The sequence below is a fragment of the Pteropus medius genome, unplaced genomic scaffold (genome assembly GCF_902729225.1).
Source record: "Pteropus medius unplaced genomic scaffold, Ma_sr-lr_union100, whole genome shotgun sequence".
Lineage (NCBI taxonomy): Eukaryota > Metazoa > Chordata > Mammalia > Chiroptera > Pteropodidae > Pteropus > Pteropus medius.
The window spans coordinates 54,576-198,754 of NW_024341344.1; the positions used below are offsets into that span (position 1 = coordinate 54,576).

General features: G+C 35.6%; 1 protein-coding gene, 1 long non-coding RNA gene and 5 pseudogenes across 3 annotated transcripts; 3 read left to right on the forward strand and 4 right to left on the reverse strand.

Moving 5' to 3' along the window:
* LOC120592652 (olfactory receptor 6K3-like) overlaps positions 1–10,316 on the forward strand; it is a 19,230-nt pseudogene extending 8,914 nt beyond the window's left edge.
* A 7,878-nt stretch (positions 10,317–18,194) lies between these two features.
* Positions 18,195–19,121, forward strand: LOC120592668 (olfactory receptor 6K3-like; annotated as a pseudogene).
* Positions 19,122–34,871: 15,750 nt separating this feature from the next.
* Positions 34,872–36,840, reverse strand: LOC120592684 (putative elongation factor 1-alpha-like 3; annotated as a pseudogene).
* Positions 36,841–38,812: 1,972 nt separating this feature from the next.
* On the forward strand, positions 38,813–119,746 carry SPTA1 (spectrin alpha, erythrocytic 1). Its single transcript, XM_039850443.1, has 51 exons — positions 38,813–39,052; positions 40,232–40,357; positions 41,990–42,130; positions 42,931–43,077; positions 45,205–45,338; positions 45,887–46,031; positions 48,463–48,617; positions 49,543–49,678; positions 49,779–49,880; positions 51,631–51,768; positions 52,363–52,473; positions 54,571–54,648; positions 54,796–54,951; positions 56,086–56,290; positions 57,672–57,853; positions 58,306–58,549; positions 62,386–62,508; positions 64,824–65,041; positions 65,848–65,940; positions 70,103–70,240; positions 71,463–71,614; positions 72,260–72,446; positions 73,994–74,095; positions 75,071–75,162; positions 76,024–76,168; positions 76,990–77,171; positions 90,021–90,120; positions 90,235–90,432; positions 95,201–95,344; positions 95,878–95,981; positions 96,392–96,554; positions 96,816–96,947; positions 99,911–100,048; positions 100,229–100,333; positions 101,366–101,574; positions 102,843–102,963; positions 103,583–103,704; positions 104,548–104,680; positions 105,194–105,292; positions 106,006–106,168; positions 106,739–106,815; positions 108,677–108,886; positions 110,816–111,112; positions 111,931–112,043; positions 113,189–113,206; positions 113,646–113,697; positions 115,058–115,245; positions 116,116–116,169; positions 116,534–116,680; positions 117,435–117,579; positions 118,257–119,746. Exons 1-51 carry the CDS (start codon positions 38,816–38,818, stop codon positions 118,380–118,382), a joined length of 7,227 nt encoding a protein of 2,408 aa, XP_039706377.1. The 5' UTR covers positions 38,813–38,815; the 3' UTR covers positions 118,383–119,746.
* On the reverse strand, positions 54,600–72,124 carry LOC120592722 (uncharacterized). 2 transcript variants are annotated; one of them, XR_005650200.1, is made up of 4 exons: positions 72,085–72,124; positions 70,077–70,398; positions 69,261–69,329; positions 54,600–54,905 (listed from the first exon to the last, which is right to left on the reverse strand). It is a non-coding gene; the product is annotated as an uncharacterized LOC120592722 (long non-coding RNA). The 2 variants fall into 2 exon arrangements; XR_005650199.1 differs by lacking the exon at positions 54,600–54,905 and having other exon boundaries at positions 67,358–69,329.
* Positions 60,091–60,209, reverse strand: LOC120592760 (uncharacterized; annotated as a pseudogene).
* A 3,568-nt stretch (positions 119,747–123,314) lies between the features above and the next one.
* Positions 123,315–124,234, reverse strand: LOC120592700 (olfactory receptor 10Z1-like; annotated as a pseudogene).
* Between the last annotated feature and the right edge of the window lie 19,945 nt (positions 124,235–144,179).

Below are 144,179 nucleotides of genomic sequence, written 5' to 3' on the forward strand. Positions count from 1 at the left end.
TGCAATTGTAAATGGGATTGTTTTCTTAATTTCTTTTTCTGATATTATATCACTGGTGTATGAAAATGCAACTGATTTCTGAATATTAATTTTATTTCCTCCTACTTTACTGAATTCATTGGCCAGTTCTAACAGTTTTGGGTAGGATCTTTAGGGTTCTTTATATATTGTATTATATATTTACTCTTAACCTCATTGAAATATTCAGTCTATAGACCTCTATTTTCACACAATTATCAATGCTCTGTTTTCTTTACATTTTTATTCTTTCATCTTGAACTTCAAGATCCATAACTTGTAACACTTTCTGCATAATCTCTGAATTTTTTTGCCCTTGACAAAAGTATTCCTACCCTACCAAATGCCTTGGATCAATGCCACCATTAGCATTTTAGACACTATAACTAAATTCCTGAACATTTCTGAAGAAAAAAAAAAAAAGCATGCTACCAACCTCAAGTAGGCAATAAATATTTGAATATATTAATTTCCTCATTTTTCCACTTGGGGAATTTCAGCCATTTCCTTCAAATCTTCTGTCATTAAAATTCTTATCTATTCTCAGAAAATTAACTCATCTGCAATTCAATTGAGAAACTTGATATGATAAAGCAAAAAATCATTTTATTTTTCTTCTACATAAATTCTTAATTCAGTTTTTACTCATATTCATACGTTATGTATGCTTCTCTCTGCTTCATCTTCTCTTGCTTTCCAAGGAACTTTGTTGCATGTACCAACCTCATTTTTCTAACATGGTTTTTGATTTTGTGGTTGTTTGTTTTTGGACTTTCTACTTTGTATTGACTGTTCCTTTTGAGTATATAGATATTCATTTGGTAAAACATAAAGTAGGCACATAACCTTAAACTATTATTTCTTTCATATTCCTAGTGTTAATTCCCTCTCTCTCTCTCTCTCTCCTCTCTGCTTTTCACTAACAAATTTATTGAAAACATATTTGGTTTATACTCATTTTGTCTAATAAGTCATATTTACTCAGCTATCAAAGGCAAAATTTGTTGTTATACATGATTTCTTTCTCTCTTGCAACTTCCATATATAACTAAGTCTTTCTAATTTTCTCTCCTAAAGAACTATCTAATACGTCCATTTCCATTCCAATACTTTAAAATTTTTTAAATTTTTGTGTTTTTTAAATTTTTTTTCTATTGCAGTTGCCATACAATATTATATTATTTTCAGGTGTACAGCACAATGATTAGATATTTATATAACTTTTGAAGCGATCACCCCTATAAGTCCAGTACCTATCTGACGTCATACATAATTATTATAATACTGACTCTATTCCCTATGCTTTACTCTACATCCCCATGATTATTTTGTAACTAACCATTTATATTTCTTAACCCCATCCATTTTCACCTACCCTCCCTCAAATCTGACAATCATCGAAATGCTCTCTGTATCTCTGAGCTTGTTTCTGTTGTTTGTTTATCCTGTTCTCTAGATTCCACATATGATATTTGTCTTTCTCTGTCTGACTTCACTCAGCACAATATCCTCTAGGTCTATCCATATTGTTGCAGACGGCAAGATTTTATTCTTATTTATGGCTGAGAAATTACTGTATATATGTATATATGTAATATATATTCCATTATATATAATGGAATATTACAGTATATATGTTATATATATGTATATATTACATATATATATTATATATATGTGTGTGTGTGTGTGTGTGTGTGTATGTGTGTGTATACATATAGTCACTCGTCCTTTATCTATTCATTCATTGATGATCACCTAGGTTGCCTCTATATTTGGCTATTATAAATAATGCTGCAGTGAATATATGGACTCACATGTACCTATTAAGTGTGTTTTGGCTTTCTTCAGATAAATAACCAGAAGTGGGATAACTCGGTCATGCTTTGTCCCTTGTTATAGCCTTTGTTTTAAAGTCTATTTTGTCTGGTATAAGTATTGCTACCCAAGCTTTTTACTTTTGTTTCCATTTTAAAGAAATATCTTTTTTTTTATCCCTTTAGTTTCAGTCTGTGTGTCTTTCAATCTGAAGTGAGTCTCTTATAGGCAGCAAAGGTAAGGGTCTTGTTTTCTTATCCATTCAGCCACCCTAGTTTTTAATTAGAGCATTTAATTCATTTACATTTAAAGTAGCTGTTGTTAGATATGTAGTTATTGCCATTTTATTATTCATCTTTTTTCTCTTTCTTTTTTTTCCTTCTTCTTTAAGAAGTCCATCTAACATTTTCTATAATACTTGCTTGGTGATCATGAACTCTAGCTTTTTCTTATCTGGGAATCTCTTTATCTGTCCTTCAATTCTAAATAATAGCTTTGCTGGGTAATCTTGGTTGTAGGTCCTTGCCTTTCATCACTTTAAATATTTCCTGCCAATCCCTTCTGACCGCCAAAGTTTCTGTTGAGAAATCAACTGACAGTCTTATGGGAGCTTTCTTGTAGGTAACTAACTGCTTTTCTTTTGCTGCTTTTAAGATTCTCTTCTTATCTTTAACCATTGGCATTTTAATTATGATGTGTCTTGGTGTGGACCTCTTTGGATTCATCTTATTTGATACTCTCTGCTCTTCCTGAGCTTGTATGTCTATTTCCTTCACTGGATTAGGGAAGTTTTCAGTCATTTTTAAAAATAAGTTTTCAATTCCTTGCTCTCTCTCTTCTCCTCTGGTATCCCTATGATGCAAATATTTGTACACTTAATGTAGCCCCATTCTCATTTTTCTATTATTCTCATTTTTTTTAAATGCTTATTTCTTGTTACTGTTCTGACTGGATTTTTTTCTGCTTACTTATATTCTAAATCGCTGATTTTGATCCTTCACTTCATCTAGTGTACTGTTAATTCTTCTTAAGGTATTCTTCATTTCAGTTACCATATTCTTCATTTCTGACTGTTCGTTTCTATGTTTTCAATCTTCACTTTTATGTTTCCTATCTCTTTGTTAAACTTATCACCTAGTTTATCTAATTTTTCTCTAAGTTCATTGAATATCTTTATAACCACTGTTTCAAACTCTGCATCTGGTAGATCGCTTGTCTCCATTTTGCTTAGTTCTTCTTCTGGAATTTTGTTTTGTTGGGACATGTTTTTACGTCTTCCTATTTTGGCTGCCTTCTTGTGTTTGTTTCTATGTATTAGGTAGGGTTGCTATGTCTCCTGGTCTTAGTAGAGTGGCTTTATGTAGTAGGCATGCTATGGGTCACAGTGGCAAAGTCTTCCGAAGTCACCTGAGCTGGGCGCTCTGCCTATGTCCCTTGTATGGTTTGTGTGTACCCTTCTGCTGTAGTTGAGCCTTGGTTGTTGTTTGCTCGTCATTGGAAAGGATTGATCCTTGGACTGATTGTGATGACTGACCATGACTAGTGGAAAATCTGTTGCCCAGGGGCTGATCCTACAGAGCAGGATTCATTTTAGCAGGGCTCTGGTGCCTGTCCTGTCTGCCTTTTGGGTATGTCATCCTTAGATGTGACCTCGAGTGGTTTTCTGGCTCAGATAAAAGCCAGCCACTGGGTTTGTAGGCTAAGGTGTCCTGGGAGGGGCCTTGCCATAGGCCAAGTTTAGCTACAGCCTATGCTCTGCCCAAGAACACTTGGCATTAGCCACCAATCTGCAAATAGCCATTACCCCAAAGGGGCTGGATATGCCTCAAGAAGCCAAGCTGTGAAGCAAGACCACCTACTCCTAGTGCTGGTTTTGGGGCTGCTCAGCAAGAGGTACAGGGCATGCCAAGGCCAGATGCTTGTTTATGTTTTGTGAATCGTTGAGAGCTTTTAATAAAGTCAGAGCATTACCCAAGACAGGTCATTTGTCTGGTAAAGCCACTGGAAGCAGCTTGGGTGGGTCTGCACCTTGTGAGGGGTGAGGTATCAGGGAATCAGCAGTGTGGAGTGACCAGGGTTAGCTATGTTCATGGAAATTCAGATATGGCAACTGTCTAGGGTTTCAAGCTAGGCAGAGGAGGGTTCAACAAAAGAACAATGCCCTCTGTCAGAACTTTTGTCTGGGAGATAGTTGCCTCTCCAGCCCTCACCCTGAAGCCAGACAACTCAGTTCATTCCCATATATCCCTGATGTCTTTTGAGCTGCTGCCCCAGCCCTTGAGCTCAGAGTGAATGAGTCCATCAGCGAGTAAGTTCATGTGTGCGTTCATAAAGAGGAAATTCTATGACTCAGCCCTTCATCTCACTCAGCCACAATCTCCGCTGGTTTTTACAGCAAGAAGTTGTGGGGACTTCATTTCCCAGCACTGGAACCCTGGGCTGGGGAGCCCGATTTGGGGATGGCACCCCTTATTCTGGGGGGACCGCTGCAGCCAAGATACTTCTTCCATTTTTCAACCCCCATATGTAGGTGTGGGACCAGCCTGTTTTGCATCTCCACCCCTCCTACCAGTCTTGAGGTGACCTCTTCTGTGTGTTCCCAATTGTAAAAGTCCTATTCAGCTAGACTTCAGGTGACTCTCAATGATGGCCATTGTATAGTTTAGTTGTAATTTTGATGTAATTGTGAGAGTAGGCTAGCCCAACATTTACCTCCTCTACCATCTTGACCGAAGACTTTTCATTCCAATAATTTTGCTATACATTTCTAATTTTGTGGACTTTTAATGTTAATCATTTTTAGCTTATGCATAGTAAAATTTACAAATTTTTCCAAACAGTTCTATGATTTTTTACATAGAATCGTGTATGGATTCATTAGATGCAATGTATAGAACCATGTAACCACTACCAAAATCAAGTTTTAAAACAAGTCCACCCCTTTCCCCCTCTCTCAACAGCAAGTTCTTTCACAGTGCCCTTTATAATAGACATCTTCTATCATCTCATCCCCCAGCAACCATTATCTGTTTTCTATTCTAATACTTTTGCCTCTCTAGAAGGTCTTTGTCTTAGCCTGTTAAGGCCACTGTAACAAAAATGCCATGTTCTTGGTAGACAACTCACATTTATTTCTCACAGTTTTGAAGGTTGCGAAGTCCCAAATCAAGATACCAGCAGATCTGATGATGTCTGCAAATGTCTGTCTTCTCATTTAACCCTCCCGTGGTGGTGAGCAGAGGAAAACAAGCTCTCTCAAGACTCTTAAAAGGGCAATAATATAAACCTCATCTAATTTTTATTATCTGCCAAAGGACCTATTTCCTAATATCATCACATTAGAGTGTAGGGTTTCAACATACACACTGGATGAGGAGCACATTCAGTCCTTAATAGTCGTATAGATGGAATTAGACAGTACATAGCCTTTGGCTTCTTTCACTTAACATAATGCATTTGAAATTTACTCATGTTTTATGTATATTAGTGAGGTATTCATTTTTATTGCTGAATAGTATTCCATTATATAGAGGTACCACAGTTTGTTTACCCACTTACCTGTTGGAGGTCATTTGGATTGTTTATAGTTCTATAAATAAAGCCATTATAAGTATTTCTTTAATGGTTTTTGGGTGATCACAAGCTTTCATTTCTTTTGGGTAAGGAGTGGGATTGCTGGATCAAATAGTAAGTGTGCATTTAATTTTACAAGAAACTGCTAAACTTTTTTCCACAGTGGCTATATTTTGTATTCCCAGTAGCAATATATGAAAAATCCAGTTGTTCCACATTCACCCTAGCACTTAGTATTGGCAAATGTTTTGTTTTTGTTTTATAAAAATGTAATCATTCTTATAGCTGTGTAATGGTAATGTATATCATTGTTTTTTTGTGTGTATGTGTGTGTAAGTGTGTGTGTGGCTTAAGACAACAAATGGTAATTATCTCAGATTTTCTGTAGCATTTATCTCAGAAATTTGGAAGTAGCTCAGTTAGGTGATTCTGGCTCAGAGTCTTTCATGAGACTGCAGCCAAGATGTTGGCTGGGTCTGCTGTCATTTGAAGGCTCGAAGGACTCAAATCTAACACAGCACACTCACATGGCTTTTGGTCAGTCTTCACTGGCTGATAGGAGAACTCAGTTCTTTATGACATTGACCTCTCCACAGAGCTCATGCAGTGTTTTCATGATCAACTCAACAGAGAGCATGAGAGAAACAACTATGTCTTTTAGAACAATTCTGGAGGCTGGAAGTCCAAGATTAGGGTGGCGGCATGGTCAGGTGAGGGCTCTCTTCCAGGTAGCACACTTCTTGCTATATCCTCTAAAGCTTCTCTTATTGTGGTTTTAACTCAAACTTTCTAATGAGCAAAGACATTTACATTGAGCATTTATTATGGACTAATTTGCTATATAAATGTCTTCTTTGGTAAAATGTCTTTTCAAACACTTTGCTCATTTAAAAAAAGTTTGTTTTCAAATTATTAGGTTTTGAGTTTTTATGTATTTTTTATATATCTTTTGTCTGATATATATTTTGCAAATATTTTCTACCATAATGGCATCTCATATCCTCCCCCACCTACACACACACACACACACACACACACACACACACACACACACACATACACACACACACACACAGTGCTCACCCAAAGGTAACAATTGTAATTTCTGGAGTACATCAGTCTCTCTTTTGGTTTTTGAATCTTTTTATATGTTATTCTTCTTGCCTGGAATATATCTCTCCATAAGCACAAGATTTTTCCCTGTCTCAGTTCTATGCATCTTTCCAATACTAGGAAATAAATTATTTATCCCAAACAATATTTTCCACACATAGAATTAGTGTAGTATATTTAATTCTCATAACACTTATTACACTGTACTTAATTATCTGTCTTTCCACAGACATCATTACATACATAGGAGTAGTAATGTAGCAATGTTCTCCACAAAGCAGTGGTTGAGTGTTCCAGTAACTGTTTCTAAGTATTCTACCTGTATTAAAGATGAGAAAAGAAAATTAGAGAATTTACATGATTTGCTAAAAGTTACAGAATTAGGGGTTAGAGCTATGATTCAGACTTGTGCAGCTTGTTTCCAAATCTCATGTCTTGAATACTATCTTATGTTTTTGACTATGCCGCACTGCCTCTAAATTACATGCTCAATAAAATTTTCATGTCTAAATTAATTAGCCTACTTCAATCTGCCCCCTACATTTCACTGAAAAAATTTCTGTTAAAGGTCATTGATGGTTACCTTAATCTGATAGATTCTTATATTTCTACTTCTATATTACTTGAATTATTGTCATTATTTGAAACTGTGACCTCATACCTGTTTCCCAAAAGTTTTGGTGCTCTTTCCTCAATTTGCTTGTTATAATCCTCTTCTCCCATATCTTCTGACATGCAGTTGTTTTCCTAGGCCTCAATTCTCTGTCTGATGCACTTTAAAAATTCTATTTATATACTCTCAATGGATACTTTTATCCATGCTAAATTATCATATATCACCTATATGTGGATGACTCCTATATATAGAACATGAATGCAGACATCCTTCTGAACTTTAAACCAGTCTATGTGTCAGCTTATTGGATACCTTCATTTTTAGGTTCCACTGCTACCCCAAAGTCAATCTTTTTAAACAAGTCCTTAACTTTACTCTAAATCTACCCCTTCTCCATAATTTCCTTTCACTTTGATATTTTATTTGGTCACTTATCCTTAAAGCCTAATAAACCATAGATCGACACACAATAATAAATAAATAAATAAATAAATAAATAAATAAATATTTCTTAAATAAACTAGCAACTTAGAACTGAAAAACTTGTTTTCATTAGTAAACCATTCAATATTCTCTATGTTGTTTTGTCATTAAAGCTCATTATCTGTAATCTATACCCATCCTCACACTTATAATAGAAACAAACAAACAAACCATTCTTTTACTCATCTTTCTAACTGAAAACTAAAATCAGACCATGTACATGTATTTAACATTCTTTCCTCCTATAAAACAATCAAAGAGAGTAATTACATATCTAAGATAATACATAAATATCTACACTAGTGTGTCTGTGAAAATTCTTCATTTCAAAATTTGTTTTATAGATTGGAGATGGATTTTCACTTTTAAAAACATTTTTTATGGATTTACTCTAATATAATTATAAAAGTAAATTATTTACTCTTTAAACGGTGTTTAAATTAAACTGGGCTGCAAATTATATTGTTTTTTTTAATTGTTTTTGTTTGTTTTTATTTTTATTTGTTTTGTATTGTACATTTTTCTGCTCTAAAGTCCATCTCTGTTATCTAGCTAGTATTTTTCTCAGAAAAAAAGCCAAAATAATTTTTCTTATTAGTATTAATTCATCAATAAATATGTTCTAAATATTTCTCCTTGACTGATTTTCTATCTGTTATGGCAACTTTCTGAACTGCCTGAGGAATAGTCCCTGAGTACACCTAATAAATTTTCTTAAACTGCTTTTAGAGACATCTTCACAGTTCATGCTACTTTTAAGGGACATTGTAGCAAGAACCCTTAATTGTGCTGAAATCTCACATTTTGGCTCTCACCTTCTCATTCCTTGATGGTCATTGTCAGAATATAAATAATCAGAATAGGAAAGATTAGGTATTTATTAAGAATTTCTGTTCCTTTTCAAAATCTCTCATGGACTGACCCTTTAGGAACCTGACCGAAAAGATTTCAAGAGCCCAATTCTGAAGCAAGAACTTGCAGATTACCTACTGGGCCCTCTTTTTACTTCCAAAATCTTCTACTGCTTATTTTCTCATGTCTTTTCTTTCTATTCTGGCCAGTATCAGCTAGCTTTATTGTTTGGGTGGTTCACTTTTCATTTATTCTGGGTTCTCTACTGGAAATAGAGTTTCCTACCAAGGCTTCACCTTGTTACCTGTGCCTTAATACTTAGCCTCTTCTCTAACCACACTCACAATGACACTGTGGTCTGATAAAGAAGCAGAATACCAGAAACTGGGAATGCAGAATACAATTTTACAATAATTATATAGAGAGGAAAAGAAGTAAAAGTGTTGATCTAATCTATAGCCAAAAGCCATGAAAGAATTTATATAGTATGTGATTCTAAATGATTTGAGGCATTCTTATAAAAGGTGATTATTATTAGTGTCCCTAATATACTACTTTATTTTAGTTAATATAGCTTATAAAGATAAAATTATTAATATCTTATTTGATTATTGTTTGTCTCCTTCAATAGAATATAAGTTTTATGAAAATAGAAACTGTTTTCTTCCCTACTGAACTCAACAACCTACAGTTGCACTTGGCATGTAGTAGGCACTAGACAAATATCTGTTTAATAAATCTGAGAATAATAGAGGTAACTCATTTACCTAAGGCATTTCTTCATTTGACTCTTGGATGAGCCAATAGATCTGACTTCTTACATTCTATCTAGGAAGTGAGCTGTGTCTTTTTACTCATCATAATTAAGTCCACTGAGACCACAGTAAGAAGTAACCAAACTACTATGGTGACTAAGTTTCTCTTTGGATTCTCCCAATTTGAAAATGGTAACTTCCTCTTGTTCATCCCTTTGTTTGTCATCTACATATTCATTGTTTTTTGAATATCATTGTATTTTTTGCAGTCAGGATGGATACTCATCTCCACAATCCCATGTATGATTTTATAAGCATTTTCTTATTTCTAGATATCTAGTTCACCACAGCTATCATTCACAAAGATGCTTTCCAAGCTCATCAGTAAAAAGGAAACCATCTCTATGATTGGTTGCCTCTTGCAGATGTGTTTTTTTTCATTCACTGGGAAATTCAGAGGAGATTTTGCTGATGACTGGCCATTGATAAATATGTTACCATCTGTAATTCTCTCTGCTACCCAATCTTTATGACCCCTGGCTGTGAGCTCAGCTCTCCACAGGTCTTATATCTTTGACATTCTTGTGTTACTCCCAAATATTGCATGGATTTCCACAATGACCTTCTGTGGACCCAACCAAATCCATCAGATTTTCTGTGACTTTGAACCTGTGCTGTGTCTAGCCTATACAGACATGTCCATGATCCTGATTGACGATGTGATCTAAGCTATTGCCATCATTTCCTCTGTCCTGATTATTGCCTTTTCTTACATCAGAATCATCACTGTAGTCCTGAGGATTCCTTCTTTGGGGAGGCTTCCAGAAGGCCTTTTCTATTCATGCATCTCTTCTTGTTGTCTTTCCAATATTCTCTGGTGGTGTATCCCTCATATAGCTTATAAAGATAAAATTATTAATATCTTTGTCAATTTTCCACCTATTTTGGGTATAGCCATTGCATTGATGTTTGCAGTTCCTGCTCCCCTTTTCGACCCTATTATCTAAAGTATAAGAAATAAGGATATGAAGATTGAAATTAAGAAACTTCTCTGCCTTCAGAAGAAGTTTAATGCATCTGCAAGTTAATCTTAGCTCACATACACCTCTTGCTTTGGAAGTTACTTTAACATACTAAATCATAAAATTAACATATAACTTATTCATTGTCACGCTGATATTTTCTATTTATTTCAGTTCTTCTTCCCATGTATGTGTTATTTTATTTATATGAGTTCAATAAAGATACCATAGACTACCTATTTAGACTTACACAGATGGATAAATAATAAATGAAAATGTGATGTTTAAGCCATTCAAATATATTTTGTGACTAATAATTTTATTGTTACATAAGTATTATTACTATTACTATATAAGCATTAGTAACAACTATAGATTATAAAATATAGTGCTTAAAAGCATGAGATCTGTAGAAAAGGTTAAGATTCATATTTCACCAGTACCACAGACTAGCTTTCTGATCTTGAACAAGTTGTAAACTAATCTCTCTGCATGTTAGTTTTATAATCTATGAAATGGGTGTAAAGATTATATATTTTTAAATTAGAAGTATAATTTTATATAGTTACAAAAATTAAATGACTTACTCTACAAAACTACTTAGGATACTGCATAACAGAGTACAAAATATGTGTTAATTACAAATATTGTTTGCCACTAATTACTAGAATTTGTTATGGCTAGTTTAAATAATGCTATAATAAAGAGTGATATATAAAGAACAAAAGGTCATGCTTAGGAATACTTAGCTATGATTATTTTTATAATGTTTTGGTTACTACTGTTTCTCATGAGTCAAATAGAATTCGACCTTCATTTTGCATGGGTTTTTTGGTTGAATTCATTCATTTTTATTGAATTAAATTATTTAGTTGGAAGTCATCTCAAACACATTCTGAAGAGATAGATGGATGGATAGATAGGTGGATCGATTGATCGTTCAATAGATAAATATAGATATACATCATTTTGAGCTAACCTTTGCTTTCATTATTGTTCCCTTTGAAATGTATTCTGTGCATTTCTACCAGAAATTAATTTTCTAAAATGCAAGTTTAGATTTCTGCTTTAAGATAGCAATTTAAACACATATTTAAATTTGCTTTTATCAAAAATTCTATAGAAGTAAACAAATTCAGGACTAAATAAACTGTTAAATGCCATAAGCACTGAAAAGTGTTAAGAATAAGATAATAAAAATTAAAATATCCATAAGGTTACCCGAAGACATTTATAAAGGTTATTTTAATACCCTGAAATACAATATATTACCTTCCTTTCAACAACAACAACCACAAAAAATACATTCATTTGGCTAAAGAACCTAAAGCACCAGTAGAGTTTATCTATTGGGTAGTCCAGCAATGATCAAAGATGCATATTTAAAAACTAAGAGCGATGTCAGAACAAACAAACACCCCAAATATTATAAGTACTGGGAAATAAAGAACCCTCAATTGATCCTCTATCTTGAATCATCTCTTCAAGTATGAATATCTATGAGATCTAACTGAAGACAATAGTTATCTGCCAGATATTGGACAAGGAAATAAAAACTTAGGAATTAAATGGGTGGAATTCTATATATAAGATATGGAAAAAATAACCAAACCTAAGAAAAGCAAATTATAAGGGCCATGGTTCATGTGGAAACTCTGGATAGAGGAATAGACCGGGTAGAAAAAGGATGAAGCTATCCCTTGAGCTGTGCTAGAAAAGTGCATGAAAAGTAAATCTGAAATACACAAGATAGAGAAGTGATTAAATATCCATGTAAGCTCAGGCAGTTAAAACAAAACCAGAAAAGTACAATTTCTTGAAACAACAACAATTATCTATAGCTTATATGAGACTTCATGGTGGATACTTCCATATTTGCCATGAGCAATTAGATATTTGACACATTCTTTACTAACCAGTTTTTATATGCATATATGTAGTAACACACAGACACACACTCACACAAACACTAGATTGCTTTTTTTCTAAATCATTTTATAGTCCTTCCCTACACTGGATGACTTAAGACCATTAACTTTGTTAAATGCATGGTCCAATAACTACTTGAAGAATTACTATAATTAAAAACTAAAAAAAAGAGATTTGGGAATTGAAATTAAATGCTCTTTCATGAAACAGATTAACTCTAATTTTAAAAAAATAAAGTATCTTTTATTTAAACTTTCAATGAGATTTGTGAAGATAGTGTCTATTTGCAAAAAAAAAAATAAAATAAAATAAAAAATAAAAAATTGGCAAATAAAAATACCAAATTAAATATGATAAAATTTTTGAAGAATAAATTGAATATATCAGAAAATAAAAAAAAAATGACTTTGAAAGGAAATTTAACCTAGGGTGGTAGGCACACAATGCAATATATGTATGATGTATTATTGACTTTTATATATAATTTTATTAACCAATGTCATAAATTTAAACCTATATAATTTTATGTTGCCCAATAAATTTAATTTAAAAAATAATGACTGAATAATTCCTGGAGAAAATATCTCAATCTATAAAGAAATGACATGAAGACCAAAGGTTAAATGCAAAGAGAAAAGGAAATATATAAAGAAGATATTCATACATTATACAGAGCATACATGTGATAATAGGAATTCTAGAAAGAAGCAAAGCAGATAGAGAAAAAATAATAATTGAAATTAAAAGAAAATATTCCTGGGTTAAAAATACTTGAACCATCAGATCAAAAAAGACCTGACACTGAAAATCTCAGAGGAGAAAACATATGGGAAAAGATTCTTGACATTGGTCTTGGCAATAACTTCTTGAATATGACACCAAAGCACAGGCAACAAAAGCGAATATAGACTAGTGGGACTATATCAAATACAAACATTTCTGCACAGCAAAGGAAACAACAGAATGAAAAGGCAACCTACTCAATGAGAAAATATTTGAAAACCGTATATCTAAGAGGTTAATTTCCAAAATATTGTTGTACACACAGACCCAGGAAAAAAATCTCAAGACTGAATAAGTGGAGGACAGGAAATGGCCAAAGAAAGAGAGTGGCCACTCGTTTGATAATTAATAGAGTTTATTAAGGGAAACTTATAAACAAAGCATGTCTTGGGCAGCTGCAAAATGAAGTGGATCCCCATGCTGCTTGGCAGGCACCAGAGAATTATACAGGCTGATAGTCATGGGTACTGGTATGTGAATGCTACCAGAAATTACATTCTTGACCAGATTAGGACAACAACCTGTTCCAGGAATCAGCACATGATAGGAAGCAAGGGAGTGATGCTGATTTATGACAGAAGGCACATCAATTACAATCAGACAGCCTCCAAAGGGGATTTGCGGAAAACCACCTCTGTTCTTGCCTGGGTCCAGCTCAAGGGACAGATAGAGGTAACATCATGGAACAGTCTCTCCTCCCCAAATATACAAGAAACTCCTACACTCAATTTAGCAACAATAACAATAATAATAATAATCTATTTTCTAAAAAAATAGGCAAAGGATTTGAATAGACTTTTTTCTTCAAAAAAGACATACAATGTCTTTTTTTAGAAGACATTCAATTTAACGTTAGTTTAAAATTCTCAAAATTACTAATCACCAAGGACATGCAAATCATAACTACAATGAGACATCACTTCACACCTGTTAGGATGGCTATTACCCAAAAAACAAAGATAATGGCTGTTAGTGAGGTTGTGGAGAAATTGGAAGGCTTATACGATTTTGGTGGGGATGTAAAATGTTGTAGCAGTTATGAAAAACAGTATGGAGCTTCCTCAAAAATTAAAAATATAACTACCATATAATCTAGCAATCCCACTTCTGGGTAAATGTCCAAAACTGTAGAGATCAGGATTTCAAAGAGATATCTGCACTCTCATGTTTATTGCAGTAATATTCACAATATCCAAGATATGTAAACAGTGTAGGTGTCCATCATAAGATGAAGGAATAAAAAAATGTGGTATATGGAGACAATAGAATATTATTTAGATTTTAAAAAGAAGTCTACTATTTACAACATGAATGAACCTGGAGGGTATAATGCTAAGTGAAACATGCTAGTCACAGAAGGACAAATACTACATGATTCCACTTAGATGAGATATTTAAAATAGTCAAACTCATAGAAGCAGAAAATACAATTATAGTTACTAGGGGCTGAGGGGTGGGGAATATGGAGAATTGTTCAATGGATATAAATTTTCAGTTATCGTATATGAAATAGTTCTAGAGATCTGCTGTATAACATAGTATCTATAGTTAAGAACATGGCATTGTGTACTTCAAAATTTGTTAAAATTATAGATTACATGTTAAGTATTCTTAACACTTAATACACATGAAAGAACCACCACCACCACTGCCACCACCAACAACAATAACAACAAAAAGGACACCAGGAAACTCTGGGAGGTGTTGGATATATATCTATTGCCTTGTGGTAATGGTATCAAGAGTGTTTGCATGTATTCAAACTCATCAAATTGTACAAATGAAGTAAGTGCAATCCTTTGTATACAAATTATATCTCAATAAATTTTTTCAAAAATAGATTACACTATGCAATATACAGATGATGTAGTATAGAACTGTACACTCAAAATTTATAACATTTTATTAACCAATGTCACCCCAATAAATTTAGTTTAAAAAAGAGACTGTTTCATGATATGCTAAATCATTAGAAATAAAATTTTGTTAGTTGAAATTTTTGAATTTCAAAAAAATGCATATTATAGACTTTAGACAAGGAAAACAGCCTTCCAACTCATAGGAAGAAATATTACACAAAACTCAGAGAGAAAAGAAGCCTCTTCTCATTACAATATCCAATCCATACTTCTAAGAAGTTTACACAATAAAAGCAACTAGATTAGAAAAACAACTTTGAGCTTTCAATAGAGCAGTGAATTGAACACATGGAGTACAGAATGATCCTGTGAAAAAGGTTGAGATATTGACCGTCAATAGAGATATAAGTAAAATCATCCTGAATTCTTTAAGGTAGGATAAATTCACATGCATTTATGCATGAGAAAAAAATGACACTGTTCCCTCACTTCAATATTGGCACAACATCCCAATGACATGTTTATTATGAAATAACCTTATTTGTTATTAATTATTTTTTCAAGATGTTTACTGGTGTCAGCAGTATATTTCTTTCAAGACTTCCCACGTCTGTGTGTTCATTTAAGAAGAGCAGTACCACAACAAAACTCTTCTTTGCAGAAAGACCTGGTAGACTCATGCAGCTGAAGCAATAACCATAGTGCTGGTGAAAGTAGCTTCAGTGTTCAGGCAGATGAGTGCAATCAGGAAAAAATTATTATTGATAACTTTGATTTGAAAATCTAATGAGTGGAAGCACAATGGGGACATTACTTCTAATTAACTTAATGAGGAAATGTGTTGCTCGCTTTGGTGGCACAGGGAAGCAATCCCTTGTGGAGCCCATGTCCCCTCCTGCTATTCCCTGGGATGTCCATGAAAACGACCATAAGTTCCCCTTTGAAGAGGCTAAAGGGATATGAAGGATGTAGAGACTCAATCGGATAGAGAAGTTTCTGTGGTCTTTGGTAGAGGTGAATGCAGAAGAACAAAGCTTGGAAAAAAAAAGAATTCACTCACCATGCTTAAGAATAATTTTGTACCCTGAAAACTGCATTGTAAAAGAATTTAGAAGCTTTGAGAGAGGCAATGGCAAGTTTAGGAGAAACTACCTTCTGGGCTATTGGGCACAGCTATATATGAAACAAGATAGCCCACTTATGATGCCATCTGTTGACAAATCATTTCATCCAGACTTGATTAGGACTCTTATTAAAACTGAATTGTCATACTTTCATTTCCAAATAGTTTCCAATTTTCTTTGCCCACTTTTCTATGGCTGTCTTGTGAGTTTAATCATGATTATACCAGAGACTTGATTCTAAGTTAATTTATTCAACATCAACAATTATTTACATACCAATTCTGTTCTATACACTGTGCAAGATAAAAGATTTTTACTTCCTGAAGGATAAACTCAGTCTAGAGAAGGTAAAACGAGTAAATTGATAATTATTTTGCAACATGATAAATACAATACAGAAACTCTAGCATGATAATGCCCAATATTTCAGAGTGTTTACGCATTCTTCACAATACTCTAAGCATTTAATATATATTTGCATATATTAGTAGAGGCAGTTAAGTGCAGGTTAAAACACATCACTAGAGATGTAGTGTATGGATTTAAATTCTGACTTTGTTGTTTATCAACTGAAAATCCCTGGGCAAAGTATTTAATCTGTCTGTGCCTGTTTTCTCATCTGTAAAATGGGGATAATAATCTTACCTCATTAAAAGATCATGAACATTAGATGAAAAAAATATATGCTTGTGCTTAAGACAGTGCTTGCCACAGTAAATACCATAGCTACTATGTTATTATTGTTATAATATATTCAGCCATTCTCAAAACCTTATACTCTAGTATTAATATTTTCTTCATCTTACAAATAGGGAATTAAAGGCATAGAAAGGCTAAGTAACTTGATTTAAGTCACAGAGTTTGTAAGCAGTGAAGAGCATTTAAATCCTGGAAATTTGTTTTTTGGCATACAGACTATTAACAAGTATTTTATACTGCTTTTGTGTCAGGAGAGGGTGCATAGGAAGTAATGACATGCTACATTCCAGTCAGAGGAAGTAACACACATGGGAGAGCACCATAATTTTATGAAACAGTGTGAACATTGGGATTACAGGGAATAGAGTTGGGGAGTGCCAGGAGGTGAAGCTAGAGAGAGTTCAGAGTCAGATATATTGGTTTGGAGCTTATGAAAGAGCTTGGCTGAAGAAAAATATTTGGAAGTAGTAATATTTGAAATCTCTTATAGGTGGATAAGATCTCCATGGGAACATATAGAATTATAGAGGTTAGAATTGATGATGGGAGTCTGGGGGAAACTAACACTTGGGAAAAAGTTTTTAAAAAGCAGCCAAGTTAATACAAGAGAGAAGAGGAAAAAATAAGAGTAAGAATGGGAATATAAATAAAAATAAGTGAAACAAAAGTAAAAGTCAAAATCAGTAACACTTCTGAGAACCACTAGGAGTTACTTCTATTGAGAATGGAATTACAGAGTAGAGGAAGAAAGCCTCAAGTAGGAGTATTGAACTGTTTCTAGTGCCAGAGAGAGCTGAATAGTTTTCATTAGTAATTGGCAGGCAGGGCATTGCTTAACTTGGTCAGAGAAGCTTTAGAGGAATAGTAGTATCAAAAGTATATAGCAAGTGTTATAAAAGAAGGAGAGGTGTAGTGAGTGGATTTTATTACTCCATCAGGTAATGTGTAAGTCTTTTGCAGATATTTACTTGATCTTACCACATCTTATTAGATAGATACTATTTTAACCTCATTCCACAAATGAGTACTTGAGACTGAAAGATTAAATAATATGCAAAAACACATATAAGTGTTAGTAGGCTTAATTGAGATTTCAGTATAAACCCCAAGTTTACATTCTAATCCCCTAGAACAGAGATCTCCAAAAATGTGCAAGATGGTCCAACTGGGTGGGAAAATAAAATAACATAACTTCTATTATGTCTATTTTTTATCCATGCTCCTTACTTTTTAAATTTATTATTATGTAATCTACACATATATTTGAATTATTATACCATAATACAGTACATGTATATAACTTATTCTTACAAATACTTAAATTAGAGGTTAAGTTAAAAATTATACTAATTTTTATACTACTAAAAATATTTGGAGGCATCTATTTCTGTAACTGTGCTTCTGCAGGAGTGAGAAAAAATGTCTAATATTGGTTAATATGTACATTCGTGTGAGATAAGAGACAGAAATAAAACCTTAAAGTTATTCCTTGTTACTCATTCCAGTTGTTTAGCTGTACATCCACTTTTCCTCTCCACCTCCTTGTGAGATGGTATATTCCTTCTCCTTCATTTACAGGTAGTTCTGCTGGGGATATGGTGAGTGGAAATTTATCAACAGTGACTGAATTTATCTTTACTGGCTTTCTCCGGATCCAGGATGGTAGTCTCTTATACTTCTTTCCTTTACTTTTTATCTACACCTTTATCATCATTGGGAATCTATTGATCTTCTTTACTGTAAAGCTGGGCACCCATCTCCACAATCCCATCTATAATTTCATCAGTATCTTTTCCTTTCTGGAGATCTGGTACACCACAGCCACCATTCCCAAGATTCTCTCTAATCTCATCAGTGAAAAGAAGACCATTTCTACTACAGGCTGCCTCTTGCAGATATACTTCTTCCATTCACTAGGAAATTCAGAAGGTATCTTGCTGATCACCATGGCCATTGACAGATATGTTGCCATCTGCAACCCTCTTCGCTATCAAATGATCATGACCTCTCAGCTTTGTGCTCAATTCTCTGCAGGCTCCTGCATCTTTGGCTTCCTCATCCTGCTTCCTGAGATTTTAATGATTTCAACAACTGCCTTTCTGTGGGCCCAACCAAATCCACTAGATCTTCTGTATCTTGGTCCCTGTGCTGAGCTTGGCCTGTACAGATACATCTATGATTCTGATTGAGGATGTGATCCATGCTGTGGCCATCATCATTACTATCCTAATTATCGCCCTGTCCTATATAAGGATCGTCACTGTGATCCTGAGGAATCCCTCAGCTGAGGGTTGGCAAAAGGCTTTTTCTACCTGTGCAGACCATCTTACCATCTTCCTGATATTTTTCAGCAGTGTATTGTTCATGTACTTGCATTTCAATACACTTACCCACCAGTTTTAGACATAGCCATTGCACTGATGTTTACTATACTTGCCTCATTCTTCATACTGCTGTCATTGGTGCTCATCTGCTAACCAAACATTTATTAAGTTATACTGTGGCAACTCATAAATCTAGTTTTCTAGATTAAAGGAGGGGAGGCAATATTGTTATTCAACCTCATATATTTCTAGATTTTTTGACAATTGGATAAGGACAAATACAGACTAATTAATTAAGCACTTCTATTTTAAAAAAAATTAAGTCATTCTCCTTTCTTATTTAATGTATAACATTTTCTTATAGAAATATTTTTATTTTTAGAAACAGCAAACAGATGAACCACAGATTAAATCTGAAAAAAATTGCCAAATGTTGCTGATACTATAAACAGATTAGTTATTAATAAGAGAAAAATATGTAATCTAGATTAAATTATATGCTCAAAGAAGCATATAAAATGTTTCTTAGTATTAAATTTCTATTAGAGTACCACACTCAAGAAAACATTAAGGAAAAAGTATTTCTTGATTATTTTCAGTGGTTAAAAATTAACATGTCTTACACAATGGTAGTTAATATTAATTTATTTTCATAAAGTATTGTAGTTACCAAATTTTATAACTATATGAAGGTAAAGAGAGAGTCTCTCTTGTTCATACCCATGATTTTTTCTCATCAACAACATCTTTCCTCTTCATACTAGGAAATGTGAGTGTGTTGAACTCTACAGGGTCCTGCATTTACACTGCATTGACTTCCTGTCTTAAAACTTCTAAATTCTTCACTATAAGAGTATGTAAAAGGTCTTCTGCATATGACACAGCAATGTTATACCACAGAGATGAATTAACAAATCATTTTGTGACTGATTGGTTTCAATTTCTACAATTTTTCCTTTCTGCTAATTTTTTTTCACACAGCTGAATACATTTCCACAAACTGAAACTACTTTCCATATTCCTGTGTTATGTGACCACTTTGTATGGATGTATAACAAAAAATCCATTCATTTAAAGCCATTCATCTGCCCACCAGACGTCTTCCATTTAGCAGCCTTCTCTCCCAGAAAGATGTTTTTAAATGAATCAAGTCCTGCAGCATAAGTTGGTGCTGTAAATAGAAAAATACACTCACATATAATTTTATAGGAAAATCTTGATATAGTGTTTTGCATTGACTGTGTATCAGAATTACTTTGACTTTCAGGAACTGTGTCAGTTATTACATCAGTGTGATTTTTGTAATCACACACAAACTTTATTTCTTTCTTTTTAAAAAACTTTTATATTTTTTTTATTTTTTTCGGTTATAGTTGACATACAATAATATATTAGTTTCAGGTGTACAACACAGTGATTCAACATTATATAACTTATGAAGTGATCGCCCTTATAAATCCAGTACCTATCTGACGTCCTACATACTTATTATAGTACTACTAACTCTATTCTCCATGCATCTCCATGGTTATTTTGTAACTACCAATTTGTACCTCTTAATTCTCTCCCCTTTCATCTATCCCCCACACTCTAATCTGACAACCATCAAAATGCTTTCTGTATCTATGAGCTTGTTTCTGTTGTTTGTTTATCCTGTTTTCTAGATTCCACATATGACATTTGTCTTTCTCTGTCTGACTTACCCCACCAGCACAATACCCTCTAGATTCATCTATGCTGTTGCAGATGACAAGATTTCATTCTTTTTAGGACTGAGTAATATTATGTTGTATATACGTACCACCTCTTTTTCATCCAATCTACTGATAAACACCCAGGTTGCTTCTATTGCCTTGACTGTTGTAGATAATGTTGCAATGAATATATGAAGTGATATGTCCCTTCACGGTAGCGTTTTGGGTTTCTTCGGATAAATTCCAGAAGTGAGAAGTGAGAATACTGAGTCCTTCTTTGTCTCTTGCTATAGCCTTTGATTTAAAGTACTTTATCTCTTTTTTCTTTTGTTTCCATTTTCAAGAAACATCTTTTTTTTCATCCCTTTAGTTTCAGTCTGTGTGTGTCTTTCAATATGAAGCGAGTCTCTTATTGGCAGCATATGTAAGGGATTTGTTTTCTTAACCATTCAACCAGTGTATCTTTTGATTGGAGCATTTAATCCATTGACATTTAAAGAAAATGTTGCTAGATATATAGTTATTGCCATTTTATTACTTACATTTTTTTTTCTTTTTCTTTTTAAAGAAGTCTCTCCAACATTTTCTGTAATACTGGCTTGGTGATGATGAACACCTTTAGCTTTTTCCTGTCTGGGAAGCTCTTTATCTGTCCTTCAGTTCTAAATAATAGCTTTGCTGGGTAGAGTAATGTTGGTTGTAAGTCCTTGCTTTTCATCACTTTGAATATTTCCTACCAATTTCAGGCCTGCAAAGTTTTTGTTGAGGAATCAGTTGACAGTCTTATGGAAGCTCCTTTGTAGGTAACTAACGGCTTTTCTCTTGCTGCTTTTAAGATTCTCTCTTTGTCATTAAACTTTGGCATTTTAATTATGATGTGTCTTGGAGTGGGCCTATTTGGATTTATCTTGTTTCATATCCTCTGCACTTTTTGGGCTTGTATGTCTATTTCCTTCACCAGGTTAAGGAAGTTTTTAGTCATTATTTTTTAAATAGGTTTTAATTTCCTTGTTCTCTCTCTTCCCCTACTGGTACCCCATTGTGCAAATCTTAGTACAACTAATGTTGTCCCAAATACCCCTTAAACTATCTTCATTGGGGGGGGGGATTTTTTTCTTGTTGCTGTTTTGATTGGATGTTTTCTGCTACCTTATCTTTTAAATTTCTGTTTTGATCCTCCACTTTATCTAATCTATTGTTTATTCCTATTAAGATTTTCTTCATTTCAGTTATTGTATTCTTCATTTATGTCTGGTTCTTTTTAATGTTTCTAGCTCCATTTTAAAGTTTTCTGTCTCTTTGTTGAAATTCTCACCAAGATTATGGAGCATCCTTATAACCAGTGTCTTTAAATCTGCATCTGGTAGATTGTTTGTCTCTATTTTGATGAGTTATTTTTCTGACACTTTGTATTTATATTTTATTTGGGACATGTTTTTTGTTTGTTTGTTTCTTTGTTTGTTTGGTTGGTTTTGTGTACCCATTTGGCTGTCTTCCTGTGTTTGTTTCCATGTATAAGTTAGGGCTGCTATGTATCCCAGTCTTAGTAGAATGGCCTTATGTAGTAGATATTCTATGGGACCCAAGGTGTAGGTTCCCTGGTCACCTGAGCTAGGTGCTCCTGGTAGTTTTTTATATGAGTCTCTGTGCCCTCCGTTCATAGTTGAGCTTTGGTTGCTATCTCCACATTAATGTGAGCCATTGACACTTGGGATGATTGGTTAGTAACTACAGTGTAAGAGCTTTTGTGTAGAAGGTTACCCTACAGAGCAGAATGTGCTTTAGTAGGGCTCTAGTGCCTGTCCAGCTTGCCTTTAGGTGAGTAGTCCTCATATGCAGGCCCAAGTGATGCCTTGGCTCATTCTGAAATTGGCCACCAGCCATGCCAGCCTTGAGGCCTCGCAGAAGGGGTCCCACTACAGACCAAGTGTAACTACACCCTGTGCCCTGCTTGGAACCACCTAACATTAGCCATCAAGCAATTTGCAGATGGCCGCCACCTGCATTGGGCTTGATGGTGCCTGAGGAGGCCAAGCCATGAATCAAGATTGGTTACCTCTAGTGCCAGGCCTGGGAGTTCTCAGCAAGATGGATGAGGCATGCTGAGGCCAGATGCTGCTTCTTTGGATTCTGTGAACCTTTAAGAGATTTTATGAAAGCCTGCACATGAGCCAATAAAAGCTGTTTGTATGGAAAAGCCACTATAAATGGCTCCGAAGCACCCACAATTTGGGTGGGGTGAGATCTCTCACTTATTTCTTCAAGAAACTTTTAAATATATCTACTGTGCAGAGAAAATGTGGTAAATATTGCAGTAGCATGGGTGCAAAGTATTTTAATATCTAGAATCACATAATCCAGAATTGAAGCAAAGGAAAATGGATTAGGCATTTGGATAGTTTGCAAAGAAAATGAAAAGACCGAGGCAAGAAATTGTTTTTGCTTTGGTCTTCTTTGTTTACTTAATCGCCTGTATTTTCTCTCTACTTTTCTTTCATCTTTATCTTTTACTCTTTCCCACCTTTTCAAAATCTAGACTTTGATGTGACCTAGGGACTGAATGAGGGAAGTGGAGGCTAGTTTAGAATAGCATCTCTAAATGCAAGTCAAATCTTTTGCCTTAACTAATCTTAAAAGGAATAGGTTCTTTCATTTAGTTTTTATAATCAAAATCTCCAGATAGCTTGGAAGAAAACTTCAGTAAGGAGAATCAATTTATTCATAACCACTAAGCAATCTTTGGTGGGGTGCGTATTCTAACCCATGTGTCAGAAAACAAAAAGTGTTCTGGACAGTTGAGAATATGGGGCTTGATGTCAGAGATCTCAAAGTAGTATTATAGACTGAAGAAAAAAAATCTCCAACTGTAGCTTCATCTGCTGTGAGAAAAGGTGCAGAACACTTTGAGTAGGTAAAAAAAAAAATGGCTTTAGCCAAACATCATGAGGAAGAAAAAGATTTGTTTATGTGTATTTTTTATGTGTGTAGAATAAATATAGAAAAAAAATCTTACCCTTTCACTTTGTAGGTTTTACAGTACACACACATACACATACACTCATACAAAACACTCTTATTCATATGGGCTTGAATGATTGGGCCTGGTTTTAACAAAAACTATGGCTTAGAAAGCAAGTTTTCATAGGGTTACCTTACTTAATCTTTATAACAAACTTGCATGGTTGATATTATATTCATTATGAAGATCAAAAAAAGTGGAGGCAAAATGACTTTTTTAAGATCACAGAGTTGACTAATAATAGAACAAGTAACCAAAATGAGTGCAGACTTCAAATTACATACTTGTCTCACCACAACAACACTTATGGACTGACCACTCAGAGAAGAATTTACTTTAGTGAGGCTCTGGTTCCTGCTGAGTCTGTTCTTTGGGTGTGTAGTTTCTGGAGGTGGTCAGGTGGTGCTCTGATGTGGTCTGAAACTAACTATTAGGTGTCTTGGCCCTGGTGCCTTTTGGAAGGTGCTTTGGTGAAGGCCAAGCCTGGGCCAGCCACAGCCTGTGCCAGGCTTGGAGCTGATTAGCAAGAGGTATAGAGCATACGGAGACAAAATGCTGCTTGTCTGGGGATTGTGAACCTTTGAGAGATTTTAGGAAATTCTGTAGCATGAATCAAGACAGGCTATTTGTATGGAAAAGCACTGGAAGTGGCTTGGGTGGGCCTGCAAGGTGAGTGAGTCAGGATTTCAGTGAATCACCAGGACTGGTAAGTAATACGAGCTATAATGTTGGAGACTCAGATATAGCACACACCTACAAGTAGAGGCTGGGTGGGGGCAGGGCTCAACAAAGGAATGACAGCTTCTGCCAGCATTTCTGTCTAGGAGAAAGCTGACCTTTCAACCCTTGTCCTTAATCCAATATGAGCTCCTTCCCATATTACCCAGTGCCTTTTGAACTGCTGCCCCAATACTGAAGCTCAGAGTGAATGAATCTGTGAGTCCATGCATGGCTCTTTCATAGGGATGTCTGCCATTCCAGCCACTCTCCATCTCACTTAGCAACAACCTCCAGTGGTTTTCACAACAAGAAGTTACTGGTACTTCTCTTCCCACCACTGAAATCCTGGCTGATGTGCCTGGTGTGGATCTGAGACCCCTCATTCCTCAGGAGGGAACCTCTGCAGAAGGAATATCCCTCCCAATTTTTAACTGCCTCATATGGGTGGAGGGCCAGCCTCTTTCATGTCTCTGCCCCTCCTACTAGTCTTGATGTGGCTTCTTATGCATATCCTTAGTTATAAGACTTCTGTTCAGGTAGACTTCAGGCAATTTTCAATGATGGTTGTTCTGTAGTTTAGTTGTCATTTTGATGTACTTGTGGGCGGAGGCTAACATGATGTTCACCTACTGTGACATCTTGACAAACCCATTTTGAATTCTAAGTTTCTTCAAAATGTTGATCATTGTAATGCTTAGAATTTATAAAATTCTTAGATATTACACTCCTAAACTCAGAATTTCTCCTCTTATTTACTAATCTGACCTATTCATTTGCATATCTTCATAGCCTGATACCACTAACAACACTTTTATCACATTTCCTTTATAATATGAGAGTATGTTTACCCAATTATAACTTTCCCATCAGACAAAGGGACTTTGAACTATCTTTGTCTTGGACTTTTGAAAGAACTTGCTCTATATGCAAGAGCAACCTGAATGAAGTAGGAAAGGTATATATTTTGTAATTCTGAATAAAGTCTTACTTACCAACTCTGTTCCAATTGCTGTTCTATGCATTACATATAAAACTATACTCCTAAAAAAGACAGAATTTATTTTACTTATAGATGTGTCGGAGCCAGCCGACGAAGTAATTGAGGGTACCTGAAAGGGGGAGCATGGACTGAGGAAAAGAAAGAAGACAGATAGAACTGCAGGAGGGAGCACAGATTCAAGCTGTCTGTGTCCCCGAGTTTATTTAAAACACACTACTTATAGCATCACAATGAGAAAACAGCAGTCAAGACCCAAGGTCAGCCAAATTACTCATCCTGCAAAACAATGAAGTTCTCACAACTCCCTTCTTGGAAAACACTGAGTGTTTAAAATAGTTTAGTGCCACTTATCTCAAAGCTTGCCAAGTTAGCTCAACTCCCAACATAGATGTTAGATAATACCTGAATAAAATGTAATTACATATTTAAGAGAATAAGAGGAGATAGGAAGAGAAAAACAGTAAGGTATGGTTAGAGAATAGGGAGTTTGGGGACTGGGTGTGATTAATTTTAAATAGGGTAATTAGGTGTGGCATCCCTCACCAGGTAATATTTGAGTAATGGCCAGAACAAGTCCAAGAAAGAAATTTCTGGGCACATTTCAAGGAAGAATATGCTAGGCAGAGGGAATGGAAGTACAACAGCTATGAGGTAAGGCCATTCCAGGTGGTGTGTGTCTAGAGTAATGGTGGTGGATATGAAGAACTAGATAATGAAGTAAAAAAAAAAAAGATCATTGTGGCACCAGATTACATGAGAACTAAAAGACCGTTGGAGTGAAGTAGGATTTATCTCATTTTGATGTTGAGAATATATTATTGAAAGGGGGCATTGGATGTTATTGCAAAAATCCAGGCAAAGGTTGATGGCTTAGACCAGGGTAGCAGTGCAAATGTTTTAATAAATAGTTCAATTCTGCATATATTATGAAGGTATCACTGACAAATTTGCTTACTGATTGAATGTGGGGTGTGAGAGAGAGGAGACAGGATTGATTTTAAGGAATTTAGCCTAAAGAACTGGAAAAAGGATTCTTCCATTAACTGGTATAAGGCATTTGTTTTATATATCTATTTATTTATTCCCTACTTTGTTCTAAAATATATCAGAGATCAAGTAGTTAAGCATTTTTTCTAACTTCAATTTATCTTTCTTTTTCTCTATGTCATTTGCTTGCTCAATGTAGGATATACCTACCTGGAAAAAAAAAAAAGAAAGAAAGAAAGAAAAAAAAGAAAAGAAACTAAATGTATTGTGCTTATTCCAAGAAAAAGGGAGAAGACAAATTTTCCTCAGTTTTCATAATTAAAGTCAAAGTTGCCATAGTTATGAATCTAAACTGCTCCACCAGAAGCTACTTATCTCTCCACTTTCAATAAAATTCATTTCCATCCATATTTACTGAGCACTTATTAGTGCAAAACATACGGTTAAAACAGAGTATACAAAGTAATTGGAGAAGCAGACATGATATTGTAATATTAGCTATGGTATAGAAAGTGCAAAATTAATTGCTGTGGGAGTATCCCAGAGAGAGTAACTTAATCTAATTAAAATCATTCATGGAAGGCATTATTTGAGCTGAATTCTGATTCTTTTTTTTTGAGCCTGAGAGAGGTTGTTTTAGAGGGGAAAAAAGTAAAGAATATATATATATATATATATATATATATATATATATATATTAAACAAAAAGAAAATGTAAAGGGAAATTTTTCTGCTAATTATAAAAGTGTATTCCTGGGTAACAGAGGCAATTGATTATATAAGTTGAATATCATAATGTAGCTAACTAGAGAAAAATAAAGCAACTTACATATTGGGAACATTGGTTCTTTCTTACTTATCCCTCTCATGCAAGCATATTGCAGAGCACATGGAACATAGAAAGCTCTCACCAAATATTTGAATGAACAAATGAAATATAATAAATGAATTAATTGATTATCCAATTAATTCTCTAAACTAGTTGTCCAGTTTCTCTTTCTCTTTCTCTCATCTATCTCTCATCCATCTCTTATTTATTTATTTGTTTGTTTGTTTGTTTGTTTGTTTGTTTTGCTTAATAGCTGAGAAGATGACAAATAAGAGGTAGACAGCAGCAATTGAACTTATATTTACTGGCTTTTCTCATTTGCACCAAGATGGACACTTATTTTTATACTCTTGCTTCTAATTTACCTATTCATCATCGCTTGGGCCCGTAATGTCTTCTTCTCAATCAAACTGGATTTTTACCTCCACACCTCATGCATTTTTTTTTATCAGTGGCTTCTCCTTCCTGGAGATCTAGTATATCACAATCATCATCCCCAAGATATTCTCCAATCTAGTCAGTGAGCAGAAGACCATTTCTCTGGCTGGTTGTCTTTTGCCTATGTATTTCTTTTATTGTCTTATCATTTCTGTGGTTTTCCTCCTCATTACCTTGACTATGGACAGACATCTAGCCATCTGTAGCCCCTTCCCTTACCCAACAAAAATGACACCTCAGCTTTAAATTCAGTTGACCGTATGTTGTTACTTCTGTGGATTCTTCACACCTCTCCCTGAGATTGCTTGGATTTTGTGGTCCAAATCAAAATAAGAGTATCATCTGCAGCTTTGATCTCATCTTGAACCTGACAAGTATGAACACAAACATAATTGTTTTAATCAAGGTTGTGGGCATCGTACATGCTCTGGAGATCATTGCAAATATAATGCTGTGGTTTTGAGTTACGTTGCAATAATCCTATGTATCTGCTTTGTTGACTTAAACCAAAAAGCCTTTTCTACCTGTGCTTCCCAACTTGCTACTTTCTTAATAGTTTTCAGAAGTGTGGCCTCAACCTATCTGCATTTCTCTGCCAAGTACTCTTTCTTTCTGATCATTAGCCTAGTGTTTATAGTATTATCACTGTTCTCTAACCCAATTACCTATAGTCTAACAAGGAAAGAGATCAAGGAAGCCATAAAAGTACACATGTGCCAATCTACTTCATTCAGACATGATATAAAATAAAATGCATACTCATTAAGTAATTATATTTATATCAATATCTATATTTATAGTTCCAGTGTGTTTGTTGCTGCTGTGTTTATTTTTTCTGTGCATTGATGCTAAGTGGAATGTTTAGCCATTCTATCTCTGTGAACTTAGGAAATGTCCTCAGAGGTCGATTAACCATAGAATCCAAAGAAAATAAGGTGAAGACTCACACAGTTTTCTTCATTTATTCTTTGAATCCAAAGGGAGTCACATAAAATTCTATCTCTGCCATGACAGCCCATGCCCTAACTACTGGAACAGAAATAAACATACTTTTCTCTGTTTCTATGAAACATTTCTTGAGATTCTACTTAGTATGATTTGTATTCTATCTTGCATCATAGTTTACAAGTTTTATATGAGCCTTCTAGTTTGTGAACTCCTTGAAACTAGATATCTTATTTTGTTCATCTTTATATTCCCAGTGCCTATTAAAATTCTTTGCCCATAGAAATGCTCAATATGATTTGCTGAAAGAGTAAATGAGTTAGAGGTAATCTTTGTGTCTTGACAAAATAATAATTTAAACAACAAAAATTATATTATAAAAAACTCAAAACATTTCCTCATTCTTCAAAGAATGGCAGAGGAGGGGTAGATAATGGATAAAAGCAAGATTTTTGGTATATTTGGATATAAAACAATTTTTAGTAATGAAATGAAACCTTGTCACAGATAATTCACTCAAGTTTCTATGACTGGAATACATATAGATGTTAAATGGGATTTTCATTGATATCTTTTGAATCTAGTTCCTTAAATATAAGAATTAAATTTTATAGTTTAGTAATATATATATGTATATAAACTATAAAATTTATATATATAAAAAAATATAAATATATATATTACTAAACTATAAAATTTATATATATATAAAATATATCTATAAAAATATATATATATAAACATATATATATATTACTAAACTATAAAATTTAATTCTTATATTTAAGGAACTAGATTCAAAAGATATCAATGAAAATCCCATTACTATAAAGGAAATAATATATTTAGTCTTAGCACTTGGCTCCTAATCTCCTTTAGTCTAATGAGAAAGAATATTTTTTAGTTAAGCTCTTTTTACCGAGTGGGACCATGTCACTAAACATGCTGTTTTTATAATATTAAGATTAAGCTTATATAGTTTCCTTCAGTATTGCAGTGCTCAGAGATCATTATTTGTGGATGGGAAAATCAAGTAATTTTTTTGAAAGAGAAACAATTATCAAGTTTATTAAATCTTGAACCATAGGTATATCTTTTTAATATCTATTGTATACTGATATATGATGATCGATTTGATAAAAGCACTTATACAATTGCATTTAAATTTAACAAAAAGAATTATTAACTGATGTGAATAATGCTAACCTCATGTATTCCAATTACTTCAAGACATAATTTTATTCTGAATCATTAATTTTTAAAATAAGAATGTAAAGGGCAGAGATCTAATATGAGAAAATCTCTCATAAAATAAGTTCTTACCTTTTAAAGAATATTTGTCAATATATCATTAGAAAATCTAGTTCTCTCATAAAATTTTTTGAGTGCTGAGAGGTTATACAATTGTTTGAGTTGCACACTAGCCATTTTTTACATGAAATACCTTTTTTATTTCAAAGAAAGTTAAAAAAACTATAGATTTTTGGGTCTTAAAAATGTCTTATTTAATAGATATGTTCTCAAACATGATTAAAGTAACTCATTTGAAGAAAATCTGTTGCCAATGATTACATTTGAACTTGCAAATGAAAATAAAAATTTTGGAAAACCAGTCTCCACTATAAAATTAACAACTTCTAAAATTTAAGTAAGATTTTCTAATGATATATTGACAAATATTCTTTAAAAGATAAGAACTTATTTTATGAGAGATTTTCTCATATTAGATCTCTGCCCTTTACATTCTTATTTTAAAAATTAATGATTCAGAATAAAATTATGTCTTGAAGTAATTGGAATACATGAGGTTAGCATTATTCACATCAGTTAATAATTCTTTTTGTTAAATTTAAATGCAAAGTGCTTTTTAAACAACCATCTAAACTGAGTCATATAACAATTCTCTGGAATAGATAGATTCGTCATTACTATCTCCATTATATACTCAATAAAACATAAGAAATTTCCAATGATCTCCTGATTAATAAATGCTGGAATAAAGCCTTCAAATTAGATGCTTCAGGTTAAAAAACAGTGTACCTTCCATTATCTCGAGCTTTCTTTTTATTTCAATTACATAGTCCACTGTATAAAGAAAATATCATGGGTTTTGGGGTTTTTTTATTCAATCTATTATACCAAATAAATAAAACAGAAAAATAATAAAATAAAAATGATAGAGTGAGAGAAGGTAATAGCATGGAAAAATAGAGTTTAATTTTTTATTATAGGTTTAAAAAATTGAATAATACATAATTTTTCAAACAGAGTTAAGATACAACTTTAGAGGATCTGAATTAATGAGTTTTTGTAGATATAATTAACTGCAAAAGTCTTTCTTTTTACTTTTTGAATATTATCTAATATTATTTCCCATTTAGGAGGCAAAAATTAGAGACATTTTAAAATAACTCATTCTGTAGAGACAATGTAATTTTTAAAATAATAAAATAATGAAGATTTCTATTCCATGAAAAAAATTACTTTTACATTAAAACTAAGATATTTTTCTTTGTTGGTAAATAAGTTGAGAAGTTTGGACTCTAAAAATCTATAGTAAACATGTATTTTAGTGATGCAAGTTGAAGAGACTTCAGAATTTTTGGCTATAAAATATCTCTTGGAGTTTCTGAACCTGGGAAAGGAAGATCTGATAACTGAGCAGAGGCTCAGGCAAGCTGGGCAGTGCTGATTAAACTAGTGTGTGAAGACATATCTGCCCAGAGCTGATATCCATGACCAAATACAACAGCCTTCCAATTGCTCCCACACTCGTAAAAGTGAATTAAATTTTCTCTTTAATGAAACTGTCTATAATTAATTAAGACTTCCTCTATAACCTCTCAGCACTCACTTATGTATAGTGAAACATGTTATTTTAAAGATTGAACATGATTCTAAACTCCCGTTGTATCTGTCATACATTCTTTACCTGAGACTCCTCTAATCATGATCTCTTTCATCAGAGCCAATAAACATACCTGCACAACTATAAAAGCGGCAAGAGGTCAGAGACCAAATGTTAAGCCACCAGAGTTTAATATTTTCTCATCATGCCCTTCCATCAATCCAAAGGAGGTACCTTGATACTTGTGCTAATAATGGTAAACAGTGCTCAGATACTGGAAAAACTTTGTCAGTCTAAAAAGACTGAGAAAATAAGACAAGACTAAATTTAAAGAGTAACAGCCAGAGTGCTGTCAGAGAAACTCTTACCATGAGTCTCTCCTAGCAATAATGACTGAAAATTCAAAGAACACTTCTGTTTTAATGTATAAAACCTCTTTCCTGACTGCCTCCTATCACTTCCACACTGCTACTTGCTCTGAAGACTATTGTTCAACTTATCCACTTTATAAAATTAAATTAATTGGGGTGCCATTGGTTAATAAAATTATATAGGTTTCAAGTATGCAATTCGGTAATATGTTATATGTATATTGCATTTTGTGCTCACTGCCCAAACTTTAATTTCTTTTTGTCACTATATATTTGACCCCTTTTACCTCCAACTTTCTCCCTTTCCTCATGGACCACTAGACTATTCCCCATTGCAATGGTTCTCTGTTTGTCTTGTTCATTTTTTGCTTTTAGTTTTATATTCCACATATGAGTGAAATTATATAGCTCTCAACTTTTTCTGTCTGACTTATGTCACTTAGCATGATAATCTCAAGCTCCATCATGTTGTTACAAATGGCAGTATTTCATTTTTTCTTAAGGCTGAGTAAAATTCCATTGTATATATGTACCACATCTTCTTTACCCACTCATCTATCCAAGGACACTTATTGTTTCCATGGTTGGCCACTCTGAATAATACTGTAAGGAAAATGAGGAGCATATATCTTTACATATAAATGTTTTCAAGTTTTATGGGTAGATATTCAGAAGAGAGATTGCTGGGTCATAGGGTAATTCTATACTTAATTTTTTGAGGAACCTCCCTACTATTTTCTATAGTGGCTGTACTAATTCACATTCCCACCAGCAGTGTATGAGAGTTTCTTTTCCCCTACAACCTCTCCAACATTTGTTTTTATTTGCCCTGTTGATGTTATCCATTCTAACAGGTATGTGGCGGTATCTCATTGTAGTTTTGATTTGCATATTCCTAACAGCTAGCAATGTCGAGCATCTTTTCATATGTTTGTTGGCCATTTGTATGTCTTGGGAGAAGTGTCTGTTCAGGTCCTTTGCCTATTTTTAATTGGATTGTTTGTTTTGTTGTTGTTGTTGTTGAGATGTATGAGTTCTTTGTATATTTTGGATATTAGCCTCTTATAAGAGGCATTGTTTGCAAATACCTTCTCGAATTCAGCTGGTTGTTTCTTTGTCTTGTTGATGGTTTCTTTTGCTGTGCAGAAGCTTTTTAGTTTGATATAGTCTCATTCATTTATTTTTGCTTTTAATTCTCTTGACTTTGAGGTCAAATTCATATAATCCTCTCTAAAACCAAGGTCCATAAATTTAGTAATTATATCTTTTTTTATGCAGTTCATTTTGGTATTTGGTGACAGATACCAGTCTAGTTTCATTCTTTTGCACATGGCTCTCCAATTTTCTTAGCACCATTTATTGAAGAGGTTTTCCCTTCTACATTGTATGTTTTTGGCTCCTTTGTCAAAAATTATTTACTCATATATTTGTGGGTTTATTTCTTGGCTCTCAATTTGGTTCCATTTTTTTTGTGTGTCTGTTTTTATTTATTTTATTTTATTTTATTTTATTTTTATTATTATTATTATTTTTACCAGTTCCATGCATGTTCATGCATTGAAAGAATCAACATAGTTAAAATGGCCATATTACCCAAAGCAATATACAGGTTTAATGCACTTGCCATCAAAACCCCAATGGCATTTTTAAAAAAAGAAATAAAACAAAAAGCATCAGACTGGTATGGAATCACAAAAGATCCTGAATAGCCAAAGCCATCCTGTGAAAAAAGAACAAATTCAGAGGTATCACACTGCATGACTTCAAATTATACTACAAAGCAACAATAATCTTATCCACTTTTATTTCATTTAATGATGACCAATCCCGCTGAATGAGCTCTTTTATATTTTTGGCCACAAGGTCATCACATAGTTGGCACTCTTGGTGAGAAGATCTTGAAATATGACAACCAGAAATGTTGAGACACTAAGAAAAGATTGACTAAAATGAGGAGCACAGTGGCATGACGGTCATACTCACATAAATTTGACTCTGTTTAAATACTTACAAACCAAATAGCCTTATAAGAACTTGCGTCTCAGAGACTACCTCTGTTTTCTCATATAAAAATAGAAATGATAATACTTGCTTTGCAAAATCTTCTAAAAAATTAGAAATGAATGTAAACTAATCATGTTGATATATAAATTAAGATATGGTAAATTCTAATTGATGATGGCTCTTAGCTCTCTTATTCTCAACTTCCAGTATTATTTATTTTTTCACTAGAATCTGGATATAATTAACTGTAGCAAGACAGTGCTCAATACTATTTAAGCCTCATTTTATATTCTTTACAAACTACCTCAGCATTTGTAAATGTGAGAATTCATAGTCCAGTAACTAAAAATCTAAAATGTGACATACCAACAAATTTACTGAATATTGATGTAGCTACACAAAATTTTATATACAACACATGAACTTTACTATTATAGAATTTGGCCTTTGTAAACTAGCTTACACAAAGTTAGTCTTTGCTTATCTGTCCTGACCAATAAAATATTGCACCAACAGATCCTCCCACAGCTTTTTACTATGTGAACAGATGATTTCTCCCCTTAAGACAGGTGAAAAAAACCCTAAGTTCCTACTCAGAAAAAAATGTTAACCCAGAATTTTCAAATTCTAGTTTCAGCAGATGTAACACCAGAAATATGTTATGGGCATTTCTTTATTCTTTTACCCGAGTAGTACTATAGTAAGTTACAGTGCTGACCAAAAGAACACACAGTTTCTCATTAAACTTTGTTTTAATGTATCTCAAAATTTTGTGACACATTTTTGGTCAAAGTGTTTCCATTAAAAAGTGCTTATTTTAAAAGCTAATAACTTAAAAACTGCCACACACACACACACACACACACACACACACACAAAACCAAATGGTCCACAAAACATTTTCTTTTCCTTCTGAAGGTTTTATAATGCATTGCAATCATTAACCAGTCTTTTACTCTTAACTTAAATGGCATATTTCAAGACAAACAATTCTGAGACTGTTCTTCAACGAATGATTAACACTGGAGGCAGGTATTGGAGATGATATTCATTTAGCCTTCTGAGCTTTCTGGGCAGACTTGGTGACTTTGCCAACTCCAGCTGCTTCCTTGTCCACTGCTTTGATGACACCCACAGCAATTGTCTCTTTCATGTCACAAGTAGCAAAATGGCCCAGAGCAGAATAGTCAGAGAAGCTCTCAACACACATGAGCTTGCCAGGAACCATATCAACAATGGCAGCATCACCAGATTTTAAAAACTTTGAGCCATCTTCCAGTTTTTTTCCCAAAACAATGATCAACCTTCTCCTTCAGCTCAGCAAATTTGCAAGCAATGTGAGCCATGTGACAATCCTGCAGAGGTGCATATATGACGTTGATTTGGCCTGGGTTGTTCAGGATAATCACCTGAGACATGGAGCCAGCTGCTTCCATTGGTGGGTAATTTTTGTTGTCACCAGCCACATTGCCATAATAAATATCTTTGACACATTCTCGACATTGAAGCCCACACATTGTTACCAAAAAGAGTTTCACTCAAAGCTTCATGGTGTATTTGATTTCGATAGAATTTAGTTTAATTGTAACATTGACTGGAACAAAGATAACCACCATTCTAGGTTTGAGAACACGTGTCTCTACTCAGTCCACAGGGACAGTACCAATACTACCAATTTGTAAACATCCCGGAGTGGAAGAAGTAAAGGCTTGTCAGTTGGATGAGTTGGTGGCAGGATGCAGTCCAGAGCTTCAAGCAGTGTGATTCCACTGACATCATCAACTTTACAAGTGATTTTCCATCTCTTGAACGACGGTATGTTAGCACTTGGCTCCAGGATGTTGTCAACATTTTAAACAGAAATTAGCACAAATGGTGACTTTGTTATTGATTTTCTTGTATCACTTCTGGCTGTAGGGTGACTCAGTGTAATTATTTTCTTAACATCAACAGTTAGTTGTTTCACACCAGTGTGTAAGCCAGAAGGGCATGCTCACAGTTCTGCCCATTCTTGGAGATACATGCTTCAAATTCACCAGCACCTGCAGCAACAATCAGGACGGCACGGTCAGCCTGAGATGTACTTGTAATCATGGTTTTGATAAAGTCTCTGTGTCTCAGGGCATACATGACAGTCACATAATACTTGCTGGTCTCGAATTTTTGCAGAGAGATATCAGTGGTGATACCATGCTGACATTCAGCTTTCAGTTTATCCAAGACTCAATCATACTTGAAAGAACCCTTCTCCATGTTAGCAGCACCCTTCTCAACTTTTTATATGGCTATTTTGTCAATCCCACCACATTTGTGGATCAGATGACCAGTTGAGGTAGACTTGCCAGAATTCACATGTCTAATGATGATGATATTAATATGAGTCTTCCTTTCCCATTTTTGGCTTAGATTTAGTGGTGGTTTTCATGACACCTGTGTTCTGGCAGTAAATTCATTGTGAAAAAGGTTCTTCTTATATTTTAAATAAAGATTAAAAATATCACCTCCCCACCCCAACTCCAACCAGAGGTTCCTTGGTGCATGTGATAGAACGTATTCTTTAAAATTTTTCTTCTTGCCTTTCATACCCAGATTTGATTTGAATATAATGAAACTATATGGAAACTATATGGAAAAGTAAAGTAGTACCAGACTTTCTAGAAGAGAATTTTAAAGTTCTCTGTTTTTTTTTTTTCAGCGGGGGGGCGGGGGGAGTGAGGAGATGAAATGACTCAAGAACGAAGAAACCAGAAATATAGAATCTTGATTACTCTAGTAGACCATGAAAGCTAGATCATTCTAATTGGATTTCCACTGGAATGATGTTTTGCATGGATAGTCCCACTGCTTTATAGGAGGTTTTGAAACCATCCCACTACTTTTTTGTTTGTTTGTTTCATTTTTGTAAAGTTGCCCAAAATAATTATGTCTTTGGAAAATTTTTGTAAAGTTCCCCAAAAGAATTATGCCTTTTCTCTACATTAAAAATAGTACATAAAATAGGATGACTTTTACCTCATATTTTATAACCCAGTCTCATTTTCAAATACTTTGCGACCATTAGTCTGTCAAATGAGGTATTCTAATTTTTGCTTTATCAAATACAAATAAACATACAAATCTTACTTCTTTTTTTCCCTTCCATTTAAATTATTAAGGATACAGCTAAATCAGATTTTTAAAAATTCAATATTTGAGGCTAGGAATAAAATTTTCTTCCAATTTAGGCAAAGGTTGTATAGCAAGAATTAAGATATCTTATTGAGTTAAAGGCTATTAAAAATCTACAGTTGGGTTTTGCTGAAGTTGTTGAGTTGTATTCCTAGAGACAGAATGGAACAGAACCTATATATGCCCTGAGTTCTTATAATTCTGCACAGAGTCTGAAGAATGGACAACACAAAATTTCTTCTTGATTTATGATTCTCAGTCATACAATCTAAAACTAATCAAAGAAACAAAACACAGTCTTAACACAGCCTCTTTATTTTACATTTATAATTGCTTTTTCTTTCTAATTTTTCATTTCAATATCTTGGTTCCATTTTTTTTTTTAATGCAGTCCTACTGAGAAACTTTGAGAGCCACAGTCCTCCAAAAACGGCTGAGTCATTAGGCATCTGTGAAAGTTAGCAGCTGCCTCAGCTAAATCTGTCTCCTGGAGATAATGTAGGTTGTAGCTGGCGGGATTCTGTGTCCAAGCCAGAGGATTTTTTTTTTTTCTCTGCCACATATGTAATGTTTCTCTATTACTATCTGAATTAGACTAGATAATTCCATGTGAATTGTCTTTCTTTCTCTCTCTTCTTCTTTGCCTCTCTCTCTCTTGGATACATTTTATCTTGCCAGGTTTTAGACCTTTGGGAAAAGTAGAACAAGAAAATTGTGAGTATAAAATTCTTTACAGTACAATTTCTCCCTAAGATACTTAAGAAAACTATCTCCTTTGAATTTTCTGTACTATCTGTGACAGGTGGATTAAGAATTGTTCTTCACTCTTAAGAACCAGAGAAATTAAATGCTAATTATCTTTTTTTGTGTGTGTGTGAATGTCTCACTTTAAACAATGACTTTGAGCTTGAGGCTATATACAGCACTAAAATTTATCATGACCTGTTCATATGAGTTCACAGAGAGAACAACTAAGTAACTTAAAACAAAATAATGATTTGAGTCTCCATAAAATGATTTAATTCTATAGCCAACCTAGTAAAGGTCACCCACAGAATAGTAATTATATTTAGAAAGGGTATTAAAATTTGAACTTTATATTGAATATTCTGGCTGAGAAAAGCTAAAGAAAACTGCCTGTATCCAGATGAATGATGGTAAGCTCTATGGAGATTTTGGATTGTTTGAGAGTGCGATGTTTTCTATTTCAAAAGCCAATTACTGAGATAGTAATAATTTGAAATTTTAGATTGGTTACGCAATGATTTGTAGTGCTTGTGAATTAAGCAAATAAAAAGAGTAAACTTTTGATTTATAGTGCTTGTGAATTAAGCAAACAAAAAGAGTAAAGAATATATGAGTAAGAAGAAAACATTTTTAAATGTTTGTATATATCATTGAACAAATAATTGCAGGCTATCGTTTTGAGTTCAGAATGATCAGTACTTTTCAACACGTTAGCCTTTTAAAGCTTTTTAAAATCATATTTTATCTATCTGAAACTCAGTGATTTCGCTAATTTAGACCTAACTTGCATCAACAGTCCAAATTAATACTATTTATAAAAAGATAAATGTTGGTAGAAGTTTATATCAAGAATTGGAAAAGTGTTCTAACTAATCAAGAATGATTAGCCTAAATAGTAGTTGTATATGGTTAAAATTACATAAATATACTATAGCTCTTTTAACAATAGGTTTTTATAGGCTTAAATGTACCTAAACGTAAGTCCGACATTAGTATATGCCTTGGGACATGTAAAATGGACAGTATACTGGAAATTTGAGAACCAGAAAGAGATAGAAGCTTTTTAACTTGCAGGCTATGGAGAGTGGTGGACCAAAGGTGCTGGAAACAGCAGAAGAGATCCAGGAGAGGCGTCAGGAGGTGTTGACTCGGTATCAGAGGTTCAAGGAGTTGGTTGCCGAGAGGGGCCAGAAACTTGAAGATTCCTATCACTACCAGGTTTTCCGACGGGATGCAGATGACCTGGAGAAGTGGATCTTGGAGAAACTCAAGATTGCAGAAGATAAGAGCTATGAAGACCCAACTAACATACAGGTCATTCAGTTCCACTGAGTTCCCCACAGCAGACCTTAAGATCTCTAGAAAGGGAAACATTCTTGTAATATAAGTGTATATCTGTTTAACTGCAGGAATATGATGTAATAGAAAGATTAGACTACATATTAGGGACAGTAATTTTGCCTTTAAATAGCCTATACCTTCATCTTCTTAAGCCCGTGTATTATTAACAAAGGAAATTAATTCCAGGTAGCGTTCTATGACTATAATATTCATCCAATATTAAACTCTGGGCAAAACAGTGACTGAGAGTTCAAAGAATTTTTTCATATGATTTCAATATTTTGTGACATTAAGGATGGAATTGAGGTGAAGAGGCATCAGTGCTTCTGAAACAATTGATTTCCACTCTCTTCAGAAACACATGAGTTAATTAGGATTTTACTTTTTTTTTTTTCTCAAATGTTTAGTCATGCCCCTTGTTAAGTTCAAATAAGAGGTCTCAGGAGAAGTTTGATGGAAGTTCCCACCCTTACCTGTACTATATAGCATGTGGCATAGCCATGATCAGAAGAAAGGTTTACGTGCAATCAGTACTGGAAAGGGAGCACTTGGAATAAGAACAAAGTGATATTTATTAAATGTATCAATTTATATATGACAACAATAACATAATCTTGCATGTAAAAACTTAATTTTTCAAAAGATATTATTGTAATGACCATCTTCCTCATTGTTCTTTATTGCACATAATTTTTCTTTTCTGACAAGAAATGTCTCTTTTTTGAAGAGGAAAACCTCCATTACGTTCTTTCATTTCCACAGAAGACAACTAAGACTTTAAAATAATGAATTATTTATTGGAGATGTTCCAAAGGCAGTGGAGAAAGGAAAAATACCTATCTCGATGGTCACTGAATTTGAGCCTGGGACTCTTTGAAAACCTTTGTAAGATGGTTCTCTCTTAGAGTGACCATTTCTTTTAGGATGTGACTCCTTCAGCTATGATCTTAGGTTATTACTTAATCCAGGCTAGGCAACAAGCAATTCTTCCTTGAAATTTCAATATTTCAAATATTTTGTGACATTAAGGATGGAATTGAGGTGAAGAGACATCAGTGCTTCTGAAACAATTTTTAATTTTTCATTTCAATATCTCTATAATCCAGGGAGATTCGGTTTCATTAACTATAAACTTTTATTTCTAAACTTCAGGGGAAATATCAGAAACATGAATCCTTCGAAGCAGAGGTGCAAGCAAAATCAAGGGTTATTCCTGAGCTGGAAGAAATCAGCAAAGTCCGATTTGCTGAGGGACATTTTGCCCATGAGGATACCAAGGTATGGTTCTTGAAGACAAGTTTCTAATTGTTGATTATGTTATTAGGGTTTTAAGTGATTATACTGGGTATAAACCTTGATGTAGCTGACTTGGAATTAGGGTTCCTGACTCTTATCTTTTCCTAGGGCTGAAGCAAGAAAAATGATGAGATGCCCTTGTGTTTCTTGGAGTGGGGAGAAAAGCTATAATACAAAACCTGTCATAGATGGCATCACATTCCTCCTTATGCCACTGCAGAATAAATTAACTCAAGATCAAGCCCACTTCAATCTGGTTCTACATTTCCCAGATGAATTGCTTTCCCAAATGTCCTAATTATTTCTTCTAACCTCAGAATCCTTGTCCCTTAAACTCTTCAAATAAGGAATGCTCTGCATGTGAATCTTCTCTGAAATCTTTCTCCCTTTGTCTAAAACGCCTCTTTCTCTTCACAGCCCACATGCTATGACCACTATTGTAGATCTCAAACCCTCCTGGACATTTTGAAAAACTCCTAAAATTCTTCATCTTCAGAAAATCTTTCCTGAACACTAAACACTGAAGAGCACCACCGCTTGGAACTCACTACTTAATGTATCTGCTCTTTTCTACCTTTATGTGCTCTTCCAACATGCTTTTGTTGATATAGTCATTTCAGAATCTTTTTTGTATAAATGTTTTTTTACTGTTTATATTTTTAATTATTAAAATTTTATATTACATATTTAAAATTGGGGCTGGTCTTTTCATGTTTAGTAAATTCTATCTCATTTTATTCTCAACAAAATATAGTCAGGGAACACAGACATTAACTAGAATAGAATCTTATTAGAAAGAAGAATCCAAACAAGAAAATCTCAAAACTTATTTATTGATATAAATTATAAATCATTTTTGTATTATTCATAGTTTTGCATGATACATTAATTAAAATATTTGAGAAATGTTTGAAACACCTTTACATCTAATCAGAATCATGAGGGCTATGTCAGATTGTATTATGCAGGATTCAGAGACAAATGTGGTCTACATGCTACCTTGAGCAATGGAGTAGTAGAAAGACAAGATTTTTGAAGACATGACATAGATAATAACTTCAATTTTACAAGATATTTACCACATGATCTTCAAGCTAACCTGGCTTCAAATCTTCAACTATATAGTCTCAGAATCCTCTTATTGCTTTAGTGCCATTGATTTTTTTTTTTCTTGTGCATAAGCCAGCCAAATTGTAGTTCTTGTATTTTCTGGTGAACAGTTCATGCTGTTTCTTCTATGACTTTGTCAGTGTTTAGTACACCCTCTGCTCATTAACTATCTGTCAAAATTCTACCAGTTTCTCAAGCTCCAGTTCAAATAAATACTCTTACATGAATCCTTACTCTGTCTTATCTTAGTGTTTATAATTATTTTATTCTCTAAAACCCCTAAGCATTTCTAAAAAAATTAACCTTATGGAAGATAATATCTGGCTTGGTTTAATAGCGATTACCATATATATTCTATTTTCTCTTTTAAGTATTTGTTGAGCTATTAATGTGCAAGTGAAAGGGAGGAAACATTTTATCTAGGTCCCTCTGTACATAAGTCTCTGAGTCTGCACCTACTCCACAACCTCTGTGAATGAGTGGTTTTGCCTCTCCTACACTAAGGTCCATCTGGAGGAACTGCGCCACCTGTGGGACCTGCTGCTAGAGTTGACTCGGGAGAAGGGGACCCTGCTGCTGCAAGCCTTGAAGCTCCAGCAGTACTTACAGGAGTGTGCCGACATCTTGGAGTGGATTGGAGACAAGGTATAGGATAAAACAGTATGCATAAGACTTTATACCTCTCCATCCTAGGCATAAAGAAGTCAGAATGTCTGTTCCGGGAATTTGTTCCTTGAAAAAGGGAGGAATTTTGGCAAAGATTTAGTGATATTCTAGAGGTGGTTAACACTGGGTGGGGGAGGAGAGTAAATCTACGTATATGAATATGAAGAAGGCAAGATTTATACCCAAACTGTGCATTGAAAGATGATCAGGTCTTGTCCCTCTTTTACCTTCCATGATCCTCAACTGCCTCCTTCTATATTTTTGCTCTTACTTCAGGTCCAGGCTGAGACTATTGCCAGCTCTTTCCCTAGCCCCTTGTATCTCAATGCCTATAATTATGGAGATTCCTATTTTTTTACGTATTTAACAAATAATACTATAGCTGGGACTGAAGATTTACACAAGCAAGTGCTTAGCACAATGACTTTGTAGATTTTCAGTATGTTGAATTGAGTAGAACCAGGATGAATTTATTTTTATGTTCCAAATTTATGTTTTATGTTACAAAACATAAAGGTTGTTTCCATTGGTTCTGGCCAACAATACCCCTTATTCTTTAATGGATTAAGGATTACCCCAAAAGGCACCATTCCCTGGGCCAGGGTACCACCTCAGAAAATACACTCTTGCTTCTGGCTCTTTTCAGAAGTGGTTCCCCAGGCTCTACCTGTATTTCCTTCTGAGCTATCTTAGGAAGGCAGACAGGGATTTGAGACATTTTATCTGAAGAAATTTCTAAATCTTTGCTGGTGACTCAATAGACTATTCTGTGTCTACAGGAGGCCATAGTGACATCAGTAGAACTGGGTGAGGACTGGGAGCGCACAGAAGTTCTGCATAAGAAGTTTGAAGAGTTCCAAGTGGATCTGGCAGCTCGGAAGGGGAGAGTGGATAGAGTAAACCAATATGCCAATCAATGTGCTGAGGTGAGGAAAGGAGCAAAAAGGTTCATCCAGGGAAATTGTTCTGATCTTCAAGAAGAACTTCTAGCTATTAGTAGGTGGAAAATAAGGGATGTAGGACATTGTGAAAACAAACAAACAAACAAACAAACAGACAGACAAACAAAAAAGAGATGGATGCATATTCCTGGATTAACATGCCCAAAGTAGTTTCTTCTGCTTTCTGGATCCATTCTTTGCCAGTTCATGGAAATGCAGGTGTGAATGAATGTGTGTGTGTGTGTGTGTGTGTAAAGGAATTAAATGCACAATGAAGTAACTCTTGAACTGTGCACTACACTAATTACTCATATTTATACAGCACTCCTTTTTCATGAAGAAGAATCAGAATAAAATAGCAAAGAATATAAAATAATGGTTGGCTATCATAATATATATAGTATCATTATACATAATTTTTATGTGAGAGGAGGAGAAAGGAAGCAGATTTAACTTTAGTTACTCAAGAATATGCTTAAACAAAGTTTTTAATACCTGAAGAGACAAATACTCAGTGTGTGGATAAATAACCCGATTATGTGCAAGAAAACTAGGAAATGAATCTGATTTTATGTGTATATAAAAACACTAGTAACTCCTACAGTTGGCTCTTATGTTTTACCATTTAGTATTTCATTTTCACTACAGTTCTATAATGAGACTATTTTTCTGAGTTAATAGAACCAAGATTTCACAATGAATCAGTACTGATGTAGGGAAAATAATGTGTTTCTTTATTTTTTTCCAGGCTATATTTCAAACAGTTTCAAAATTTTCTCTGTCTACTATCTTTCACTTGTAGAAAATTTTCAGTTATCTATTGCTATCTAACAAACTGCCACAAAACTTAAAACAACAAACATTTTTTTTTTCATAATTCAGTGAGTCAGATTCACTGATTCATCATTCAATGATTCAGCTGCTCATTTTGGCAGTTCTCCTGATGATTTGGTGATCATTTCACCTGGTATTTTTAAGTGCCTGTAGTTATTTGGTGGCTCAGTTGAGGTAGAGGATCTAAAATGGCCTTGCTCCCATGTCAAAGATATGGGGCCTTGGCAAAGATAACGAAGGCTTTCTCCACATGGTCTCCTTATATTTCATTAGCCTATGATTTTTTTTTTTTTATGTGTTAGTGTTTCACGAAGGCATTGAACAGAAGCTGAAATGCCTCTTAAGGCCTAAGTGCTGGAGTTAATAGACTATTGTTTCTGTCACATTTTATTGCTAAGGCAGTCACAGGCCAACTTTGATCCAAAGCATGAGGAAATAGACTCCATCTTTTAGAAGGAGACTCTCATGGTAAAATAATATCGCCATTTTTTTTCCTGCCAACCATAGGAAGAGTTAATTCAACACAGAGTTTCTCTCTTGCTCTTTCGAAGTGGGGCTCACATAGCAACAATACAAAAAATCATACCCTCAGAAAGGAGAACGAAGAAAATTCTCTCTGAAGAAGCTTTGGAATGTAAATGTAAATGGAAAGAAACAGGAACAGAAGGACTATGCAGTCTCGGACATATGGGAACTACTCAAATTTTCCAAGTATCAAAATAGTCTGATGCTTCTAGGTTAATCTGGTATTCATAAATCTCATTGCTTTGGATAGCTTACAAAAATGTATGAACTTTCCTACAAAGTTAAATATGTGTGCATTTGTGTATAATTCTGGGTGAAGGAAAATTGTTCTTATAGATTCTCAAAGGTGTCAGGACCTCAAAAGAGTTAAGAACCACAGTATTTTGGAAAATTAAATCATATTTCACAAAGGGAATTTTTTCTTCTTTTTTTTGTTGTTTCTAGGACTTTCAAGGGATTTAGCAGGAATAAACAAGATGTTCTGAAAGAAAACATCATGTTTAGGCAAAGAGTGTTAGTAGGCTAGACCAGTGCTGTGGAAAAAAGATACAATATTTTTTTGTAGGTTGGTTTTCTAGATTTTGGTAATGTAGAAGAGGTTAGAGCTAGGGATCAGGGCAAAAGTGAATTTCAATATCTGGCTGTCTGGCCATTTTTCACTTCTAACAATATATAAACCAGTCTGAAATAAAGTGTTTCAATAATGGAATAATCTCACCCCTGCATAACTCCATAATTTTCTTCCTCTCAAAGGAGAACCACCCTGAGCTGCCTTTGATTAAGTTAAAGCAGCATGAGGTAAATGTCTCCTGGGAGCGTCTCCATGGTCTGGCTCTCCAGAGACAGAGGACACTGTCCAATGCTGCAGACCTCCAGAGATTCAAAAGGTATGAATCTGGGCACTGCATTATAGGAAATTCTTCAATAGCATTGTTTTTAACTTGTGTTAGCATCTGTGTACTATTAGCAATTAGTGGCTGATACCTCAAACCAAAGAAAATTGTGTGCTTGCCTTTAAGGCAACAAGGGAAAGGGTAGTTAAAAACAAAAACAAAAAACTGTTACCCACTCTATATCCAAGTTGTGGTGATTGGAACCCAAAGCAGTAAAAATAGCACTGGTAAATTAGTGGTGGAAGTTCTGCAGAGGCAAAAAAGCAGATTAAGAATTGGAGTTGGGAAAAAGAAAGAAATTCACTAAGAGTTGGCCCAGATATGGGAGATATATCTGGAGGCTGAATTGTCAGGATGCCTAGGTCTCTATATATTAATGGAAAACATTAAAAGCAAGAACTTTTTACATTACTTTTTGCTAGAGTATAGGAAGACAGGGAAATTTCTAATTGAATGAACTAGACTGGGCCTTCCTGTGGGCTCTGTTTGCCCTGGAATACCTTCCATCTTCTTTTGCTGGAGCTCATGTGAATGTCTGGCAGGGATGTGACTGAAGCTATTCAGTGGATCAAGGAGAAAGAGCCTCAACTAACCTCTGAGGACTATGGAAAAGACCTTGTTAGCTCTGAGGCACTGTTTCACAGTCACAAGGGATTTGAGAGAAATCTTGCAGTCATGGATGACAAGGTAAGCCACGTTTGGAGGAATGTCTGGAAGAGATATTTGATGATTATCTTGCCTCCAAATTCACTATTTCAATGAAGTAGAAATTCTGTGGCCCTTGAACATAACTCTTCTTTTTGGTTCATAACTTATATGTGAATATTAGGTAATTTTTATTTTTTAAAATTATTTATATGTAAATATACATCTATTTTTTTTTTATGTGTTTTATGTGCCTCTGAGTTGACTCCTTCTCCTGGAGACCCTGTGAATAAATGAGTGATGTCCATAATGGCATGTCCTCAATAGCTCTGATCATCTCCTGTAGACTCATGCTTACGGTTTCTTTTATGGAATTAATCTACCTCATATTTGGTCTTCCTCTTTTCCTGCTGCCTTCTACTTTCTCAGCAATATTGTATTTTCCAAAGAACCCTGTCTTCTAATGATGTGCCCAAAGTAAGATACTTCCAGTTTTGTCATTTTTGCCTCCAGTGATGTTTCAGGCTCAGTTTGCTCTAAGATCCACTTATTCATCTTTCTGGCAACCAGGGTACCTGTAGAGCTCTCCTCCAATAACACAATTCAAATGAGCCATTTTTTGTATCAGCTTTCTTCGATGTACAGCTTTCACATCTGTATATAGTTATCACTAATACAGGGGTGTGGATGATCTTAGTGTAGGTCTCTAATGACACATCTTTGCTCTTGGTGATCTTTTCTAATTGCTGGCATTCCTAATCTCAGCCTTCTCTTGATTTCTAGGTTGCAGCCTCCATTTGAATTGATGACCGAACCTATAGAAGCAAAATATTTAACAATTTCAATGTCTTCATTGTCTAAGTTAAAGTTGTGTATTTCCTCTGTAGTTTGAATTCTTTTCTCTTTTTGAATTCAAATGCAATCCCACTTTAGTGCTTTATTCTTTCAATTTCATCAGAAGTCATTTCAAATTATTGCTACTTTTTGCCAGTAGGATGGCGTCATCTACATATCTTGTTATTGATATTCCACTAATTTTCACACCCTCTTCTTTGAGTCCAGCCCAGTTTTTCATATATCTTTTGCACATAAGTCACATAAATAGGGAGAGAAAATGAACCCTTGCCTGACACCTTAACCTATAAGAAATTATTCTGCCACTTCATATTCTTTCCTGACAGTGGCTTCTTGTCCACGATTCAGGTTATGCATTAGGACAACCAACAACTGAGGCACACCCATTTCTTTCAGAGAAACCCATAACTTTTCATAACCCTTGCAGTCAAATAAAATAAAATAAATTTTAAAATTGAATTTCTTGATTAAAAAACAATAACAAAAATATACCTCCTAGAACGGTTTCCTAATTTCACTCAGGGCCTTGTGGTCAGAGCGCCTTTCCTTCCAGTTTCTTCTTTTGCAGTTGAATTCTGTTTCTTTTTGTTCATCACTCAGTAGGTAAGGGAATAAATTCCTTGTTCCCCTTTTATAACAAACTCAGAGACATTTGAGCATATTACTAAATCTACCTTGGGTTTCTCTTTTGAAAGCTGAAAAATCTCAGTTCCTATACCTAGAGGAGTAGACATAGGCATGCTAGAATTTGGAAAAAGCTTGTATTCTTGAATGATTCCCATACTTACTTCTTTCCCTTTTAACTTTAACCATAACTTAAACCAATTACTCCTGAGCATCTACAGCAGCATCAGCCCACAGGAAGATCTCCACTTGCTGTTCTTTAATCATAGCTCTGTCCTTGAGTCCAGTTTCTGAAAACTGTGTCACAATTCTCCTTCTTTTATTCTTGCTTATTTAAGTCTTTGGTCTTTCTTCCTAATGATGAATAATAAAATCCGATGACTTAATGAATAATGATGATGAAATCCCAAACCCAAGATAATACCTGATTTCAGTTAGATTTAATTAGAGAACTAATGGTTACATGTGGAAAGTCACCATGTTCATAGTTTTACCCTTGTAACTCTGCTACTCAGGAATTGTGCTCAAAACGGTTTATCCTTATTGGTATTTATTGTCCTCCTAGGCGGAAGAGTTTTTCTGATTACCACAATTATATTTACAGAAACAGTATAGAAGGAAGTAAAGGACAGACTTAGGTCTAAACCTTGCTTCTGACTTTTGCTAGCTGAGTGATCCTGAGCAAATAAAATACTTTACTTCTTAGTTTTTACATAAAATGGGACTAAGAATAGTTTGTACTTTATAGTATTATTAAGGGAAGTCTATAAAACAAGAAAATGCATATGAAGTGCTTAGTACAATGACAGACAAAAAGTGCTCAGTAAATTATTATTATTATTATTATTATTGTATATGAACATAAATATATTGATTTAAATATATTACTAAGTATTATTGTTTACAAGATTATTTTGTAACATCTCCTCAATAAAATTTTGCTAGGAATCAGAGTGCTTGGATTTCCCACTATGTTTTTTTTTTCATCCTAAAGGTGAAGGAGTTATGTGCCAAAGCAGACAAGCTGAGGCTTTCTCATCCTTCAGATGCACCTCAGATCCAGCAGATGAAAGAGGATCTGGTCTCCAACTGGGAGCACATTCGTGCCTTGGCTACCAGCAGATATACAAAGCTGCAGGCTTCTTATTGGTGAGGAGTCCCTCTTCTCTATTTTTCTATCTATCTCTACAAGGTTCAGGCATAATACCAAAAACAAAAGAATGAAAGCAGTAAAACAATGAGGGCCCCAGACTTCCTGCCTGCTGAGCAAATGCAAAAGAAATTTTAACTTGCCAAAAGAAATCTTTTGCAGGTGATATAATACTTAGCATGACACCTCCCCGCACCTGCCCTCTTTCTGTCTTCTTCAGTTTGTATAGTTGTAGGATGCTATGAAATGGCTCATGGAGCTAGAAAAGCAGCTAAAGAAATATGAAACTCCTGGCCCTAGTTAAGGAACTGCAAGAAATTTCCAAGCTGAAGAGCATACAAATAAGTCTAGAATTATTTCTTGAATGTGGGTTGGCTTGCCAAAAAACTGGGTAGTTAATTTTACGGTTAGTTGTTAAATTGCCCGAAAATGGTGTTTATCTTACTGTTATGATTTAAATTCAAATGCTGAGCATTTAATTTTTTTGAATTGTTTTTTGTTTTTTATTAATAAGGCTAAGAGTGAACTAAGATACAAGAGGGCTCCTAACCCTACCAATATTCCCTAACTCTTTTCACAAGGTGCTTCCTGTCATTTATGTTATGTGATTATTTATAGGCTTCATTGGGAGTACTCTATTCTGCTTCAAGTGCCTCTGGGATAGGTGTGAACTCGTGATGTTGGAGATGTAATGCCTTTGTGCCTCACCACACACTGGCACACCTACTCAAGGAATACAACCCAGAGAAAAGGATTTAAACTTGTACCACTAAAGGAATAGGGAGTAAATCAGGGAAAGGGGAAGGGTAGGATTAGAGTGAGGAACATATCTCACATTTTAGCTCAACCCAATCCTAACTCTCCATCCAAAGTCCATTTACATCTAGTCTCTCCTCCCTGGCCTTTACCTTACCTTTCCCACAGGTACCAACGATTCTTATCTGACTATAATGAGCTCTCAGGATGGATGAAGGAGAAGACTGCTCTGATCAATGCTGATGAGCTGCCCACAGATGTGGCTGGTGGGGAAGCCTTACTGGACAGGCATCAGCAGCATAAGGTAGAGAGAAAAGTCCTCCCCATTAAGAGGAAAAGGGAGGTGCCAAGAATACCAGAAGTTTTCTTGCTGAATGTTAAGACATTTTGTCTTGTCGCCACAGCATGAGATTGACTCATATGATGACCGCTTTCAATCTGCTGATGAGACTGGTCAAGCTCTGCTGGATGCCAATCATGAAGCCTCTGATGAAGTTTTAGAAAAGGTAATTAATTTAACCAAATTTGTAAAATTTTGATATATATTTAGCTCTCACTTAATTTCACAATAATAGAATAATCTCTGAATGGGAAGAGAATAGAAGTTATATTAACATATTAGTAATATGAACCCAACTTTCACACTGTTTTCTCATGTACAGCTTTAGCCAATTTAGTCATTGAAATTCTTAGGACATGATGTGCGCTTCCTTACCTCTGAATCCTTGTTTTATCAACCTACCTAGTTTCATCAACGTAACATCTACCTAATTTGAAACCTCCATACCATCTTGTCTTGTCACATATGCTCTGTTTTATCACTTTCCCATGCTCATCTCTAGATTGTGAATTCTATGAGAACTGCACCTTATTCATCTTTGGGTTCCCTAAGGTGCCTGGCACAGTGTCTGGCACATGACCGGCAAATTGTATCTTTTCTTCTTTCCTTTATGCAAGCGGTCCTCAACCATTTTGGCACCAGGAACTGGTGCTCCTATGAGCATCTAATGCCTGATGATCTGAGGTGGAGCTGAGGAAGTGATGCTAGCACTGGGGAGCAGCTGCAAATATAAGTTTCACTCACTTACTCACTACTCACCTCCTGCTGTGTGGCCTGGTTTCTAATAGACCACGGACTAGTATTGGTCCACAGTCAAGGGGTTGGGGACCACTGCTCTGTACAATCTCAAATCAAATTGATTCTCCTCTTTCTATGTTTTTTTTTTTCAAATTCGCATTAAATAACAGGAAACTTTCGAACACTCAGAATTCCACTGAATGAACAATCAGGTTTGCCAGCACCCTAACCTCCTGAATCACAGAGACTCACCTCAACCCCCTGACCCCTGATAGAGATTTTTGCTTTAGTCTCAGAGTCACAGGAACTCCTTGGGATGATAATTAAAATTTGCAGGTTTCTTTGCATTTCATTGAATTTCAAGCACAGCTTCCAGTGTTGTGTGATGAATGAGGTTGAGATAACCATAATTTGAATTCCTCCAGTACTCTATGGGATAATTATAGTATGGATTTTATTATTAACGATTTTCTGCCAAAGGAATAGTAGGATCTTAAGTTCTTTAAAACCTACCTATTATTCTGGAATTCTGAGAATTTGTGCTGCCTTTTTAATGGACTTAACACAGAAGCTATGATAACAAGTTGGAATTTCTTGGTAGATGCTTGGGCAGAAACAGAGGCTTTTTGTGGGTTTGATAATGCTATTCTCTCTTTCCTCAATGGTTCTTATTTGCTTTCAGAATAAAATACAAACTTCTGAGTCCGATAATTAAAGTGCTCTATGAACTTGAAATTTATCAAGTGTCCACTTCTTTTAGGATCTGCACTTTTCTCTGGAGCACATTGTACAATCTAACAATTACTTACAGTTATTACTTGCTTGCAACATTATGTTCTCCTACAATCCTAACCCCTCTTCCCCGCCCTCTCTATCTCTGTTTGATATATATACTTTCCATGCTTCTACTCTCTGGGTCTTCTAGTCAAAAGTAATCTTTTTGTTTGTTTGTTGTTTGTTTGTTTATACATATTAAATGTGCTGTACCTCTTTTATGATATTATCCTATTTTTTTTACTACAGTTATTTGCTTAAATATTGAAGCCTTAAGAGACAAGCCCATTTCCTGTTCAATTTTGTAGCTTTCAAAAGGCCCTACATTTGTTAAGTGCTCAGTAATGTAGAATAAAATAATTAATTAAATATCTCCCTTGTACATTATCTCTTCCTTTCCAAAGCTGGCAATTCTTGATAACAACTGGGCTGCCCTGAAGGAACTGTGGGTCAGGTGTCATCATCAGTATGAGCAGTGCTTGAACTTGCACCTCTTCTACCGTGACAGTGAGCAAGTGGACAATTGGATGAGTAGACAAGAGGTAATAAGAGGAGTTCAGCAAGTGTCCAGAAGTCATTTCTTTACTCTTCTTTTGTCACCATGACTACTACCAACACCCTCACAAACACTTCTGAGGTCCTAAGTTTGTCCTAGGAACTGGAGAGTGAACCACAAAGAGAAGAAAGCTCCTATAATTCCTTCATGGACAAATGCATAGAAAAAATACCTAAATACGTAGAAGAGGGATTTTAACCTCAAATGAACATAAGGAAAAATTAATATCAAATTGATAAGAGATCAAGAAGAGAAAATTGTGATGAGTCAGGCAGGGTTAACCAAGAGATTTTCTGGAGGATGTGAGTGGTCTTCTTGAAGCAGCTTTGACTGCTCAGAATAGTGCCTAGATTGGCTGAGAGAATTCAATGTGAATAACCTAGAGACAAAGATGATAAAGTTGTGTGAGAGGTTTGGAAAAAACTCTTAAGCTCTACCTACTCTACTGTTTTGTGATAATTCCCACCTTGTTCCCCAGCTCCCTCACCTCCTTCTTTAGTCCTTGTCTTAGAGATATATCCAAAGGGAATGTTTCTCACCAGTGAGGCACAGCTGAGGTATGTTTTTCTGTCTTCTACAGGCATTTTTGGAAAATGAGGACCTGGGGAACTCCCTGGGCAGTGTAAAAGCCCTTCTTCAGAAGCATGACGACTTTGAAGAAGCCTTCACTGCCCAGGAGGAGAAGATTACAGTAAGAAATGGGCCCTGGTTTGGACTTCATTTCAATGAAGTCAATATCATTTGTATATATCATTTCAATCAACACTTATCCTTAGAATCACTCCTGTAACTATCAGACATTATGTAAGGATTATTTTTAAGAGAAAACATCCCGAAAAACAATAATACTTATTTTTAACAATACATATCTTCTTCTATGAAGCATATTTAGAAAGTTTTTCAAGATTTCATGACATGCTGTTTCGACATGCTCTGCTCAAATTTTGATGAAGTTCATGATTGTCTTTTTTATTTTTTCATTCTAAATAGAAGCTATTGGATACATATTTGATATAGAATTATTTCTTTAAAAAGTTCGAAATATATTTTTTGAAGTTTTTCTTCTCTTGTAGTATCTCTATTAGTTTTCTCTAACAATATTAGGATATCTAAGTAATATGTATTCTTTGCTTTTATTAGCATATCTTCATTTTTGTTCTTCTCATGTAATGCTACTACAATTTTTCTGTGAACCTTAAGTTACACTGTCCCAGAAAAATTGGCCAACATATAAGCAGGGCTCAGAGAAGTGTAAGAAAACTTTATGGGTCAATATATTGTATGTCTTTGTCTCCTAAGATAGTGCTGGTTTAAACTCACATATATGCATACATACCACCACCACCACAACAACAAAAATAACAATCAAATTCTAAGTCTTCCCTGTTAAAGTTTAGTCAATACAGAGCTTAATATCATCCTTTATTATTACATACACTTATTCTGCCAATTCTTATCGATAAAAGCTAAAGGTATAAAATAATTTTATTGTTTATAAAATACTATCATTCATTTTAGATTATTTTCTCATTCTTATTTAATTATCAATCTTTACCTCTAGTAATTTTGGGGGGGCAGAAGGTGGGTTCTGAATAAATATGAGTACAAATTTATCTCTGCAATATTGGACTTCTCTCTTTATATAGCTGGAGATATAGATACAGGTATAAATATAAGTACATGTAATAGATGAAGGTTAAATAATAGAGGTAGATATATACATACATAATACATACATACATGACGATAGATAAATGATAGACAGATAGATGATATATAGATGATAGATAAATAGATGAAAGATAGATAGATAGATAGATAGATAGATAGATAGATAGATAGATGATAGATCAACTGGGCATTGGACATGGCTATGTCAATATAGTGCTTGTCCATGAAGATTTAAGAAGAGATCAATATTCACCTTTCAGTAACATCAGAATTCATTTACTATAACCAAGATATTAAAAATATTATAGCATGCTTGGAATGCTCTGAGCCTTTTGAATAGCCCCAGGCTTAGCACTGGTGCCAAGTCTAAATCTACATCAAACTGGTGAACAGCACTCACCCCACTCTGGTGATTTGGTAAGAATTCCCAGCCCCAACTCATGCACAGTTAGAAGCTTTACCTATGGCTGGTATTGGTCCACGCTGCAGTGTTTCTTGGACAAAATGCAGGGGTCTGCAGGCTCCAAGTGAGCAAGTGCTGGTCTCAGTGTGACTTGAAACTTTTGCTGAGTGAATCAAATGGCCATTTTCAGATTACAACAGGGCACCACCTAATTAGCCCCACAAGTGGCACAATCAAAGGATGTTCTTGGCAGGTAATAGAAGCCCCTGGGGCAAATCCCTCTCCGTGGGGATTTGAATGTCAAATTTAATTGAAAAGTAAAAATTAAAAATAGAAAATTAGCTATAATGTAATTTCAGGCTGAAGTTTATCTTCCAAACTGGACAGGAGGAAGAATCCAGACATTGTACACTTGAAACAAATATAATATTGAATGCCAACTGTAATTAAAAATTTAAAATAATAAATACAAATAAAAGTATGCAAACAGATGATAAATAAATTTCTGTTAATTTAAAAATATATATATTGTGGCATGGAGAGGCTAATTGATTTGATAAGGTCTATATTTTGAAATACGATTTATAACAAATCAGAAGTAAGCACTTCTCCTATGTTACCATGCTTACTTCTTTGAACAGCTATTCAAAATGTGAGCAATACTCAGTTGTCACTGAGGGAAAACAACTCTGTTTTATTTATTTATTTTTTTAGACATTAGACAAGACTGCAACCAAATTGATTGACAATGGTCATTATGATTCAGAGAACATCGCTGACATCCGAGATGGGGTATGTTCAAGGGCTCAGATGTGTGTCTGCCTGTCTATGCACCAAGAGTCAAGGGAATTGTTGGGGGCATGATAACTAATGTGGGCAATGATTCTCAAGTGTCCATATTGAGTTTTGCTGACAATGAGTTTGCTTGTGGTTTGGCAGCTATTGGCCAGGCGAGATGTTCTACGTGAAAGGGCTGTCACACGACGCAGATTGTTGGAGGATTCGTTGCTTCTGCAGCAATTGTATCAGGACTCAGATGACCTGAAGAACTGGATCAACAAGAAGAAAAAGTTGGCAGATGATGAAGATTACAAGGTAGGCAGGGTTTTCCAGTCTAGGTCATATTCATCAGGACTTAGTTTCATAGAGCTTTCACAGTCTTAGAGCTGAAAGGACCATAGCTGATAAGCCTCATTTCATAGATGAGGAGACAGAGTCTCAGAGAAGGGCAATGACTCCCCTAAGGCTATATATCTAGTTAAGAGCCAAGAATTTTGTTTTTGTATAGCCTGCTCCCCATCACCCCTTTACTCTGACACAATTCCCAATGGTGCTTAATCGAATGAGGTAAGGAAGGGACTGTTCTTTATTTAGCTATTTCTTGTCCCTTTATACATATTCAGCTCCACTCTGCACTCTTATAGTAGAAACACATTGTATCTAAGCATAACATACATTCAAATTTACTGAAAGTTACTTGGAACTGAAAAGTAACTTGTATTGGTATAATACAGACTTACACAGTTTTGCAGCTAGAAGGGAAGAGCTCCTAATTTTACAGATGAGAAAACCAAGAAAATGAATTGTGAAGTCAATTGTCTTAAGTTATCCCATTATTAACAAGGCAGTTTAATGTAAAGGTTAGAGGCATGAATTCTCGAGAAAGTAAACCTGGGCTTAAAGTTTTTCCCTCTTCTATTTTAGTTTGTTACTTTGGGAAATTCCTGAATTATCATTTAGTCTTAAATGTATACCTCCTATCCTTTTGTTCTTATATCTTTATAGAACTATGAGAACTATTACCTTATCTGTAACTTTTATTCTATAAAACTCAGCACTATATGCTTATATTCTTTAGAAGAGTTATGGTTCCAGTGAATTTAGGGTAAACAGATCTTTTCTATATGGGACAAAAGGTCGAATGGTACACATACTAGGACAGAGATAAAAAGTTTTTATCTTTCATGACAGCTCTGATTGCTATTTCTTTCATGGAGTGTCATATTCAAATGATCTTCATTTTATTTTGTTCTTTGGATTCCATGTATAAGTGGGTTGGGGGACTGGGTTTCTTAAGCATTCTCTGGCTTTATACTTGGACAAGTACAGTTTCTCCCTTCTATCTTTTTATTAAAGTTAAATTTATATGAGAAATAACTCTTGTCCTCAACATGTTTGCCTCTCATTCTTCAAGTAACAGTTTCCTTTTATTTTTTCATCTTGTGTCAGGATACACAGAACTTGAAAAGCCGGGTTCAAAAGCAGCAAGTATTTGAAAAAGAATTGGCAGCTAATAAGATCCTACTCAATAACCTAAAGAAAACTGGCCAGGAGATGACTGAAGGAGGCCACTATGCCTCTGACAGTGTGGCTGCTCGTGTTAGTGAAGTTGAAAGCCTCTGGAAGGAATTGCTGGAGGCTACAGCACAGAAAGGTTAGAAAAAGAGGTTTTATTGAAAGGCTAATGCCTAAATTCTGAAACCTAACATTTTCATCTTTACCATCTTGAATTTACCTGGTGACCTCTATGAGAAGAGATGCTATTCATTTTCTTCTCTGTTTTTTCTTTAATGGTCAAGAAATTTTAAATTCATCACACCATATATTTATACAATTTTATGTTTTCTTCATGTATGTAGATTTTTAAAACTAAAACTACTTTTTTTCCCATTTTTTCACATTTTTTAATTTTTTTTTTTGAAAATACTTCAGGAACCATGAATTCTATATTGTCCATACACCTTAAACTACTGTCCTTAAATTCAGATTTACATATTTTAGTTCTCTAGACATGACAATATAAGATATTATAACCCAGGTTAGTAAATTGGACATTAAAAGACTGTCGGTACCACATGTAATGTTCCTATAATATTTTGTTTTTATAAATAGGGCTTAATGACTTGTTGCTTTTTTCACCTATCTTAAAGTTTTCAGGCTCTGCTGTAGCTCTTTAAAAATGTTTTATGTATCTACTGGAATATCTACATACATATAACCTCACCTCTTACTGTAGACAATCAATTACCATTATTCACACAAATAACGAGGTTCTCTTATTAATATTTTCCCAATATTCTTTTACAGATGATAAACATTATCTGTAGATATGATTCTGCCCTGGTTATAGAAGAGATACTGATTTTATTGGACATCATTTTGATATTTTGGTTTAGGGAAAAAAATCCAACTTGACTGTAACAATAAGAAATCACTAGTACTCCCTACCATTAGGAGATACAGTAATTGCTTTGCAGAAATAATAAAAATAATTGCTATAAAGTCATAGAATAAAGTTTGTCTGAGAACTGTGTGCACAATAAAGATATTTTCTGGAAAAGAAAATTCTGAGGCATGTCTTGTGATGAAGGCCAGGCACTAAGAGGGGGGCTAGCGAAGTTCTGAGAACAACATTATAAAAATACACTTCAAAATCTCAAACTGAGAGAACCCCAAGTTTTATACTTCTCTTGGAAAGTGAGGTGTTTGGATTTGAATCTCTTTGAAAAAGAAGTCTTAATAGAGAGCAAGGAATTACATATGAAAATACCCAAGCTGTTTATAATCTAACACATTCACTAGGGAAATGAACTTATTGTTTATATTTGTTTTGAGAATCATACTGTATTCAAAAACAAATACTTTCAAAATCTACATATTTAAGGTAATTTCTTGTGTAATCACAGATATTACAGTTATATTTCCCCCACTGGAATATCAAATTATTATATTGATCCTTAAGTTGATGGAAGGTATGTTATTATATAATGAGGAGCATTTATGGTACCTATCTTATACTTAATGTCTCCTCTCAGGGACCCAGTTGTATGAAGCTAATCAGCAGCTGCAGTTTGAAAATAATGCAGAAGATCTGAAGTGCTGGCTAGTGGATGCAGAGAGGCAGGCTACCTCTGAGGATTACGGGAAAGGCCTAGCTGATGTACAGAATCTACTCAGGAAGCACAGCCTCTTGGAGTCTGGTGTGGCTGCTCGTCAGGTTTGTTGCTAGCTCTTTGACCAGTTGTAGACCATAACACCTGCATATGCTCTAAGCAAATTCATAATAATAAGTAATTATTATTAAAAGAGAAGATCAAGATACTAAACGTAAAAATTCAAAAATTTTAGCTGGTAAACAACTTCTTCCCAATATTTTCTCTAATCTAGCCATTCTTGTTGCCTGGTATCTCTTGTAAGAATCCCATGGCTGTAGTTCTGGTTTCTCCAATTTCATTGTCACGCTCTATAAGTAGGTTGTCATTTCTGAAATATGGCTTAAAAACTACTTTCCTATAAATAGTTCTCTTAGCTTGATGAAATGATCTTCAATGAGGCAACTCCTCCCACTCCATATCATTGATTTAATTCGATATCCTAACACAGTGAATATGGGAACTGATTCTCTCCATGGTCTCCCCACACCAAACACCCATTTAATTTCTCTCTCAGGATCAGGTAGACATCCTCACAGACTTGGCAACATATTTTGAAGAAACAGGCCATCCTGATGCTGGGGATGTACGGGCAAGGCAAGAGAACCTAGTGTCCCAGTTTGAAGCCCTAAAAGAGCCACTGGCTACCCGGAAGAAGAAGCTCATTGACCTTCTTCGCCTACAACAGATTTGCAGAGACACAGAGGATGAGGAAGCCTGGATCCAAGAAACAGAACCTTCAGCAGCTTCCACTTACCTTGGTTAGTGCAGCCTGAGAAAGCTGAGTCATAAGGAATACCCCAAGGTCTGCAGATTGTTTGAATTTGCACTCAGATTTCTCTCCTACACTCATAAAAATGTTTTCAATCTTCCGTAAGAAGATTTTAAAAAAAACCTCATAATTAAAAGTTTACCTTCTAAACCCAGAAGTGGACAGGGCCATGAAATTAAAGCCTCTGGAAAGAGCTAGACTGCTCAGATTTTTGCTACTTGCTTTAACGTAAGTTATTGCCAAGGTCCTTGGCTGAGCAGCCATGGTTAGTGTCTGAGGTACCAAGAGGTTTGTCTATATTGTCAGGGGCTCCCTTTTTTTTTCTTCTAATTTCCTTCTGTCATAAATATTTGACTCCCTTTACCCCTACTTACCTCCGCCTTTCCCCTCCCCTCTGGTAACCACTAATCCACTGTCTGGGTCTCTGTCACATTTACTTGTTGTTTTCAGTTTTATATCCCATAGATAAGTGAAATCATGTGTTTCAACTTTTTCTGTCTGTCTTATTTAGCTTAGCATGATAATCTCAAGATTCATCCATGTTATTGCAAATAGAATTATTTCATCTTTTCTTATGGCTGAGTAATATTCCATTGTATATATGTACCAATCATGTATCAAAGGACACTTTGGTTGCTTTCATGTCTTAGCCACTGTGAATAATGCTGCATTGAACATCAGGGTGCATATATCTTTGCAGATAAATGTTTTCAGTTTGGGGGAGTAAATGCTCAGAAGAGGGATTGCTGGGTCATATGGTAATTATTTGAGAAACCTTCATACTGTTCTCCACAGTGGCTGTACCAATTTGCATTTCCAGCAGCAGTGTATGAGAGTTCCTTTTTCCATACAACCTCTCCAACCCTTATTATTTGTCGTTTTGATGATAGCCATTCTAACAGGTGTGAGTGGTATCTCACTGTGGTTTCGATTTTCATTTCCCTAATAAGTAGTGAAATTGAGCATCCTTTCATGTGTCTGTGGACCAATTGTATGTCTTCTTGAGAGAATTGTCTATTCTGGTCCTCTGCCCATTTCTTAATTAGATTTGCTGTTGTTGTTAAGTTACAACTTAACAACATATATTTTGGATATTAAGCCCTTGTCGGAGACGTTGTTCACAGTTATATTCTCTCATTTGGATGATTGTCTTTTTGTCTTGTTAATGATTTTATTTACTGTGCAGAAGGATTTTAGTTTTATATAGTCCCATTCATTATTTTTGCTTTTACTTCCTTTGCCTTTAAGGTCAGTTTTATAAAATCTTTTCTAAGTCCAAAGTCCATGAGTTAAGTACCTAGATTTTCTTCTAATGGAATATTATTCCAGGTCTTATTATTCAGGCCCTTGATGCATTTGAGTTCATTTTGGTGTATGGTGATAGACAGCAGTATAGTTTTATTTTTTTTTTCATATGGCTTTCTTTTTTTTTTTTTTTAGACAAGGCAACCCTTGGTTGACCTCACAGATTACAAGGAACTTGTCAGCTCACAATCCCTTATTTTTTATTTATTCATTTATTATTTTTTATGCCTACAGCACCTGGTCTTCCTAGGTGGTCTCCCATCCAAATATTAATGAGGCCTGACTCTGCTTAGCTTCCGAGATCAGACGGGATCAGGCTTGTTCAGGTTGGCATGGCCGTAGACAACTTTCCAAATTTCTTAGCACTATTTTTTGAAGAGGCTTTCTTTCTCCATTGTATGTTTTGGCTTCTTTGTTGAAAATAACTTGCCTGTATATTGGGGTTTAGTTCTAAACTTTCAATTCCATTTCATCGATCTGTATGTCTGTTTTTCTGCTAATACCGTACTTCTGTATTATTGTCCTTTGTAGTATAATTTGAACTTAGGCAGAGTGATACCTCTGGCCTTGCTTTCATGCAAATCTGAAGATTTTTTGTTTTATTTCTTTAAAAAATTCCATTGAAATTTTTATTGGAATTCAATTAAATCTACATAATGCTTTAGGTAATATGTCATTTTAACTATGTTGATTCTTCCAATCCGTGAACCCTAATATCTTTCCACTTCTTTGTGTCTTCTTTAATTGATTTTAATACTGTCTCAGTTTGAGTGTATAGTTTTTTCACATACTTTGTTAAGTTTATTTTTAGGTATTTTATTCTTTTTGTCACAATTGTAAAAGGATTTTTTTTTTTCTGAAAATTCATTGTTAGAGTATAGGATCACTATGGATTTTTGAACTTTGATTTTGTATTCTGAAACTCTTATTGTATTGGTTTATTATTTTAAATAAATTTTAAGTGGATATTTAGGGTTTTCTATATAGAGAATCATGTCATCTGCAAAAAGTGACATTTGATTTCTTCATTTTCTCTTTGAATGTCTTTTCTTTGTTTTTTCTCTCTCTCTCTTTTTTTTTTTTTTTGGCCCAATTGCTCTAGTTAGGCTTTCTAATATTGAATAACGGTGGTGATAGAGGACACCTTTGTCTTGTTCCTGATCTTAGAGTGAAGGTTTTTAGTTTTCACCATTAAGTATGACATTAGCTGAGAGTTTGTCATATATGGTCTTTATTATGTTAAGGTACTTTCCTTCTATACTGATTTTGTTAAGTGTTTTAAACATAAATAGATGTTGTATCTTGTTGAATTCATTTTCTGCATCTAATATGATCATATAATTTTTATTCTTTATTTTGTTTGTGTAATATATCACATTAATGAATTTGCCTATGTCAAACCATCCCTGTGCCCCTGGGGTGAAGCCCACTTGATCATGATGTATAATGTTTTTACTGTGTTGTTATATTAAATTTGCTAGTATTTTGTTTAGGATTTTTACATCTGTGTTTATAAGAAATATTGGTCTATGGTTTTCTTTTTGTGTGTGTTATCTTTACCAGGTTTTTGTATCAGGGTAATGACCAGAGGGCTCCCTTTTCTAACTATATGGGCTATAGTAGCAGATAAAGTACACATTTTCTTCATTTGGAAGCTATTAGTTCATTATGTCAGTACCAGGACACTTGTATTGAAATATAAATACAATGCATATTTACTATGCATTTACTGGAAACAACTATGAGAGGATGGACAATGGTGACAGTGGAGGACTAGTCTGGGAAAACTTCCTAGAAGAGAAAAGATCTCTTTGAAGGGTGGATGGGCATAGACATTTTCTAGAAAGACATTTAGTGTGAAGTATAGAGAAGGAAATTTTGGAGAAAAGAGAGATAAAGTGTGATAGGGAGACAGGAAAGATGAACTGGGGATCTTAGAAAATGGAAGAAATAAACAATATGTATTTATTATGTGCATGTTAATGTTAAGCAATGAATGAGGCACTTTATTAAGTAATTTTTTGTCCATACCAACAAAACTTTTATAAGTAATTTATAAGTAATTTTTGTCCATACCAACAAAACTTCAAAGCTAGTAACATTGTGCCACTTTTATGGTGGAAAAAACCCTAAGTTTAGAGAATTTAATAACTTCCTAAGATGTGGAAATGAGAAGTGGAAGATACTGATTCTTATACCACAGTATTCTGAAATAAAATTGGTTGCATAATATTAGAAGTTTCAGTTGTAGAGTTACTTGCCTTTCTACCTATCTTTCAAAGAGAATAATGATTTATTTATTATTTTTTTGTCCAAAAATGAATTGAATTTTCTTAGTATAAGGAGGCAAGGAGAAAAACAAAGCTAAGCAGAGTAAAATCAGACAAATGCTACAAATTTCAGGAAGCCCATGTAATGATTAAAATCTCAAAGGAAAGAACTTGTAGCTCCAAGGGTTACAGGAGTAGAGTTACTTTACACTAGAACAATACAATACCTTGAAATTATTTTTCTCTGTAGGAAAAGACCTGATTGCCTCCAAGAATCTTCTGAATAGACACAAAGTCATCCAGGCTGACATTGCCAGCCATGAGCTACACATACGGGTGATAACAGAGAGGGGAAACAAAATGGTAGAGGAAGGTATGTATGACTCGGATCGGATTGAACAATAATCTTTTTGCCAAATTTATAAGGAAAGTCTGTTCAACCTTAGGGCCTCAAGGGAATTTAAAGATCTGATTCACCTTCTCATCCAATGCAGAAATTTCCCTTTGGCATTTCTGATAGATACACTGTTTGTATATTCTAATAATAGGAAGCTACCTACCTCATTAGCTGGTCATTTCTATTTTTTTTTATAGGGCCAAAATTATTAAAATAATTATCCTATTAATCAATGTGATTTTCTGTAGAAGTTACAGATTTCAGAATTTAAGTTATAAAACTCAATAACATAAATCAGATGCTTTTCCCATATGGGAACTTCAAAACCTGTAAAGACATGTCTTAGATTCCTAATATTTTACAGTCTTTATTGTTAACAGCACAATTTCTTTAGATAGTCTCAATGTCTCTCTTCCTCCTGGTCTCCCATCTTCAGAAATCCCTACTGCTTAAATATAATGTTCAGAATCAAACATCGTATACAAGGTGATTTAAAAGTAAATTACTTATAGCCAGTATCAAACTATCAAAAGTATGGTTTAAAATTCAGATTGCTGAACAAACGTTCAGATCTTAATTGAATGATTCGAACCTAAATATGTTTATTTGGGATTCCTATTTTACTATAGGGACTCTTTTTTTCTTGAAATCTCTAGCTGTAATTGTGGATTTTATCTATTGTTCTTTTCAATTCTATCATTTTTGTTTCATGTATTTTGATGCCCTATTATCGCATGCATACACATTTAGGCTTGTTATGTCTTCTTGATGCATTTAAATCTTTAGCATGATTTAGTTCTCTTTTAACATGATATAGTCCTCTTTATCCATGATGATACCCTGAATGTTACATTGTGCAACTATAACATAGCCATTCTGTCTTTGATTCATGTTTGTGCAATATGTATTTTTTCATCTTTTTGCTTGTATTCTGTTTTTGTTCGTTTGTTTGTTTTTGATTTTTTTTTTTGGTTAAAGCAGATTTCTTATAGAAAGCATATAGTTAGACTTTGTTTTTATTTTATGCGATCTGGTAATCTCTCCCTTTTAATTTGAGCATTGAGACAATTTACATTTAAAGCATTTATCAATATAGGTAAGTTTAAATCTAACATTTTGCTATTTGTTTTCTCTTTGTCCATTAGTTTCTGCTTTCTTCAGATTAATTGTATATTATAATTTCATTTTAATTCCATATTTGTTTATCAGCTATAGTTCTGTGGTGTGTATGTGTACATGCATGCATGCATATGTTGTTTCTATGATAGTGATTCTCTAATTTTTGTTTTGTGGTTTTCATAATGCTAATAAGATGTAATTTGCCTATTTCACACTCAGTCTTTTATAAGTGTACAGCAAAGTCTTCTGGAGTCTACATGATGTGTGATAAGGCCATTGCTCTAATGGTTATGAAATATATACATGTGTATTCATTTTAAATTTTTCTGTTTTGACTTTAAATATGATAACTATCCATAGATATTACCATGTAAGCAAAGCTTAAAGGGGTTCCCAATAATTTATAAAATTATAAAGCTATTTTTGGAGGAAAAATTTAAGAGTAATCAGTCTAATACTCTGGGGGACCTTTCTACATAGCTTCAAAGCTCTATCTCTGTGTAGCACCTTTCTTTTCAGTATTCTGTTCCACAGACTGTAGCTGTATTGTCTTCTTCCAACCATGATATCTGTCTCCTCACCTCAATGTGACTGCTAGTTCTGCAGTTCTTAGCACTACAGCCTAGGAACTGTGCCAGGCATAAACTGTGGCTATCATAGGACATACCTCTTTTTTTTCCCCCCTTTTCTCAAAAGTCACAATTTTCTACCTATTGTCTGAAAATCATTGCACCTTACAATTCTGTTATCTAGTTGCTTAGGGGCGGAGAACAATTTCTATAGTACAGAGGACTTTATGGGAAGAAATGAAAATCTGCTGAATTTTCTGTTTAGTCTAGAGAATACATGTTTTTGGAATTTGGAGCAGTACCTACTTGTAGGTATTTTGCTTTCATGTCTGTATAACATAGAATGTAACACCCAATTAACCACCATACAGACACACCTACACCACCAAATATACACCCCCTATCCACACTTAGCATCTATACTGATGCTTAATCTCACCTATGGCATTCCAATTCCCCGATGAAACTTAGGTAAAATGTCACACTGAGTACATGCAGCATCATCCTCATGCCTCTCTTTCTCTCTTCCAGGTCTTCAAAAGAATTGAAGTGTAGTAAACATTAATGAGGGTAACACTCACTTTTTCTATAACTACTCCATAGGACACTTTGCTGCAAAAGATGTGGCCTCTAGGGTCAAGAGTTTGAATGAGAATATGGAGTCTCTTCAGGCTCGAGCTGCTAGACGGCAAAATGATCTTGAGGCTAATGTCCAGTTCCAGCAGTACTTGGCTGATTTGCATGAAGCAGAAGCATGGATTAGAGAGAAGGAACCTATTGTAGAAAACACTAACTATGGGGCTGATGAAGAAGCAGCTGGGGTAAGGCAAAATTGGTGATGGACATTGTCTAGTATTCACCAAATAGTACCATATTAGATTGTGGGACAGTTACAGGTTCTGTTAGATTATTTGGAGGTTCCAGAATGATAGCCTTTGGACTTCATTTGCTAGAATACCTTCAGAGCTGGCAGAGATCCAAAAATACATTTTCCTAATCCCACTAAAACCCATAGATTCCCTAGAGATTATCTAAACTCAGAAAGGCATGACCAGAGATCCATACCTGTCTTGGTCCCATCTTAAACTTCCCAGAATAAACTTGAGATTTCACAAACCAGCCATGGTTTTAAGATACAGTTATCTTAAATACTTTAATAAAATAAAATCAGGCAGACATATCGGAGCAAGAAGAAAATCAAAGGTTATATTATCTTTTATATCTATTTCTTTGTTTTATTTGTTGTCCTGTGGGAATACAGTAGAGTATTTCACAAACTTTCAGCACTAGAAATAATTGAAATGAGTATCTAAAGTTACGCTGTTTCATCCTACAAAGTAACACTATCAGCAGCACCCTCTTTCAGCTGCAATGGGTGTTCCTAAAATGTTCGTGCACTTTTCACTTCGTATTGAGTGAAACAAATATACTGAAATTGTTATTAATTTTTTAACTCCTATTTTCTTGATACTTAAAATTTAGGGTTAAGTCTACGTTAAATAGAAAGTGTCTTTCCAGGATGTTAGGAGAAACAGAAAAACTTAAAATTATGCTTGAAACCTTTCCCCCAAGATGCTTACTGTTCTTTCTGTTTTGCTTCCAATAATCTTTCCATCAACAAATCCAGGCTCTTCTAAAGAAGCATGAGGCCTTCCTAGTGGATCTTAATGCATTTGGAAAAAGTATGCAAGCTCTACGAGATCAGGCAGAAGTCTGCCAGGTAAGAAAAACTTAGAGATGACAAGAATCATGATTTTCACAACAGAGGAAAATAAATTCTCTTTATTACTTTTTTTTTTCTGTAACCCAGGAAACAATCACAAAGAAAATAATAAGTTCTATAATTCTTATATGCCAGATTGTAGCATCTTTGTACATCTACAGAAGTTTAGTCCACAAGAATTTCTAGATAAGTGTTGTATTTTGGTTTCCTCTTTTCTTCCTTTTATACTTTCAATTTTCTTTAACATTTCATTTAATTGCATTTCTCCTTCTTGATAGATATGTAGTTATTGCCATATTGTTCTTCACATTTTTTATCTTTTTCCTCTTCCCCCTCTTTCTCTTCCTACTTCTCCTCCTCCTCCTCCTCCTCCTCCTCCTTTTTCTTCTAGAAATCTGTTTAACATTTCTCGTTATATTGGTTTGGTGGTAATAAACTCCTTTAGCTTTGTCTTATCTGGGAAGCTCTTTATCTATCCTTCATTTTTAAATGATAACTTTACTGGGAAGAGTAATCTTGCTTGTAGGTCCTTGCTTTTTATCACTTTGAATATTTTGTGCTAATCCCTCTGGCCTTAAAATTTCTGTTGATAAGTCAGCTGACAGTTTTATGGGAGCTCCCTTGTAGGTAACTGCTTTTCTCTTGCTGCTTTTAAATTCTTCGTCTTTATTAACCTTTGACATTTTAATTACAATGTGTCTTGTTGGGGGCCTGGGTTAATTTTGTTTGTAACTCTCTGTACTTCCTGGGTTTTTATGACTATTTTCTTTCAGGTTAGGAAAGTTTTCCATCATTATTTCTTGAAATAGGTTTTCAGTCCTGTTATTTCTTTCTTTTCTCCTTATAACATGAATGTTGTTCACCTATAACATGAATGTTGTTACACCTGATGTCTCAGAGGCCTCTTAAACTTTCCTTTTTAATTTCTTTTTTTTTATTTCACTGTTTTAATTGAGTGTTTTCTGCCACTTTATCTTCCAAATAGCTGATTCAACTTGATCCTCTGCTTTATTTAATCTACTTTCGATTCCTCTAATATATTTTTATTTCAATTTAGTATTATTCATTTCTGACTGGTTCTCTCTCCATGTTTATGTTTTTATCTCTTTCTTGAAGTTCTCACTTACATCAATGAACATCCTTATTACCAGTGTTTTGAACTCTGCATCTGGTAGATTGTTTGTCTTCATCTTGTTTAGTTCTTTTTCTGGAACTTTATTCCGTTCTTCAATTTAGGATATGTTTTTTTCTCTCTCCATTTTGGCTGCCTGCCTGTGTTTGTTTCTATGTAGTAGGTAAGGTTGCTATGTCTCCCGGTCTTATGTAGTGTGGCCTTATGTAGTAGGTGTTCTATAGGGCCCAGTGGTGCAATCTCCTTGGTCAACCGGGCCAGGTGTTCCAGGTGTGTCCCTTCTGTGGGGTGTGTGTGCTCTCCTATTGTAGTTGAGTCTTGGTTGCTATATGCACAACAATGAGAATGACTGACCCTGAGGCTGAATGATCGTTAGGACTGACCACAGTGGAGGACCTACTGTGCAGGTGCTGACCCTAAAGAGTTGGATTTACTTTAGCAACACTTGGGTGCCTGATCAGTCTGCTCTCTGGATATGTCATTTGTGGAGGTGGTTGTGTGGTACTCTGATGGTCAGCTTCGGACCACCAGGTATATTGGTTCTGGGGCCCTTGGGAGGGGCTCTGGTGCAGGCCAAGTCCAGCCACTACCTGAACCCTGCCTGAGAGCACTTAGTATAAGGTACAAAGTGATCTGCAGATGGTTGCCACCTGTGCTGTGCTTAGGGTGCCTGGGAGAGGCTCAGCTGTGAACCATGGCTGGTGGGTGATAATGGAAGGCTTGGAGCTGCTTAGCAAGAGATAAGGGGCATGCTGAGATCAGATGCTGCTTGTTTGAGGCTTGTGAACATTTGAGAGATTTTAGGAACGTCTTTAGATGAGACAAGAGCAGGCTGTTTGTATGGAAAAGCCAATGTAAGTGGCTTGAGTCGGCCTGCAGGTTGTGTAAAGTGGGGTCTCAGGGAATCACTAGGGAAGGGTGAATGGGATGAAAAGTGTTAGCCAGGTTATTGGGATCTCAGATATGGTGCCTGCTGATGAGGCAGACTGGGTCATGGGAGGGCTTAACAAAAGAATAATGGATTCAGCCTGCATTTCTGTCTAGGAGGAAGCTGTTCCTCTAACCCTTCCCGTGAAGCTCGACAATTTAGTTCCTCCCTGTGTATTTGTAGCACTTTTTCAGCTGCTGCCCCAGTGCTGGAGATCAGAGCAAGAGAGTCCCTCAGAGAGTAAGTTTGTGCATGAGTTCTTTAAGAGGAATGCCTGAAACACCAGCAGCCTTTGGTCTCACTTGGCAACATCTATGCTGGTTTCACAGCCAGAAGTGATGGGGACTTCTTTCCCTGGCACTGGAACCCCAGGCTGAGGAGCCTTGTGTGGGGATAGGACTCTTCAATCCTCAGGGGGTTACCTCTCCACACAAGATATCTCTCCCAATTTTTAACTGCCACACATGGGTTTGGGACCAGCCTGTGTCACATTCTCCTCTCCTACAAGTCTCATTTTGGCTTCTTTTGCATGTCCTTAGTTGTAAAATTTCTGTTCAGCTAGACGTCAGGTGATTCTTCATGATGGTCGTTATGTAGTTTAGTTGTAATTTTGAGGTGGGAGGAGGTGAGCACAGCCTTAACTACGCCGCCATCTTAACCAGAAACCCTTATTTTCTTTCTTCCTTCCTTTCCTTCCTTCCATCCTTAGTTTTTAAACCAACGTTTATTAAATATTTACCATGTGCAAACATGAATAAAAGTTAATCTTGATTTGTAGGAAAATTATGGTCTGTCAGGGTTTCAGATATTTAAACAAGTAAGTGCATATAATAGATATATGAACAGGAAAAGTGATTTCAAAAGAAGGAGTATTTCATTTTCTTGAAATAAGAGCATTGAAATATTCAAAACTGACTTATTGTTAACAAAAAAAGGTGGTTTACTGTGCAGACAAGGAGGAGAAGAACCTATCTAGTCAATAAGCTATGAGAGCAAATAAACCAGAGCACAAAATAATCAAGTGTATTTGCAAGATAAGAAATGCAAATGGTTGAGAATGTGAGAACGGTTAGGATGCAAGGTGAAAAGGGGTGTTCTGAAGAGTGATGAAGCTAGAAACAACTAAATGATATAAGCATCTCCTGTGTGAAGTAGAAGAGGGAAAAAAAGAAAAAAAATACATTCATGGAATTCTTTCTACTGAGAAAGAATTCTCTGAATTCATATATTGGGAGTAGACAAAAGACATAGACTCACAATGTCAAATCAATATACATTGGCAAAGCTTCAATGTTGTGCCTTCACCAAGCGTTGCACAATGGCTGCCTAAAAAATAACAGATGGGTTTAAACATTGCATGTTATGAGGAAACATAGTACTTGAAGAACATAAAATCAGTGAAATCTGTAAGGGGAGGTACATCTTCAGCTCCAGTCTGAAGGTATAGGTCATTATGTATGGAGGGGGTGATGTTCTATTTTGTTAAATCTCTCAGAGATATGATATTTGCAGAAAGTAAAATTTAGAGGCTACCTTAAAAACAAGTTGCCTGCTAAAGAGAGATACAAGATATTTTATCTAAGTTCATGTTCTCAATTTTTAAGATTCTGTGGCCTTTTTTGTGTTTTAGATAATCCATGTCTAAAAAGAAAATTCACAGTTTCTTTATACAATAATTTATAGGTCAAGGAGTTGGAAAGATTATTAGTGGAGGCCCAGTAAATGGAGAAGGTGATGAGAAATAGGGTCTTTAACTTTCTCAAACAATATTCTGAAATGTTGATGTGTATAATCCTTTATTACTTGCTTTGAGAACTGATGACTTAGAGACTTTAATATTTTTCCAACAAACTACATACTCATTTGCTTACTCTGTGTTCATATTGCCCAGGCTACCTGTCCTCTGAGAAGTGTTAGGGTGGAGCAATATCTCTGAAAATGGCATGTGATGATTTCTCAGTTATTGGCAGCCATGCAAGAGATTCTAGCTAGAGGCTCCTCTCACCTCTCAGGCCCAAGGACAGCCTCCCACTGTTAGGTTCTACAGAGAGATATTTCCAATGGGTGACTTACATGGTCTACTTCCTGTTTTTGTTTAGCAACAACAGGCTGCACCAGTGGAGAGAGTGGCTCGAGAAGAGAGAGTTGTGGCTTTATATGACTTCCAAGCCCGCAGCCCCCGAGAAGTCACGTTGAAGAAAGATGATGTCTTAACTCTGCTCAGTTCCATCAACAAGGTGAATGCCCCATCAAATCTTTTCTCCATCAACAAAGTGGTTCTTCCAAAGTCATTTCCCAAACTTGCCAGATATCCAACATTTTTCTGTTGTCTCTCTTAAATAACCATAATTTATTGAAAGTACCTTTCCTCCAGATATTGTCTAGGATGTTTTACCTATTTGAATTAGAATATTAATTACAGTTAACAAAATGAATATTCAAAGATCTTAAGTAATTACCCCATAACATACAAGCTATGAATGGCTGTTCTGTAATATTTAGATATATTACAGGATTAAATTGTCCCTTTCTTTGATCTCTTTACTTGTTTCTCTTCTGTGCCAATATTCCTAGTGATGAAACAATTGTAGTTAGGCTTAGGAGGAGGGTGATTGAAGAGAAGTCTTTGTCAACCTGGTTATCTTTGGATCTTATTCCTGTAAGAATGGTGACAAAATATTGAGTACAATTTTAAATATGTATTTTTATAAGAGCTCAAGTAATTTTTTTTATATTCTAATACTTAACCTCCTAAATAATTAGGAAGAGAAGAAGAGAGTTTGAAATATTGTTACTCTGAGAGGAAGGAAAATTTTAGAGAGGCTAGATGTTTCATTATTAAATAAGTTGTGTACCAATCCCTCTTTCTCTTTGCTTAGTCTTCTTCATTTCACCACATTATTCTCTGAAGAGATTAAATCCAAAGTGCTTATCACTGCTCCACACCCAAACACTCTCTGGGGATAAAGGTGACAATTAAGTATATAGTATTCACATAAGTGAATTTCAGGGCAACACAATTTTTAGGAGTTCTGGGAGAGGGATAAGGTGAGAGTTCTTGTACAATATTGTCATACACAGGCGTTCTACTACTAACAAGCCCAGTTTGATTCAGCCTTCGTGGGTTTTGTTTGTTTGTTTGTTTTCTTTTTTATTTCTTGTGGACAAAATGCCCCAGAGGAGAACTATTTTTAGTTTTTGCAAACCTTGTCAAAGTTAAAGGTCTAACATCAGCTATGTCAGATTCCTTGATTTTAGAGGCTTATCTATGAAATTCCTGCAACTCCATATTTATGTTCTTTGTAATACTTGAAAATTATATGTCCCCAATAAGTGATGGGTTTGCTTTTCTTGGCTATCAGCCTGTGGCTGTGCTTAGAGACTGAGGAGAGTTGAAGCCTCTCTTATTTGTGGTTTTTCCAAGAACTAAAGAAAGAGTTGGGATCTGTTCTCCCTCAGGACTGGTGGAAGGTGGAAGCTGATGATCACCAGGGTTTTGTGCCTGCTGTCTACATCAGGAAACTGGCCCATGATGAGTTTCCTATGCTTCCACAGCAGCGGCGAGAAGAACCAGTCAACATCACTGAGTGCCAGGAACAGATTGAGAACCAGTAAGTTCTTGAGCCTGGAGAACTGGACAGGTGTTTGGCCAAACATTTCCTATTAGCCAGAGTCACTTCTCATGACTGCATCTGTTAGTTTAAAGATGCCTTGAAAATTCATAAGTATTAAGAGCTGAAAGTAAACTTAGAGTCCTTTAAATATTTTAGTTTTTATATAAGGAAAGGGAGGCCAAGTACCATTAAGTTAATCACCCAAGGTTAACAGTTAATACAGTCATGTCTTCGGACGCCCTGCTCAGCATTCTTTCAAGGTTATCTAAAGGTCTTCTGACTTTCATATGAATTTTGTTTGCTATGCCAGGCTGCTTCATATCCAGTTGTCAGCAGGCATGCCAAAATTTCTGTAGAAATTTTTTTGGATGTTGCCAGTCACACTATTGGAACATTGACATTTTTATTATTTTTAAATGGAACATTCTGGGTTTGTCTCTCTGCTCTTAATGCTATTTTTCTTCTACCTTTATTTTCTCCTCTCCTTTCGTGTACTTCTTTTGATTTCTCTCTCTCTCTCTCTCTCTCTCTCTCTCTCTCTCTCTTTGTCTCTTTCATTCTCTTTCTCACCCTACCTCTACTCTTCTTTGTTTTCTCCCTCCGTTATTGCATGTTTCCTATTCTCTTCATTTATCCACCTAGGTACCACTCCCTTCTTGATCAAGCAGAAGAACGTAGGCGTTGTCTATTGCAATGTTACAATGAGTTTTTGCTGGCCTATGAGGCAGAAGACATGCTGGACTGGATCCGAGATAAAAAAGCAGAAAACACTGGGGTAGATCTAGATGATGTTTGGGAGCTGCAAAAAAAGTTTGATGAGTTCCAAACGGTGAGAAAGAGGGACTGCTTCCATTAGACAGTTTTTTGAGATTATCGTTGTTTCCTTTCATCTCACATCTCCTAAGTAAGTCTTTAATTTCACATTTGTTAAATATCCTCCCCAAAGCCACTGAGAGTTCCAAATTTTACAACTTTCTTTGGGTATTGTAGGTTCAAGGAAAATTCAGAGAGAAGTAGCTACCTTAATTTTGCAGCCTGCAGTTTCTGCTACCTCCAAGTCTTGCAGGGAGTGCTGTTCTCCCTGAATTCTTCAAAACTTGCTCTATATTATACTGTGTTCCTGATGCCCAGATTGAGATGTGATGTTTTTGGACTCTGTGAAAAGTCTAATTTGGGGTCAGAAGTTGTGTGGGAAGATGGGAAGAACAACCTGACTTTACAACTAGACAGTTTCTAAGTTTCTGCCTACATAAAACCTTTCCATTCTCCTTTATTCTGACTCATTTTATTATTTTAATTAATGATGAGCATAGCCCCCCTTTTTTTCTTCTGGTAGTTTCCATATGGAATTCAAAGTGTTGTAAATAGATTAGATAGATAGATGACAGAGAGAGAGAGAGAGAGAGAGAGAGCGAGAGAGCGAGCGAGATATTATATTTTATTTTGGGGGACTATATAAAGAGAAAAGTGAAAGAAAAGGAAAGAAGTAAAACTATAAAAAGAACACCAGGAATGACATTTTCATGGAAAAACTTATTGAAAGGTTATTGTATAATGCAATGAACAATATTGTCACTGTAGACATTGTGATGAGCTTCCTAGAGTTGTTTCTTACAGCATACTTTAATATAAGCAGGTTGCAACTCTGTTAAGGAAATTTTGTAAAAGGTGGAGAAGTTTATATCAGTAGGAAGAATATTATATGTCTCAAATATAGATTCCTTTGTTGGTGTTATTTAATTTAGGAAAAACATTCATGTGTTAGCACCCCACTGTTCTAATAATAGAAGTTTTATAGAATGTTTTAAATGTCTTATAGGGAAAGGCTTTCTAACTATGAATTAAAATTCAGGTTCACTAAATGCACTAAAAGAAAAGATTGATAAATCTAATTAAAACAAAATAAAACTGTGATTTTTGCATGACAAATATCACCATAAACAAAGTTATGAGACAATCAACACATTGGGAGGAAATATTTGCAAGACATATTACAGATAAAGGGCTAATATGCCAGTATGTAAGTAACTTAAATTTAAGGAAAGAAATAACAAAGAAAAACTGACAAAAGGTAATAACAGGGGTGTGTGTGTGTGTGTGTGTGTGTGTGTGTGTGTGTGTGTGTGTGTAATCTAGGCAAATGATTGTACTCCATGCTTCAGATACACACTAGCCAAGTTTTGACAGTCACGGGTGTCAGGGAATATTAAAGGTATTCTTAGTGACAGATTGGAGGAAGGCAGCTCGTTGTACATTGAAGAGAAGGTTAGAAATATGTTTTAATACTTAGCCAAGTTAAGGCAAAGATGAGCAGGCAAGTATGAAAGATTCTCAAAAAGGAGATTTACACAGCTTTGGGAAAATTTTCTCACCTAGGATTTGAAAACCAATGAACCTCGACTGAGGGACATCAACAAGGTGGCTGATGATCTTCTATTTGAAGAGCTTTTAACACCAGAAGGAGCTCAGATACAGCAGGTAACTAAGATTCTTTTTATTTTTCTTCACTACCAGGTTGAACTTTAGGAGTCATTATTTCACTTAAATATACTCAACTTTATATTCCACAGATCAGCTAGGACATGCATAAAGTAATGAAAGTATAGAGTTGACTATAGAAAAGATAAAAGATAATAGTTCAAATAGTCTAGCCATTTATTCTAATCTGAAATCTTTAAGTTGCAACTCACCTATCCCCAATCAATACAGACACAAGAAACTCAATGCTCAAATACATGAATACAAAGAAAATGCAGATAAAAGAGCTGTAATAGTAGAGGTAAATCAAAGAAACTTACTGGAAGAGATAAGCCCTGATAAAGTCTGATGAAATAAAGAAAATAATATAAGTCAGTAGAGACCTGATTCAGATTCGGACCTATGGTTCCATAAAATATCTTAATTGATATTAATGGAATGGCTAATCCAGCTCTCTGGGTTGTCATAAACCAGTGAAGATGAGTTCTCTGCTGCTTTTTGTGGTGGTGTATAAGAAGTTAAAATGAAAAAAAAAAAAAGATTGTTCATAAGAACAATTTACTTACCCTCTATAGAAAAAAGAACTCTAAGAGTCTACTTTGTTTTGTCAATTCAGGATGCAGATATTATTTCTCCTAGAGAAATATAGTAGCTTCAAACTACCAATTCAATATTTTCCACTTATTTTTCAGAAGTTGTAATATAGTCACTGTGGCAACAAACATCAATTGCTACTCTAGGGTCGATAGTTCCACCTGGAAACAACAGTTTGGGAAGAAAAGTGATTCCCTTCTTAATTGCACTGGCATCAATGAGGCCAAAACTCAAGCTACCTAAGAAAGAAAGAAACCTATGCAATTTCTAAGGAAGATAACATAAAAACAACCATGACTTAAACTCTATCTAGTCTTCAGATACCACTGAGTAATCTAAGTCAGCTCCCTAGTTAAAGTCTAGTATGTCTGCCTCTTTTAGGAGCTGAATGCTCGCTGGAGCTCCTTGCAGAGGCTTGCAGAAGAACAGCGTCAGCTGCTGGGCAGTGCCCATGCTGTCCAAATGTTTCACAGGTGAGAATTTTAACCTTAAAAAGTACTGCTGTTCTAGAACACACTTAAAAAATTCCAAGTCTAGTTACTATAATAGAACCATAGCTATTACCATAACCCTTCTTTCTGAGATAAGGATAATAGGAGGTAAGATTTTTTAGTAGTAGACTCTTCATTTGTAGCATAGAATTCTCCCAAACAACAAATTTCAATTTTCAAGTGACTAGGTTGGGCCCTGGCACACAATTAGCTATATATATGACAGTAAACAAAACAAAGTAGAGACAAGAGGTTTAAGTAACTATATTTTGGAACTATAAGTAGATAGAAGAGAATCACAGATATCACAGTTACTTTAACTATTAATTCAACAATTTGTTATGTCTGATTTCCAAATCTGTCTACTCACACATGTAACTAACTGAACAACCAAATAAATGAACAAACATAGAAAATCAAACACCTTTATTGTGTATAAATGTATTTTTAAACATCTGGAGAAGGGAAAACTGAAATGCAGGTGGTTCTGGTTGTTTAGAATGGCTTTAGATGGAATGTCATGAAATATAATAGTTAAGGATGTAGCTCTGCAGTCAGGCTTCCTGGTTCAGACTTAGGCTCTTCCATTTAGCAGTAGTATAGCCTTAAGAAAAATATACTTAGCAACTTTAAGTTTCAGTTTTCTTATACGTAAAATGGCAATGATAATAGTAGCTATGCCTCAAGTAGCTGCTGGGAAAATTAAATGAGCATAAGTTCTAGCATATTAAAAAGGATGATGGCAATAATGATAATGATAGTGGTGGTGATGGTGAGGACTTTCTTATGAGTCTGTCTTTGGTACACATTATTATTCCTAAACTTTTTACTCTCATGTACCAGAGAAGCAGATGACATGAAGGAGCAGATTAAGAAGAAGTGCCAGGCCCTCAGTGCTGCTGACCCTGGCTCAGACCTGTTCAGTGTTCAGGCCCTTCAGCGACAGCATGAGAACTTTGAAAGAGATCTCATACCTCTCAGAGAAAAGGTAAGACATGAACTGCTAAGCTTTTCTAACATTTTCCTCTTCTTATTTTTACCAATGATGTTCTCTTCTGTGCTTTTATTTCCCAGTCTCTATTCCTACATTTCTCTTTATATTACTTCATGTTTATTCTAGTAACCTAGAACAAGGCCGCTAAAAGAACCTGCCCTAGGACCATTAACATGGAGGAAAAACATATTGGAAACATATTCACATATTATGTTAACTTCCTATTGTTCACATGTCTCTTTAATGGGTTCCAAGTGAGCAGAACTTACAGAAGCTAGTTGGAGGCCAGCAGCCTAAGATAAATAGGAAATGGTCATACCCAAGATAGCCAGACCTATGTCTGAGCATGATGCAGTTTCTTGCACAAGTAATTGAATGAGCTTAGTTTTACTTCTACCAATAAATGAACCCTGGAACTTGCCAGATAAACTTTGGGAATAATAAGAATCATCACACAGCATGCATTATCATGCAGGACAAAAAGAAGCACATAAATATCTATATTGGAAAGATCTTTACATTAAAAATCAGGGTCCCTGGGTTCCCTAATGATGCTGCCACTAACCAGCATTCATTTAAGCAAACTTCCCAACAGTCTTCTTTTTTTAAAATGTACACTTGTTTCAGTGTTGACTGCTTTGGGGAGTTATCATGTGTACCAATAGAGCTGACCTTTTAATTAATAAAGTAGTAAGATGTTCTTGTACCACAATGATGTCTGTTTGAGGACTGAGCATCCCCCAGGGCTCAGGACTTTTTTTGCTGAAGATCAGTTGTGACTCTTGACTAATTATTGGAGCTTTGTACTTCCCCAGGTGATCGTATTGGGAGAGACAGCAGAGCGACTCAATGAGTCCCACCCAGATGCCACTGATGACCTGCAGAGGCAGCGAATGGAGCTGAATGAGGCCTGGAATGACTTGCTGGAGTGTACAGAGGATCGTAAGGAGAACCTAAGTGAAGCCAAGAAATTCTACCTGTTCCTCAGCAAGGCCAGGTAAAGCTCAAAAGGCCACGTGGGTTGGCAATTTCTTGTTTGGCCCTTAAGTAGAGACTCTAGGAACAGTCTGGATATAGATGCTCTTCACTGTTGAGTTTGAAGTATATCTATCTCTATGTCTAGATAGTACCTCTGTTAAGGCACACAAATCTCAAGTTCAATAAAATCTCAAGCCATAAAATATTGAAGTTTGAAGAAATGTGAGGCCACCTAAGCCAATTAAGCTTCTATAGAGTATCTACACTCTTTCAGGGTGCTCTGTCAGGAGTTGTAGGATATGGACATTTTCATTCTGCTGGAAAGACAGAAAAGAATACAGATAGTCCAAAACATGCATCCTAACAAATAGATGGTACTATATACAAACAAAGGCACACAGATAAGAAAGATATGGCATATTCACAAAGTGTGCAGAGATAGCTAGAGCAAAGGTTTTGTATGTCACAGGGGTAAGGAGAAGTAGCAAGAGATAACCTTAGAAATGTTGAGATCAAATTCTAGATAATTATCATTGCCTCGATGAAGAGTCTACATATCACAATTTAGCAAATATACACTTCGTAAACAATTCCCACTTTCTTCCCCATTGTATAAGTCTGCCAGGAGGAATATTTAGAACTGAGAGTCCAGAAAGTAGTAGCTCACAATGTAATACTTTTGAAGAAAAAAGGAGAACTTTTGACAAATGATTGCAGTTGCTCTTGGCAACCTCCATCTCAATTCAGCATCTCTGGAAAGCTGTAGTTTTTTATATTTTTATTTTTTAAAGTTATAGTTAATGTACAATATTGTATTAGTTTCAGGTGTACAACACAATGATTAGACATTTATGTAACTTATGAAGTGATCACTCTGAAAAATCCAGTACCCATCAGACACCATACATAGTTATTACAATACTACTGACTATATCCCCCATGCTATACTCTACAACACCATGACTATTTTGTAACTACCAATTTGTACCTCTTAATCCCCTCCACCTTCACCCATCCTCTTACTATCCAATCTGGTAATCATCAAAATGCTCTCTGTATCTATGAACTTGTTTCTGTTGTTTGTTTGTTTATCCTGTTCTCTAGATTCCACATAGGATATTTGTTTTTCTCTATATGACTTACTCCATTTAGCACAATACCCTCTAGGTCCATCCATGTTGTTGCAGATGGCAAGATTTTCATTCTTTTTAATGACTGAGTAATATTCCATATATAATGGAATATTATTAAATATTCAAGTGTCAAGTGACACATTCTGCAGAAAAGAAAAAAGGCTTTATTTCCCAAAAGTACCACTAGTGTGTCATATGATACAAAAATCACACTATTCATCACTTCCACCATCTTCACCCATTGCTCACCACCGCTATTGCTCATGTGATAGAGATTCACAAAACTCTGTAATGAAATGTAGATCCTCCCTCAATCTACTAATTTAGCAGCTACACACCTGCTCCAACTATTCTGCAATGAAGAAGAAGTTATTCTGATATATGTATATATACATATATATATATAAATGAAATGTGAATCCTCCCTCATATATATATAATATTCCATTATATATGGAATATTACTCAGTCATTAAAAAGAATGAAAATCTTGTGTGTGTATATATATATATATATATATATATATATATACACACACGCCGCCTCTTCTTTAACCATTTATCCATTGATAGACATCCAGGATGCCTCCATATCTTAGCTACTGTAAATAACGCTGCAAAGAACATATGGATTTATGTCCCACATATAAGTGATGTCATATGGTTTTCAACTTTTTCTATCTGGCTTATTTCACTCGGCATGATTATCTCAAGATCCATCAATGCTGTCACAAATGGAAGTATTTCATCTCTTCTTATAGCTGAATAATATTCCATTGTATACTTGTACCACATCTCCTTTATCTAATCATCTATAGTAGGACATTTTGGTTGCTTCCATGTCCTGGCCATCATGAATAATGTTGCTGTGAACATCAGGCTACATATATCTTTTCAGATAAATGTTTTCAAGTCTTTGGGGTAAATATTCAGTAGAGGGATTGCTGGATTGTATGATAGATTAATTCTTAGTTTTTCTGAGAAAACTCCATACTGTTTTTCATAATGGTTGTACCAATTTGCAGTCCTACCAACAGTGTTTGAGGGTTCCTTTTTCTCCATATCTTCTCTAACACTTGCTATTACTTGTCCTGTTGATAATAACCATTTTTATAGGTGTGAGATGATATTTCATTGTGATTTTGATTTGCATTTACCGAAGAGTTAGTGAAGTTGAACATCCTTTCATATGTTTGTTGGTCATTTGTATACCTTCTTGGGAGAAGTGACTGCTCAGGTGCTCTGCCCATTTTTTAATTAGACTGCTTATTTTTTTGTTGTTATTGAGTTATATGAGTTCTTTGTGTATTTTGGATATTAGGCCCTTATGAGAGACATTGCTTGCAAATATATTCTCCCATTCAGATGATTCTGTCTTTGCCTTGTTGAAGATTTCTTTTGCTATGCAGAAGCTTTTTAGTTTGATGTAGTCCCATTCATTTATTTTTGCTTTTACTTCCCTTACATTTGAGGTTAAATTCATAAAATCGTCTTCAAATCCAACGTTCATGGGTTTAGTTCTTATGTTTTCTATGCAATTTATTGTTTCGGGTGTTATATTCATGTCCTTAATCCATTCTGAGTTAATTTTGGTGTGTGGTGACAGAACAGTCTAGTTTCATTCTTTTACAAATGACTTTCCAGTATTCTCAACACCATTTATTGAAGAGATTTTCCTTTCTCTATTGTATGTTTTTAGCTACTTTGCCAAAAATGATTTGTCCATATAAATATGGGTTTACTTCTGGACTCTCAATTCTGTTCCACTGGTCTGTGTCTGTTTTTCTACCAATACCATGCCATTTTGATTATTATCCCTTTGCACTGTAATTTGAAATCAGGCAGAGTGAACCTCCATCTTGTTCATTTTTCTCAGGATGGCCTTGGCAATTCAGGGTCCTTTGTGCCTCGATATAAATTTGATAATTTTTTGTTCTATTTCTTTAAAAAATGCTGATGGGATTTTGATGGAGATTGAATTAAATTCGTGTAATGCTTTAAGTAATAAGTTAGTTTTAACTCTTGGTTTTTCCAATCCAAGAGCACGAAATATCTTTCCATTTATTTGTGTCTTCTTCAGTTTCTCTTACCAAGATTTCGTAGTTTTCATTATATACATCCTTCACATGTTTCATTAGGTTTATTCCTAGAAAATTTATTATTTTTTGTTGCAATTGCAAAAGGAATTTTTTTTTAAATTTCTTTTTCTGATAATTCATCAATATAGTATAAAAACATTATGGATTTTTGAACATTGATTTAGTATCCTGAAACTTTACTATATCCGCATATTTTTCTAGTAGTATTCTTTTTGAATCTTCAGGGCATTCTATATAGGGAATCAAGTAGTGACAGTTTGACAGTTTGACTTCTTCATTTCCTATTTGGATACCTTTTATATCTTTCTCTTGCCTGATTGCACTCACTAGGACCTCCAATTTTATATTGGATAACAGTGGCCATTGTGGACAGCATTGCCTTGTTTCTTATCTTAGAAGGAAGGTTTTAAATTTTTCACCATTAACTATAATGTTAGCTGAGGGATGTCCAATATGGCCTTTATTATATCAAGTTATTTTCCTTCTATACTATTTTTAAGTGTTTTGGTTGTAAATAGATGCTGTATATTGTCAAAGGCTTTTTCTGCATTTATTGATTTGATCATATGATTCTTTTTTATTTTGTTTATGTGGTATGTCACATTAACGATTTGCATATGTTAAACAATCCCTGTGCCACTGGGATGAAGCCCACTTGATCATTGTGTATAATCTTTTTAATATGTTGTTGTATTTGGTTTGCTAGCATATTATTAATATTTTTGCATCTGTGTTCATGTGAGATATTGGTCTGTAGTTTGTGTATGTGTGTGCATGTGTGTGTGTGTCTTATCTTTACCAAGTTTTGGTATCAGGGTAATATTGGCCTCATAATATAAGTTAGGAAGTATTGATTCTTCTTCAATTTTTTTTGGAAGAGTTTGAGGAGAATAGGTGTTAAATCTTTTAATGATTGATAGAATTCACTGGTGAAACCATCTGGTCTTGGACTTTTACTTTTTGGTGGGTGTTTGATGATTGATTAATTTACATACTGCTGATCAGTCTATTTAAATTTTCCAGATTTCTTAATTCAGTCGAGGAAGGTTCTATATTTCTAAGAAATTTTCTATTTTTTCTAGTTTATTAAATTTGGTGTTACATAGTTTTTCATAGTAGTCTAGTATGATCCTTTGCTGTGTCTATCATACTTTCTGCTTTCATCGCTGATTTTGCTTATTTGTGTCTTTTTTTTTTTCTTTAGTGAATCTAGCCAGGGATTTGTTAATGTTATTAAACTTCTCAAAGAACCAGCTCTTTGATGCATTCATTTTTTCACCTTATCTGTTTGTCCTCGATTTCATTTAATTCTGCTCTAATTTTGATTATTTCTTTCTTTTTACTGACTTTAGGATTCATTTGTTTTTCCTAGTCTAGGTTTCTTTCTTTCTTTTTTTTTTTTAAGATGAAGCATTAGGTTGTTTATTTGGGCTCGTTCTTGTTTATGGAGATAGGCCTGTAATTATATGAACTTTCCTTTTATGATAGCTTTTGCCATAACCAAAAGTTTTGATGTGTTGTACTATCATTGTCATTCATTTCTATGTATCTCTTGATCTCTCTTTTTATTTCTTCTCTGACTCAGTCATTGTTTAGTAACATGAGGTTTAATCTCCATGCATTTGTGGTTCTTCTCGATTTCTTTTTATAGTTGATCTCCAGCTTCAAAGCATTATGATCAGAGAATATGGTTGATATGATTTCAACCCTCTTATATTTGTCGAAGTTATTTCTGTGTCCCAGTATGTGGTCCATCCTTGAGAAGGTTCCATGTGCACTAGAGAGGAATGTATAAGCAGCTGATCTGGGATGAAAAGCTCTGTAAATGTCAATTATGTCCAGTTGGTCTAATGTGTCATTTAAAAATGGTATTCCTTTATTGATTTTCTGTTTGGATGATCTGTCCATATCCGACAGTGGAGTATGTAGGTCTCCTACTACGATAGTGGTTTGGTCTATTTCTCCCTTTAGTTCTGTTCGTAATTGCTTTATATATTTTGTGGCTCCCTGATTGGGAGCATAGATATTAATAAGTGTTATGTCTTCTTGGTGCATGATTCCCTTTATCATTATGAAGTGTCCCTCAGTATCTTTGTTTACCTTTTTTTTATTTTGAAGTCTATTTCATCTGATATTAGTACCACAATTCCCACTTTTCTCTGAATACCATTTGCTTGAAATATCATTTTCCACCCTTCACTTTGAGTCTATATTTGTCTTTGGAGCTGAGATGTGTTTCCTGGAGGCAGCATATGGTTGGGTTTTGTTTTTTGATCCATTCTGCAACTCTGTGTCTTTTCATTGGTGAGTTCAGTCCATTTACATTTAGGGTGACTATTGAAATAAGAGATCTTCTTATAGCTATTTTATCTTTTGCTTTCTGGTAGCTCAGTATTTCCATTGCTTCTTTGTCCTTGTGTTTCTATTTTCTTTATTTTGGTGGTTTTTTTGCATTTTCCCTCTGGTTCTTCTTGTTTTATATTATATACTTCACTTCTAAATCTTTGGTGTGTGGTTGCCATTATGAATATGTAAAGGATAATGATATATATACAGTCATCCATTTTCTTCTGTGCCTTATCTCCATTCTCCTTTATAATTTGGATCTTTGAATCCTCCTCTTTTCAGTCATTGTTGTCTCATTTGTCCTTATGTATGCTGAATGTTCATTATGATCTTGCTATAGCAAATCTTCTTATTGTTTAAACTTATAATGTCCTTTTTTTAGTAAGGGTTGTACTCCTCTGCTTCTGTCTGCTTTCTAGTCACCTTATTCATATTTACATTTTTTTTGTTGTTATTATTTTGTTTTAGGTGAGCTGATGCCTTCCAATATTTCATGTAGTGCAGGCCTCATAGTGGAGAATTCCCTCAATTTCTGTATGTCTGGAAAGGTCTTAATTTCTCCTTCATAGGTAAAGGAGAGCTTAGCTGGATACACTATTCTAGGCTGGTAGTTCCTCTCACTTAATAGTTTAAATATTTAATTATATTCCTTTCTGGCTTGTAAGGTCTGCATTGAGTAGTCTGATGATAATCTAATGGTTTTTCCTTTAGAAGTTACTCTTTTCTTCTCCCTGGCTGCCCTGAGAATTCTATCTTCATTGTCGATTTTTGATAACTTCAATACAATGTGTCTTTGTGAAGGCCTTTTTTGGTTGAGAATATTGGGTGTTCCGTTTACTTCTTGAATTCCAAGTTCTAGCTCCTTCCTTAGATTTGGGAAATTCTCATCCACTATTTGTCTGAAAATATTTTCTAGTCCTTGCTCCTTTTCCTCATCTTCGATAATGCCCATTATTCTTATTTTGCCTCTCCTGATAGTATTAGCTAGTTTTTGTATTTCTCTTTCATTATTTTTTATTCTTTGGTTTCTCTCTTCTTCCTTCTGATTTCTTTCTAGATTTCTGTCTTTGATATCACTGATCCTTTCCTCCATTTGGTTAACTCTATTTCCCAAGCTTGCTATTTCATTTTTCAACTCTTGCAATATGTTTTTTTCCTCCATAAGATCTATTTTGTTTTTTTCAATCTCTTTGCTCTGCTCATCTAGTTGTTTTTCTATTCCTGAAATTTTTGATATAACTCATTTCTGAACTCATTGAGTTTTTTCAGAAGTACCATCCTGAATTCTCTGTCATTTAAGTCACTTATTTCTATATCTGTAAGCTTATTTTCCAAAGATTTTTCTCTTTCTTTAGAGATGCCTTATCACCTTGGTTGTTTATGGTGTTTAATGGACTATTTCTCCACCTGGAAGTGTATTCTGCTGTTTTTTCCAGAAAGAAGATTTATTACTTAAAGGTCTGTCTTTAGCCCGTTACAATGAAGGTGCTTTTCTTTTGTTTCCAATAGGTGGAATCTAAGCCTCTTGGATCCCTGCTTTATATAAAGCCTAAATAATGTTTTTCCTTTTTCTAAATTTTTTTGTAGAAATTTATTCACACTCACTACTCTCAGTTTTAGTCCCTGTCAGTGTTAGCAAATAGTTTTGGTAGCATTTGCTCAGATTCCCCTAGGGCTCTGTGGTGATCGGTCTTGGAGGGTGGGGTGAAGGGTCTTCTGTGTTGGGAGTTGGGGACTGTGGCTCAGCCTCGGTTTTGCAACCGTGCCCAGTAAAAATCAACTGTTGTTTCTCTGCAGCACCATCTCACTTCTCTCCTTTCTGCCGTGGTGACTGGGCTCTGCTGCCAGCTGTGTAGACGTCCCAGCACTGCCAGGAATGGTTGTTCAGGGAAGTCTCCACATCTTCACCCCTCCTCGTTCTCCTGCAAGGAGCTCTGGTGACTGCAGGAGGAAGCTTCTTTATTTCTTCCAGTCCACTGCCCGACACCCGGGATTCTGACCTATGGTAGTTATGTGCAGATCCTATGTTGAGATGTAGTGGTGTGCAGTTTGGGTGTTTTTTGTTCAGTTTTAGATGTTCAGCTTATTGTTGTTTCAACGGGAGAGAACTGAGGACGTCTCTCACTCTGCCATTTTTCTTAGAATCTTCCAGTCATTATTTCTTGAAATAGGTTTTCAATTCCTCACTCTCTCTGTTCTCTGGTATATATATTCTCTGGTATGTATATATATATACACACACACATATTTTATTTTTGTCTTCCCATTTGGGCCGCCTAATCATGTTCATTTCTATGTATTAGGCAGGGCTTTTCTATCTCCTGGTTTTAGTAGAGCGCACTTATGTAGTAGGTGTGCTGTGGGTTCTAGTAGCACAGTCTTCCCTGATCACCTGAGCCAGATGCTCCAAGTGTGTCTCTTTTGTGGGTTGTGTGTATCTCCAGTTGTAGTTGAGACTTGGTTACTGTTTGGTCATCAGTGGGAGAGATTGATGCTTGAGTTGATTTGTCGTGATGACTGGCCATGACCAGTGGAGGAGCTGTTCTGCAGGGTCTGACTCTACAGAGCAGGATTCGCTTTAGTGAGACTTGGGTACCTGCTCTGTCTGCACTTTAGGTGTGTTGTCCTCAGATGTAACCCTGGGTGGTGCTCTTGGTACTCTGGCTCAGACTAAAGCTGGCCACCAGGACAGCAGGTTGGGGCTTTTGGGAGAAGCCTTGCCATAGGCCAAGTTCAGCTGTAGTCTGTGCCCTCCCCAGGGCTACTTCACATGAGGCACCAAGCAATTCACAAATATCCATCACCCACATTGGGCTTGGAAGTGCCTTGAGCGTCCAAGACACAAACCTAGTCTGGTTGCTGTTAGGGACATGTAGAGGCCATATGCTGTTTTTTAAACTTTTTTAAACATTTGAGAGACTTTAGGAAAATCTGCAATATGAGCCAAGGCAGGCTATTTGTATGGAAAAGTCCCTGAAAGAGGCTTGGGTGGGATTGCACGTTGGAAGGAGCAGTCTCAGGGAATCACTGTTAGCCATATTGATGGAGACTCAGATGTGACACCTGCCTGGGTTTACAAGCCTGGCAGGGAAGGGATGCACAAAGGAACAATGCCTTCTGCCAGCAATTGTGTCTGGGTGAAAACTGCCCTTCCAGCACTTATCCTGAAGCCAGACCACTCAGTTCCTCCCCAATGGCCCTGGCACCTTTTGAACACTGCCCCTGCACTGAATCTCAGAGCAAGTAAGTCCATGCTCAGGCTATGACTCCTGCAGCCCTCTGTCTCACTCAGCCACAATCTCTGCTGGTTTTCACAGCCAAAAGTTGTGTGAATTCCTCTCCTTGGCACTGGAACCCTGGGCTGGGGATCTGGGACTCCTCACTCCTCCAGGGGGACCTCCTCAACCGAGATTTTTCTCCCAGTTCTCAACTGCCACATCCAGATGTGGGACCAGTAACTTTTACACCTCCATCCCTCCTATCAGTCTCGAGGTGACTTCTTCTGTCTTTCCAGTTGTAGGACTTCTGTTTAGCTAGATTCACGCAACTCCCAATGCTGAATATTCTGTAGTTTAGATGTAATTTTGGTTGATTGCCAGTGAAAACAAGCACAGCATTTACCTACTTCACTATCTTGACCAGAAGTCAAGAGCTATAGTTTTTTTTTAATTAACTATATATATATATATATATATATATGTAAATTATCAGTTATACTTGGCCTACAGTACTATATTAGTTTAAAATGTACAACATAGTGATTAGAAATCCACATAACTCACAAATTGATCACTACAATAAATCTAGTGCCCCTTTGACAACATATATAGTTATTACAATAGTAATGACTATATATTTTATGCTATACATTCTATCTCCATTTTGTAACTTCCAGTTTGTACTTCTTACTCCCTTCCACATTTTCACTGACCCTCCCAACTCCCTTCCCATCTGGTAACCCTTAAAATGTTCTCTGTATCTATGAGATTGTTTCTGTTTGCTTGTTTATTTTGTTCTTTAGATTCCACATATATGTGCAATCATATGGCATTTGTCTTCCTCTATCTAACTTACTCCATTCAGCACAGTATCCTCTAGGGCCATTATGAAATATCTTTTTCCATTCCCTTACTTTTACTCTCTGTGTGTCTTTTAATCTGAAGCAAGTCTCTTGTAGGCAGCATATGTAAGGGTCATGTTTTCTTATGAATTCAGCCATCTTTTTTTTTTTTTGATCAGAGAATTTAACTCTTTTTTATTTGAAGTACTAGTTGATAGGTATGTAGTTACTGTCATTCTTTATTTAATATTTGGTATATATTTTTTCTCCTAATTAAAGAAGTCCCTCAAACATTTCTTATAACACTGACTTGTGGTGATGAACTTCTTTATCTTTTTTTTTTTTGGTCTGGGAAACTTTATCCGTCCTTTGATTTTAAATAATTTTGCTGGGTAAAATAATCGTGGTTATAGGTGTTAAGTTTTCAGCACTTTGAATATTTTGTGCCAAGCCCTCCTGGCTGTAAAGTTTCTGTTGAAGAATCGACTGACAGTCCCATGGGCATTCCCTTATGTGTAACTAATTGCTTTTCTCTGGCCGCTTTGAAGATTTTTTCTTTGTTTTTAACCTTTTGCATTTTAATTATGATGTGTCTTGGTGTGGGTATCTTTGCGTTCACCTTGTCTGGGACTCTCTGAACTTTCTGAGGTTGTATGTCTATTTCCTTCACCAGGTTAGGGAAGTTTTCTGTCATTATTTCTTGGTTTTCAATTTCTTGCTCTCTTCTTTTTCTGGTAACCCTATAATGTGAATATTGTTACGCTTGATGTTTTTCCGGAGGCTTCTTAAACTGTCTTCATTTTTTGGATTACTTTTTCTTGTTGCTGTTCTGATTGGGTGTCCTCTGCTACCCCATCCTCTATGTCACTGATTAGATCCTAAATTTCACCCTTTCTATTTATTCACTATAACGCAGTCTTCATCTCAGATATCATATTCTTCATTTCTCAGTGGCTCATTATGTTTACCATCTCCATTTTTATGTTTTTATCTCTTTGTTAAAGTGTTCACTGAGTTCATCTACTCTTTCTCTAAGTTCATTGAACATCTTTGTAACCAGTGTTTTGAACTCTGTATCTGGTATATTGTTTGTCTCCATTTCGGTGAATTCTGTTTCTAGAGCTTTGTTCTGTTCTTTCATGTGGGACACACTCCTTTGTCTCACCATTTTGGCTGCCTCTCTGCGTCTGTTTCTATGTATTAGGTAGAGTTCCTAAATCTCCATCTCTTAGTAGAGTGGCTTTATGTAGTAGGTGTGCTGTGTGTGGCCCCTTTGCACAGATGTGAGAGAACTTGCTCCAACTGCAGACCGAGTTTGCCACATCCTGTGCACCTCTGGGGCCACCTGGTAAGAGTCACCGAGCAATCCACATATAGCTGCCACCTGTGCTGAACTTATGGGTGCCTCAAGGGGCCGGGTCAGAAACCAAGGCCAGCTGCCGCTGGTGCAAGGCTTGGGGCTGTTTAACAAAAGATACAGGGAATGCTGAGGCCAGATGCTGCTTGTTTGGGTTTTGTGAGTCTTTGAGAGATTCTATGAAAGTGCACAACAGGAGCCAAAACAGCCTATTTGTATGGAATAAATCACTGAAAGTGGCTTGAGTGGGCCCACAAGGTGGGAGAGGTGGGGTTCTCAGGAAACTCCCTGGGAAGAGTGACCTATATTATCCAGGTTGATGGAGCCTGAGTCTGCAGGCTGGAAGTGGAGAGGGCTCAAGAAAGGAACAATGGCTTCAGCCTGCACCTCTGTTCAGGAGCCAGCTGCCCCCTCCAGCTTTCACTCTAAAGCCCAGCAGCTCAGCACCTCCCTATATGTCTCTAGCACCCCTTGAGCAGCTGCCCCAGCACTGGAGCTCAGAGTAGGCGAGTTTGTCAGTAAGGCCTTTAAGAGGAAGGTCTCCGCTTCCCTCAGCCTTTAATCTCACTAAGTCGCAACCTCTGCTGGTTTTCACAGCCCGAGGTTGTGCGACTTTTCATCCCAGCACTGGAACCCTGAGCTGAGGAGCCCAGTGTGAAACCGAGACTCCTTGCTTCTAAGGTGGGGGAGGTGGTTCTGCAGTCAAGATAGCCCTCTTGATTCTCTCTCACCGCTCGTGATTGTGGGATGGGCCATTTCATGTCTTCACCCTTCCAAATGTTATGAGGTGACCTGTTCTAGGTGACCTAGTTGTGAGGCTTTTGTTCAGCCAGACCTCTGGCAATTCTGCATACTGGTCGCTCTGTAGTTTTGTTATAATTTTGGCGTAGTCACTAGAGGAAGTGTGTACAGCCTTTACCTCCTACATCATCTTGAATCTCTCTATGAGCTACAGTTTTTTTTTCATATGGTAAGAATAAATAGCAACTATAAGCATTTCCTGCAAATAATATTGTGCTCATATACCTGTGTGTGTGTGTGTGTGTGTGTGTGTGTGTATTCTACCTGAACTTCATGTTCCAAGTCAAGTTTTGCCTCATTCCCTTTATGAAATCTTACTCTTTAATGTACAGTGGTAATATTCCCACCCTCAGAGGAAGTCTACCACTTTATTTTACCACTTTATGATACTTGCTTTTTCAGTTGTTTTATATTTTAAAAATATATGACCTACCAGGAGGCACAAATATGCCATTTTTACAATGTTTGATATTTAATAAGCACCTAACAAAATTTAGTTTTTTTCATAAGAGAATAAATTGGTTTGCAAAAGAGATTGTTCTGCCCTAGACAAGCCTTATTTGAGATTCCATATTAAGATAGATCTTTAAACCTAAGAATCTACTTTAAAGGATCAAGAATCATTAGGATTAATGGAATATAGACTGGTCTAAGATTCCAGGGTCTGAATTCTAGTCCAGATGTCTGTTTTTAATTATATCACATGGGCAAATCACTTATTATTCTCTAAGCTGACTTCCTCATCTCCAAAATATAAATAAATAAGTAAATAAGTAAATAAGTAAATAAATAAATAAATAAATAAATAAATATTAAAAAAGAATTCCCAGAACTCTATACAGGACTATTACAACAATTGAAAGAAATAATATGTGAAGAGATTTTCAAATGCAAAGAATTGCTATTATTGTCATGCAGTGAAAATGACAAACTTATGATCTGTGAAGCATGTAAAGTTGGAGAGAAAGTATTAATCTGGAAATATTTTCTATAAAGAAAAAAGCCCAAGGACAGACAGCCCTGTAGCAAGTTGCAAGGTTTTATTGTCAATTCCAATGTGCCTATTTTTCCAGAGACCTACAGAATTGGATCAGTGGCCTTAGTGGCATGGTATCCTCACAGGAGCTAGCCGAGGACTTAACTGGTACTGAGATCTTGATGGAGCGGCACCAGGTATGGGTACAAAAGACATAGCCACTGGTCACATGATTTCACAACCTTCCCTCATGTTACAACTTTGATAGAATGTCATTGGCCTGACCAGTCTCTTCCCCCTTTTCCCCACAGGAACATCGTGCTGACATGGAGGCTGAGGCTCCTACTTTCCAGGCCTTAGAAGACTTTGGTGCAGAACTTATAGGTAGTGGGCACTATGGCAGGCCTGAAATCGAAGAAAAGCTTCACGCTGTTAGACTAGAGAGAAACAATTTGGACAAAGCTTGGGAACGACGCAAGAAGATGCTAGATCAGTGTCTGGAGTTGCAGGTACAGCTAATACCTTATCATTGAGTGGAATTAACAGTCTGTTTTTCCTATGCAATTTTACATGGTTAGTACAGGTATTTATTTCACAAGACCTCTCATGCCGTAAGTATAGAGCATCTCTTAATTATCCGACATCATATTCTCTTCTTTGTGGATTGATTATTGTGGTATTCTTTGCCCTTATGCCTATTAAAAAAGCCAAACAAAATGTAGTCAGTCCTGGGCATGAATTATTATAATTTATTAATAGATTGAGATTTTGATTGATTTTTTTTGAGAACCTACTTTGTGCTGGGCTTGAAAACACAAAGATTAATAAGATAATGTCCCTTTTCTTAAATAGTGAAATTAGACATGTAGACAGATAATTCTGGTACAGTAAGATAGTTATTAATGAAACAAAATGTATGAAAGTTTTAAAGCTAAAGAAGGGGGAGTGATTAACACTTTTAAGGGAAATGATTGAGTGTCAGAAGCTACCCTGAAGAATAGTATTTACAAGTCTTAAAGAAATAACCAGCCAATACTCATCAGGTGTATGATATGTGGAATAGCACCCAAGAATGAACTAAAGTTTATATAAAATTTAAAATGTGTTTTCATGGAAGTGTAAAAGTCCACTATAGTCACCTCCCATTTCTTTGTGAGAGATATGTTTCAGTGGACCCTATGAGTGCCTATAACCACAGGTAGTATCAAACTCTATATATACTATGTTTTTTCCTATACATATATAGTTATTATAAAATATAATTTATAAATTAGCCACAGTAAGATATTACTAATAACAACTAATAATAAAATAGAACAATTATAACAATATACCATAATAAAAGTTATGTGAACGGCTTTGAGGCATTATTTTCTTTCTATAAGTACTTTATTCCACTGCCTAGTTGTCTTGTGTGTTTGTTTTTAACCACATAATAATTTGTTCCATTGCCTTGCATTTTCAATAACATAGATTTATTTCTTTTTTCTTTTATTCTTTCTATTTTTCTTTATTTGCGTCACCATATTTTTCTTTTTTTGTGTATATATATTTATTTATTTATTTTTCAATTACAGTTGGCAGATGATTTTATACTAGTTTCAGGTGTACAACATAGTGATTAAATATTTATATAACTTATGAAGTGATCACCCCAATAAATAGTACCCATCTAACGCCATGCAATATTATTAACTATATTCTTTATGCTACTTTTATCTCCATGACTATTTTGTAACTACTAATTTGTACTTCTTAATCCTTTCCCCTTTTTCACACATTACCCAGGTCCCTTCCCACCTGACAACCATCAGAAGTTCTCTTATCTATGAGTTTGTTTCTGTATTGTTTATTCACTTATTTTGTTCTTTAGAGTCCATATATAAGTGAAATCATGTAGTATTTGTCTTTCTCTGTCTTATTTATTTCATTCAGCATAATACCCTCTAGGTCCACCCAGTTGTTGCAGATGGCAAGATTTCATTTTTATGACTGAGTAATGTTCCATTGTATATATGTCCCACCTTTTTTATCCATTCATCCACTGATGAACACTTAGGTTGCTTCCATATTGGCTACTATAAATAATACTTCAATGAAGATAGATGCATATGTTTTTTTGAATTAGTGTTTTCAGTTTCTTCAAATAAATAGCCAGAAATGAAATTACTAGGTTCTTCTTTGTCTCTTGTTATAGTCTTTGTTTTAAAGTCTATTTAGTCTGGTATAAGTATTGTTACCACAGCTTTTTTGCTTGTTTGTTTCTATTCGTATGAAATATATTTTTCCATTTCTTTACATTTAAACTATGTGCATCTTTTGATCTAAAGTGAGTTTCTTGTAGGCAGCACATGTAAGGGTCTTGTTTTCTTATTCATTTAGCCACTCTATGTTTTTGTTGCTATTATTATTATTATCACTATTATTAGTTTCAGGTATACAGCAGACTCACCCTTTTTTTTTTTGATTGGAGCATTTAATCCATTGACATTTTAAGTAATTGTCGATAGATATATAGCTATTGACATTTAAAATTTAATTTTGATCCTTTTTTCTTCTTTTTAAAGAGTCTCTTTAACATTTCTTATAATATTCATTTGGTGGTAATGAACTCCTTTCACTTTTTCTTGTCTGGAAAGCTTTTTATCTATCCTTTAATTCAAAATGATAGCTTTGCTGGTAGAGTAATCTCGTTTGTAAGTCCTTGCTTTTCATCACTTTGAATACTTCATGCCAGTCTCATCTGGCTTGCAGTGTCTGTTGAGAAGTCAGCTGAAAGTTTTATAGAAGTTCCTTTATAGGTAATTAACTGTTTTGCTCTTGCTGCTTTTAAGATTCTCTCTGTCTTTAAACTTTGGCATTTTAAGTATGATGTGTCTTGGTGTTGGCCTGTTTAAGTTTATCTTGCTTGGGACTTTCTGTGCTTTCTGGGCTTGCAGGTCTATTTTCTTCACCAAGTTTTCTGTCATTACATCTTCAAATAGGTTTTCAATTCCTTGGGCTCCCTCTTTTCCTTCTGGTACCCCTAAGATGCCAATCTTGGCGTACTTTACATTGTCCCAGAGACTCCTTAAATTATCCTCACTTGATTGGACTTTTTTTTCTTTTTGTTGTTCTAATTGGGTGTTTTCTGCTACCTTGTCTTCCAAATCACTGATTCAATCCTCTGCTTCATCTAATTTGTTGATTCCCTCTATGTATTCTTTATTTCAGTTATTGTATTTGTCATTTCTGACTGGTTCTTTTTTATGTTTTCTATCTCTATGTTTATGTTTCCTTTATTTGTTGAAGTTCTCACTTAGATCATTGCACATTCTTATAACCTGTGTTTTGAACTCTGCATCTGGTAAATTGCTTGTCTCCATTCTATTTATTTCTTTTTCTGAAGTTTTCTCATTTTCTTTCATTTGGGACATGTTTCTCTGTCTTCCCATTTTGGCTGCCTACCTGTGTTTGTTTCTATATATTTATTAGGGCTGCTATTTAACCCAGTCTCAGTAGAATGGCCTACATATTAGATGTCTAGTAGGGCTTAGTGGCACAGTCTTTTCTGATCACCTGAGCTGGATGCTACAAGTGTGTCCCTTGTGTAGGTTGTGTATGGCCTCTTGATGTAATTAAGCCTTGATTCCTCTTGCCACATCAGTGGGAGGGACTGCCCCTGAAACTGATTAGCTATGAGGACTGTCTATGACTACAGTGGAGCAGCTGTTTTTCAAGGACTGACCCTACAGAGCAGAATTCACTTTAGCAGAGCTCTGGTACTTGCCGCGTTTGTACTTTTGGTATGTTGTTTGTGGAGGTAGCTCTGGTGTGGTCTGTGCCTGGCCACTAAGTATTTTAGTTCTGGGGCCTCTTGGGAGGGGCTCTGGTGTAGGTCAAGTTTACCCATTGCCCGTGCCCTGCCTGAGAGCAGTTGGTATGAGCTACAAAGTGATCTTCAGATGATTGCCAACTGTTCTGGCCCTGGAGGTGCCTGGGCAAGGCTAAGCTGTGAACTGAAGCCAGCTGCCACTAGTGATAGATTTGGAACTGTTTACCAAGAGGCAAGGGGCACACCAAAGCCAAATACTGTTTGTTTGGTGTTTGTGAACATTTGAAAGATTTTAGGAAAGTCTGTAGCAAAGTCTGTAGCAAGGTCTGTAGCAAAAGCAGGCTGTTCCTATGGAAAACCCACTGGAAGTAGCTTGAGTGGGCCCACAAGTTGGGTGGGTTGGAGTCTCAGGGAATCACCAGGGCAAAGTGAATGGAATTAGCTAGTTTGATGGATACTGGGAACTGGGTGTGCAGACTGGGTGAGAGAGGGTTCAACAGAGGAACAATGGCTTCCAGCAGTACTTCTATCTGAGAAAAAGCTGTCCCTCCAGCCCTTGCCCTGAAACCAGACTCAGTTCTTCTCCGTATATCCCTAGTGCCTTTTGAGCTGCTGCCCAATCATCTGAAGATCACTTTGTAGCTGGAGCTCAGAGGAAGCAAGTCCATCAGCAGTAAGTCCATATGCAAACCCTTGAAGAGGAATGTCTGCGATGTCCTCAGCCTTCCATCTCACTCAGCCACATCTCTGCTCATTTTTATAGCCAGAATTTATGAGGACTTCTTTTTCCCTGGCACTGGAATCTTGGGATGGGAAGCCTGGTGTGGATCTGGAAACTCTTGCTCCTCAGGGTGGACCTCCATAGCCAATTTTTAACCAGAAGTGGATGTGGGACCAGCCCTTTTCACATCTCTACCCCTCCTACTAGTCTTGACATGGCGTGTGTGTGTGTGTGTGTGTGTGTTTGTGTGTGTGTGTGTGCATCTTTAGCTTTAGGACTTCTGTTTGGCTAGATGTGAGGCAATTCTCAATGATAGTTGCTCTGTAGTTTAGTTGTAATTTTGAGGTAGTCGTGTTTACCTATCCCACCGTCTTGATCAGAAACCTCCTTTGGGGGTATCATTAAGTAAAAGAAGGGCTACCTGAACACAAGACTTTGATACAGTGACAGTCAATCTAATAACCAAGACAGTTAAGTGACTAAGAGTTGGGAAACATATAATAGCATGAATACGCTGGACAAAGGGAGGGCTTACTCTCCAGGCATAAAAGAGCAAGATGGTGGGAGATTTCCTCATGTTACTCAGAACAGCACATAATTTAAAACTTATGAATTGTTTATTTCTGAAATTCTATATAGTATTTTCTGACCATGATTGACTGCGGATAACTGAAACTGCAGAGCAATACTGCAAAGAAGGGAGAACTAGCATATAATATACTTCTAACTTCATTCCTCATAGCTGTTCAAAGGGAACTCTGATCAAGCTGAGAGCTGGATGATGGCACGTGAGAATTTCCTGAGGTCGGATGATAAGGGTTCCTTGGACAGTTTGGAGGCCTTGAGGAAGAAACGTGATGATTTGGACAAAGCAGTCACTGCCCAGGTAATAACAACTAATATAAGAGTCCTAAAAATAACTATTAGTAATAATAACAGAAATACTACATATGTATGTGGTTTTATGATTTAAACATATTTTAATTCCCAGTTGCTTCTTACAGGAAACTCTTAAGTGGGCAGAGTAGTTTGACACTCAGTTTAGCCTAACCCAACTCATATGTGGCATTGAACTTTCTTACTTTAAGTCCAGCCTTTTAAAACATGACTTTTAGAACTGGAAGTGATTTTATATGCTGTCTGTTACAACATTCCACCCAATGCAAGATTCATTCTCTAAAGTGGCCATGGGAAGTGTCAAAGAAAGAAACCCAGTACCACACAAGTAGTCCATCTCAGTATCATTATTAATGTTTCACCTCTTTTTGAGTTAAAATTCACCTCTCTCTAAGGCATTTACCCATTGGCTTTGATTTTGTTTCCTTTTGTGAGACCACAAAGGATATTTCTATTCTATTCTAGGAAAAAGTCTGGGATTGCCTAATATCAGACATCTGGGCTCCTTTTTTTTTTCTTTAGGAAAAGAAGATCACTGAACTAGAACATTTTGCTGAGCAGCTCATTGCCGATGATCACTACGCCAAGGAAGATATTGCTGCTCGGCTCCAGTGGATATTAGACAGGTCAGGCCTGAGCAATTGTTTTGTGAGCTACAGGAAGATGTAGCAAAGTGACTGACCTTTTAGCCTTGAGCATTGGGATAACACTCTGAGTACTTCTCATTTCTAGATGCCTAAGACTATCTAGACACTGAGAAACTTTGTGATCTAGACTGACAGAATGAAAGACATGGAAGTTACATTAAAGATTACCTGACTTAACCACATTATTTTATAACTAAAAATAATGAGACTACATTATATATAACATAAATATATAAATCATATATAATATATAATAATACAATTTATAACTGTGTTATATATAACACATAAATATATAAGGGGGTTGAAAAATGAGAAAATTCATGGATATGTCATTAGAGCTTGGGAGAAGGAAAAAGGACACAGAGTGATCTAACCCCCTCCTCCAGATGGAAGGCTCTCAAAGCACAACTTATTGCTGAACAGACAAAACTTGGAGACTATGCTGACCTAAAACAATTCTACCGTGACTTTGAGGACCTGGAAGAATGGATTAATGAGATGCTGCCCACAGCCTGTGATGAGTCCTACAAAGACCCCACCAACATTCAGGCAAGCTCAAAATAGAACATCTTGGAAAACTTCAGCATACCCTGATTGCTGGATAAATGTTCATCTTCCCATACTGAATGTTTCCTTACTGCCGAGACTACTACTGCTGCCCTCAGGGTCTACTAAGTCTGTGGAGCAGGTCTTTCAGAAGTCATCATCACTTTGGTTATGATAGAAATATTAACACTTCCTTTTGAACAGAAGTTACATTTTCTTGTTTCCCTAAATGAGAGGATAACTTAGTTTCTTCTTTACCTTCAGAGGAAATACCTGAAGCACCAGGCCTTTGAAAATGAGGTCTATAGCCGAGCTGATCAGATGGAAGGAGTCATCAGCTTGGGGAATTCTCTGATTGAGCGGAGAGCATGTGATGGCAATGAAGAGACCATGAAGGTAAGGATTCTGCTCAGCATAGGTTCTGGCCTACAAAGTCAAATGAAGAGTAAAATTTTACTCTTTTAATGTTTCCATGTATAGGGATATGGAATTTCTTCCTGGTTAATAGTCTTCTCTCTTATTGTTGCACAAGGAAGGAGAAAAACAGTGATGCTCATATATTATGGATCCCACCACACTTAATACCTAGAACTCTAAGAAAACTTTAGATTTAATCCCTAAGCACTATCCTGTTTGTTTTATATTTTTCTGTCTTTATTGAAATATAATAGGCAATTAGTTGCATGTATTTACATCGTACAAATCAATGAGTTGGTTTTTTTTTTCAGTTATAGTTGGCATACAATAATATATCAGTTTCAGTTGTATAGCATAGTGATCAGAGAACCACATAACTTGGAAAGTTATACCCCACTAAATCTAGTACTGCTCTTCTCTCTTACATATTTATTACAACATTATTAACCATCTTCCCCATTTTACAATCTACATCTCCATGTCTATTCTGCAACTATCCATTTGTATCTTTTAATCCCCTTGCCTGTTTTTTGCCATTCCCTCAACTCCCCTCCCATCTAGTATCCTTCTAAATATTCTCTGTATCTATGAATTTATTTCCACTTTTGTTGTTGTTGATTTTGCTCTTTAGGTTCCACATGCATATAAAATCATGTGATTTTTGTCTTTTTCTATACAACTCATTTCATTGAGTGCAATACTCTCTAGGTCCATTAAGGCAATATCTTTTTTCATCCCCTTCCTTTCAGCCTGTGTGTGTCTTTTAATCTGAAGTGAATCTCTTGTAAGCAGCAGATGTCAAGGTCTTGTTTTCTTATCCATTCAACCAGTCTTTGAGTTAGAGCATTTAATTCTTTTTCATTTGAGGTATTTGTTGATAGGAATGTAGTTACTACCATTCTTTATTTCTGTTTTTTATACATGTTCTTTTTTCTTAAAGAAGTCCCTCCAACATTTCTTTCAATATCGGCTTGGTGTTGATAAATTCCTTCAGCTTATTTTTGTCTGTCCTTCAACTATAAATCATAACTTTGCTAGATAAAATATTCTTGATTGTAGATCCTGGGTTTTCATCATGTTGAATGTTTTATGCCAGGACCTTCTTCTGTCCTGCATAGTTTCTTTTGAGCAATCAGCTGCAAGTCTTATGGATGCTCCCTTGTAGTTAACTAACTGCCTTTCTCTTGCTGCTTTTAAGACTATCTCTTTATATTTAACCTTCGGCATTTAAATTATGATGTATCTTGGTGCGGGCCTCTTTGGGTTCATCTTTTTTGGTACTCTTTGAGATTCCTGGGGTTGTATGTCTATTTCTTTCACCAGGTGAGGGAAGTTTTCCAACATTATTTCTTCAAATAGCTCTTCAACATCTTGTTTTCCTTCCAGTACTCCTATGACACATTTTTTTTTTCATTTAATAGTGTCCCATAGATTACTTAAATTATTATTATAGTCTTGGCTTCTTTTTTCTTGCCATTCTGAATGAGAGTCTTTGGCTTCACCATTCTCTATAAAGGTCATTTGATCCTCTTCTTTATTCACTCTGTTTATTCCATTTTATGTACTTTACATCTCAGATAATGTGTTCTTCATTTCTGACTGATTCCCTTTTATACTTTCCATTTCCATTTTTATGTTTTTTATCTCTTTGTTAAAGTTCTCACTGAATTCATCTACACTTCCCATAAGTTCATTGAGCATCTTTATCACTAGTGTTTTTAATTTTTCATCTGTTAGATTGCTTAACTCCATTATTTCTGGATCTCTATTCTGTTCTCTCATATGGTTTCTGCTTCTTTATCTTCCCATTTGGGCTGCCTTTCTGTGTCTGTTTCAATGTACTGAGCAAAGCTTTTAAGACTCTCAGTCTTATTAGTTTGGCTTTGTGTGGTTGTTGTCTAGTGGCACAGTCCTGAGAAGAGTCCAGCTGTATGCCAAGTTTAGCCCCAGCCTGTGCTCCTCCAAGATCACCTGTTAAGATTCAGCAAGCAATCCACAGATGCTGTACTTATAGTTGTCTCAAAATGCCACACCAGTAGCTGAGGTCAGCTGCCACCAGTGTGAGTCTAGGTGCTGCTCAGCAAGAGGCACCTTATAAGCAAGGACACAACTGGATGTGGCTTGGGTGGGGCTGCGAGCTGGGGGAGGCAGAATTTCAAGGATTCCTCTTGGCAGAGGGACCTCTATTATCCAGTTTGATGAGGTCTCTGCTATGGCAACTTAAGTCTGTGCACTGGGAGTGGGGAGGGCCCAACAGAGAAAAAATGCATATTGCTGGAACTTCTATACAGAGCGAGCCTTGCCTCAGCCCTCACTCTGACAACTCAATGTCCTCATGTAAGTCCCTGGTGCCCCCTGCATAGCAAACCAGTGCTGGTGCTCAGAGTGAGCAGGTACATCACCGGGAAAGTCAGCTCACAGATACAGCCCCTTTAAAAGGTGTCTTCAGCTTCTGGATGCTGCTGCTATGGCCTCTGTCCCCCTCAGCACTCAGGACTGGGCAGCCTCATGTCTTTGCCCCATCCTACCTTCTGCCATTGCAGGGTGATTTCTCAGATTTCTCCCTAGTCGTATGGCTTGTTCATCTAGATCCCAGGGAATTTTCCTTTATGTTTGCTCCTTGTTGCTGTCACAATTTTGACTTGATTGCCAGAGGGATGAACAGAGCCACTATCATCTAAGCCATTTTTTTCCCACCTCATTATTTCATATTTTCTATCCCTACTGCCAAGAGCCTTTTGGAACGTAGGCATTGGACCCTGTAATCATCTTAGTACCCTTTCTTCAAACAACATCTTTTGTTTTTTTCCCCAGATTAAATAGAAGTACTGAAAAATTTTGTCTAGTCTCTACTTCCACAGCCTCCCTACATTATCTTTTCTAGCTGTTACAGGACCCCAGATTCTAAAGACCATAATGACCCCTCAATTTCTTTGTGTTAGGGTCAACTGGAAGAGCTGGAGAAACACTGGGACTACCTGCTTGAGAGAACAATTGACAAAGGACAGAAGCTCAATGAGGCTAGTCGCCAGCAGAGATTCAATACAGGCATCCGGGATTTTGAGTTCTGGCTCTCAGAGGTAATTGCTCCTGGAAGTGATGGGAAATAGAAGCCTAATAAATGCTTGTCAGATAATCAGATTTATGCATGAATGATCTCCTTGACTTTTCTTGGGAAAAGTTTGTAGATACAGTTCCTAATCTTGTTCTTAAAAATAGTTTTCATTTGGCAGCTTTATTGCTTATTCTTCTATTCTCAGGCAGAGACACTGCTGGCCATGAAAGATCAGGCCAGGGACTTGGCTTCTGCAGGAAACCTGCTCAAGAAGCATCAACTATTGGAAACTGAGATGTTGGCCCGAGAGGTAAGTAGTGTTGGAATCTCACTCTTCTGGAATTTCCATTCCCATAATAAAAACATTTCTGACTTACCTCTCTTCTGTATTAGGAGATCATTTAAGAACACAGTCTTGCAAAATTCACTGTAGTGTTCTCAGTCAGCAGTCTTTATAACTAGCTCAAATCCATGGGCTGCAGAGAGGTTGCAGCAGTCACTGTTAACCAATGATCATTAAACTTGATTCTAAGACTCCAGGGAGTGGATCCTAAAAATTATCTTGTTTATTTAACTGATGCATGCATATAAACCCACTGTCATCCAAAGGTGCACATTTCATATGGTCTTTGAAAGAAAATGCAAGTTTATTTTCTAGAATTAGGATGGGGGCATATACAGTGGAGTTGAACTACATATACACTCTAGAAATCCATTGGAGAATTCCAGTAGCATTCTAATATCAAGCAAAGATTTGTATTAGGAGCAGTGATAAAAGTGCTGGCAGGTATTAATTTTATACAGGAGAATTTTACATTATCAGTTTTATTTGGAGTTAGAGATACTCACAGAAAGGACAAGAAGTCAAAGGCTTTCTAAATTTAGTTATTTCAGGACTCGATGATATTGCTTCTGACTACACAAAGGGGCAGAGTTTAAATGAAAATACAGAAGAGGTTGGGTGTGTTCTGCAGCCAATATAAAGGTAGTTCTTGATAAATATTTTAAGAAATTAGTCCGCATCAAATTCAATACTGTGCTTGCTCACCAACGTCTTATTTTCTAGTTGGGAAGAGGAAGCAAATAAAGGGGAGAAACATCAGAATGAAGAACAGAACACATAAGGCCAAATGTGCAATTTGAGTAATGTAGTCATGCTATCCATATTGTCTTCGGATCTTGCCCTTATTCAAACTGAATTAAAAGAACATAATGTAAAATTTACTATCTTCAAAAACAATCTTTTGACCCAGTCTTTGAACCTGAACCAGCAATGGTTAAAGTTGCAAGTCTACTTAATACCTATACTGTACTTGTTCACTGAGCATGCTGGGCTTTCTAGGATGCACTCAGGGACCTGAATGAGTTGGCTACTGATCTGCTCTCCAGTGGGACTTTCAATGCTGACCAGATTGTGGAGAAAAGGGATAATGTCAACAAGCGCTACCTAGATGTCCAGAACTTAGCAGCTGCACACCATGAGAAACTGAAAGAGGCTTATGCCTTGTTCCAGTTCTTCCAGGACCTAGATGATGAAGAATCCTGGATAGAGTATGTACTACCAACTCACATTGCACTGACAATCTAAGAGAGTAGATAATCCACCAAACATGTTTCTATTTGATGTTAAAATGAAATATATAATGTTTCTTGTAGTTTGTATTACTTGTTAATCATGTCTGCCTTAGCCTGAAGTTAGCATTGGTTTTATTTTCCCCAAATTCCCTCATTGTATTCAGTAAGAGAAAGACAAGAATGGAGAGAGTAGGGAGCAGTTTACATACATTATGGGAACAAAATTAGGAGACCATATATATTTGTTTTAGATAGTTCATGGAATGTGTAATGCTCATTCTGAATCAGACAGCTGGGCATTTACAACTTACCCAGCTAATGAGATCATTATTATTCTCTCTGTATCCTTGTATTTAATATGCCACAGATCTGTATATTGAATAGAGAATGTTACACATTACCTGCCATAGTTTTATTACTAATTACCTTTGTTTGTAAAAAATAAAATTCTGAATATATTAGCAAATCAAATTATTTGCTTTATTTACTATTTAACCAGCCTTGTGTTTCTCTTCAGCAAACCTTTTGATTCTTGCTAGTAAGAATCAAAAAAAAAAAATTAGAAAAAAGCATTGTGCACAGGGCAATAAGCAGGACATTTTAGAAACCTTTTTAGGAATAGTAAGATAATATAATCTTGTCTATGTAGTCTTTTATTGTGCTCCTGGTAATGTCCAAAAATTTCATGCTCAAAACTGATTCAACGGCCATGACTGCTATAGTCAGTTCTTTATAACCCATTCTACCTAAGTTCATTATTGATATTAATAGACAAAAATAATAAAGGCCATGAAACTCACTCTCTCTCTCTCTCTCTCTCTCTCTCTCTCTCTCTCTCTATATATATATATATATATATATATATATATATATATATATATATATATATGTATGTATGTATATGTATGTTTGTGGTTATGTGTACATATATAATTTTTACTTTTTGAAAAAAGAAATGTTAGCAAATGTTCTTGAGCAAAGAAGGGAAGATAACACAAATAGATATGCAAATGACTAATGAGAAAGCTATTACAGCTGTGCATTTGGTACATATCAGTATGTTATTTTAATTTGTATTAGCATAAATCAGAAGTTTTGCTGAAAGCATTTGGCACTAATTATCTTTGTGATTACTGACACCAGAGTGTTACCTCACCCCAGCTACACACACTCTTAGAAAATTGTTCTAAGATGACTTCAGATGTCTAAACTCTAAATTTTCTGTTTTCTTTCTTGTTTTGTAGGGAGAAGTTGGTACGGGTGAGCTCCCAGGACTATGGGAGGGATCTGCAGGGGGTTCAGAACTTATTGAAGAAACACAAACGTCTAGACGGGGAGCTAATGGCACACGAACCTGCGATCCAGGTAGGAATAATAGAATATGAGACCTGGAAAGACAGAGATAATCTAATCTAATAAATAATCCCATCATGTTATAGATAAATAGGATGATACTACAAAATGTGAAGGTGGCATGCCAAGGTAACATCGAGTTAGTCACAGAGTTCATAAGTGTTCTTTTCTCCTCCGCATTTTGTATTCTGTGAATAGAAGAATTCTGCGCAGGAACCCATGCTCTTCTCTGGAAAAAGCACTTTAACAGTCCAGAGCACACTTGTTGACAATTGAGATGCAGGTTGGAACACCTGGAAAAGCAGCACTTGAGCTGAGTCATATGGAAAGAAAGCAATTCTGGGTCTGACTTGGCAGCTGGGTCACCCTGTAACCATGAATCATTCATAAGGTAGATCATGGAGAGTAAACTTGTACAGATGCCAATGCATTTGTCCAAAATCTTAGGTAAGTTTAGCATGGCAGATCTCGCTGCAGCTTTTTTCATTCTCCCAGGATTTTCAGGACCATTCCAAGTCCCATGAAGTTTAGAAATGATCTGGAGGGTAGGAAGAACTAGATACATTTCCAGGAGACTGTCTAAATTGAGAGAGATTGTGGGGTAATGCAACATGGAGAGGGTGTTTTTTAGAATGTGCTGGCTATGGCAGAGAGGCTGGGGGACAAGGCTGCAGTCGGGCGAGAGGAGATCCAAGAACGGCTGGCTCAGTTTGTTCAACACTGGGAGAAGCTCAAAATGTTGGCCAAGGCTCGGTGAGTTGAGGAATGGAAGCCCAGTTCTCTTCCTATTTTGCAATTGTTGGCTGGTGTTGGGGTTTGGGATACCAAATGCTTGCTAAATATATCTCCCCAACTATCCATCTCTACCTATCTTCTAAGTCACTGCTCAAATGCAAAGTCTTCTCTGAAGCTTACTACCATTAACCAGGCAGAAGTGATTGCTGTCTCTGTGTTCTAAATATACCTCTACTCTTGTACTTACTTGCAACTGTTATCATTGTTGCCCTACATATGTTATTCTTCATACCAGGTTATTTGCCACAGGTCTGTTTGTTTATCTCCCCAGTTTTAACTTTGTGTACAACACTCAGTAGTGGAAAAATGAAGAAATGTTTGTTTGTTTGTTTCTCCCTTATAGCCATAGAGCTATTTTGAATCAAGTAGTCATATAGCTGAATAAAATAATATCTTCCTATTATTCCATGTCCATTGGCAATAAAAAGACATTTCTACTTGGGGAATAAAAGTACTTTGCAATGCCTATATTGTATAAAAAGAATGGCAGTGCTCATAGTAGAAAGAGACTCTGCTTAATTGTTATTCTCTAGCTCTAAAGTCTTGGCACTTTTGTTTGGACATTGTTTCCTTCCCCCAACAAAAATTCCTAAAGAGTAGATGAAGCCACAAAATTGAGCCTCTGGAGCAAGGGTCTCCCCTTTTAAGATGAAATCAACACAGCTGACCAGTAGGCATATATTTGATTGTTCTGTGGCACAGTTCAACAGTGGTTGCCTTGTGAGATTGTGCCATTTGGCTCTACTTCCACTGCTTACTAGTTTCCTCTTATCGTTATTGGGGCTTACTGCCCTGCTATAGAGGGCTTCAATTGGAAGAGTCTCTAGAATACTTGCAATTCATGGAGAATGCTGAGGAGGAGGAAACTTGGATCAGTGAAAAGAAAGCAATGATTGCCCGAGGGGATTCTGGAGATACATTGGCTGCTACTCAGGTGAGAAATAGGCTGAATGGATCAATTGTCTTCTCTTTATTATGAATCTCTTTTTTTAAGTAGTCAGTTTTCAGCTTTAAAATTAATATTTTTCTCCTGGTGAGGAAAGCAGACATTCGGGTCAGCTCTTAGTACAGAACATTCTTGATACTTGATATTTTTTCTGGTAGATGCAGTGTTTCATAAATTTATATACATTTCAATGTGGAGAGGTCCTGTGCCTTATTTTGGTCCACACTCTTATTCCAAAATCCAGAAAACCTTAGGGTCACATGATAAGTTAGAAACAATGTCACTTATATGCCTTTGACTCTTTTTCTGGTGAGTTTACCCTTTTTTGGCAAGTGTGGAGTTTGGGGAAAAGAATTTAGTAGAGCTATGCAGGAAAAAGTGGGCACTCATCATTCTGTCAATTTAGTTGAATCATCGGTGATGAAAGGCATTAAAGGGAGTCAGAATGTGGGTGGGATAGGTTGCCCAGATGTTTTGTTTCTCACTATCTCATTTATGCAGAGCTTGCTAAAGAAGCATGAAGCTTTGGATAATGACTTTGCTGTCCACGAGGCCCGAGTGCAAAATGTGTGTGCTCAAGGAGAAGGCATCCTGAGTCAGGTAAGGGGCTCCAGGGCTTCCAGGTCAAATTTTCATTTTCAAAAGAGATTGGCCCCAGTATAAACTCATGAGTAGTGCTAAAATCATATATAGACTTCTAATAATGTCTTCTAAGCTGCCTTCTTGTTCTTATTGTTGCTGTTATTAGGAAATAATTATCTATTTAATTGCTTTTCTCTGAAAATTCTTATTTCAAGTTCTTTTAAGTATGGCTTGAAGATTTCTTTAAAAATTTGTTGACACTCTTACTCTTAACCTATGCACAATATAGCATTTATGAGGACATATAAACGACTTGCTTTGGTTATAAAGTATTGTAAGAATGTGAAAAAAATTTCTTTGTAAGCTTCTAGAGAGAATTACATGGAGACCTCTTTGTAAGTTGACAGTCACTCTTTTGTTTAAATGCATGTTTTTACAAAAGCTCCATGATCTAAGTGCTGTAGAAAGAACCCTAAATAGAGATGACTTCATATCTACTAGATGTTTTCACTAAGAAGATCACATTTATATGGATAAACATGAAAAGATCATCCAAATGCTGGGGTGGAAATAACCCTCTGAGACATAGATGAATAATAGAATAAATTCACTAGACCTACAGGAGAATAGTTTATATATTTAGAATGAGAAAAATGAGAGCTTTTCAATAGTACTAAAGAATTCACATTCCTGGCCTTGGTCTCTCTCCTCCTTTAACTTTGGCATTGCAGGAGGAAAATCAGCACAAGGAGAAGATTTCTGTTAAGATAGAGGCTCTGAATGAAAAGACACCTTCTCTGGCCAAGGCAATAGCTGCTTGGAAGTTACAACTTGAAGATGATTACAGCTTTCAGCAGTTCAACTGGAAGGTTGATGTAGTAGAGGCCTGGATAGGTAAGATGTGTGAAGGCCAGAGTCCTTGAGTTTGAAAAATGCTGATAAATTTCATTTATAGAATGGTTCCTGGGGCTTTCTCACTTATCTTACTAAGAGAGATTCTCTCTTCATCACACATCCCTAGCCTTTCGGGACACAATTACAATTACACTCTCTTGTATGCAAACACATGCACACACGTAAACACAGAAACATGCTAAGGGGGCATCTAAATACCATTATTCCAGAGAAACTCTTTTTAGGAATTGGTGATTTCACACATAATACCCAGAAAGATAGGAAATTTATTTATTTACTTATAATTTATATCTAACATACAATTTTTTCTTTTTTCTATGAAACACTCAGAAGTCCTTTTGGTCTTAGATCTCTTTCAGTCAGTTTTATCCTGCGTAAGTCTAGAAAAGCAATTCATTTATCTCCGCTGTTCTTATATTCTAATAAATCACCCACTTTGAGACTTAGGAGGCTCTCTTATGACCTATAGGAAAAATTCCTTTTCTCCTTACCAAGTCTGATACAGGACCAACTATCTTTCCCACAATATTAATTATCTTTGCTTTTTAGCTGAAAAAGAAACAAGCCTGAAGACCAATGGCAATGGTGCAGACCTTGCTGCATTCCTCACTCTCCTGGCAAAGCAGGTGAGAGCAAGATTGCCTTGTTAATAAATGTCAGTGAGGTCCAAGACTCATATCACACAGAAGCTGAACACAGGATTATTTCACTCCTAAATTTTGTGATCTTATTGTCTGTAGGACTTGTAATATTTTTTTTTCCTTCCTGATGTTGATAATTAGGCAGTTTTCTCTTCCGCTCTCCCTCTCCCCACTCTCTCATCAGTCTTTCAATAGGTGTTCATTATTTTTATTAGAGATCCAGCTTTTGGCTTTCTAATTTTTTCTGTGTTGTACCTTTTGTTGTAACTACTTTTTTAGATTCCACATATAAGTGATTTCATATAGTGTTTGCCTTTCTCTCTGACTTATTTCACTTAGCATAATACACTCAAGATTCATCAAAATTGTTGCAGTATGGCAGGATTTCCTCTTTCTCATGCTCAATAAGAATGTTTCATGCTTAATATTAATATTTTGTTGTATGTATGTATCTATGTGTATCTCAACTTTTTTTATCTATTCATTTATTGATGGACACAGGCTGCTTCCATATTTTAGCTGTTATGAATAAAGCTGCAATAAATATAGAAGTTCAGTGTCTTTATATTTTAGATGTGTCTTAATAAATAATGTATAGTGAGTATTGCTTCATTTATCTAATTTGATCATTTTATTGGAATAGCAATTCCATGTACATTTCAAGTAATTAATTCATAAGTTTTGACTTAAAGCTATAATTTAATATCTTTCATCCCCCACCTAACCCTATTTTTTGGCCAGAGATTGAAATGATTTAAGGCATAGTTTCAGTTTTTTTGAAAGCTAGCCTTTTGCAGTTTGCTCTTATACCTGGGGATTTTCAGCGGTTTCAACTAATTCTCTTTCCCTAGAGTCACTCCTAATCGAAATGTACTGAACTAAGCACTGTGTGACTACAGAAAACTGATTAGCATTTTAGATCCTTAACTACCGTTTTCTGCTTTGCTTCTAGGACTTGTATCTTACACAGTTTAGGAATCTATAAATGAGGGAAAAATATAAAGAGAATATTGAACCTACACTTCTGCAGTTCCTTTTTCATAGCTTCTTAAATCCTGGGTGCCTCAGTTTTCTAGAACTTCAATTTTTGTCTCTAGCTCCATGAGATTTTCAAAATCTCTGTTTAGCTGCTGTCTCTTCTTACCCTGTACACTTTATACTTCAAAAGGAAAAGTAACAGAGAATATTACTTCTACTCTACTACTATTCCCTCCTCTATGGAATTTTGATCCCTCGAGTTATAGCTACTTGAGTTGCATTGTGATCTTTCTCACATGGCTGATTTTTTTGTATTATTATCCAACAGATCAGTTGTTCTCAAAGAAAGAATTGGTTCAATACAAGCCACACTGTTAAAGCTGGAAGTGGAACATCCCTAATCTTATACAGCATTTTCATAAAAATATCAATTGTATAACTAGCATCTGTAGGAGGTCTTTTGTTGGTTTGTGTACTTTCAAGATCTCTAGTAGTGCACAGCTACTAATTAGAATTCAAAATCTGATAAGTGATATAAAAGTGTCCAAGAAAGGATATGAGCTATCTGAAGGATTTAGTTTGATTTAAGAAATTTGAAATATCACATTATGTTCTAACATTTCCTTAATATTAATAATCCACCTAACCTAAAATCTAATTATAAAACATATGTCCACTGGAACTTAACCATGATTCTAACCCTGAATGTTCACTTCATCTCTAAGCCATATTTCTTTTTCTTTTGTCATCGTTCTCTTTCCTAGCACTTATCTTACCTCTGATAAAAATCTGGTGGAAGCCAGGTATGAATAATCTCTTGGATACATATTATTTCTCTATTTATTGCTTCTCTATGGGCCTTTCTCAGGACACGCTGGATGTCAGTCTGCATAGTTTCCAGCAAGAGAGACTGTCAAAGATAACTAATCTAAAGGACCAACTGGTAGCTTCTCAGCACAGCCAAAGCAAAGCCATTGAGGAGCGCTATGCTGCCCTGCTGAGGCATTGGGATCAGCTTCTGGAAGCCTCTGCAGCCCACAAAGACAAATTACTAGAGAAACGGCTACCTTTACAGAAGGTAAATTTAAAAAAAAAATTGATGAACCATGATAAGGACTTGATTATCTGTATATTAACTAAACCCTCTTTGGATAATCTATACACATTTGAGTACTTTGAGAAGGATCAGGAAGACATTCTTATTGAGTAAGAAGTTATTCAATTTTTTAGACTGATAGTACATTTTTTAGACTGATTTGTCAATTATCCAGTTGACTTGATATGAAAGCCAAGCACATGTAATGTAACAGATATGTGAAACAAAAGGGTAGAAGATTTTACTGTATGGAAGACCTAAAACAGACGGGAGAAAAGGTCATCCTTGTGCTTTTCTCTGACTCGAATAAAAGGACAACTAAACAAGTAAAACTGTGTTCTCATCTTCCCTAACCTAGAGACTTTATATTTATCATTTAATATCTTCAAACCTTGATTCCTCTATTTATGAAATTTACCACCATCTCCTGCTGTTCTGTATTATTACTATTAAAAAAAACAATGGATCTGAAAATGCAATTTGGACCGCTGCTTTGTGTATGAATATATGTGATTAAAATGTTTTTTTTTCTAGTGGTGGCTGCTAAAGTATTATATGTTAATCATAAAAAAAAAAATCAATGATGAAAGGAAGTCAGCATGGTCAGTGAAGTTATTGAGGATTCCTATATAGTAACAAGTATTTTACCTGACAACAAGTTAAAATAGAGAGTTAGGGAATTGGAAAACAATCATATAAATAAAAGTCAGTTAGTTTGGACCCTTAGTTAATTTCTACACTATTGTAGGACATGAGATCTAATTTTAGGTGAAGAATTGAATCCATCAATGGATAACTTTAAAAGTACATAAAAAATATATGTATAAAAACACTTCACATTCTGATTGTATTATATTACTTTCTGTTTATAAAATCTTTGTAAAAAATTTAGTTGATCCTTAGTATTATGAAAATGATATGAAGTACTTTATGGTTTCCATGTTCTTCCTTTATAGAGTTCATATTCATTTTCTCTATGTTGACCTATTTTACCATGTATATTGCTGGAATGAGTACAGGGAAAATGTAATAATGAACAATGTTGCAATCTTCCTTCCACTGGACAAGTTATTTCCTCTCTAACCCTTATGTTTGGGGATGAACAAACATTTGTGTAAGATAAATCTCCTTGGGAATATAGTCAACTGACCCAAAATCTATGATACATTTAAAATCTAAAAAATATTTTTGATTACCTACTGTTTGGAACAATCCACGTTATTTCTGTCATTCAAAAATCTAGAGTCATTCAGAATATATGGATAACTCTAGAGAGTATTGCAGAAGTAAAATACAGTTTGGAGAGTAGGAAATATTTTAAGCAGTGGCTTCAGGCAAGAGCCCTAAACAAGTTTTAGAAGAAAGGTAGGAAAATAACTCAGTATAGACAGACATCAGAGAGGTGTGGTCCACAGAAGTACAGAAGAAAGAGGAGGATGGGATAGATTTGCCCATCTAACAAATGATTTGTTCATTTAACCATTTATTTATTCATTTATTTAACACCTATTCTTACATGTTTACTATATGCCAAGTAAAATTGAAACATGAACTTCAGTATAAGAAATCATGAAATCTTATCATTGAAAACAACTTTCGTCTTTCTTGGAATCTTAGAGCTAAAATAACTCTAGAATTCATTCTATCTTCTCATTTATAGATGATGGAAAACTTACCAGTTGCACCCAAAGAGAAAATGCTGGGATCAGGGCTAATACTTGAACTTACATATCCATCTACTGAATCATATTGTTCTCATAGGTTTTAGTTCTGCTCTATTAGAGTGTTGACCCTAAAAATATTTAAAGACGGTTATTATTTTTATCCTCTGTCTTCTTGTCTCTTTTCTTCAGTATTTTCTTCTTCTCTTCTAATTGGGAAAGATGAAGGTATCTTTTTCTTTCTCTGTAGGCTGAGGAACTATTCATGGAATTCGCACACAAAGCTTCAGCTTTCAACCACTGGTGTGAAAATACTGAGGAGGACTTGTCAGAGCCTGTGCACTGTGTCTCTCTGAATGAGATTCGCCAGCTGCAGAAGGAACATGAGGCCTTCTTGGCCTCCTTGGCCAGGGCCCAAGAAGACTTAAACTTTTTGCGAGAGCTAAACCAGCAGATTAAGACCTTAAATGTGTCCTCCAGTCCTTATACTTGGTTAACAATGGAGGTGCTAGAAAGAATCTGGAAGCACCTAACTGACCTCATCAAGGTAGCTTGAGGCACAGCAGAGATTTACCTTGGCTACAGTGGTCATAATCATTTAGATCACTATCCAAGTTAGGGAACTTTTGAGAAAAAAAAATCATTAATCAGAAAAGCAGTCATAAACTGGAAGTCTAAGAAAAATTTTGAATTATTTCATTATAAATATAGCACTATGCCCCATAGTTTGGATAGTTTCATCCTTCTGAGTGTTGAGCAATGATTTAGAAAAGCAAACATAAATTCCAGGAGTGGCTATAAAAATGGGTTATAAAAAATTCATGAGGCCTATATATATCTTTACAGCCTATATATTTCCCTAGCCAAGGCATTCTCTATTTTATACACTCCTCTAAATTGTCTTTTAAATATGTTTGTATTTAATTTTTGTCTACAATTATGTTCGTTATATAAAGCTATGGGAAGTACTTAAAAGTTTTAAAGACTAAAATTTCACCATAAAATCACCATTTTAGTTGGCAACTCTTATTACTACCTTTCCCTTCAAGGCTGCTTTTAAATAAAATTTCACTTAGAAAAAAAATTGAGAAGGGGAAGTATTTGCCTTTATTACTTAATTACTTGTTACTGGGCTTGGTCTTTGAGACATCTGCAAGTACTTATGGGAAGTGACATGAACTTTATTCACCTTTTGGAGATGAGAAAAGGTGAGCTGGAAGAAATATGAGCACACAGGTATATGCCTCTGAAAGACAGGCTAGATTTGGGAAAGTTAAGATATGCAGCTGAGCCTGGAAACCAGTTATTTTGCTGCAAAGAGAAGTGTTCAATGTGCACTGCACTATCTGTGATTTGGGGTTTTAGGAACGGGAGCAGGAGCTGCAAAAGGAAGAGTCAAGACAGCTTAAGAACTTTGAAATGTGCCAGGAGTTTGAACAGAATGCCAGTGCCTTCTTTCAATGGATCTTGGAGACCAGGTGTGCTCTGCTACCTCAAAACTTATCATCTCTGTGCCGCACACTCCATTTTATATAAGGATGATGTATATATATGAGGGGAGGATGAGGAACTCCTACAGCATTTATGCTGTCCTAAAATCACCATATTTTATTTGTGCTTTATACTTGCAATTGAATGCTTTCTGAATCAATCCTTGCAAAATTGAGTAATGAAATTTCATACTGCTGCCCATTGTGTAACCTTCAGTATTCTCTTCTTGATACTCTCACTTTTTTTCCTGTTGCCTATAATTATGGTCCAAAAATAACAATAGAGCCTTATGTTTCCATACCACATTACATTTTACAAAGAATTTCTATATATATTACCTCACTTAACTTTTAGGGCAACCTGGAAAAGTGTACAGAGTGTACAGAGTGTACAGAGTGTATCTTATTACCTATGTCTTCAAGTGTAAAAGGAAGTTCAGTAGATAAATTGACTTGCTCAAGGTCACATTTGTATTTATTGACACAAGCAGAGCAGAGCATATTGTGAACACCAAATATGAAGTTCTTATGTTGCCTGACTGCTAAAGCTGTGATGAGAATCAGTGTCACATCTTCTGGGGAAAATAACCTGGAAAAGGAAATTTAGAAGGTATAATATGTTAGAATAAATGGCCTAACTTGGTAGACTGTATCCAGTAGATGAGTCAGAATTGTGGACTTTTGAGAATTAGAGTGGTAGTTTAGGTGATACCCATGATATATACTGTTTCTACACATCACTAACAGGGGTAAATCAGACAATTAACAACAACAACAACAAAAAAATCCCGAATCACGGCTGAAATACATTTGACAAAAGGCAGAAGAAATATAGCTCATTCTCCTCTGCCTCTTGTTTTGGTACTTCTCCCCAGCAGCATATGCCAAAACTAAGCATATCACCTGACACTGCGCTCTTCATCCTGTAGGAAGGAGCTGCATGAAAGACTCCTAGCTTCTCAGTATGGAAGAGACTTTGGGAACAAAGGGTGGAACGTGTTTATATGTTTTTAGCTACAAACGATTTAAAATGTTTCATAAATCTGAAGAAAAAAGATCATTAAAGTAATCCATGTTAACATATAATTTCTCTTTTTCCTTTTCTGATTCCTGTTCCGGACCTCCATGTACAGGGCTTATTTTCTGGATGGGTCAGTATTTTATGCTATTGTGTTTGTTTAGTTATAACATTCTGGAATACTTAGCTAAAGAGGCCTTAGCACTGAGGCATCTTCAACCCATCTCAATCCGATGGTGCTTAAATAAAAATGTAAAGTGAGAAGGAGAAGCCTAATATATGCTGTTCTGGCTCCACGCCCCACTAGATGTCTTGTCTACATTAAGTTAAAGGTATGTTTGAAAATAAGAACTAGAAGAGAGGTCTGGAGGCCTTCTCATAGGCAGAGAAGAATTTGGCAAGAATGTCTTTAGACAAAAGGTTTAGATCATGAAAATTTTGAGTCATGAAAATGTATTATAGAGAAGTCGTATAACTTGGAAGAAGTAGCAATAGTATGGGCTTTGAGTTTGTCTGTGTAAAATATTGACCTTTGATATTATAAGTAATGTTTTCCTCTGTTTTTTAACTAGATCTTTACTCAAAGAAACAGGAACTCTGGAATCCCAGTTGGAAGCAAATAAAGTAAGTAATGTTTATTCATTAGCTAAAGATATACCTAGAAGTACAAGGAAGGCGAGAAAAAAAATGCTTAAAGGAAACTTGTAAAGAAATAGTTTTAGATAAATTCCCTAGCCTTAAAGTCAAGTGCCTAAGGCTCTGGTGCCAACCCTGCCAAAAATTTGCATTCTAACCATTGTCCACAACTTCATAGAAATCAGATTACTTAAATCTCTAAAATTCAATTTCTCTATCTATACAATGGAGTTAATAATACCTTCATTTTAGAGTTATTATATTGATTAAGTAAGAGAAAAAATGCAAAAACTCCTATCCTACAACCTAGAACATTGACAAACTTTGTTATTATTTGATAGTAACAATTATTTGATAATACAATTGAGTCTAGATAATCTCTTAACAATTGAGTGAAGAAGCTATGGCCCAGGGTGGTGTTTCTTACCCTTATTTTAATTATTGACCCCTGGAGAAAAAAAATAATCAATTAAACTTAATTTCTTCTTAATGAGAGAAAAATACTAAAGAATAAGATGTTGTCAGGTAGGATTGATTTTTGTAGGGCTGAAAGGAATTGTAATATCTTTTTTTTTTTTTTTTTTTTTGCCAACTCCCATCATCAGAACCAATTCATTATTCTTCTCTTTAGGGAAAAAATATTACCCAGTGGAGAAAACATGACCTAGATGCAGAAATTTGGCATATAATTTGCCCAAATGACAGGACTATTCTGTGAAAATCTTCTCAAGCTAGTGAAAGAGGACTAAGAGTGAATACCGTGGAGCTTACATAGACCTGAATGTTTAATCACAATCAATAGTGCAGATAATTCAGGATGAAAATCACTGGGAGTTGACTATTCATGAATCTGGGAATTCTGCCCTTTTCTATTTGTAATATATAATTACTAACTCTTTAATTTATATATTACAGATTACCAGAATGACATAGGTCATATCACTCAAACTTTCTACCACTTTATAAGTGAGAAATATAAAAATGAAATAATCTTGCTGAGTTGTTCATTTCTCAGGGATGACAGGAATATCCCTGAAAATAACTGAAAAGGAGCAATTAGGGGAAACCAAAACTCATTAGTTTCTTATTTTATATTCACTCCCATCCCTAAGTTTGGAGCTGATGCCTTGTATAACTGTCTCTTCTTCTTCTTCTTCTTCTTCTTCTTCTTCTTTCTTCTTCTTCTTCTTCTTCTTCTTCTTCTTCTTCTTCTTCTTCTTCTTCTTCTTCTCCTCCTCCTCCTCCTCCTCCTCCTCCTCCTCCTCCTCCCTCCTCCTCCTCCTCCTCCTCCTCCTCCTTCTTCTTCTTCTTCTTCTTCTTCTTCTTCTTCTTCTTCTTCTTTTTTCAGAGAAAACAGAAGGAGATCCAGGTGATGAAGCGTCAGCTGACCAAGATCGAGGACCTGGGAGACAACTTAGAAGAGGCTCTGATCCTGGACATTAAATACAGCACCATTGGGCTAGCCCAGCAGTGGGACCAGCTCTACCAGCTGGGGATGCGAATGCAACACAACCTGGAACAACAGATACAAGCCAAGTACTGAGAACCTATATCCAGAGCTTGGACAGGGTGTGGGTGGTATTAGGTATTAGAAACTTAACTCCAAGGGCTAGAGTTGGGGGTGATAGATAAAAGAGCTGCTTCAGAGATAGTATACTCACCATCTTCAGAAACAACAGTCTTTCTGTTTACTGTCTCATGGAATGGCTATGTCACTTTATTCTATTATGAAATAGAACACAGTACTCTCATCACCCTGAATCTACTCATCACCCAATTCTCAGCCTCTTCACCATCTTATGTAATCTCTTCAGAAAGCATTCCTTTTAGTAAAATGTCCTCTAGAATGTAAGAAATATTCAAGATATATAACAGAAAAGCAGAATTCATTTTCCTAAAGAAATTAATTGTATTAAAGAAGATTTAGATTTCCATAGCTTTTGGACTGTGTTATTATATAGATGAGAGATTGGCAAACCTTTTCTGTAAGGACTCCAATAATAAATATTTTAGATTGTGTGATATATATAGTCTCTGTTATAACTCCTCAATTCTGCTGCTGCAGAGAGAAAGAAGCTACTGATAACCATAAATGAATGAGCAGGGACACATTCCAATAAAATTTTATTTATGGGCATTTAAATTTGAATTTTATTTAATTTTTATGTTGAATTATTTTTCTTTTGATTATTTCATCCATATAAAAATGTAAAACACATTATTAGCTCATGAATTGTGCAAAGGCAAGTGACACACTGGATTCGGCCCATGAAGCATGGTTTGTAGACCTCTAAACTAAATAACACAATTAGCATAATGCTCAATAAAGTGCCTATCTATTTCATGTGGCATGTCTTCTCCTTTTCTCTGTTATATTAAAGGCTTAATTAATGTTTTTCCTTTCAGAGACACCATAGGTGTGAGTGAAGAGACACTAAAGGAGTTTAGCACTACCTATAAGTGAGTATAACTTTGTGGTTGATTAGCTCTCTGTTTTTCAGTCCTTTCACAATGAATCTCCAGATAACATTTTTATCTTCAGTGTGGCTTGGTAGAATCTTAAATGAAGATCTAGTTATGTTATTTAGCTTCAAGTTGTAGCTTATATGTCTGAGATCTCTGGACTTTAGAAAAATATGTCTGAGGCCTCTGGACTTTAGAAAAATATGCTTTTTTCTCCATTCATTAGGTTAAAAAAATGTATAGAAACACAGACAAGCTCTCCACTCAATGTTAATAAAGCCCCAACTGATGCAATAAGAACTGTTCTTTTCTGTTATAATCTGGTTCTCTATTAAAGTTTATAAATGTTTTTATTTTTTAGACACTTTGATGAGAATTTGACAGGGCGCTTGAGTCACAAAGATTTTCGGTCCTGTTTGAGAGGACTCAATTACTACTTGCCCATGGTGGAGGAGGGGGAACCTGAGCCCAAGTTTGAGAAATTTCTGGATGCTGTTGACCCAGGAAGGTAGGACGAAGACTAAGGGCCAGACTGTAGTAGGGAATAGGGCTTGGACTGAAAAACACAGAAAGTAAAATGATTCATAAGACATGAAATTAACTCCTTGAGAAAAGAAAGATACAGACTACTATAAATGAATTGGGTAGCTTGCTTTTGGTGTTCTTTTAGGATTATCTCAGAAGTTTGTGGCACTAACTCCAACTCAGGCACAAATTCTGCAATTTGGTAAATTTGTGGTTTATGTTTCACATAGAAATTCCAGCTAATTCTTAGAATAGAACCAAAGATAAGAGTTTGTTCATATGTGTAAGTCCCTAAGAAGAGGATTAATAACTCATGGGGTGGGGTTATTTTATGCTTGGGAGAGTGGAACAGAGTCATAGAGGGATCACATTGTTGTTAGGGACTAATTATTTCTAAAATTAAGACTAGAGAAGACACAAAATAGAGGTATTTAACTTAACTTGAAGAGTTCGAGGTACCTAGATATTAGTGCTGATGGGAAATTCTCAAATTCTATATAATGTATCAGGCTGAAAGACCCACACAGAAACAGAGTCTGGAACTTTGAAAACTGTTTATTTGGCTACAAGGGAATGAAGAGTTGGGTCAAATAGAGAACATAGTCTCAGATTGCTGATTTGGAAGAGGCACTTGGAAAACCTGGCTTTCCTCTGTCTCTGAGACAGTAGGATAAGAAAGGGGCCTGCCTTCTTCTCTGTGTTTAACAGGCACAATGCCTGATCTATTTCTCTTACAGAAAGGGCTATGTCTCATTGGAAGACTATACCTCATTCCTAATTGACAAGGAGTCAGAGAACATCAAATCCAGTGATGAAATAGAGAATGCTTTCCAAGCCCTGGCAGAGGGCAAGGCCTATATTACCAAAGAGGACATGAAGCAGGTCAGATTCCAATTGCATCTACTCTCATTATGCTCTCATCATAATCTAGATTTTGCTCATCTCAGGCCTTCTTGCCTACTATAGACAACTACCCTCCCTGCACTTCTTTTTTCTCCTCAGATATTATCTCACTCTAGATATCACTTGCTTTTATCATAATTTCACTTTGTGATTAAAACCTACAATCAAGCTCTAACAATTATCAGGGTGAATCCCAAACCTGAAACTCAGTTTTCAAGGAAATTTATTATCTCACTTATTAAATAATCCAAATTTATGGTATAAAATAAATAGACTACAGAGTCTAATTGGAATGGGATTCTTCAGGTAAGAACTGAGCTGAAGAGATCAGTCAGTCATATTTGAAGAGTAAAGGGTGTCAAATATGTAATGACAAAAGAAAACTTAACTCTGGGTGGTGAATACACAATGCAATATACATATGATGTATTCTTGAACTGTATACTTGAAATCTATATAATTTTGTTAACTGGTGTCACTCCAATAAATTTTATTTTAAAAAAATTATGGATTTATGAGATAAGTATGTGATATGAGCAGAACTGGCTTTTTCTTCTAAAGTTCTTCCATTCCCTGGGTTTACAGCATATTGGAAGGCCCAAAGAACCAGCTATTTTGAATTCTTATTACTGTATCTCTTTCTTTTTATATTTCAGGCGCTAACCCCAGATCAAGTGTCATTCTGTGCCTCACATATGCAGCAATATGTGGACCCACGAGGCCGAAGCCACCTTGCTGGCTATGACTATGTTGGCTTCACCAGTTCCTACTTTGGCACCTAATAAGCAGTTTTTCTTAGATTGTATAATATCTTGGTGTGAAAGAAAATATTGGGGGATGAAGGAGACTGGCAAAAAAGAGAAGGGGTAGATAGTACTCTATGTGTGTGTTTGTGTTTATTACATTTACTGCAGAACCTAAAAAAAATCTCAAGCTTGGGAGATATGCTGTTAACAGAGTTGGAAGAGAGGATATATTTTTTAAATTTTTGGGAGGGTTCTACATATCTTTATTATTGTTTTGTTCTAATTAAAATATAAAGTATTTTATTTTTTAAAAAATTAAGTGTTTTTAATAGGGCAATATGAAGTAAAATGTTACTGACTTAGTTGGGCTTCTATATTTCTGAAAAATTTTCTGTCATCTAAATATTAACAGCTAATTACATTGTAAAAAAACAGGGCCATGTTAGAATAAATAAATAAAATCTAAGATGATTTACAAATGATTTCCTTTAAGTTTTGTGATGTATCTAAATTCTTACATTTGAAAATGAAGATATTTGAGTCTGAGGAACCCCAATATTTTAGTCTGTAAAATGAAACCACACAGAAAAGACCAGCATAGCATTTATTTTCTTTTTAATCTGTCCTTTTCATACTGCCCCACTAAAATAATGCTATTGCTTTCAGAATGGCAAAATTTCAGCTTTTGTCCTCCATGTCCACAAATTACCTCTTAAATTTTAATATTATAAAAATAATATTTGTTTTGATTTAATTCCATCTTCTATTGGTGTAAGAGTCAGTAGAATTGTTATAAAATTAAGAATTAAGAAAAAAAAGCAAGAATAGGTCATGTAATCTGCAAAGAATTTTTGGCCAGTTTTGGTTCGATCAGGTTCAAATGTTAACATTCTGTCCTTACTTGTAAAAGTTGATAGTGCCATTTGCTGGTGAGGAATCTTAGGTCATTTATTTGGCTTGTGTGAAACTTCTAGTATCCTGCATGAACAGTCTCCATCCATGTATATTACCACTCGATTACAACTTTAAATCTCATTCTCATCCTCTATATAGAAATTTGTCCTCTCTTGTCATAAAATCATTTAAAATAATTTTGGTTAAAACTACAAAGCTATCTTTGTTGCTGATAATGTATAAATGTTTTTACTGATTTTTGCTTAAACAGTTGGATACTATGGAATACAACAATGGGGTGAAGGGTCAAAGTACAATTAGTAGTTGTACTTAGTACAACTAGTAGATGGTCACGGGGATGGGGAGCACAGCATAGGGAATGAAGTTAGCATTAATGTTATTGGCTATGTAGAGAGCCAGAAAAAGAGAAAGAGCAATTAGGGGGATCATTTTATAAGCTATATAAATGTCTAATCAATGTACTGTATATTAGAAGCTAATGAAATAAAATTTTTAAAAAGTATTTGAAAAACATGTCCATAAATGTCTAAACTATGTGATTATGAGTTACCAAAAATAGTTACAGTTGAAAAAAAGCAAAGTCCGATAGTCCAACAGAAATCAATATCATTTACTATCACACTTATTAAGTATGGAGAATCTAAAAAATGTGGCTTGTAATAATTAAAGGCATAAGTGAGCATCGTTTCATTCTCTCCCCAACACCTGCCAAGTATCTGCAAGGCCTAAATCAGATTATTAGACATACGATGGATCAAGAAATGCTCTTTTAAGACAAGGGATCATTAGAAGCATCTTATAAGAGGGATTAGGTAATATAGAGACTAGAGAAAATACTTATCTGAAGAATCAAAAGAAATGCCATAAGAAGATGGCACTGTCAGATATATATATATATAGTTCCTTCTGAAATCAGATTCTGGCCATCTATGCACTCAAGCAAAAAACGATAATATGGAAATCAGCATATATAATTTACTTGGGGACTATTTAACTTATAATACTATAACAGAACTTGTATCAAATTTCTCTCTTTATTTCATGGTTGAGTATCTCCTAATTGATATTCACCTTTTCTTGATCTTCTTTTCACTTACTTTAAATTGGGATCCCTGATTTATTCTTACAAATACAACCTATAGATTGGAGACTGCCTCTGAGCCTCAGCCATATGGTTATATCTCTGATTTTCTTTCACGATTCCTACTGCTTGGTTGGGTCTCCAAAACTCTTCTACTCCTAACGAAACACTCCTTTTTACTTTTTTATGGACCTGTCTGATGCCAAACATTTGCCTGGAATTCATCTGATTCTTGTTTCCTATAGCTCGGCCCATTTCCCAGTACTAAATCCTCTCAAGTCTCTGGATCTAGGTCCATATTTCTACCTTCTTCAGTCAAACATGGTGCCAGGTAACAGCACATTACTCTTCTTTGTCTAGTTTTATTATGAAATATAAGATGCTAGACACTGCTGATGTTGGTGTCCACAAACATCAAGTAGGTAACAAATAAGAAGGCCAAAAGTAATACTGTCTAGAAATTCTAAATAATAATTGATAGTTATATTGAGTACTTCATGTATGGCAGGCTGCGATCTAAAGACTTTATATTAATCTTCACTAAAAAGCCCTGTAAAATAGATTTTGTTATTCCATTTGCAACTGAGAAAATAGAGGTATAGAAATGTTAAGAAACTTGTCATAGATCACACATCTAAAAAATGATAAAACTAGACTTTAAATCCAGAGCCTCTGGTCTTAATTGGCTCTTTCCAAGACCATAAGTTGGGCATATATAGTCATGTTCACATCAAAGGAACCCGTGTTTCCGTGTGTGCATGTGTGCATGTAACTGAAAGAATGATTTGTTCTTTTTAAGCACATTGTCATGTTCTTAATCAAGGGAGGAAATTTGGTTACCTAGGGAAATTTTGTAAACTATTTCTGCCTGATGAATTGTGTCAAGATCTATAGAGATGGCCCCTAGAAACATCTATTCTGAAAAGTTTTTCCAAGTGATTTTTATACCCTTTCACACTTAAGACTACTGATTTTGGAATTTAGATGCACCTCTTAGTATTACTATGCAATTCTTGGAACATCTTTATCCACCATTGCTCACTGTGCATTTAGGGAATATTATGCTAGATTTACTGAATAGATTTTGGAAAAAAAAATTGCTCAAACAACTTTAGTGCAATGGGAAGATTACTTCTAGCTTATAGTAAAAAGGATCCTAGAGTACATGTCCTTTTCCCCCTGACCCAGGCCCTTTCTGTCACCTGACTAACTTTCCTACTTCTTTACAATTTGTTCTCTTCTCTGGGATCTAGCTTCTTTCCAACTAAATTTGGTTTCCACCAAATTTTAACTAGGAAAAGTATTTCTTCCCTGAGAACATGGAAAAATATAAATTTCTATCCTAAAGTAATATCCTCCCAATATAAGTTCTTCCCTATCTCTCAAGTCTTACTCCACTTCTAATTCAGTGCTGAATTATGTAAATTTTGCATTGCCAAAATACCTTATGTTAATAATTCCTTCAATTTTCAATACCACTATCCATGTTCAGGTCTTTTTGCCTTTCTTTAGCATGATGGCAATAGATTTCTTACCAATCTCCTTCATTCTGTCTTCTCCCTATTTAGATCTACCATCTTTTCTGCTGCTAGATTAATCTTTCTAAATCATTTCCCAGATGCTCAGAGTTTTACTGTGTCCTATCTCCTATTGCCAAAAGGATCAAGTCAAAAGCAAGGTATTCAAACTGCTGTCTACAAAGAAGGCTTAACCTAAGCTAACTTCTCAACATCATTTGTGAGACATTTTTAGTCCCACTGGACACTCTGAAACAGGCCTATAGTATCTTGTCATTGACACTTTAGTTATTCTGTTCTCTTTTTCTTGAATACACTTTTCTCCAACTTACTGTATTCAAAACACACCCATCCTTTAGGAACACGTTTAAGTGCTACCTTAGATATGAAGCTTTTTATGATATCCAAGAATAACTTCTACTTTAACTAAAGCCAGTATCACTTTGCTCAGCACATTTTGTTAAATTCTTTATATACATGATCCTGTTTGGTTAGCAATGCAAAACTATGAAGTTGCAACCATTTTACAGATGAGGACATTGAAGCTGAGAAAGGTTAAGTAAATTACCCAGAGTCACACAATAAGTTTCAGAACTTGTACTCAAACTCCTACCTGACAACTGTGCAAACTAATTACAACTTTACTTATCCCTAAGAATGTCTGGCACCATCAATGACATACTGTAGGTGGAATAGGCATGATATAAGGTTCTTCAAGAGATTCTAAAGTATTGTATCCATGCTAAGGAGGGAATCAACTGAGAAAGTCTTTCACACCCAAGATTATGAGGCCATAAAAGAGTAAGAGCAATTATCGAGGAAAATAGGAGATAAATATTTTTCTGAACAAAAATCTACCCAAATAGGAGAGCCAATTAAAAGGAAGAGAGCAAAGTAATAATGAGCCAGAGATAGAGAGGACATCACATAAAACGATGAAAGACACTCAGTGGGAGAAAGAGAAAGTAACCTGCCTTTTCATTTACTAAAATCTTCAAACTGATCTGACAAAACTAGTATTCACTGAGTTTCAGATCTTGGAAGAACATTATAGGTTGAATAGTCTAATTATGTAATAATTTTAGATCTCTATAGGATCCCTGATAGGGTCTCAGCCAGCTCTGCTTTGAACTTGAGCAATCTCAGCTTCCCTCATCTTGTTCAGACCAGTTAGAGAATTCTTAATTGATTAGGTTTTAGTAACCAGGGATGGCATCAATTGGGCTAAAAGTAAGCAGTCAGATTCTGAGCTCAATGAACAGAGCAGAAAGCCCTGCCTTTGCATCCATTTACAGCCCTGGGGCGGGGAGGAGTGCAGGAGGAGGCAGGTGGAGATCTCTCAGGGCTTGAGGATAGGACAGCTTTGGTGTGAGACCCTGAAAACCTGGCCCATTGGCCTGGATTCCTGGTCTATGTCCAGCCTATGTGGAGGAGATGGTCCCATTAGGGTAGCCTTCATCCTTTACCCAGCATTCTCCCTTGAAAAGCTTTTCTCAGAGCTATCTGCACAGTTCTATTCCTTAGACTATATACAGTGGGGGTGAGGAGAGGGGTCACCACAGTATAAGTGACAGCAATAAGCTGATCTCGCTCAAGAGAGTAACTGGCTTTGGGCCTCAAGTACATGAAGGAGACACAGCCATAGTGAACAATGACCACTGTGAGGTGTGAAGCACATGTGGAGAAGGCCTTCTTTTTCTCCTCAGTGGAGGGGATTCTAAGTATTGCTGCCAGGGTGAAGGCATAGGAGATAGTGATGAAGAAGGAGACCAGAGGGACCAGTAAGCTGAGTATGAGGATGCCCATCTCACTCAGGCCTATATCCCCACAGGCCAGGCTTAGCATTGGTGACATATCACAAAAAAAGTGCTGGATCTCATGAGAGGTGGAAAATAATCAATGCCTTTCGCAGGCTGAAGAGGTATCCACTCAGGAAGGAGATGCCAAATAGCTGGGCACAGAAGGTAAGATTCATTTGGCTGACATAGTACAGTGGGGCACAGATGGCCACATATCTGTCATAGCCCATGACAGCCAGAAGAAAGCAATTGGTACAAGCCAAAGAGGCAGAGAAGAATATCTGGGCAGCACAGCCCAGATAAGAGATGGCCTTGCCCCCATGACCAATCCGGAGAACATTCTGGGGATGGTAATCAAGGTGTAGCAGATCTTAGAGAAAGATAGGAAAGAAAGAAGAGGTACATGAGCATGTGAAGATGACTATGCAGCCTGATGACTAATAATGAGGACATTGCTGGTCAGGGTGACAAGATAGAGGGAGAGGAACAATGCAAAAAATAGTAGTTGCCCTCCCCAAAGCTGGAGAAGCCCAGGAGGACGAAGCCCCTCCAGTAGGTTGCATTAGTCTGCCCCATTCTGAGTGACATCCTTGATAGGTTTGCTAACTCCTTCCACCTTGCCAGTAGATGCCTAGTTTCTTTGGAAGGCAGGATGTTATGGATTGTCATTTCTTTGTGCCTGTTGTAAATTGAAAATAAAGTTCTGTTTAGACAGCAACCAAATTAAAACAGGTTTTTGCTACATTAGATACACAGATTTATAGATCCATTTTCACATGAACTTGTGTGCATACACACTAAGATATGCAATATACAGATGCATGCATACAGACACATATGTGACTACACACATGCAGACACATATATACAGGCATGTCACATACAAAACACTCACACCTAATTATGGACATGTCACACATTTAAAACTGAGTTGCACATTCACCATTAATGACCATATCCACAAATATATCAGTCACGCATGTGCATTATAAATGCATATATATTCAGATAGCACATAAATATGTAAATATGCGCATCACACACATATTTATGCCAACATCAGACATACATTGCCACAAAAGAATACACATTGTCTGTTAGAACTTGAGGTGGGGTGCCTTAATGAAAATTATTTTATAATCATGCAAGAAAGCTAAGAGAGTGAAGGGATTTGCTCAAAGTCAGAGGCAAGGCTAGAGAAAAAATGTCTTAAGTCCTAATCTAACATCATTTCCCCCAAATAATAATGACTCTACTCAGATACTATACTAACATGAATACAGAATAAGAAACATATTGCTCAGAAAATAATTTCTTGTATTTATACCATTCTTTTGCACATGAGTTTATGCTGAGCACTGAAGGAAGAATCAGGGCTCAGGGCAAGTTGTGTACCCTTAGCCCAAAGATCAGCCATCAGTCTGTACTATCTTTGAAAAATCTATTGTGAACCAAGGCTTGGAAGAGATTATGTATAGGAGGATTCTCCACTCACCTGAATCAGTGCACAGTGAGGGCAAGTCCTGCTTTTCAGCAATCATGCACTAGACTGCCCCCCAGCAGGCCTACCTGCAAGAGAAAGAACATGAGATCCATCTCAGAAACTCCTATTCTGAGCAAAGAGTAATGTTCCCAAATGACATCAGAAAATCTTCTTTTATATCCCTACCCACAGGTGGTGAATCGTATTTGTTTTCTTTAAAACATCTTCTCTCTCTGAGAGATCCCCAGTCCCAACAGGTGCTGTTTCAGGAAGCACATGTAATTGTGCTTGTCATTAGCTGGGACTATTCTTTTGGGGAAAGCAAGAAAAGGAAATAAACAAAAAGATAATAGAATCATAATTTAAACTTTTTTTATATCTATTATGTGCTAAATATTATATTAATTATTTTCACATGATCTATTTTAAAACTTGCAAGGACCTAGTAATAAAGTGTTAATAGTTGCATTTTATAGAAGGGGAAACAGCCTGATAGGGGATCCAAGAGATAAGTATGATGTGGAAACTGGTATAACTATTGGTTTTATAGCTATTTCCTTGTACTATTGTTGTGGGGTTTGTTTGTTTGCTTTTGTTTTTTTTTTTTGTAAACATCCTTGGTTGGATAAACAAACTTTATTTATTTTAATATCTTTTATTTTTTAATTACAGATGGCATACAATATTGTATGTTTCAGGTGTACAACATAAAGATTGGACATTTATGTAACTTACAAAGTAATTACCTCCATAATTCTAGTACCCATCTGACACCATACAGTTATTACAATACTATTGACTAGATTCCTTATGCTATACTTTATATCTCCATGACTATTTTGTAACTACAAAATTGTACTTCTTGATTCTTTTCCCTTTTTCACCCAAACCCTCACCACACTTCCATCTGGTAAAATGCTGTCATGTATGAGTTTGTTTCTGTTTTGTTTGTTTTGTTCTTTAGATTCTACATGTAAGTGAACTTGTATGGCATTTGTCTTTCTCTGACTTACTCAGCACAGTACTCTCTAGGTCCATCCATACTGTTGCCGATGGCAAGATTTTTTTTTTATGGCTTAGTAATATTCTATTGTATATATGTACCACATTTTCTTTATTCATTTCTCTGTTGATGAACACTCACGTTGCCACCATATCTTGCTATAAATAATGCTGAACTAAACATGTGGAATCACATATCTCTTTAAATAATGTTTTGGGTACCTTCAAATAAATACCTAGAAGTGGGATTAATGGGTCTTTCTTTGTCTCTTGTTATAGTCTTTGTTTTTAAGTCTGTTAGTCTGGCATAAGTATTCCTACCCAGCTTTTCTGTTGTTTTTGTTTCTATTTTTATGAAATATTTTTTCACCCCTTCACTTTCAATCTGTGTATGTTTTTCAAAGTGAGTCTCTTATAGGAAGCATATGTAAAGGTTTTTTTTTTTAATCCATTTAGCTACCCTATCTATTAATTAGAGGATTTAACTCATTGATATTTAAAGTAATTATTGATTTACATGTTGTTATTGCCATTTTATTATTCTTTTTTTTTTCTTTCTCTTAAAGAAGTCCCTCTAACATTTCTTGTATTACTGGTTTAGTGGTGATGAACTCTTTTAGCTATTTCTTGTCTAGGAAGTTCTTTATTATTTAGAATCTTCAATTCTAAATGAGAGCTTTGCTGGGTAGATTAATCTTGGTTGTAGTCCTTGCTTTTCATCACTTTGAATGTTTTCTGGCAATCCCTTCTGGCCTGCAAAGTTTCTGTTGAGAAATCAGCTGACAGTCTTATGGAAGCTCCCTTGTAGGTAACTAATTGCTTTTCTCTTGCTGCTTTTAAGATTCTCTCCTTGTCTTTAAACTTTGGCATTTTAATTATGATGTGTTTTGGAGTGGGCCTCTTTGGGTTTGTCTTGTTTAGGACTATCTGTGCTTGCCTGGATTGTATGTCTATTTTCTTTGTCAAGTTAAGGAAAGTTTTTTATCATTATTTTTTCAAATAGGTTTTCAAGTCCTTGGTCTCTCTCTCTTCTTTCTCTGGTACCTCTATGATGTCAATGTTGGTAGGCTTAATGTTGTCCCACAGTCTCCTTAAATTGCCCTCACATTTTCTTTTTTCTTGTAGCTGTTATGATTCAGTGATTTCTGCTATCTTATCTCTTAAATTTCTAATTCAATAACCTCTTTCATCTAATCTACTGTTTATTCCCTCTGATGTATTTTTTTCATTTCAGTCATTGTATTTTTCATTTCTGACTGGTTCTTTTTTGTTTTGTAGCTCCACTTTTATGTTTTCTATCTCTTTGTTAAAGTTCTCACTAGTTCACCTACTCTTCCTCCAAGTTCATTGAGCATCCTTATAGCCAGCATTTTGAACCCTGCATCGGGTAGACTACTTGTCTCCATTTTGTTTACTTCTTTTTTCTGGAGCTCTCTTCTTTTATTTTATTTCGGACATGTTTTTTTGTCTCCCCATTTTGGCTGCCTGCCCGTGTTTGTTTCTGTGTATTAGGTCGAATTTCTATGTCTCCTTGTTTTAGTAGAGTGGCCTTATGTAGTAGGTGTTTTGTGGGTCCCAGTGGCACAGACTTCCCTGGTAACTGGAGCCAGGTACTTCAAGTATATTTCTTATATAGGTGTGTGTGCCCCTTCTTGTAGTTAAGCCTTGTTTTCTATTTCTACCTCAATGGGGGAGATTGACCTTTGGGCTGATTGGTTATGCAGGCTGGCTGGAGAGGGACTGACCCTATGGAACAGGAATTACTTTGACAGTTCTCTAGTGCCTTTCAGTCTGCACTTTGGATGTGTTGTCCTCAGATGTAGCCCCAGGTAATGCTCTGGCTTGGTACAAAGCTGGCCACCAGGAATTCCAGCACCAGGATCTCCTAGAAGAGGTCCCACCTCAAGCCAAACTCAGCTGCAGCCTGCATGCTGCCTAGGGCCACCTGGCATAAACAACCCAGTAATTCACAGATGGCCACCACCCATGCTGTGCTTGAAGGTGCCTTGAGAGGCCAAGCCATGAATTGAGGTTGGCTGCTGCTACTCCTGGGCTTGGAACTGCTCAGCAAGGTTAGGGCACATGTGGAGGGCTGAGCTGCTTATTTGGGTTTTGCAAACCTTTGATAGATTTTAAGAAAGTTTGCAGAATGAGCCAAGACAGGCCATTTGTATGGAAAAGCCACTGGATGAGGCTCTGGTGAGCCTAATTATTTTTTAGGGGGTGGGGTTCTCAGGGAATCACCAGGGTGAGGTAATCAGTGTTAGCCCGTTTAATGGAGACTCAGATATGGTGTCTGCCTGCATCTGCACAGAGGGACAGGGTGGGCTCAACAAAGAAACAATGACTTCCACCAGCACTTCTTTCTGGGAGGAGCTACTCCTTCAGCCCTCGACCTGAAGCCAGACAATTCTGTTCCTCCTCATATATCCCTGGCACCTTTTAGTCTGCTGCTCCAGTGCTGGAGCTCAGAGCAAGTAAGTCTATCAGCAAATAAGTCTGTAGGTGGGTCCCTTAGGAGAAATATCTGTGCTTCCAGCTACCGTCTTGTCTCACTCAGCCACAATCTCCACTGTTTTTCATAGCCAGAAGCTGTGGATACTTCTCTTATTGGTACTGAAATCTTAGACTGGGGAGCCTGATGTGGGGTTGGGACTCCTTGCTCCTCCAGTGTTATTTCTGCATTCGAGACATCCGTCTTGATTCTCAACTGCGACATGTGGGTGTAAAACCAGCCCATTTCATGTGTCCACACCTCTTACCAGTCTTGAGGTGGCCTCTTCTTTTCAGAGAGACTTCAGGTGACTCCCAATAATGATTTTTCTATTGGTTAGTGGTAATTTTGATCTGGTTGTGAGAAGTGGCAAGCACAGCTTTTACCTGTTCTCCCATGTTGCTCAGAACTTTCTTGTATTATTGTTTTATTTGTTGGTCTAGGGAGTACAACATGTATTTTAATTTAACATAATTTACTTAAACTTAATATGAAATAACTGCTAGTAAAATATGAAATTACTGCTAGTATAATATAAAAAATTACAATGGCATTATTCCATTTACCTGAATTCAGCAATACACCATAATAATTTTTACACAGGCATACATCTTAAAAAAAAAATAAGAGAAAAATCATGTGTGTTCATATAATCTATATTGAAACATACATTTACCATTTTCAGTGCTCATCATTTTTTCTTGCATATCCAAGTTACTATGGGTTTTACTTTTCTTCAACCTGAAAGACTTCCTGTAGTATTTTTTATGGTGCATTTTTGCTCACAACAAATTATCTACATTTTTGTTTATATGAAAGTTTTCATTATTTTTTATTTGGAAAATATTCTTTTCTGGATATAAATTCTTGGTTGATAGAGTATTTTCTTTAATATGCCATTTCAATGTCTCTGTTCTCTGTAGTTTCTAAAGAAAATGTTTCCATTAATTGCATTACCATTCTACTGTATGTAATGTGTCAAATTTCTCTTGCTGTTTCAATACTTTTTTTTACTTTAACCTATCAACAATTTGTTTATTACGTGCTTAGGTGTTTTGCTGTTGTCGTTGTTGTTTAAATTTTTGTTTGTTTGTTTACTTATGGCTTTGTGGAACAACTTGAATTTGTAAATTACTGTCTTCCACCAAGTTTGGGAAGTTTTAGCTATTATTCCTTCAAATATTTTCTTCTTCTTTTCTTTTAGTTTCCTTCTGATATTCAAATTACACATATGTTAGACCACTTGATACCATCTTAAAAATCTCAAAGAATTTGTTCACTTCATCTCTCTTTTGTCTTATTCAGAGCAAATAAATCTTCAAATTTACTGATTTTTTCTTCTATCATCTCCAAAATCCTATTAAACTTATTTTACAATTTTTTTATTTCAGCTATTACAACTATAAACCCTAAATTTCCAATAGTTTCCTTTATCTAAATTCCAATCCTCTGCTAATATTTCCCATCTATTTACTTTTTAAAAATATATTCTTCTTTTGTTCTTTGAGCATAATTATAATAACTGATGTGAATACTGCAAAATCTAAATTGCAATTCACTTGGAATCAATTTCTATTAACTGGGTTTTTTTCTGTGTATGAATTATGCTTTATTAATTTTTTACATAAATAATTATTTTCTGTTGAAAAACATTTTATATAAGATACTGAAGTAACTGTAAATATTTTGGTTTTGTTTTTCAGAGAGTTTTACATTTTCTCTAGCAGGTAGTTAACTTCCTTGAACTAAAAATGCAAAATATTTCTCACCTATATTTTGGAGCAGTTGATGTCTCTGCTCAGATTGTGTTTGGCTTTAAGATGCTGCTTTTTTTTCAGTCTGGCTTCCTAAACACTGCATATAATTTAACTGTTTGCAAATATTTGTGCATAGTTTACCTTCAGACTTGAGACTCTTCCTCTCTGTAGTTCTCTAATATTCTGATAGCTTTGCTACTCCTGATTTTTGACATCTAAAAAGTCAAATCAGTAGAGTCCTCTTTTAGCTCTCAAATCTGTGTGGTAATAAAGGAATACATTAATTCAAAAGCACATAATGCTCAAAAATCTTACCAGGAGCCATTCAGCTTTCAAAAGTATGTTTCTCTTTTATTTGTTCATGTTTTTTTTTCTTTTGCTCAGCAACCCATAATCAGTCAGAACTTTTGGCAGAAATAATACTCAAATTTGACATTTCTATTCTTCTGTAGCTGTCTCATTTACAAAATTCCTTTCTTAAACATCTATTTTTTGTTCTCTTAACTCTAATATGTGACTTCCTGAGGGAATGGAGATATGGAGGTATTGGGAAATGCTCCTTGGCAAAAAACAAACAAACAAACAAACAAAACAAAAAACAAAACAAAACAAAAACAAACAAAAGACCCTTCAAACTCACAGTTCTTCCCTAATATGATAAAATAGTAACATTTTAAGATTAACTGTTTCTAAAATTTTTGATTGACTTTGGTCACTTTCCAGGGTCTTCAAATAATTGTTTTTAATGTTTTTTCCCATAATTTTTATCTATGAGTAGAATCACTGGATCTCCTCATGCCATTATTAACTTCTCCAATTCTAGTTCATGCTGAACATCCATTCACCTTATTTTTGGTTAAACATCTTACCCACTCTACCCATGCCTCAGTTCAAGTGGGCCATCTGATATTAGCTGAACCAATCAAAGTATATCACTTTTTGGTTGTAGTAATTAGAACAGGTGGTGTTAAAGTGAATAAAACCAGGTTAACAAATATTTTCTTCTTATTTACATAATTTATAGTGAAAGTAGGAAAAAAACTGAAATAAGGAAATGTTTCTAGTTTAGCAATAATAGAAATATCTGTTTTCATTTGTAAAATGAAATCATATATTGCTTAAAGGCAATTTTATATTTTGTTTTTATATTAGAAAAGAAAAAAGTATTAATAACATACTCTGTGTTTTAAACTTAAAAATTTCTTTTTTTGTGGGGAAGGGGGTTAGTAAAATTAATCCAATAGTAAAAAAGGAGACTGTAATATAGATGTGACTGGTAAAAAATAAAATTTAAATATAAAGATAGAAACCAGCTATACTGGAATTTGGAACTTATAAAGTCTTAGTGAAATGAATAAATCCCTAACAAGCCTGATCATGAAGAAAGAGAAAATAGCTGCAAAAAGCAAAAGTGAACATAGGAATATCAATTAAGATCCTACAGGCAATTAGAATATGAGAACATATTAAGAACAACTTAATGCCAATAAATTAAAAAACTTAGACAAAAAGAAAAAAAATTCTTTAAAAACACAACATACTAGAGACTTCCAGTTAAAATGGCAGAGTAAGTGAAAGCTATGCTTGCCTCCTCAAATGACCACATCAAAATTATAACCTAATTATAGAACAGCCACATTTGAGAACCACCTGAAGACTAGCTGAACAGAACTCTTAAAACTAAGAATATAAACAACCGACATCAAGACTGGTAGGAATGGTAGAGATGTGAATTGGGCTGGTCCTACATCTATGTGTAGCAGTTAAGAATCAGGCTATGGAGGTACCCCTAAGGAGTGAGGAGTCCAGCATCACACCAAGTGCCATAGCCTGGAACACCAGCTCTGGAAATAGAAGTATCCATAAAATCTGGCTTGTGAAAATCGGCAGGGATTCCACTTGCTGGGTAAAATAGAGGGCTGCCATAGACCAAGGTGTGAACTTAAAGGGCAGAGCACAAACTCATTTACTTACAAACACTCACAATAAACTCCAGCAAAGGAACAGCAGCTCAAAAGTGCCAGAGACATATGAAAAGAAACTGAATTGTCTGGCTTCAGGGCAAAGGCTACAGGGCCAGCTCTCTCTGGCACAGAATGCAGATAGGCACCATGTTTCTTTGTTGAGCCCTCCTGAACTCAGCATTCAGATTCAGGTGGGCAGCCCATCAGAGTCTCCATTAACCTGGCTAATACCAGTCACACCACCCTGGTGATTTTCTGAGACAACATATGCACAGGCCAAAACGTGTATTATTATTATTTTTAAAATAATAGTTATTTAATGTTATTTTATATTTGTTTCAGGTGTGCATCGTAATGATTAGATATTTAAATAATTTATAAAGTGATCCTTCAGATTAGTCTAGAATCCACATGGTACTATACATAGTTGTTACACTATTATTAACCATATTCTCTACACTGTACTTTACATTTCCGTGACAATTTTGTAACTACCAGTTTGTTTTTCTTAATCCCTTCACCTTTTCTCCCAGCCCCACAATGACCCTCTCCTCTGGCAATCACCTCTGGCAATCACCAGTTTGTTCTCTGTAGCTATGAGACTGTTTCTATTTTATTCATTTTTTTCTTTAAAATCCACATATAAGTGAGATCATATAGTATTTTTCTTTCTCTGTCTGATATATTTTACTTAGCATAATACCCTCTAGGTCCATCCATGTTGTTGCCAATTGTAAGAAAGATTTCATTCTCTTCTATGGCCAAGTAATATTCCATATATATATAAATAAATATTTAAGGGTGCATATATCTTGTTCAATTAGTGTTTTCATTTTCCTTGGATAAATACCCAGAAGTGGAATTGCTGGATCAAAAGGCAGTTCTATTTTTTTATTTTTAAAGGAAACTCCAAACTATTTTCCATAGTGGCTGCACCAATTTTCAATCTCATCAAAAGTGCACAAGGATTTCCTTTTCTTTACATCTTTGAATAATTGATGATAGCGATTCTGAAAGACATAAAGTGACATCTCATTGTGGAGTAGTGTGCATTTCTCTGATGATTACTGATGTTGAGCAACTTTTTTATATGTCAAATAGCCATTTGTATAACTTTTTTTGGAGAAATGCCAATTCATATCTTCTGCTAATTTTTAAATAGAATTTTTTTTAAGTTGAGTTGTGTGAATACCTTATAAATTTTAGATATTATCTCCTAATCAGATGTACCATTAGCAATTGTAGGTTTTCTTTTCATTTTGTTGATGCTTTTCTTTTCTTTTTTCTCTTATTTACTTATTTATTTTACTTATTTATTTCTTTTTTCTCTTATTTACTTATTTAATTTACTTATTTATTTTAAATATTTTCAAGTATACACTACATTGGTTAGACATTATATCATTTATAAATGATTCCACTAATTACTCCTTCTCTCCTCTGGTTTTCTACATGGCCAATATATTAATTCTAACTGCATTCTCAATGCCAGGCCCCCCATTGCTGTGACCATCTATCAACTACTAATTCTGCTTTAACACTTCACCCCATTCCTCCAACCCCACAACCACCCCTCCCCTCTGTCCATCACCAAATGTCCACTATATTTTTGAGTCTGTTTTTGAATTATTCGTTCTTTTTGTTCCTTAGATTCAGCATATAACTGAAATCATATGGTATTTATCTTTTTCTGTGTGACTTATTTCAGCATGAAGACCTAGAGGTTGATCCATGTCGTTGCAAATGGTAAGATTTCATTTTTTAATGGGTGAGTAATATCCCATTGTATATATGAACCATAATTTCTTTATACAATCATCTGTTGATGGGCATTTAGGTTGCTTCCATATCTTGGCTATTGTAAATTGTGCTGCCAAAAATATTGCAGTGCATAGATCTTTACAAATTGTTTTGGTTTTCTTTGGATAAATAACCAGTGGTGCAATTGCTAGGTTAAAAGGTATATTCATTTTTAATTTTTTGAGAAACCTTCATACTGTTTTCTATAGCAGCTGTGCCAATTTACAATCCCACCAACAATGTATGAGGGTTCTCTTTTCTCCACATCCTCGCCAACACTTTTTCTCTGATTTATTGATGATAGCCATTCTGACAAGTGTCGGGTAATATCACATTGTGATTTTAATTTGCATATCTCTGATAATTAGTGACATTGAACATCTTTTCATATGTCTATTAGCCATCTGTATTTTTCCCTTGGAGAAGTATCTGTTTAGGTCTTCTGCCTATTTTTTAATTGGATTGTTTGTTTCTTTGTTGCTGAGTTGTATGAGTTCTTTATATATTTTGGATATTAACTCCTTATCGGATGTACCATTAGCAAATATCTTCTCCCAATTAGTCAGTTGTCTTTTTGTCTTGTTAATGGTTTCTTTTGCTGTACAAAAACTTTTTAGTTTGATGTAGTCCCATTTGTTTATTTTTTCTGTTTCTCTTGTTCAGGGAGATATATCCAGAAAGAAATTGCTGTTAGTAATATCAGAGTTTACTGCCTATGTTTTCTTCTAAAGGTTTTATGGTTTCAGATCTTATACTTAAGTCTTTAATCCATTTCGAGTATATTCTTGTACACAGTATAAGAAGGTGGCTTCTTTTCTTTTCTTACTTGTATCTATCAAATTTTCCAAACACCATTTATTACTCTATTGTATATTCTTACCTCCTTTGTCATATATTAAGTGAGCGTATAGGCGTGGATTTATTTCTGGGCTCTATTCTGTTACATTGATCAGTGTATCTGTTTTTATGCCAGTACCATGCTATTTTGATTACCGTAGGCTTGTAGTATAGTTTGATATCAGGTAGTGTGATACCTCCAACTTTGTTCTTCTTTCTCAGGATTGTTGTGGCTATTCAGGGTCTTTTATGGTTCCATATGAATTTTAGGATTATTTATTTTAGCTCTATGAAAAATGCCATTGGTATTTTGATAGGGATTGCATGGAATCTATAGATTGCTTTGAGTAGTATGGCCATTTGAACGATGTTGATTTTTCCATGGTATATGCTTCTATTTATTTATATCTTTCTGAGTTTCTTTTTTCAATGACTTATAATTTTCTGAGAACAAGTCTTTTACCTCCTTGGTTAATCTGATTCCCAGGTATTTTGCAGTTTTTGATGCAATCGTAAATGGGATTGTTTTCTTAACTTTTCTTTCTGAAAGTCCATCATTGGTGTATAAAAGTGCCACTGACTTCTGAATATTTATTTTGTAACCTGCTGCTTTACTGAATTCAGTTATCGGTTCCAACATTTTTTTTTTTTTGTGGTGGAATCTGTACATATATTATCATGTCATCAGCAAATAACGAGAGTTTTACTTCTTTTCTAATTCAAATGCCTTTTATATCTCTTTCTTGTCTCATTGCTGTGGCTAAGACTTCCAATGCAATGTTGAAGAGGAGTGGTGAAAGTGGGCATCCTTGTCTTGTTCCTGATCATAAGGAAAATGCTTTTAGCCTTTTCCCATTGAGTATGATGTTAACTGTAGATTTGTCATATATGGTCTTTATTATGTTGAGATATGTTCCCTTTGTTCCCACTTTGCTGAGAGTTTTTATTATAAATGAAGGCTTGCTTTTATGGAACACTTTTTTCTGCATCTATTGATATAATCACATGTTTTTTATCTTATAATTTGTTAATGTGGTGTATCACATTAATTGATTTGTGGATATTGCACCAACCTTGCATCCCAGGAGTAAATCCAGTTTAATCATGGTGTATGATATTTTTAATGTATTACTGAATTTGGTTTGCTAATATTTTGTTGAGAATTTTTACATCAATGTTTGTAAGAGATACAGACCTATAGTTTTCTTTTTTTGTAATGTCTTTGTCTGGTTTTGGAATCAAGGTAATAGTGGCTTCATAAAGGAGTTAGGGAATCTTCTCTCTCTTGAATTTTTGGAGTAGTTTGAGGAGAATAGGTGATAATTCTTCTTTGAATGTTTGGTAAAATTTGCCTAAGAAGCCATCCGGTCAAGACTTTTTTTTTTTTTTTGTAGGGTTTTGATTAATGATTCTCTTTCATTGGTGGCAATCGATCAGTTCAGATTTTCTGTTTCTTCTTGACTCAATCTTGGGAGATGACTTGTTTCCAGGAATGTGTCCATTTCTTCCAGATTGTCCAATTTGTTGGCATATAATCACTCATATTATTTTCTTATGATCCTTTGTATTTCTGTGGAGTCTGTATTTATTTTTCCTCTTTCATCTGATTTTATTTGAGTCCTCTCTCTTTTTTCCTTGATGAGTCTGGCTAAAGGTCTGTCAATTTTGTTTATCCTTTTAAAGAACCAACTCTTGGTTTTACTAATCTTTCGTATTGTTTTTCGAGACTCTATTTTGTTTGTTTCTGCTCTGATCTTTATTATTTTCTTCATTCTATTCACTTTGGGCTTTGTTTGCTCTCCTTTTTCTAATTCTTTTACATGTAAGCTTGGATTGTTTATTTTAACTTTTTCTTATTTCTCAAGGTAAGCCTGGATTACTATGAAATTTCCTCTTAGGACTGCTTTTGCTGCGTCCCATAGATTTTGAGTCGCTTTGTTTTCATTTTCATTTGTCTCTAGATAACTTTTGATTTCTTTCTTGATCTCCTTAATAACCCATTCATTGTTTAGTAGCATTTATTTAGCATCATACATTTGTTTATTTTTCCATTTTTTTCTTATACTTGATTTCTAATTTCATACTATTATGAAATGATTTCAATTTTCTTAAATTTGTGTCCTAACATGTGATCTATCCTTGAAAATGTTCCATGCACACTTGAGAAGAATGTATATTTGCTGCTTTGGGATAAAATGATCTGAAAATATCTATCAAATCCATCTGGTCTAGTGTGTCTCTTAGGTCCATTGTTTCTTTCTTGATTCTTTGCCTGGAAGATCTGTCCATTGGTGTCAAGGGGTGTTAAAGTCTTCTACTATGAGTGCATTACTATCGATCTCTCTTTTTATGTTCATCAATAATTCCTTTATGTATGTCGGTGCTCCTATGTTGGGTGCGTATATGTTTACTAGGGTTAATTCCTTTTGATTTATTGATCCTTTTGTCATTATGGAATGTCCTTTTTATCTCTTATAATAGCCTTTGTTTTAAAGTCTATGTTATATCATATAAGTATCACTACCCTGACTTTTTATTCACTTCCATTTACGTGAAATAACTTTTTTCCATTCCTTTGTTTTTAGTCTGAGTGTCATTTGATCTGGGTCTTTTGTAGACAGCATATGCATAGTCTTGTTTTCTTATCCATTTGGCTACTCTATGTCTTTTAATTAGAGTATTTAATCTATTTACATTTAAAGTTATTACTGATAAGAAGAAAAGTTATTGCCATTTTATTATTTGTATTTTATTTTCTTTTTTACCCCTTCTATTTTTACAAAAGTCCTTTTAACATTTCTTATAATGCTGACTGGTTCGTGATAAATTCCTTAAGCTATTCCCTGTCAGGGAAGCTCTGTATCTTACCATCCATTTAATCAAAAGCCTGTGATTGTAGATTCCTGTTTTTTATAACTTTGGCTATTACTGCCAGGCCCTTCTGGCCTGCAAAGTTTCCATTGAAAAATCAGCAGACATACTTACGGGTGTACCTTTGTGAGTTACTAACTGCCTTTCTCTTGCTGCTTTTAAGATTTTCTGTCTTTGACCTTTGGCATTTTTATTATGATGTGTCTTGGTGCGAGTCTGTTTGAATTCCTCTTTTTGGGACTCTTTGTGCTTCCTGAACTTACATTTCTAATTCCTTTGCCAGGGTAGGAAAGTTTTCTGTCATTATTCCTTCAAATAGATTCTCAATCCTTTGCTCTCTCTCTTCTCCTTCGAGTACTCATATGATCCGGATAATTTTATGTGTCATGTTGTCCTAGGGGTCTCTACACTATTCTCATTTTTAAATTCCTTTTTTTTTTTTTTGGTTCAATTGGGTGTATTCTGCTACCTTGTCTTTCAGTTTACTGATTCAATTGTCTGCTTCGTCCAATGTACTATTCATTTTATTTATTGTATTTCTCATTTCTATCTGTTTTGTTTTGTTTTGTTTTTTAATAATTTTCATGTCCTTTTTAATGCTTACTGTCTCTCTGAGGTTCTCATTGTGCTCATCCATTTTCCCTACAAAGTTGCTGAGCAACCTTATAACTATTATTTTGAACTCTGCCTCTGGTAGGTTGCTTGCCTCCATTTCATTTTGTCTATTTTCTTTGTTTTCTCATTTTATTAGCATTTCTGTGTTCATTTCTATGTGTCAGGAATATTTGTTTCATCTCTCAGACTTGGCCAGATAGCCTAATGTGGAAGTGTCTTGTGTGGTCTAGTGGCACACTCTCCTGATCCCCTATGCCAGGGGCTCTGGATGTGATCTTTGTATGGGTTGTGCGTGATCTTCTGTTGTTGCCAAGACTTTATTGTTTTTAATACATCAGTGGATGAGATTAACGCTCAGACTGACTAATTGTGGGAATTGGCTGCATCCACAGGGTAAGAGTTGCCGTGTGAGGGCTGACTCTACTGAGTGGATTTGTACTAGCAGGCTCGTGTACTTGTTGCAATCACTCTGTGTGTGTACCACTAATGGGGCAAATCAGGAGTTGATCTGTTGTTTCTGGTGCCAGCTTCTGGATACATTGGTTTTGTGGCCACTCGTGAGGTGCTCCCCCATAAGCCAATGTCAGCCACTGTTTTTGATTGCTCTGGCTACAACAACCAATCCACAGATGATTGTTGCCTAAGCTGGATCTATAGGTAATTGCAAGAGATGACCTGTGGGCAGTGGTCTGGTTATCCTTCGTCCTTGGTCTAAGGCAGTTTAGCAGAGGGTCCAGTGCTCCTCCATGTCTGATACTGCCTGTCAGTTGCCTTAAGTCTTGAAACTGGATGAGACTCTGGGTGATATGTGTGTTGGGTGGCACAGGGACCCCGGGAGTCTCCCGGATTTATTAAGTGAATTTTCTCCTGTCACTGCAATGTTAGTGCTGTCTCTGTGGCTCCCTGTACAAGTTTCCAATAGTAGCAAGGTCAGTTGCTGACCACCTTTGGCCTGAATGTGCCACCCCACAGCAGAGGCCACTGCCTATCAATGTGCAGTGGGCACTTTGTGTATTGGACATGGCAGAAGTCAAGGGTCATCAGGCCAATACAGAGCCCTGCACTACCCTCAAGATATATTGCAGTTCATGCAGGCAGCAGTGGTCTGCTCACCACTATTTTCCTAGAAATGCACTCACTGCGCTAGCCAAGGTCTGTTGCTGCGCAGACTGCACAACCCCAGAGCCAAATAGGGTATGAGAGGCTGCCTGTCAATTGGCTGCAGGCACTTTGTGGCTCGTGTGAAGTGGAATCTCAGGGATACAAGGTCCATCCGGCCAATATAGCCTCAGTTTTGCTGCAACTTCTGTGCCTGGGCATTCCCGCTGTAGTTACAGATCACAACGAGATCACCTGTCATCTGTGGTGGTCCCACAGACCTATGCACTACCCAGATGCAATATTGTAACTCTTGCAGACAGCAGAAGTCTGTCTGCCACTGATTTCCATGCAGTGCTCTCCCTGTCCTAGCCAAAGTTTGTTGCCTGTGTGGATTGGAAAATCCAGCAGAAAGGGGCAGGGCTGTGGCAGTTCACTGTCAATGGGCCTCCTGGGGCAATTTGTGGGTAGGGTGGCGTAGGGTTTCAGGGAAACAATGGCAGTCAGATCAATACAGCCTCAGTCTTGCTGAAACTTTGGTAACCATTGGCATGTTCCCACAGAAGTCCCAGATCACAGCAAGACCAACTGCTGTCTGAGATTGGCCCACAGATCCCCAAGATCTGCCCAATTTCGTGTTGGCTGCAATGATCTGCCTGACCCTATTTCGGAAATGCGGCTCACAGCTCTAGCCACCAGCTGGGAATTCTTGGCCCTGAATTGCTGAAGGGTATGGCAGTCATCCCACAACAAAATGCCCAGGCAATCTGCAGGTTGGGTAAAGCGGGCTGATCTCCTCAAGCCAGCGCTTCCTAATGGCTCTGTGGAAGGGGTCTGCAGTCAAGCTGGTGCAGTTTGACAGGTAGAGGGCTGGACTAAAGCACGATGGTGGCTGCCCTTCCAGCCCTCTTTCTAGTGCCAGGTAATGCAAACTTTCTCAGTATGAATCCAACGCGAGCCTCTGACCCACTGCCAGCGAGTATCTGCAGGTCAGAAAACCCGTGTGTGAAACCTTCAAAGGAGCATCTAAGGTTTCAGTCTCCTTCAATCTCATTTGGACCACCGGAATCCCTTCTGGTTTTTATGGTTAAAGTTATTGGAATCTCCTCTTCCCTGATCTGAGACCCTTGGCTGGTGAGCCCTCAAATGAGACCAGGACCCCTCTCTTTCAGGAGAACCTCTGCAATTTTGCTCTCTCTCCTGGTGATCCTACACCACCCATGGGGGTGGATCCAGCCTGATTCACGATTTTGCCCCTCCTACTGACTTTGATGCAGCTCCTTTACTTTATCGGACATTGGTGTTCCTATCAGTTGGACTTCAGGTGATTCTCCATGTTGATTATTTTATAATTTGATCGTAATTTCAATGCGGACATGGGAGGATACTAACTCTGCTTTTACCTAGTTTGCCACCTTCTTCTCTCCAATGTTGTAGCAAAAGTGGCCTAAGTTGCCTATTTCTATGTCTTATTTTCTAGAGATATTTCTCTTTCTTTCTGAGATGCCTTGTTCCCTTATTTGTTCATAGTGGTTAAAGGACCATTTCTCCACCTGGGCATTCATGGAAGTGTATTGTGCTTTTTTTCCATAAAGTGATCTTTTATATAAAGTCTCTCTTTAGCCTACTGTTAAGAACACATTTTGCTTTTGGTTTCCAGTAGATGGTGTCTTTGCTTCTTGGATCCTTGTTTTATATAAAATCTTAATAATGCCTTTTTATTTTCTTATAAATATTCAATCACATTTGTTACCCTCAGTCTCCGTCCCTGTCAGTGTTAGCAACAGTTTCGGTAGGGTTTGTTCAGATTCACCTGGGGCTCCGAGTGTTCAATCTTGGAGGATATGGGGGAAAATGCCATCTGAGTTGGGTGATGGTGGCTGCGGCTCAGCTTCTCATTTTGCAACCGGGGCTGGTAATAATGAATTGTTGCTTCTCTGCCATCCCCAGTTCTCTGTCATTCTCACTTTGCTTTTTACCCTGAACCTTGGGCACTGCTGCTGCATGCAGATCACAGCTCTCTCAGGCTGGACTGTTCAGGGAACCTGCTGCACCTTCTCCCTTCCCCCTTCTCCTGCAGGGAGCTCTGGCTGCAAGAGGTAGCTTTTTTACTTCTCCCAGTCTACTGCACGACACCTAGTTTTCTGACCTGTGGTTGCTCTTATTCACGGATCCCATGCTCAGATGTGCTGGTGTTTGGGTGGTTTTTGTTGAGTTTTAGATGGTCAGCTTATTGTTGTTTCAAAGGGAGAGATCTGGAGATGTCTCTCATTCCACCATGTTTTTGACCTGTATTTATTTTTTATGGTGATTATTATTTTATTTTTATTAATTTTATTGTGGTGACATTGCTTAATAAAATTATATAGGTTTCAGTGTACAATTAAATAATACATCATGTATATATATATATATACACATATATATACATATATATATACACACATATACATATATATATATCTATATATATATCTACAATGCAATATATATATGTGTATATATATATATACATATATATATATATATATATATTGCATTGTGCATTCAACACTTTAAATATAAACTAATTAAATTCACCAATAAAAAGATGTAGAGCATCTAAATGGATAAAAAAAAAACAAGACTCTTACAAATGCTGTCTACAAGAGACCCACCTTAGATAAAAATGCACACACAGACAAAAAAATGAAAAGATGGAAAAATACATTTTGTGCAAATAGAACTAAAAAAATAAAACTGGGTGTAGCAATGTTTGTATTAAGGCTATAACAAAGGCTATAACAAGAGATAAAGAAGAATCCAGAATTTTACTTCTGTATATTTATCTGAAAAAAGCCCAGAACACTAATTCAAAAGATATATGAATTTCTGTGTTCACTGCAATATTATTTACAACAACCAAACTATGGAAGCAACCTAAGTGTCCATTAATAGACAAATGGATAAAGAACATGTGACACATATATATAATGGAATATTATTCAGCCATAAAAAATAAAAATAAAATCTTGCCAGTTGCAATAACAGGGATGAACCTGGAGGGTATTAAGCTAAGTAAATTAAGTCAGACAGAAAAAGACAAACACCATGTGATATCATTTATATGTGGCATCTAAAAAAAAACCAAATTAAACAAACAAAGCAAAAACAAACTCACAGATACAGAGAACTTTTTGATGATTGAAAACTGCAAGGGGCTTTGGGGAATGAATAAAAAAAGGAAAAGGGAATAAGTTGTGCAAGTTCCTAGTTATAAAAACAATCATAAGGATATAAAAAGTAGAGCATATGAAATTAAACTAATAATATTCTAATGGCTATATATGATAGCAGATGGGTAGTAGACTTATTGGAGTGATCGCTTTTTAAGTTATATAAATGTTTAATCACTATATTGTACATCTGTAACTAATATTATATTGTATATCAACAGTAATTATTTTTTTTTTAATTTTTAAAAAGAAGAAACATTTCAAATAAGTAATCTAACCTCCCACCATAAGGCAGGGCAAGAAAAACAGCAAACTAAACTTAAAGTAAATAGAAAGTAGAAAATATTAAAGTGAAATTAATCAGATAGAATAATTATATTAAAAAAACAATAAATAAAATCAATGAAATCAAAAGCTGCTTCTTTGAAAATGTCAGCAAAATTGACAAATCTTTAGCTCAATTGACCAAAACAAAAAGAGAGAAGACTCAAATTATTTGACTCAGAAACCAGCACAGCCGGCTTTATTAGTGAAACAAGGAAGTAAAGACTTACTTCTCTTTTTAAAAAATCAAATTATGAGACTGAGAAATAGAAGAGATGACATTACTACTGACCTTACCTAATAAAATAGGTAACTTATATGATAAGGATAGATTTCTAAAAAGACAAAAACTCTCAAAACCAACTCAAGAAGAAATAGTTAATCTCAATAGATCTATAATAAGTAAGTGATTTAGAATATTCATTCATTCAATATATTTAATAACAGAATCCTGTGGAATTTTAGCAGGATACACAAATGGTCCATTAGTTACTATATTTCTTAGCCTCCTTTGCATCCAATTTTGGTTAAGTGACTAAGTTCTTATCAATAAGATGTAGATGGAAATGATGTGTTAAGCATCTATGTCTCACCTTTAAGAATAATGTCTTTCTACTTTCTTTATGGATGGAAATAAAAAACAGGTGCCTTTGGCTCAACGATAGAGCCTTATTTTGAGGATGGCAGAACCAGTCTGCCTTCCTGTGGCTTGTATAGACTTTGGAAGTCAAGCTGCCCTGCCAGCCCTGCCAGTCATAGACTGCTTATCACTACATTGTTATACGAGAGAGAAATAAATTCTACCTAATTTAAGCCACTTTAATTTTGGAGGTCTTGGTAGTTGAGATTGAAGCTACATTGTACTGTTAAGATAATTAAATGAGATATTTATAAAATTCTTAGCAAAGTATCCAGCATACAGTAAATGCTCAGTAAATGGTAATTGTTTATTTTTTCCTGCATCCATAGGAAAAAATATATAAGTGGCTCCTTTATTTAATTTCACTACTAAAAGTACTTCTTGTTTTTAATAACCCTCTTCTTTCTGAAATGACCTAGTC

What these genes read in the sequence shown, in the direction of transcription:
- SPTA1 (XM_039850443.1), top strand. Translation starts at nt 38,816, where the DNA reads ATGGAGAGTGGTGGACCAAAGGTGCTGGAAACAGCAGAAGAGATCCAG. An exon ending in ATCAGTGTCTGGAGTTGCAG is followed by an intron (nt 90,433 to 95,200) that starts GTACAGCTAATA and finishes CATTCCTCATAG; the next exon opens with CTGTTCAAAGGGAACTCTGA. An exon ending in GATGAAGAATCCTGGATAGA is followed by an intron (nt 101,575 to 102,842) that starts GTATGTACTACC and finishes CTTGTTTTGTAG; the next exon opens with GGAGAAGTTGGTACGGGTGA.